Genomic DNA, 121,896 nt, shown 5'->3' on the forward strand with positions numbered 1-121,896 from the left:
AGGTCAATGGTTTGAATGCATATATTAAAAGACAAAGGGTAGCAGATAGGATTAGACAACAAAATCCACCAATCTGCTTCTTTCAAAGGACATATCACAAACTCACAGACAAAAAGAGGCTGAGAGTCAAAAGATGGAGAAAATTTTACCAAGAAAATGGTGATCAAAAAAAGCAGGGTGACAATACTAATCTCTGACAAAATAGACCTCCAGGTACATGACATAACAAAAGATAAGAATGGGTACTATATAATGCTCAAGGGACCAGTAGACCAAGAACCCATACACCTTGTAAACATACATGCACCTAACATAAGACCCCTGATAGTCATCAACCAAATTCTCAAAAAGATGAAAAATAAATCACAGGAGCAACAATTACAGTAGGTGGTTTTAATACACCACTCTCAAAGATCAACAGGTAAGAAACTCAATTAAGAAAATGAGCAAAAACTTGAACAGACATTTTCAGTGCTCTCCAACCAACATAAAAAAAATACACATTCCTCTCCAATGCACACAGCTCAAACTCAAAAATAGACCGCATGTTGGGACACAAGGCAAGCTTCAGAAAATTCAAACACACAGAGGTCATTCAGACCACCTTCTCTGACCATAGTGCCATAAAGTTGGAAGTTTACAATAGAAAGAACAACAAGACAAAAACACCTGGAGACTTAATAACATGCTTCTCAAAAACTAATGGATATTAACCCAAATTAGAGAGGAAATTAGGAAGTTCATAGAAAGCAATGAGAACAACAACACAGCATACCAAAACTTATAGGACACAGCAAAAGCAGTTATTAGAGGTCACTTCTTTAAAAAACATTTTATTAGGGACTCATACAACTCTTATCACAATACATACATACATCAATTGTATAAAGCACATCTGTACATTCTTTGCCCTCATCATTTTCAAAACATTTGCTCTCCATTTAAGCCCTTTGCAGCAAGTCCTCTTTTGTCCCTTCCTTCCCCCTTCCCCCCTCCCTCATGTGCCCTCGATAATTATTATTTTGTCATATCTTGCCCTGTCTGGCGTCTCCCTTCACCCCCTTTTCTGTTGTCCACCCCCCAGGGAGGAGGTCACATGAAGATACTTGCAATCGGTTCCCTCTTTCCAACCCACTCACCCTCTACCCTCCCAGTATTGCCCCTCACACCCCTGGTCCTGAAGGTATCATCTGCCCTGGATTCCCTGTGCCTCTAGCTCCTATCTGCACCAGTGTACAACCTCTGCTCTATCCAGACTTGCAGGGTAGAATTCAGATCATGGTAGTTGGGGGGAGGGGGAAGCATTTAGGAACTGAAGGAAAACTCTATTCTTCATCGGTGCTACCTCACACCCTGACTGACTCATCTCCTCCCCTAGACCCCTCTGTGAGGGGATCTCCAGTGGCCGACAAATGGGCTTTGGGTCTCTACTCTGCACTTCCCCCTTCATTCACTATGGTAAGATTTTTTTTGATGATGCCTTATACCTGATCCCTTCAACACCTCGTGATCAAACAGGCTGGTGTGTTCTTCCATGTGGGCTTTGTTGCTTCTGAGCTAGAAGGCCGCTTATTTATCTTCAAGCCTTTAAGACCCCAGACGCTATCTCTTTTGATAGCCGGGCACCATCAGCTTTCTTCACCACATTTGCTTGTTCACCCGCTTTGGCTTCAGCGGTTGTGTCAGGAGGGTGAGCACCACAGAATTCCAATTTAATAGAAGAAAGTATTTATGCATTGAGGCAGTGCTTGAGTAGAGGCCCAAGGTCCTTCCGCCACCTTAATACTAAACCTATAAATATAGCCACATAATCTATTTCCCCATCCTCATATATATATTTGCTTATGTACATGTCTTTGTCTAGACCTCTATAAATGCCTCCTAGCTCTTTCCTCTAGTTCCCTAGGCTTTCCTCCTGTCCCACTATCATGCTCCATCCCCGCCTGGGTTACAGCTATATAGAGGTCATTTTATTGCAATAAATTCACGCATGAAAAAAGAAGAGAGAAATATGGTCAGCACCTTAACTCAGCACCTCCAGCAGCTAGAACAGAGCCAACAACGTAATTCTTCTAACAGCAAAAGAAAAGAAATTATGAAAATTAGAGCAGAGATAAATGAACTGGAAAGCAGAAGGAAAATGGAAAGAATCGACAGAGCAAAAAGTTGGTTTTTTTTTTAAAGGATCAACTAAATCAACAAAATGCTACCAAACTCAACAAAGGAAAATAAGGACCAGACATCAATTCTAGAATCAGGGATGAAACAGGGGAAATCACAACAGACCCCAATGAAATATAAACACTAATTATGCGGTACTAAAAAAGACTGTATCCCAATAAATTCAATAACTTGGGGGACATGGACAAATACCTGGAAAAATCACTCTCTCCCTAAATTAACACATATAGACATTAGAACTTGAACAGATCCGTAGCAAAATAAGAACCAGTTAAGGTCATCAAGAAACTACCAACCAAAAAAAGCCCCAGACCAGAGACTTCACAGGAGAATTCTACCAAGCATTCAGGGAAGACCTGACACCAATCCAATCAAAACTCTTCCAATGTATGGATTGTGATAAGAGTTGTACAAGCACCCAATAAAATTATTATTTTAATTAAATTCCAATAAACAGTGACCATAACCTTCAAAACCAAGAAATTACAATTTTAAAAAATCTCTTCCAAAACATAGAAAGGGATAGCAAACTCCAAAACTCATTCTATGAATCCAGCATAACCCTGATATCAAAACTGAGCAAAGACCACAGAAGGATAGAGAACTACAGTCTCATGAACATAGATGCAAAAATCCTCGACTAAATCCTGGGCACTAGAGTCCAACAGCATATCAAAAGTAATAATTCATCATAACCAAGTGGAATTTATACTAGGGATGCAAGAATGGTTCAACATTCAAAAAACAATATAATCCACCACACCAGCAACAAAAACAACAAAGGACAAGAACCATATGACCATATCAATTGAAGCAGAAAAAGCATTTGATAACATCCACACCAGTTCCTAATAAAGACTCTCAAGAAGATAGGATTAGAAAGGAAGATCCTTAATATAATAAAGCCATATATGAAAAACCAATAACTAATATTACACCCAATGGAGAAAAGCAGAAAATATTTCCACTGAACAAGGGAACCCAACAATGATGCCCCTTACACACCCCACTTCAATTCAACATTGTGCTGGAAGTCCCAGCCACTGCCCTGACAGTGGCAAGATATCAAGGGTGTACGGTTGGGTGAAGAAGTGAAACTTTCACTATCTGCAGATGATATGATCTTCTATATTGAGAATCCTAAGGGGTCCACAATTGGATTGCTGGAAACAATAAATGAGTTTAGTAGAGTAGTAAGATACAAAATTAACAAGCAGAAATCAATTGGACTCCTATATACCAGTTATGGGAATACAGGAATAGAGATCAAGGGATCAGTACTAGTACCATTCACAATAGCCATGCAAAAGCCAAAATACCTAGGAATAAACCTAACCAAAAACCTGTATGAAGAAACCTACAGAACATTACTACAAGAGACCAAAAGGGATCTACAAAAATGGAAGAAATTATGAGTTTGTGGATTGAAAGACTCAATATAGTGAAAATGTCAAAAACTACCTAAAGCAATCTACAAATTCAATGCATTTCCCATCAAAATTCTAGCATCATTCTTCAAAGAAGTGGGAAAACTGATTACCAACTTCATCTGAAAAAGGAAGAAACCCTTGATAGGAAAAGAATTCCTCAAGAAGAAAAACAAAGTAGGTGGACTTGCTCCACCTGAACCTCAAAACACAGCCACAGTTGTCAAAACAGCCTGGTACTGATGTGATGATAGAGACTCAGACCAATGGATCAGGCAGAAAACCCAGAAATAAAAACATCCGCATACAGACAATTGATTTTTGAAAAAAGCCCAAAAAGTATTAAATGGGAAACAGATTCCCTCTTCAATAAATGGTGTTGGAAAACCTGGATATCGACATGTAGCAGAATGAAACAAGACCCATATCTCACTCTGTGCAAAAAAACAAACTCAAGGTGGATTAAAGACCTAAATGTATATCCCAAAGCTATCAGGATCAACAATGAGAACATGGGACAAAGCTAGGAGCCCTAGTGTAGGGAATACATGGACTAGCAGTGAATTAACAAAGGAAACACACTCCGTGGAAGATAAAATAGATGAATAGATGTATTAAAAATAAAACACTTGTGTACATCGAAAACCTTATTAAAAGAGTAAAGAGAGAGCCCATAGATAGGGAAAAGATATCTAGTGACAATGTAACAAAGGACTAATTACTAACATCTACAGACTTTTACAAGTTTAGAACAAGAAAAAAACTAATAGCCCTCTGAGAAGGTGGGCAAAGACCTGAACAGACAATTCACAAAGAATGACACGTGAATGGCTCATAAACATACGAGGAAATGTTCCATGTCATTAGTCATCCAGGAACTTCAAGTCAAAACAACAATGAGATACCACTTAACACCCATTACTGTAGTCCAATTTTTAAAAACGGAGAACAAAAATTATTGGAGAGGGTTTGGTGAGACAGGAGGTCTTATCCACTGCTTGTGAATACATACAGCCACTATGGAAGGCAACATGGTGATACCTAAAACAGATGGAAATTTAACTCCCATATGACCCAGCAATACCATTACTGGGCATATACCCGAAAGAAATAAGAAAAAAATCCCGTACAAACATTTGTTCCCCATGTTCATTGCAGCACAGTTCACAAACAGTCTAAATTCCCATCAATAGAAGAGTTGATTAAGAAAAATCCAAAAACCACTGGTTCATACACACAATGGAATAAACAGGGATGAAACCAAAAAACACCTCAACTCATGGAGGGATCTGGAAGACATGCTGCGTGAAGGTAGTCAAGCACTGCATGAGTCCACTGTGGCAGGAACAAGCAGCAGAATGGCTCAAGGTCAAACTCGCAGGCCATCCAGTCTTCTGGCCAGGGGTCAGACAGCCTGGTTAAGAGCCGCACCATTGCCAATGAACCACACATCATCTGCTCCAGGTAAGTGTAGTGTACGTCACTTGGCCAGAGGGCACTTCATGGCAGCTGGGATCAAATGGCCCGGAGATAGCGGAGGGTGCGAGTGGGGGGATGCCCTCTGCTGAGTGGTAACCATCCAGACCTGGGGTGAAAGCCCCCAAAGAAGGGGGGATGATGCCCTGTCAGAGGGATGAGGTGAACATAGGTGCTTGTCTGTTAGGGGGGCGGGGAGGGAGGGCTGACTGCCAGTTGTGGGTAGGAAAGTCTGAAGATGTCCTTGTTATTACTAGATCGAGAGGGTATTTAGTGATGTGCAGCAGGAGGGCAGAATTGACGTAGGGCATCTAGGGCTAACTGGAAACCCAGGCTGGATGCTGCAGAACACTGCATCAGTGAATCCTGATCTTTGGGGTGCACATCAAGCTCCAGAGGCTGCATCGGTGAGACCCCAAATGGGAAGTCCACTGGGTAAACTGGACTCTACCCTAAATACCCTTGTAACCTGAGGATTTAAGCCAGAAAGCAGTGTGGAGGTAGAAGACAGCTGTACCCAGAGCAGTGTACTGTAGGGTGGTGAACCAACAAGGTCTTGGTACATCAATGCCCAGAATGCTCTATTAAGACACATATTGTCCTGGCAACCCTGTGACAGCCATTCTGTTATACTCCGCTTATGCCCATTTATATTAGGGTGTATCTCAGAGGTGTGTCACCATTGGGGCTCACCCTCTTGAAGTTTTGGTATTTGTTGGTAAATGAAACCCAGGGATGTTGGGTCTACAGGGAAAGAAACGTTAACCAGGGTTTGGGGTCAGGGGGCTATGAGAGGTGGGGAATACAAAAGGGAGATGATGTCAAGAAGTCCAGGGGGGGAAAGTCTGTTCTGGAAAACATGGATGATTATGCAAGAAATGGTGCAATTATGTTGGACATGATTGAACTATGGAACTACATGACAGATGTATGGGCTCCTAAATTATACCAAATAATTTTTAAATAAATAAATAAAGGCATAGATCCAGAAATGGGGTTTGGGCTCATACTAAATTCTAGCCCCAACTTAATAACACTCAGTTCTTACATCATGCCCCTGCTCCATACTCACCTTCATTAAATGATCACTGAAGATATGGATGCTACAGCAAAGTATGGTGAAGAAAGCAGATGGTGCCTGGCTATCGATTGGTATAGGAATAGTGTCTGGGGTCGTAAAGGCTTGTATTCAAACAAGCTGCCATCTAAGTAAGGAGTCAATTAAGTCCACACAGAAGAAGTACACCAGCTTGTGTCATCCAAAAATGACAATTACAAATCTGGAATACGGTGAGGAGAAAAGCGTCAGAGCAAAAATTATGAGCACCCAATTTGTGGATGGACGGACTGTGGGGGATGGTGAGAGCCCAAGCCCATCTATGGAGTATCTGGTCTGAGTGAGCCTCTGGCAGATCCGCTCTGGCCACAGGCAAGAGTCCAAGACAGCCTTACAATCATGCAGAGACCATTGGCATCTTGATCGTGCTGGATCACACTCGACATTTGGCCAGTTGACCACCCTATAGATGCAACCTGAATTTGTTCTGAGTGCAAATATCTCTTACTAGTTCCATGACAGAAACTTCGTCCCTGGATTGTTTATTGTTGTTAGTGGCCTTTCCTTCTTACGCATTACGAGTAGTTTCGTCTGGATACAATTATGCTTCTACCCTTACGACCTTAGCATGATTTTGTTTTTTATTGTTTTCTGTTGGGTCTGCCAGCTGTGAAGCACAGGAGGAGTGGATGCATAATGATCATAATGGATATGAGGGGATATAGGGAATACAAGGGGGGGGTGTTGGGAGGGAAAGGGGATTTCAGGAGTAATTAATGAACATAGGAGAGGGGAGGGAGCACTAGAACAGATTGAGATTGGATAAATCATTTTTAAAGTGATTTAACCATTGGGAGTGCTCGAAAATGGATGGGGGGGTGATTGTACAATGCTCTGTGATATGATTGAATGATTGAACTACTGAATTATATGATATGTAAATTAGTTGCCAAGAAAACTGTTGGGGATAAAAAGGGCAAAACCATTAGATACAAGTAAACTACCTCACACCAAAGACAAAAATAAAAATGGAAGGATAGTCTGGTTCCTTTCCAGAATGTACCAGTCTTTGGTCCTTTACCAAGGTCATACTGGACATGGAACTGTTTTGAGTTATAAATGGCACAAAACAACAACAACCAATTGGGGGAAGGCTTGCATAGGCAGGGCTAGAAAAAAAATTAAAATGGAAGGTAAGAAAGGCTTAAATGTGGTTAGTAAAATTTTAATAGCTTCACAAGAATGTATATATTTATAACCCCTAGAGTAGCCATTGTTTATTTTTAGGTTAAGATGGCCAGGTATGCCAAAGATTTTTGAACAAGAAGTAAGTAAAACTACTCTTTAAGACATGATTTATAAATCTAACTATGAAAATAAAGAACAACTATTCATCAAAGACGAAGGAAAAAGAGCATTTCTTGTTCATCGTGCAGCGTGCTTTTTTTGTAGTGCTGCTGGTTTCTTTGTTCCGTTTCTCTGGGACTGCTAACAGCACGGCTTTGGGAGTAAATAATCAGGTCAGACAGTATCACCACACTCCTAATTATAATGCTATGTATAATTAATCAGGAAAGCTATTATTAACAGGAGCACTGATGGGATAGTGGGTTGTGTGTTGGGCTACTATGAGGCTTAGTCCACACTCACCGCTCAATGGGAGAAAGATGAGGTGTTTGTTCCCCTGAGGCTTGACAGTCGGAGAAACCCAAGGAGCACAGCCACTCAGGGTCCCTACCAGTGGGGTTGGGCTTTGTATTTTGTTGCTAACAATCTCTCTCTCCCTGCCCTGGAGTCAATGCTGACTCATAACAATCCCCTGTGGGTTTCAGAGACTGTCACTGTTTGCAGGAATGAAACGTCCAGTCTTCCTCCCATGGAGCTGCCAAGCATGCAGATCGCAGCCCAACGCATACCCAACATCCCACCATTTGTGGAGGGAGGATGGTGTGCTCTGCGCGTCGCATAAGGAGCACTGGTGGCGCTGTGTGATACGCTTTGGGCTGCTAATCACAAGATTGTCGGTCCAGACCGCCAGCCGCTCCATTGGAGACAGGACACTGTCTGCTCCTGCAAAGATTCACAGTTCTGGAAACCATCTGCAACAGCTCGCCTCTGCTTACAGGGTGGCTGAGTCTGAACTGACTCGATGGCCATGGGCTTGGATTGGGTTTCCGCACTTCACATACATCTTAGAAAGCTGAGATGCCTTTTCTCATTCACTCCTGACAACACCACGATGACCCAGGCACGGCTATTATACTCGTCACAGAGCCAAAGACACTGCCTTTGAGAGGTCATCTCCCTGGGAACATTGACCTGCTGCTGGCCTCTAAACCCCATGTTTTACTTTTGGGGGGAGAGGAAGCCCAGATGAGGTCACAGTGATCAAGATAGTAAAGATGGAGAATATGGAACATGTTTAGAGGTAGAACTCATAATTGGTAGCTAAGTAACATAGAGACCGAGGAAAAGAAAGAGGTGAGGATTTTTTGGAAGTGATTCGCGAGTACTCACAGGACTTGTGGGAGGGGCAGTTGGCGCATAGCCTGCCACTTTTCCCTGTGCTCCACCAGTGAGCCCTGCGCTTGGGACCAGATGAACAGGTCTGGCTTCTTAGATAGGATGAAAGTGTGGGCCACTCCCTTTTGCCAATGTACCTTGACCAGAACTGCACCCTGGGAGCAAATGTAGCAACAGGTGGGTTATCAGCCCATCCCTCCCCTCTTCACTTGGCCACATGCCAATATTCCCAGGAATGGCTTATCTGTGTGTGTGTTAGATGGTGCCTGGCCAACCCCACTTCTCTGTATGTCTTCTGGTGCAACACAAGAGGGATCCACTGTGGTGCCTGCCCAGTGCCAGCCACAGGAAGTGACTCACTGGGCTTGGGAGATCAGAAGTTGCATGTGAAGCTGGCTGTGCTGTCTCTTCCTGACATTGTTCCATCAATCCTTGTGGGTCAATCATGCTATTTGTCGACCACCTCTCACCTTTGCTACATGGGCTTCATCACACATTGATAGTCACTGATGAGAAGAGAGTGAAGTTAGCAAAAGGACAAGGGGCAAAGGGTGAAGGCCCAGGGACTGTGAGCCCAGCCAGGGCAAATATCCAAGAGGTTTCTCCTGTGGATTTGCACAGGCCCCTTTAATTCCTCCAGCAATGAGTGGGGATAACAGGTGAAGCGTCGCCTACAAGGGAAGCTTTTCAGAGACTCAGTGTTCAAGGCTTTTTATCTGGATGAGCACATAGGTAAGCTAGGTGAGCACATAACAACATTCCAGAGTTCCAGGAGGAAACCAGGTATTTCATATAAGCCGCATTGTTTGGGGGAGCGGTGGTGGGGGAATAGTTATGTGTTGGGCTGCGATGTGCATGGTCAGCAGTTTGAAGCCAGCAGCGGCACCGAGGCAGTAAGCTTTGTTTTGTTTGGGGGCATTGTTTGTACACAGTGTGGCCACCAATGATAAGAGCCACTCTTTATCATCTGGGGGAAGTCCTATCCGTGTAGGGACCTGTTTGCCAGGCAAGTTCTGAGATGCCAGCTGAGGACAACCCAGAGAGCAAACCTAGCTCTGTCTGAACCCGAGGTTTACGCGGTAGATGGTGGCTATCACTGTGTGAGAAAACTGAGATCCGAAGTTTGGTGGCAAGTGAGAGGAGAAAGGGCATTGGACATCCTTCCTTTGAAGGATCTGTGAACTATTCGAACGAAGGGCGAGAAGGTCTTTGGAAATAGTCCCTGACTGCTTATGCCAGGTTGTTGTGACAGGCCAGGAAGTCCTCTGTTTAGAGGTTACGGTCAACGTCATGGAATGGATGCGAGATGACAGACTGAGGAAGGAGCTGTGAACGAAGGTGGGACCTCAGCAAAGGAGATGAGACTGAATGGACAGGACTGGGAAGTTAATCCCAGACCAAGAGAGCAGGACGTTTGGAGCAGCAGAGTGGACAAAACGGTTGGTAAGGAGGTGTGGTCCTGTGACAGGAGGGCAGCGGAATCCCAGACTTCTCTGCCGCCGCAAGTTTGCCCTTGGTGAGTATGCTCCGTTATAAAAAGAAGCCTTACCTGTGATAGAGAGGATCAGAATTGGTGGCTGGCCAGGACCTAGAGCTAATATTAAATGAAAATATATTGTTTTCTTGAAATGATGTAAAAATGGTAATTGGATGGGATTTTATTTCTCAAATAACTTCTAACAGTTTCAAGGAATCCTCAACAAGTACCACAAGCCTTCCCTCTGATTCCTCACCAAGAACAAGGTGTCTGTGGGATGCAAACGGGTTTTTCCCCAGGTTGTCTCCCCCAAATAGATGCCAAACCTAAGATACTGCTTGCTACACATGGTAAATGACTGTACACTTGGAGGTCAATGCAAGATGCTTACAGGTTAATCTCCCTGAGGGTTATCAACTATCTAGAGCAATCAGACTGTAGTCTGTCCCACCCTATGTAGGGCCCACTCCTTTCTGATAAGGATAGTGGATTGCCTCCCTGAAGGAGAGCCCAGAGACAAGGTCGAGCCCACTCAAGGATGGCCAAGGTTAGGCTGCCATATTGAATCTAAGGTTCGCCCATCGTGTCACATGCACAGCTTTAGTGCCACCCTTTCTGATTGCGGGTGCACCTCTAGCTCATCTATAAAATTGTGGTTAGATATTTATTATTATTATTATATTTATTATTGCACAGCGATAATAAGTAAAGATCATAGTAAAGTTATAGAGAGCATGAGCGTTTGCCTATGGTACAGCCCTTTCTTGTTACATATGTGGTTACCTGTAATCAGGGGGGCTTGTATACCCCTAAGTATATATGGACCTTGGTCAGAAATAAAGAGGCAGTTCTCTCCTCCCTTCTCCTCTCCTCCACTCCTCCGCTGTCTGCACGGACCTGGCTGCTGAGATCACGGCCCTCCCGGAGGTGAGCATGCTACCATAAAATGTGTCTGACTCCTTTATTTTATCTTCTCTCCTACCTTCCTTGGTCTCTATGACTTAACTATAATCTTTAAGATTATCACCTGACAATTGTGCCTCTGGACCCCCCACGATTGTCAGGCTGCGTACTCCAACAGGCATCAACAACACAACCACTTTGTACGCGACTGTAGACAAGCAAGGTGCGTGGAGTGCAACATAGAGGCACCTGGGACTAAATGTTTCTCTACCTCTGTGGGAAACTGAGAGGCAACCTGCTCACCTCTATTGTTGGGCTGCTTTAACATCATTTTATCTCACTGTGACAAGATGGGAATAAAAACGAGTGTGGTAGAACCAGGGATGGCCCGGCTATGGACCACGTGCTGCCGTTTGTGATTTTCTTCATCCCACTGTTGATTCCAACTCATAGCGACTGGATAGGACAGAGTAGAACTGCCCCTGAGGGTCTCTGAGACTATAAAGCTTTATGGGAACCGGAAGTCCCGTCCTTCTCCAGTGGAGCACCTGGAGAGTTTGAACTGCTAGTTTTGTGGTTAGCAGTGCAATGTATAAATAACCACAACCATCAAGCCTCCACGTAGCCTGCCTTTTAGATAATGTAGGCAGACGTGGATCTGAACATGGGTGCTCTTGCTGTTATCTTTAGCTGTATTTTAAATAAGATCATGTTTAACTGAATGAGATCTTGTTTCCACAATAGACAGAAGTTGATTAAAGATCTTTAGTTCCTAGACAGAGCCCTCCATGCTAACCGAAAGAATGACATCCTCTATCTTTGGTTTCTTTGTTTCTGCTTCCCACACTCAGCAGGATTTAACCCTCCACATCTTTAAGAAGGGAAATGCGTCTATTGTTTCTACTTCCCGCCATTGACATTTTTAGAGAAAAGTCATCCGTGGAGAGAGAGCCTCCAGTTTACAAGAGTCAGCCTTCCTACTGTAGGAAAGACCACCGCGGTCAGCAGGCGGTGCCGCTCAAGCCCTCTGTGGCTCCTGTGGGACATACATGTGGCTCTGAAGTCAAATGAGCAATTTTAAAGACTATTCAGATAATGGTGATTTGTGCTGGTTTGTAAAATGTATATTTTTGGCTGTTGAATCATTTTTAAATTGTTGTGAGGGACAGAAGGGGCTCTTCTGTCTCAAAAATTTGCCAACCCCTGGACTAGACCAAGAATCACCCAGGGAAGTGAAGCCAAGTGTGAGGGAAGTCTTCCACAGACCAAATGCTCGTTGGAAACGCTGGGGGCAAGGCTACACGTTGGTCTCCTACAGGTCGCGTCATATCTGGGAGGAAGTTACAAGGAAACGCATGACTGGATTAATCATCAACTGAAGCAGGAATATGAAAAGCATTGTACCACACATCTGACTCACAGTTCCCATTTCTGACTCAGTCTTAACCACGGGCACGGAAGTCAGGACTTGTAGCTGGCCATTATTTTTAAATGAAGATTTCTGGAAGCTTCAGCTTACTTAAGTATGAAGTTTTTAAAGTTGATTACCTAATCAATATCTAACCACAATTTTTTAAAATTAAAAGTTATTGAAAACCCCAAAGAATTATGTACATATGCCAGACAAACAATAACAACAAAAAAGATGTGCAGAGGTTAAATTTTTATTCATAATAGCCCAAACTAGACACAACCCAACTGACTACCATAATACAGCAACACTATGGAGTTTGTGGTTGTTGTTGCTGTGTTGTTAGGTGCTGTCTAGTCGGTCCAACTCAACAAAACACTGCCAGGTCCTGAGCCACGCTCACAACCATTGCTATGTTTGAGCCCATTGTTGAAGCCACCATCAATCCATCTCATTGAAGATCTTCCTCTTGGTTACCTATGTGTTACCAAGCATGATGTCCTTCTTCAGGGACTGGTCCCCTCCTGATGACATGTCAAAGTCCATAAAATGAAGTCTAGCCATCCTGGCTTCTAAGGAATATTCTGGCTGTACTTCTTTCAAGACCAATTTGGTCATTCTTCTGGCAGTCTATGGAACATACTCCTGGGGGGTGTGGGGTGTGTGGCAAAGGATGAACTACGGCTATGTGAAACATGAAAGACTCTCACAGATATAAGGTTAACTAAAAGAAGCCAGACACAAGAGTACGTGCTGTGTTATTACATTTATATGAAGTTTAAGAACAGCCAAAACCAATTTATAGTGAGACACGCCAGAATAGTGGTGGCCTCTGGGTTGTGTATTTGAGGGGCAATGATGATATTGACTGGCAAAAGGCATGAAGGAGATGAATTTTCGCTGTCCTTCACCTGAGTGGTGGTTACATGGATGATGTGGTAGTCACCCTCCAGTACGGCCTCAAAGGATGCCTTCCTTTCATGCACTTGTACTGTCCCCTCCCATTTCTTCTTGCCTTTGCTTGTCACCTCTCATGTTGTATCAAGCCTGGCATGTATGAAAATAGAACACAGCAAAAGCAAGGGTGTGTTACTTTGTCAGGGGAAGCCAGTCGCTAACACATCATTACGGGTCCAGTAGGCGCAATTGCACAGCGATAATAAGTAAAGATCATAGTAAAGTTATAGAGAGCCTGAGAGAAGAGAAGTATTGAAATAAATGGAGCCAGACACAATTCATGGTAGCATGCTCACCTCAGCCCCACTTGGTGGTCCACGTGGAGGGAGAGAGAGATCTTTAATGCTAGCCCAGGCTTTTATCTTCTCTGGGGACATGCAAGCCCCCTAATTACAGGTGAGGACTACATCACAGGAAGGGGTTGTGCTATAGGTAATACAGTAATGGGAGGGGGTGATCTAGGGGTATCCACATAATAGGAAGAGGAGGGACTGGGAGTACACATGTGGCAAGATGGGTGGATCCTAGATACAGGATGGCAGCCTAACCTTGGATGTCACAGAGCTGTTTGAACTGTTCCCTGGCTCAACTGATAGAGACCATTATCGGTGGGGTGTGAACTCCACCTACAGGAACCAAGCTAATGGTCGCAGGCCCCCACCCCTGTGGTGCCGGGAGACAGCAGTCTGGCAGGGACTGCCTTCAGGGAAGATGCCTGTGAGCATCTGACCTCCCCCTACATCACTTGAAGACAGTATGAGTCTGCCTTGCTTTCTCTCTCTTGAATCATTCCACTCTGAAGGATGCCAACTGACATTTCTTAAAAACACTTAATCCTATGGAGAGGTTCACTTACAGAGGAACTGAGGCCTTCTGCCAACAGCTATCGTAGAAACAAATCCCCCAGCTCCAAGCAAAGCTTCAGCCAAGGTTGCAATGTGGGCCAACATTTTGACAGTAACGTGATAGCATTCCTTGAACCAGAAACACCAAGGACTATCCAAACTCCTGATTGACGAAGTTGAGTTGATGTTTTTCCTTTAAGTTACTAAGGTTGGTGTCATTCCTAATGCAGCAATAGATAACTAAGACGAGAATGGCTATTTTTATTAGATGTTTGTCTTAGGAGCCCTGGTGGTACAGTGGTTACCCATTGGGCTGCGATCCCCATGGTCAGTAGTTTGAAACCACCAGCAGCTTTGTGGGAGAAAGACTGGGCTTTCTACTCCCATAAGCAGTTATTTTCTCAGAAATCCACGGGGGGTGGGGGGAGTCACTGAGTCAGCATTAACTTGATGGCCGTGAGGTTTGTTGGTTGTCTTAGGCTGGGTTCTCTAGAGAAGCAAAACCAATGAAGCTTTTTTTTTTTTACAGTTTATTAGGGGCTCATACAACTCTTATCACAATCCATACATATACATACATCAATTGTACAAAGCACATCCGTACATTCTTTGCTCTAATCATTTTCAAAGCATTTTCTCTCCACTTAAGCCCTTTGTTGCATCAGGTCCTCTTTTTTTTCCCCTCCCTCCCCGCTCCCTCCTACCTCATGAGCCCTTGATAATTGATAGATTGTTATTTTGTCATATCTTGCCCTATCCGGAGTCTCCCTTCACCCCTTTCTCTGCCGTCCGTCTCCCAGGGAGGAGGTCACATGTGGATCCTTGTAATCGGTTCCCCCTTTCCAACCCACTCACCCTCTACTCTCCCAGTATCGCCCCTCACACCCCTGGTCCTGAAGGTATCAATGAAGCTTATATATGTATAAATCGAGATTTCTATCAAGGCAATGGCTTATACAGTTGTAGAATTGGGAAAGTTCAAGTGGAGGCAAATTTTAAGTGCATGAATCAGATGTTAGGCTGCAGATGCCTTCTAACTCAAGTAGCTGCGGGAGCTGATGAGCCCGATTGTCAGGAAAACAATTGGTGGTGGCTGCAGAGATGAATTCAAGTGAGCATGTCAGGCTTGTGGCTGCAGAGGTTGGTAGTCAGGTAGCAGGACGATGACCACTCCCAGAATCAATAGGAAATATGGCAGGATCCAGATGCAGCAAAAAGCAACATAAACTTTTCTATAGTGTCAACTTATACTAGAAAGCGACCATGCCTTTTAATTGATTGCATCAGGGCTGTAATTTGAGTAAGGGTATTGCATCCTGCCTAACCTTTTTAGAGCTGATGGGCTGCTCATAGCAGATCCTTATACGAAGATGATTACATTGTACTAGATCACAGCATGGGTAATTACTAGGGTTTAACTGTCAAACCACTGGGAATCCTGGCCAAGCCAAGTTGACACAAACCTGACTTATCAGTGCTGTTGAGTCCATTTTGACCCATAGTGACCCCAAGCGACAGAGCAGAACTACCCCACAGTGCCACCTGCTTTGGCTGTGATCTTTACGGGAGCATATTGCCAAGTTCGTCTTTCAAGTAGCTGCCGGATGCAGTTGCGCCACCAGCCTTTCAGTGAGCAGTCAAGTGTGTGACTGTTAGGCGTCTAAGGCTCCTGATAAAAGGGTAGAGCATGTAAAACTTATTAACCTATACATGTAAGAGATGTGCACATCTGTATTATATCGTAATTTTTAATGAAAATCTTTTAGTTAAAAAGTCTCTTGCCATAAAGAAGTCCTCAAGATATGCTCACCCGAGAGATCGAGCAGGAATAGCAACTCAAGGTCTCCTGCATATCCACAAAATGTGCTGACTGTAGACTGACTGACAGAGGAAGGGGAGTGTGAGCTGGTGCCCATTCCTGTCTTCAGTTGCCACCCTCCTGTCTGCAGATGGTTCTTTTAGAACCAGTGGTAACTGTTGACTTGGGACTCAGTATTTGGGGGGGGGGGAGGTCTGGGGGTTAAGGGTGCAGACTGTCAGCAAAATAAGTGGTTGAGCACTTGACTGCTACTCAAAGATTGGTAGTTTGAACCCACTAGCTATTCCAGAGAGCAGCCCCTGGACAAGGACATCATGCTTGGTAAAGAGAGGGCCAGTGAACAAGAGGAAGGCCTTGAAGGAGATGGACGGACACCATGGCTACAGCAGTGGGCTCAGGCATGGGAACAATTGTAAGGATGGCCCAGTGTTTCATTCTGTTGCATCTAACAATGACAGTTATTCCAATGGAGAAAGAGGGAGCAGTCTGTTTCCATACAGATTTCAGCCTTAGAAACCCTATGAGGCAGTTCTACTCTGTCCGATTGAGTAGCTATAAATTGAAATAAACTTAATTAGCAACAAGTTATCAGCAAAACTGACCATGGCTGTGAATGCTGCAAGTTATTATATGGCATTAGCAGCAAAAATGGGACTGACTTATCCATTAGGAATTGTAGAAACAGTGCCTGACCCCCCTTTTTAATTAGTCTTTCTCTCTCTCTCTCTCTCTCTCTCTCTCTCTCTCTCTCTCTCTCTCTCTCTCTCTCTATCATTTGATTGGGAGCTCTTACAGATATTATAAAAATCCATAATTCAATTAGATCAAGCATAATTGTACAATTGCTGCCACCATCAGTCACAACACATTTCTCTCTTCTTGAGCTCCTTGATATCACCCCCTCTTTATCCCCTCTTCTTCCCCCAACCCCCCCCCCCCGTCCCCCGTCTCCAGTAACCCTTTTTATATATATATGGCAGTATCTTACACCAACTAGTGGATCTGGTCACCTACAATTCTGTTATTCATTTCCCTCAAGTGGGGTTGTATAGACCTCCTTGTTATCAACTCCCCCAACCCTCCTTCCCCTCTTCTCTCCCATGCTCTCAGAGAATCATTACTCCCATTACTGTTTCTGGAGGGTTAGCTATCTTGACTTTCATGCAATTAATGATCTTAATTATACAAATGAACAATTTAAAATTTTTTTCAGTTTTTGATCTTTTAAAGTCAGAAGAAAAGAAGACTGTAATAATAATGAATAGATCATAATGAATCCAGTCTGGATTATATTTGTCTTTCTACTGCAGCAGCTGTAAAAGATAACTTTAAATGGTTTTGTTTTGTGGAGAGAAGGGCCCAGAAAGCGATTGATGCCTGTAGCCCATGAAAGTCACAATGCAGGCCAACAAACATATGAGAAAATGTTCCCGATCTTTAGCCATAGAGAAACGCAAATTAAAACAACAATGAGGTACCACCTAACACCCTCAAAGGTAGCCCAATTCAAACAATCAGAAAGCAACAAGTGTTGGAGGGGCTGTGGGGAGACAGGAACTCTCATCCACTGCTGGTGGACCTTTAAGTATGTACAGTCACTATGGAAATCGATCTGGCAATTTCTAAAACAGATGGAAATCGAGTTACCATACAACCCTGAAATCCCTCTACTGAGCATATACCCAGAAGAGGCAAGAAACAAACCAAGGCCAGACATCTGTGCTCCAATGTTCATTGCAGACAGTTCACAATTGCAAGGAGTTGGAAGCAACCCAAAATTTCCATCAACTGATGATTGGATATATACATGTGATATATACATACAATGGAGTACTACACATTGCTAAAGAGCAGTGATGAACGTATGAACAGCATGGGAAGAACTGGAGGAAATCATGCTAAGCGAATAAATCAGGCACAAAAGGACAAGTACAACATGAGCCCGCTGAGGTAAGCATTAAAAAAAGTGCAAAAGGGATGTAGAGAAAAAGCTACTGTATACACACATTCCTAGGGTGAGGACAGTGTAGTATGGCAGGGACCAGATCAAATGCAGGGATGCACATGGTAGGCATATATCTCCACAGGGAAAGAGGGACCAGACTTCAACTCAGTGCCCCAAGGTGTGACTGCAAATTCCGGTGTGGAGTAGGGAACCAGTGGAGAGTTCTGGGGGGCTGGTCCCAGTTCCAAATACTAAGTGGACACCTGCCTCTCCCCCGAGAAGAATTTATTTCAAAGGACGCATTGAATCTGCAGTTCCAGGAGAGGGACATATTTGATCAGAGCACACGGGAGCAGATGAAGGGGGAGTAGGGGAGAGTGGAGCGCATCCTGGCCCACCAGGCCTTGAGGATGATGACTCCAATTAAAACAGCCAGTCCACAGAGAGGCCCACGTGGCCAGCCCCACTATGAGACATGACGTCCCTCACTGACCCATGGCCCTGCAGGGGACAGCACCGGAGACAGTGTGGGAATTGTGCCCGACCTCAACCCGCCACACCTAGGCAAAGCACTGGGGGAGTGCAGCAGAACAGCAAGGGAATGAAGCGGCAGGTTCCCAGGGAATGCTAAAGGTGGGCTTTGGGGCCAGGGCGTGGGCCCCAACAGACTGGCCTGGAAAACACTCCTTAAGACCAACAAATGATCCTTGAACTAACTACAAGCTTTTTCTTCTTGCTGTGTTTTGTTTTGTTCTTTGTCAGTGGTTGGTTGTTGTTGTTTTGTTGTATACTGTTGCTTGGTTTTGCTCTGTCTTGTTTTTGTGCATGTTATTATCTCCACAGGTCTGTCTAAATAAGATAGGGCTGGATGACCAATCTGGAGGCAAAAAACCCGACCGAAAATTCTGGGGGAAAATGGAATCTGGGGAGGTGAGGGAAAAGGAAGTGGTGTTAACAAACCCAGGGACAAAGGAACAACAAGTGATCCAAATTGGTGGCGAGGTAGGTGTGGGAGGCCTGGTAGGGCATGATCAAGGGTAATATAACGAAGAGGTATTGCTGAAACCCAGGTGCGGACGGAGCATGATAGTAGGACAGGAGGAAAGTCAAGGGAAATAGAGGAAAGAGCTGGGAGGCAAGAGGCATTTATAGAGTTCTAGATAAAGACATGTACATCTGCAAATATATTTATATATGAGGATAAGGAAATAGATCTATGTGCCTATATTTATAGGTTTAGTATTAAGGTGGTGGAAAGACATTGGGCCTCCACTCAAGTCCTCCTTCAAGGCAAGAATACTTTCTTCTATTAAATTGGCACTCTATGATGCTCACCCTCCCGACACAACCACTGAAGACAAAGCGGGTGAATAAGCTAAGCAAATGTGGTGAAGAAAGCTGATGGTGCCTCTCTATCAAAAGATATAGTGTCTAGGGTCTTAAAGGCTTGAAGATAGATGAACAAGCGGCCATCTAGCTCAGAAGCAACAAAGCCCACATGGAAGAAGCACACCAGCCTGTGTCATCACAAGTTTCCGAAGGGATCAGTATCAGGTATCAAAGAACAAAAATCATATCATTGGGTGCACACATCCATGATACGATCGCTGAGGACAAATGGGTGCATAAGCAAATGTGGTGAAGGAAGCTGATGGTGCCCGGCTATCAAAAGGTATAGTGTCTGGGGTCTTAAAAGCTTGAAAATAAACAAGCGGCCATTTAGCTCAGAAGCAATAAAGCCCACATGGAAGAAGCACACCAGCCTGTGCGATCACGAGGTCTCGAAGGGATCAGGTATAAGGCATGAGGAGGGGAGTGCGGAGTGGAGACCCAAAGTCCATGTGTTGGTCACTGGAGATCCCCTTGCATAGGGGTCTACGGGAGGAGATGAGTCAGTCACAAGGTGTGATATAGCACCGATGAAAAATACAACTTTCCTCTAGTTCCTAAATGCTCCTCCTGCCCCTTAATTATCTGAATTCTACCTTGCAAGTCTGGCTAGAACAGAAGATGGACACTGGTACAGATAGGAACTGGAAACACAGGGAATCCAGGGCGGATGATCCCTTCAGGACCAGGGGTGTGAGTGGCGATACTGGGAGGGTAGAGGGAGAGTGGGTTGGAAAGAGGGAACCGATTACAAGGATCTACATGTAACCATGTAACCTCCTTGGGGGACGGACAACAGAAAAATGGGTGAAGGGAGATGTCGGACAGTGCAAGATATGACAAAATAATAATGTGTAAATTATCAAAGACTCATGAGGGAGGGGGAAAAAGAGGAACTGAGGCCAGCAAAGGGCTTAAGTGGAGAGCAAATGTTTTGAAAATAATGAGGGCAATGAATGTACAGATGTGCTTTACACAATTAATGTATGTATGGATTGAGATAAGAGTTGTATGAGCCCCAATAAAACATTTTTTAAGAGAGATGTAAGAGTCCACAATAAAAGCATTTTTTTAAAAGAAGAAAATCACAATTCAGCACTGAGTAAAAGGCGAGGGGAAAGGAAACAAAAAAAAAGTGACCAAGGGGAAGAAGTGCAAGACCCAGGAGCACAGAACTCAGATATATCACCAGAGAAGCTGGATTCAGGCAATCCCCCTAACAGCTAGCTCTATCTTCCTTGCCAATTTCAAACTTTAGTCTTCATATTAGAAACTTAGTAAACCTGTCCTCTGTTAAGCATCCTTTTTTCTCTATGGAGACCTGGTGGCATCAGGGCTTCTGCATGGGGTTGCTGACCACGAGGTCAGCAGTTTCAATACCACCAATCACTCCATGGGAGAAAGCTGAGGTTTTTTCCTCCCCTACAAATGAACAGCTTCAGAAACCCACCAGGACAGCATTACTCTCTTCCCTAGCGTCGCTACGAGTTAGAATCAATTTGATGGAAGTGAGTTTGTTTTTTTTGGAGTTTTTTCTCTGCACACTTTAAGTAGAACCTACTTTAAAGTTTGCAAATGAGCAATAGGGGGTTAAAGGATTCCTTTATTTTAGAAGAAACTGATATCTCTTTTTTAATATTGACATTTTATTAACAAACAATTTGTATAATGAAATTTTATTGGCAAAAATATATTGTGCATCTCATGTTGCTAGTATACAAGGTGAGATATCTTTTCTGTTCAGTCAATGAGGTAGGAGGAAGCCTGAGAGAGTGAAGCTTAGTGAAAACTATATTTTCCAGAGGACAGTATGATCAACTGCATTGAATGTTACTAAGGCTTTACATGAAATTAGAACTAAAGAGTTGCCCTTTGTGTTAGACTGGGTACATTAGAGAAGCAAATCCACACAAACTCATGTATGAGACTTTTATATAAAGGGTCAGTGCACATCAAGAAAACATCCCAACCCAGTGCTGCCAAAGCCCACAAGTGCAACATTAACCCATATGTCCAACACCAATCCACAAAGTCCTCCTCCATCTCACAAAACAGGAGCAATGATGCCAATTGCAGGAGGAAAGCCAACTCAATGAATGTGCAAGCATCTCAGCGCTGGCAGGGGTCTCCACACGGCTGCTCCAGGACTCAGGGCTGCATTGGGGTAGGTTCATGCGGCTTCTCCTCAGGGATGTCTTGCAGGAAGTGAGCCTAGCCAGCTGAAGCAGGGAACTGGCTAAGGCAACTGCACCCTGGTCCAACCATCACAAACAAGAAACCTGAGAACTAGAAAGGTGAGGCTCACCGAACCATTTATCTCTCTACCCTTCAATTAACCCCACATATGTTTATCGTCCAGGTTGGCACAATAAGCTGACCCTTCAATTGGGTAACACAAAATGAATGATTATTTTAAGAAGCGTGAGAATCTACGATTGCCTAGGTTGTAAAAAAAAAGGAGAGGAGCTAGATCCTTGCATCATTCCTTAGACCAAGATAATTCCTGATGGCTCAGTATTTTCGTGAAATTTTAGATTGTAAAAATTAGAGAGAAACACGAAGGATGGATTTTGTAAGAGAACACAAAACTCCAAATAAAAGTTCGCCATGAAAGAGAAATCCCAAAGATCAAAACACAAAGTAGTAAAAAGCATCAGCAAAACATATGCTAGACCAATGGGCTAGTTGTCTTAATAAATAAAGAGCTTTGGCAAATCAATAAGAAAGAGTCAACAATCTAATGGAAAATTAAGAACTCAGAAAAAGAAATACATCATCTATGAATCTATGGAAATATTTACAACTTTTAAAATACACATTAAACCATCCGTATGTTTTTTTAATTATTTTTTATTAACAATTTATTGGGGCTCATACAATTCTTATCATAGTTCATACATATACATACATCAATTGTATAAAGCACATCTGTACAGTCTTTGCCCTAATCATTTTTTTCTCCTCTTTTCTTTTTTTACATTTTATTAGGGACTCATACAACTCTTATCACAATCCATACATATACATACATCAATTGTATAAAGCACATCCATACATTCCCTGCCCCAATCATTCTCAAGGCATTTGCTCTCCACCCGTATGTTTTAAATAAAATCAGAAGATGCCACTCTTTAACTACTAGCACGGCAAAGGTAAGTGTTGGCAAGAGGGTGAGAAATTCAGACTCTCCCGAATCTTGCCGGAAAAAGTGTAAATTGCAATGTCTTTGGTGGTCATGTTGACAATAATCAAAATTTAAAACATGTATATCCAACAGTGCAAAAATTTTCAACCAACATTTCTTTTTCCATATATAATTGTCAACATTAAGGTAGAAGGATGTTCATTGCAACATCCCATTTCAATAATAAAACTGAGAAACTAAATACCCAACAAAAGGTTAAATAAGTTATATAACATGTTAAAAAAAGGAAATACCCCCAAACATTAACATGACCATTTCCACCCTTCCCCATTGTCTGCCAGCTAAAGGGAAATTTTAACTTAGGTTGATTTCCCCTCATCTATTCCTAAGGGAAATGCCTAGTAGTTTATAGCCTTTGTAATGCTTCATCCAGAGGAAAGGAGAAGGCACAGAGTCAAGACTTTATGGAGCTCAAACAAGCTGAGAAGACCACTACAGACAAAAGGTCTTTGTCTTGACTTGTAACCATTTTCATCTTGACTTGCAACCGGTTAATTTCCCTAATAAACCCTGTAATTGTGACCGATTGCCTGTGTGGCCATTGTGAAGGGTCAATTAACCCAGTAGAGTGCCATGAGAGGGACCTTTAGCGTCAGAATAAGATAAAGAAGGATGGAGGCATGGTAGCCTCTGTCTCATATGAATCACCCTTGGGCACATGTGGAGTTGGAGTCTGCTCACCCATGTCTAGCTGGAGGTTAGCTAGGGGCTCCATGGCATTCCTCAATTAACGCTGATAATGATAGTGGCATTGATTCATCTTTCAGACAAACAAAAGTCTTCCTTAGGACCTTAATCATGTTAAAAAATTATTTCATAGGAGCAGAAAATGGACCAAAATGTGACATAGATTATCCATACTGCTAGAATTGTAACTTATTATTCTTGTCTGGTGCCTAGCTATCAGAAAGAATAGTTACTAGGTCTTAAAGGCTTGTCTTAAAACAAGAAACTAACTGTGAGATGTCAGCTACGATGTCCAGTCTGTTTGATACATGGATTGTAAATAATAAAACACAAAGTCAGAGGACTGTATTTGAGCTTAAATTCTGAGCAATTGGTTCTCAGAAGGTCATAGATGACAATGCAAGCCATTTGCAGAATCTTCACTCACCCTGGGGCCATTGAGTAGGGATGTGAATAGTCTTGCTCTCAGAAGAGTACATTGAAAAGTGGGTTACTGTACATCTAGTTAGGTTGAAATTTAACATATTATCATTTGCTTTCCTTTTTTGACCCATGTTTTATTTGTTCTAGTTTCTATTATCATCTGCTTCCTTTTGGGTGCAAGATTTTCTGTGTTTTATTTTGTTTTCATTGTTGGAGCGTTTGTAGGTTTTCCTGCACAAGAAATCCAGAACAGGTAACTCTATAGAGACAGTAGCTAGGTTAATAGTTCCTTAGGGCTATGGGAGGGGAAGTTGGGGGGTATTAGGGGGCTGATTATAATAGGCACAAAAATGAGGAAAATGCTCTAAAATGGATTGTGATGAATGCCCAACTCTTCAATATTATGTGCAATGAAACTGTTACGTTTACTATTATTTTCTCTAAACTTTTGACTTAGAGAAACTTCTGCCACAAGCACAGATTACTTCGTCATCAGCAAAAAGTATTCTCTTAGAAATGGTTTATTAGAAATAGTATTTCCTAGACTTTCTGACATTCTAGCAGTATCTACTAAAGCTCTACAAAAGATGAAGAGACCCGCAAAAATAAAGCTAAAAGCTTTTTATTTTACTATTGCGTTAGTGACTCAGAGCTTAATTAAGTTAATATCTGCAGGAGCCTTGGTTGTGTAGTGGCTTACAAATTGGGCCACTCACCACAACATCAGCAATTCGAAACCATCAACTGCTCCGCTGCAGAAGAATGACGCTTTTACGCCCATAAAGAGTAACACAATATTGGAAACCCATTGGGGCAGCTCTGCCCTGTCCCATAGGGTTTCTATGAATCAGAATCAATTTGATGATAATGAAAGTGAAAGTGCAAGGGATTAGGGCCAGTGGGTGGAAGAGTGGGGAGATGCAGAGATTAATTTGTAATTAATTGTAAATGGTTCCCTATTTTTTCCATCACATGACAGATGAATGGCACCTGTCTCTCTCCCAAACCTACAGCACTTCTGTACAGCACCAAAGCTTCTTTTCGGATTTACAATTCCTGACAGGGACAGGGTACCCCCTAAGCAAAGTAAGCATAGGCTTACTTGTGCTTGCTTACTAATCTATAGAGAACCACTTTCACATGTGGTGAATAACACACTTCTGGTAGAGGGGAGAGCACATGTGGATGAGGGCCAACAGGTAGACATGGAAGATATTGGGCTGAAAGTCCAGAGGAATTGCCGAGAGTTTCAGTCCCAGAGAATTCAGGAAGAAGACTCACTGCTGAGGAGGTAGGGAGGTAAGAGCGGAACTGGGAAACCTCTCTGTAGGGGGTTGTTGATGTTAGTTGTCATGGATTAGGCTCTGACTCACCGTGACTTTGTTGTACGTGAACCAGACAAGAACAACTCCGTCTCTGGTAAGAAGCAAAGCAGTTTATTAAAGGGGGACAGAAAAGAGAAAAAGAACCTGCGCAGGGACCAGCCCCCCAAAGAGAGGGAGGATGGCTGGTCCCGATCGCTCACAGACTTGGGTTTTATAGGGTGGGGTAAACAATGGGGGCTTTTCAGCTGTGCGAGCAGGCCAGCAAGAACAGAAGCAGACTTTGCAGTTAGGCTTGACATTTTAAAACTTTTTTTTTTTTCCTTTGAGATAGATGATGTGGCCTTATCTTGCAGCTGCTTTTTCTGGCAAATGTTTGCTTGACCTTAACCTCAGGGGAATCCCATAGCTTGACACAAAATAGAGACTGCTGCAAGATGGTTCCACTCAGGCTAACTATCACAACTTCACTGTGGGGGACCAGCCTCCCCACAACCAAATGGGTCCAAGGGTCATTTGTATAATTGAGGGGTAAATTAAAGAGACATCAGACAAGATAAAGCAAGCAAGTGCTCATTTTGGCCACCGTGACTTCATGAGCCAGGTCTGAGCAGAGATAAGCATAATATAATCTCATGAGTTTATGTAATCTTGGGCATGAGGCCACCATAAGCACATACATGGTGAACACATACATAACAGGAAGGGACTGTGCAATAGGCATACACGAAACATGAGGGGGACAAGCTAGCGGTGTACACGCAATAGGAAGGGGAGGCAGTAGGGGCACACCTATGACTGGAAGGCATACATGTGACAAGATGGGCTGACTTTAGAGTCAAGAGGGCAGCCTGACCTTGGTCATCTGAGCTGACTTGACCTTCGGTGTCTTTGGGCTCTCCTTCAGGGGAACCATCCATTATCCTTATCAGAAGGGAGTGGGCCCCTACTTAGGGTGGGACAGACCATAGGGTCTGATTGCCTTAGATGACTGCCTACCTTCAGGCAGATCACCTTCAAGCAGTTGACCTCCAAGTGTATATTCGGTGACCATGTGCTTGCAAACAGCACCTTAGATTTGGCATTATACTGGGGGGGGCATTGTGGGGAACAACTTTTATTTAGGAGAATGTGAGTGGGACGCATCTCCAACCGTGAAAGTGAAGGTTTCCTCTACTGAAGCCTTGGCCTCCCAGACTCCTTACCATATATTGACAGGTGGAGTTTGTCCACATGCACTCTCTTGCAGTTCTGTTTCCCACACTTCACGTATAACAGAAGAAAGCATTGCCCAGTTCTTTGCCATCTTCGTTATCATTGGTATGTTTGAGTCTGTTGTTATTATTATTTCTGCCTATCACACTAAGGGTTTCCTTCATTCCCACCAATCCCCTACTTTACCAAACATGATGTCTTATTCTAGTGATCTGCCTTTCTTATTGAGGTTTCCAAAGTAGGGAGCCAAAGTCTTTCCATCTTCCCTGCTAAGAGGCATTCTGGGTGCATTTCTTCAAAGATGGATAGAGTAGGGATGGACACAAACACAAATATTGCTTTCATCGTAGTCCTCCCCAGGACTAGTGTCAATCACCTCATGTACATGCGCAAGTTGGACAATGGGTTCTTAAAATTCCAAAGAAGAATTGATACCTTTGAATTATGGTGGTGGTGACGAATATTAACTCTATCGTGGGCTGCCAGAAGAATGAACAAATATGTCTCTGATGAAGTACCACACAAAAGCTCCTTACAATGGAGGATGACAAGACTTCATCTCAAATACTTTGGACAAGAAGGTTCAGTCACTAAAGAAAGACGTCATGCTTGAGAATCTCTACAGAGATTCATCAAAAGAGGAAACCCTTTAATGAGATGAATTAATACAGTGGTTTAACAATGGGCTCAAACAAAAGAATCGTGTAAGGATGATGTAGGACCAAGGAGTGCTTTGAGTTATGGTTAAAAAATCGCTATGAGATGAAAGCAGCTTTATGGATTGTCTTTTTCATTCAAAACTGGCCTCCATTTTTCATTCAAAATTGGCAATCCCCACTTCCTTAACTTCAAAGTGAAAAGAAGTGAGTATTTTGAGTGGTCTACAGAAGGAATGTTAACTGAAATATATACAATAATAATAAATAAATGAGGGAAAGGGAGACCCAATAGGACTGCACAGTCAGTCTCTGTGAAACCCTATGTAAAGGGATGTGGGGGGCAGCGGGAGCAGACATGTTTCAGCAGTCTGAGTTCTGGACCTCCCCTGAGGAAAGGAAACTTTTGCTAATTACATCTTGGAGGCTCAGAGGGAAGAAACGACACAGAGTCATTTAAAACACCTTGGCTTCTGTGCTGCCCAGCTGGACATACCTCTCTCAGGTTCTCTGAGTTTCAGTGGTGAACTGATAAGTGCAACCGCCCTCCTTATCACCTGCCCCTAGATGATACGGGGGTGGGGGTGGGGGTAGGAGGAATGAGTCCAAACTTGGGCAAGAAGATTCACAGCCTTCTGTGGTCTGGGCTGAGAGGGTCCCAAACCACTCACTGCCTTCCAGCTGGATAGGGGAGATTTAGGTCTGCTGTCCCTGGCTCCAAAAGTCTGACTGAAACTCTTGGGGACTTACCTGTAGCTGAACTTCCCTAGAGCACTACAGGGAACATTGAAACCAATATCACCAAAAGAGAAATAACAAAATTACAGTAATAAAACCACACTTATCAATAACAACTTTGAATGGAAATGGATTGAATTCACCAATTAAGAGATAAAAACGAACAGAATGAATAAGAAAACACAGCCTTTAATATGCTGCTTATAATAAGCACACCTTAGATATAAAGAAAAACATAGACTAAAAATCAAAGGATGGCGTGAAGCAGGGAACCAGTGGAGAGGTCTGAGGGGCCGGCCCAGTACCAAATACTAAGTGGACACCTGCCCCTCCCCCAGAAGAATTTATTTCAGAGGACGGCATTGAATCTGCAGCTCTGGGTGAGGGACATACCTGATCAGAGCACACAGGTTCTGATGAAGGGGGAGGAGGAGGAGAGAGGAGCACATCCTGGTCCACCAGGCATTGAGGATCATGTTCCCGCTCAGAGCAGCCAGTCCACAGAGAGGACCACATGGCCGGCCCCACTATGAGACACGACGTCCCTCACTGACCCATAGCCCTACAGGGGACAACACTGGAGACACAGTGTGGGAATTGCACCTGAACTGATCCTGCCACACCGAGGTGAAACACTAAGGGGGCGCAACAGAACAGCAAGGGAATGGAGCATCGAGGTCTCCAGGGAAAGCCAAAAGTGGACTTTGGGGCCAGAGCTTGGTGCCCCAACAGACTGGACTGGAAAACACTCCTAAAGGCCAACAAATAGTCCTTGAACTAATCACAAGCTTTTCTTTCTTGTTTTGTTTTGTCATTGGTTTATAGTTGTTGTTTTGTTGTATATTGTTGCTCGGTTTTGCTGTCTTGTTTTTGTGTATGTTATTATCTCCACAGGTCTGTCTAAATAAGATAGGCTGGATGAACAATCTGGAGGAGAAAACAACGGGACCGACAGTTCTTGGGAGAAAAAGAAAATATTATGAATAAGAAATTATGTGTTAGGCCAGGTAGACTAGAGAAACAAATCCAGCACATGCAACGATACTGAGTGCAGGAAGATCACAGGCCAGTGGGTGCAAAGTCTTGAGGATCCAGTGGCAGTATCTCCAGGGCTCCCTCAGGTGTCAGCGCGGCTCCATGTGGCTTGTCAATCAGAAGGTGAAGCAGAGAGTGAGGCCCACCTCCAGGGAGAAAGAGAGAAAGTTCCCAGAATCCTCATGAGAAGGCTATGCCCACCTGAGACCTGATTGACAGACTAAGCTCCACCCCTTCACTTTATCCAGCTGACATGAAATTATGTAACTACCACAAATGAAATAGGTGACAATTCAACAGAATCAACTGTGATTTTTAAAAATCACACAATCTTATGAAAACTTATGTGCCAACAAACTTAAAAATCTAGAAGAAATGGATAAATTTCTAGAAATACATTACATACCTAAATGAACACAAATGGGTGTAGGAAATCTCAACAATTCTATAACATGAAAAGAAATAGATCTGGTCATTAAAAACTTCCAACAAAAAAAAGCTCAGGATAGTGGGGCAGGAGGAAAGTCAAGGGAAATAGAGGAAAGAGCTAGGAGGCAAAGGGCATTTATAGAGGTCTAGACAAAGACATGTACATGCAAATATATATATGAGGATGGGGAAATAGATCTATGTGTCTATATTTATAGGTTTAGTATTAAGGTGGTGGAAGGACCTTCGGCCTCTACTCAAGCACTCCCTCAACTCATGAATATTTTCTACTATTAAATTGGCATTCTATGATGCTCACCCTCCTGACACAACTGCTGAAGCCAAAGCGAGTGAACAAGTAAATGTGGTGAAGAAAGCTGATGGTGCCCGGCTATCAAAAGAGATAGCATCTGGGGTCTTAAAGGCTTGAAGATAAACAAGCGGCCTTCTAGCTCAGAAGCAACAAAGCCAACATGGAAGAACACACCAGCCTGTGTGATCACGTAGTCCCGAAGGGATCAGGTATCAGGCATCAAAGAACAAAAAATCATATCATTGGCTATACACCTCCATGATACGGTCGCCGAGGACAAATGGGTGCATAAGCAAATGTGGCGAAGAAATCTAATGGTGCCCGGCTATCAAAAGAGATAGTGTCTGGGGTCTTAAAGGCTTGAAGGTGAACAAGCAGCCATCTTGCTCAGAAGCAATAAAGTCCACATGGAAGAAGCATACCAGCCTGTACGATCACGATGTGCCAAAGGGATAAGGCATCATTTAAAAAAAATACCATAGTGAATGAAGGGGGAAGTGCAGAGTGGAGACCCAAAGCCCATTTGTCGGCCACTGGAGACCCCCTCACAGAGGGGTCTAGGGGAGGAGATGAGTCAGTCAGAGTGCAATGTAGCACCGATGAAGAATACAGCTTTCCCCCAGATCCTTAATGCTTCCTTCCACCAACTGCCATGATCCGAATTCTACCTTGCAAGTCTGGATAGAGCAGAGGTTGTACACTGGTGCATATAGAAGCTGGAGGCAAAGGGGATCCAGGGTGGATGATACCTTCAGAACCAGGGGGTGAGGGGCGATAGTGGGAGAGTAGAGGGTGAGTGGTTTGGGAAGGGGGAACTGATTACAAGGATCTACATGTGACCTCCTCCCTGGGGGATGGACAACAGAGAAGGGGGTGAAGGGAGACGCCGGATAGAGCAAGATATGACAAAATAATCTATAAATTATCAAGGGCTCATGAGGGAGGGGGGAGTGGGGAGGGAGGGAGGAAAAAGAGGACCTGATGCAAAGGGCTTAAGTGGAGAGCAAATGCTTTGAAAATGATAAGGGCAAAGAATATACAGATGTGCTTTATACAATTGATGTATGTATATGTATGGATTGTGATAAGAGTTGTATGAGTCCCTAATAAAATGTTTTTAAAAAAAGCCCAGGACCAGAGGGTTTTACCGGGAATGCTACCAAACACTTTGAGGAGGGGTAACACAAATCCTACATGAACTATTTCACATTATACAAATGGACAATATACCACCAAACTCATTTTATGAAGTAAGCATAACTCTGATACCTAAACCAGGAAAAGACATCACCAGGATTGAAAACAGTAGATCAATATCTCTGATTAATATAGACACCAATGCTTTCAACAAAATTCTAGCCAGCAGAATCCAACGAAGCACCAAAAAAAAAAAAAGAATAGTTCATGATCAAATGGGATTCATTCCAAATATGCAAGAATAGTTTAATATGAAAAAACAATTAATGTAATTCACCGCATAAAAAAAACCATATGATTAGACCAGCCAATATGGAAAAGGGTTTTATAATATTCAACATCCATTCTTGATGAAAAACACTCAATAATGTAAGAATAGAAAGGAAATTCCTCAATATAATAAAAACAATATGCAGAAACCAGTGACTAACATCTCACTTAATGAAAAGAAATTGAAAACATCCCTCCTTTGAAGGCAAACAATGCTGTCCTTTATCACCATGCCTACTTAATATAGTTCTGGAAGTCTTAGCCAGAGGTGTAAGATATCAAAAAGGTATTAAAGGCATCCACGTAGGCACAGAAGAAAAAATACTCTATTTTCAGGTGATATAATCTTATATAAAGAAACCCCAAAATATTCTATTTAAAAATTGCTAGAACTAATTGAAAAATTTGACAATGTGGCAGACTATACGATCGACATACAGAAACAGCTGTATTCTTGTCTATTAAAGATGATGTCAAAAAGTAAATTAAAAGAACAATACCATTTACATTAACTACCAAAGATAAAATATCCAAGAATAAATTTTACCAAACAAAAAACTTATGCAAAGAAAATTATTAAACACTTCTACAAGAACTCGTACACAAATGAAAGAAAGAATGTTTCATACTCCTAGGTAGGAAGACTAAATATAGTGAAAATGTCAGTATTACCAAAACACTTTATAAATTCAATGCAATTCTGATCCAAATCTCAGCATAATTATTCAAATAAGTGGAAATAATAAATAATCACTTTATATGGAAAGAAAACCAGGATAAACAAAACCAAAATGCTATGTTTTAAAAAGTAGGAATCCTCTCACTCCCAAATTTTAAAGCCTAGAACTTAAAACATACTGGTACCATAGACATAAAGACCAATTGATTAGAATCGAGAATCCAGAAGTAGAAGTAAGTACCTATAGACACCTGATCTTTGATAAAGGACTAAAACATATTATGTGGGGAAGAAACAGCCCTTTGCAACAAATGGTACTAGAAAAAAATTGGATCTCCACTGGCCAAAGAATGAAACAAGACCCATAACTCACACCATGTACAAAATGAATTCAAAATGAATGAAAGACCCAAATATAAATCCTAGAACCTTAAAGATCATCAATGAAAAAATAGCAACAAAGTTAAGGGCCCTAATACAAGGCATTAATAAACTACCAAACATAATATAAATTATCCACACTATAGAAGGCAAAATAGATGACTGGAAACTTCTAAAAACACATTATTTATGCATTTCAAAATACTTCATCAAAAAAGTTGAAAGAGATTGGGAAAAATATTTATAAATATTAGATAAAGGGCTACTTTAAAAAACCTATAGAAAACTACACCATCTTAATAAGAAAGATACAATTAGCTTAATAAAAATGAGCACAAAATTTGAATAGTCAATGACATTCAGGTGGTCAAGAATTATGTGAAGAAATGGTCTTGTTCATTATCAATAAGAGAAATACAAATTCAATAACAATGAGACATTACCTCATATCAACAAGATAATAGGTGCTGGAGAGGATGTGGAGAGATCGGAACGCTCATACATTGCCGATGGGATTGCTGAGTTGTACAACCGCTGTAGAAATCAGTATGACGCTTCCTTAACTAAATGCAGATACAAATACCTTATGATCCGGTAATTTCTATACTTAGTATATACCCTAAAGAAATAAAGAACAACACATGAACAGACATATACACACCTATATTTACTGCAGCAACTTCTACATTAGCAAAAAAAAAAAAACGGGGGGGAGGGGAAAGTAAAAAACTCCAAATACAGAAGAATGATCAGCAAACTCTGGCACATGCATACAATGGAATATTATGATTCTTTAAGAAACAATGACAAGTCTGTCAAACATGTTAAGACATGGACAAAATTAGAAAACATCATGTTTAGCATAGTCAATCTCATAAAGATAAATATTTTATGACAACATTATTATAAAGGAAAGTAAAGAAAAAGGAAAATGGTTTTCACAACAAAAGCTATGACTTTGGGGACTAGATGAGAGGGGAGTAGGGAGGGAAGGGACGGGAAACCATGGAGAGAGGGAGGGTGGGAAAACAAAAACAAAAAAATAAGTAGATTGGGCATACCTATGACTCATCAACGAAATACACAGCAAGGATGTTACTTTGGAGAAAAAGATGTGCCTGACCCAAACCATGGTATTTTCAGTTGCCTCATATGCATGTGAAAGTTGGACATTGAACAAGAAAGCTTAAAGAAGAATCGTTTCCTTTGAATTATGGCACCGAAACCAATGTTCAAAACATCATGGGCTGACTGCTAAAGGAACAAACAAGATGGCGAGCCTTCATGTCACGTCCTTTGGATTCGTTAGGAGAGACCAGTCCCTGGAGAAGGACACCAGGTTTGGGCAGCGAAAAGGAGGGAAGCCCTGGGCAAGATGTATCGTCATGGCGACTGTAACGATGGGCTCACACATAACTGCAATTGTAAGGATGACGCAAGGCTGGGCAGTGCTCTGTTGTACCTGACAACACACACACAAACACACACACACACACTACCCCCCCCCCCCCCCCAGCACCACCATCAGCACCAGCACCACCACCAGCACCCAGGCTCACAAACGAAGACTCTTTTACTTTAATCCGTTTTCTGGTCTCATTTAAAACTTAAAAATGGTCTCTGCAGTCCCCACCTCCTAACCTAGAGTCTTCTCCCGCCAACCAGCCCACCGCTGCGTGGCTACGCGTTGCTCCACCAGCAGGTGGTGGAGTTCTAAGGCTTTTTCCAAATGAGGTGCATTGATTGTAAACAAAGTTAGGGTGGCCAAGGGCAGCACGCACCTCTTCGCTCCGCCCCCCGGATCACCACACTGTCAGGCCATTGTGCGTCACCGCTTGGAGCTGATGTCCCATTCCTTTTGAGTCACTGGGTTTGGGAGGAGATACTGCTCGGAGTAACCCTCTCCAACCTGTTATTTATTATGAGCCGCCCTCCTGGTGACGCTCTGCATAATTCATGCACTCCTGGAGTAAATGCAGTCTGGTGCCATGCCATCCCACTACCGCTTGCAGATGTTATTAGGGTGGTCCCTAACCGGTCCGATTCATAACTATCTCATGCTCTACAAACGTAACACCGTCCGGGCCGGCGTCACCCTGACAATGGTCATCGTTTGCCCCGATTGTTGCAGCCACTGCGTCCACCCATCTCGTTGAGAGTCTTCCTCTTTTTCCCTGACTCTGCTTTACCGAGCACCCTTTCCCTGGGCTGATTCCCAAAGTCCAGCTGCCTGGCTCTGGGAACCTCCACAAGCTCCCACCGCCCTCCCGCTCAGCCCGCAACCGGGTCTCGGTGCCGAGCACTGCAAGTCCAGCGAGTGGAAAGTCGTCCAGGGGGCGGGGCCCGTGGGGGGCGCCGTGAGGAGGGGAGGTCCCGGCGCTAGCCCCGCCCATAAGGGGAGGAGCCGGCGACGCCTTCTTTCTTCCTGACCTGCGCGCGCAGCACGTCGCTGCCTACGCTCCCCCCACCCCCCTCCCTCCCTGCGCGGGCTCCGGGTTTCCACTCAGAAGCGAGGCGGCGTCTGGGACGCGGGCGGTGCGAGCGGAGCCCCTCTGACCGTCACAGGCCGCGCGGCAGCAACATGAAGGCGCGCAGCCTGGCCCTCGGCCTCCTGCTGCTGCTGTGTCCGGCGCAGGTGAGCGACCGCCGGCGACCGGGCGGGCAGCGGGGCACGGGGAGGGCTGTAGGGGGCTGTGTGTGCCTGCTCCGGCCGACGCGACCCGGCCCGGCGGGTTCTGGGGCAATTGATCTCTGTTGATGCGACCCCCAGGATCCCCCATTTCTCTGACTTGTCTCTGGCGACGGTCTCTTCCCTGTGATCTGGAAGAAGGTGGTACCTGGGGGCGGCTTGTTTGACCGGCTTCGAGCTCGTTTTGTGCTATGGTCACTTGACTTCTGAGCTCAGGATTTGGGGTCCGGAGGAAGGAAGATAGGTGTGATTTTTCCTAACCCCGCCCCTCTCCTTCCCTCTCCCAGGTACAATCGAACTCTATACGTTGCTTTAGAAGTTCGGACCCCTCTGTTTCCACTTCTCGTCTAAAGATGGAGGTGGGAGGAGGTGAGGTAAAGGAAAAAAAAATTCGTCCAGTACCCAATGGGAACAGTCCCACCACACAAATCTGCCGTTCGTCTGAAGAACATACAAAGACAGTTGCTTCTTTTCCTCCCTTTCAGTGTGGGTTGCTGCTTATCAACTCCGTCCCATGTCTCAGGAGGTCCACAGGGAGTGACTGAAGTCCCCTTGTTAGGATACTGGTCTGGACCTGGTGTGTCCGGCTCCCTGGACCTGCCTTCTTGTGGAGTCATGTCTCATGGTCATTTGTGTGCCCACAGTTTCCCTTTGAAAACTGGCATGGGAGTGTTTCTAGACCTATTAGGATTAGAACAGTGCTGGATGAAAGAGTGAACCTCGGAGTGGGCCAGAGGATTGGCGAGAAGGCTGATTAAGGCACGGTGGACTAGCAAAACCTCTCCTTAAGCTTTTGCTGTAGTTAGCTTTTAGGATGAGATACTGATGCAGTAAAGCATGAAGAGCGCTATGCTCTGTGCGTTTGGGGTGGGTGTCCCCCAGCAGAGTGGGGTTCAACAAGACATACGTCTGGTTGGGAGGGGAGGGGTTTGAAATGAGGCTTTGGGCTCTGTGGCTTTGATCAGGTTACTCACTAACCTAGTGGTCCTCAACCTTCCGAATGTCGCACCCTTTAATACAGTTCCTCATGTAGTGGTGTCCCTCCCAACCATACAATGATTTCTGTTGCTACTTTATAACTGTCATTTTGTTACTGTTATGAATCAGTAGACCCCTGTGAAAGGGTCGTTCAACCCCCAAAGGGGTTGCAACCCACAGGTTGAGCACCACCGTGGCCTTACTTCCCTCTGAGAATAAGCTAGGGCCATGGTGGAATGTGGGTGAGGCGTTGGGCATCTCACCACGAGGGCTGTAATACAAACCCACCAGCAACTTGTCAGAAGAAAGACGAGACCGTCTCCTCCTGTAAAGATTTAACAACCTCAGAAACCCTATATCTAGTCACTAGGAGTCAAAAATGACTGGACAGAAGTTTAGGTTCTTTGGTTATTGGGGTTCTTTAGTAATAAGATACATGGAGCAACCTCATCACCATGACTTTTGGAAATAGCAGCAATGAATGTGCCTTAAAGAAAAATAACAGAGCTCTTTAGTTTCCCTTGAGTTTTAGATAAGGACCTTTACTTTATGGGAAATCCTTTGAAACCTTTTTATCTCAAAGTAGTATCCAAAGGCTTATGGCAGATGAACGTCTCTCCTGGGACGTTTTGGATAGGGCACAGGTTGGTCAGAACTTGCTTATAAAACTCCTGGAAGCCTTTTACAAGAAACGCTCCCATAATTATTTTTAGATTAACTCCTCCCTCCTTGGCGCAGACAAGAGCCCTGGTGGCTTAGTGGCTTTTGTGTTAAGCTGTGATCCTCAAAGTCCACAGTTCGAAACCACCAACAGCTCCTTGAGAGAAAGCTGAGGCTTTCTATTAGAGTTACAGTCCTGAAACCCACAGGGGTAGTGCTGCCTTGGCCTATAGGGTTGCTTTGAATCAGAATCAACTTGATGACCGTGAGCTTGTTTGTTGTTGTAGATAGGTGCCTTGGTCACGCAGTGTTGAAAGCATTGGGCTGCAAACCAAAAGGTCATCAGTTTGAACCCCTTGGTTACTCTGCTGGAGGAGATTGTCAGTTGGCTTCTGTAGAGATCTATGAAGCAGTTCTGCTCTGCCCAATAGGGCCCCTATGAGTTGGCATCAACTCAAAGGTAGCAGGATTGATATAGACTAGGCTTTCAGGACACCTTGGGGCCTGGAGGTGGAACAGAGCCTGGTTTTAAACTGAGCGCTCTTAAAGTTCTGTCATTGGAATTGCAGGTTCACTACCCTTCTTTTTTTTTTTTTATAACCATTTTAATTTTATTTCCCCTTTTCATGTAATTGTTTTAGTATTTAATTCTTCCAAAGCCTATTAGTATTCAATCACTACCCTTCTTAAGGTTTGAGATTCACCTTGGGGAGATTTGTGCCTTTCTTATTTTTCACTTTTTAGAGGAAATTAAATTACTAGGCTAGACTGCATGACTTTCAGACCTTGTGCCATCCAAAGAATGAGCGTAGTTTTAAGAAATAGTAGCTATTTCTCCTGATTTCTGTCAACTCTTCTTGAGGGTCTTGGGGCATAGCGTGGCCTAGATAGGAATGAAGTTATATACCAACCGTTCCTGAAGTCATGAATGGGTTAATTCCGGGGGCCTGGGAGAGTTAAAGACCTGGTATCTGAAATCGAAATGAATAATCCTTCCTACTCTCTCCCATCCCTTGATCAAAGCGGATATTTTACTAATGTGTGGGTAAAACAGTTAAGGGGAAAGGAGAGCTTTTATTTCGGGGGTGAGTAGTGAGAAAGGACTTGCTGAGTAGGCCTTTGTATTCCTTCAGTGTGTCTCTCATTACCCTGAACAAAGAATGGCTATCTGTCCTTTGAAGACAATATGCTCTCTGTTTCCAGGGTAACCATTCCCGTGCCCCCAAAGAGATGCACACGCCTACTGCTGCAGCACAGGCTTTGGTAGAATTCTCACCTTTTCTGAGGCACACTTGCGGGTGGATTCCAGCTAACACACCTCATGTATAACCGCCACCTGTCTCTCAGTTGAGGATGTAAAGCTGAACAGGTTTCAGTAGGTAGAGCTTCCAGACTGACATGGACTAGGAAGACTGGGCATTCTCCTTCCCATTATCACCCAAGGATCACAGCTGTCCCATCTGCAGCCCGCCACAAGGATGGTGCAGGACCAGACAGCATTCTTTGTTTTATTGTTCATAGCCCTGAGTCAGGACCCAGCCCAACAGTAGCATTTAATAGCTGACCACAGTTTGATCTTTGACCGACCATGTTGTTCTTCAACCAAACTAAATGATCGGCTGTCAACGCTACCCATTTCCCAAGGTCTAGTCCAAATGCTACCCTCCCAACTATGCTAAATCGACCTGTCAAGACTGCATTCACAAAGACTCGAGTGTCAGTCCTAACTCCACCTGTTACCAAGGGTACACTGGGGCAAGCAATTTATCCTCTGGTCCCTCAGTTTTCTCCACTGCACTATGGGGCTAACCACAATGCTTACTTCTCAGGGTGGCACGAAAAGACATAAGTAATGTTGAAACTGAGCTACTAGATTGCAAGCCCTTTGAGGTCACAAATTAGATACCCTTTTCCATCCCCAGGTATGGCCATGGGTTTGGGAGAACGTGAATTGAGGGAAGGCTGTAAGAGGTCAATGGAGATCAGAATCAGATTGGCATTTGGCATCTGGAAGGGAATAGTGATCAACTGGCTGACCAGGATTTCCAGTGTCTGGGCCATTCTCTTAGTTTCGTTTGCTTTGGCAAATGCAAGGTATCCATTAAATCAGCTCCATCTAATCCACTTCCCTGTCAAAAACTAAATTGAAGGAATTAATTTTTAATTAAACCTCTTCAATTCAGATCCAATTGCTACATATGCTATGCTTCCTTTGATCCTAACCATCAAAGCCAACCAAGTCAGGTCTCACAAAAGGGCACAGTCCTCCAGGCTGCCTAATCGGCCCAAGACTTCAGATGCCAGCTGCTAGCGTGGGGTGGGCGTCTCCATGACACTCCTACTTCTAGCCTCTTGATTACAAATTTAGGTCTTTCCCCACTGTCCCCTCAGGATATCATCCATAGCTCAGAGGTCCCCAAGCTCCCTCACTTCTCACCTTGGGTTAGATAATTTTCTAGAATGGCTCTATCCTTCTTTATCCTGTTTTGACACCAACTATCCCTCCCAAGACACTGGACTTCTCTGTTGGGCCCAATAATCCCCTGCAATGGCAATACAGAATTCATAGACAATAGTCACAGTTATGAGATTTATAACCGGTTATAAGTCAGTATCAAAAAGCTTTCGGGATTGAGTTTCTTGTTTCAAGCATGCCGGCAGCCATGTCTCCATCTGCTCCTGGCCTCACAGCCATGTGGTACCTTGGCGTCCGTCCCTCTTGGTCAAATGCTATGTTTGTTACGAAAGCACCTTCAGCACTGATAAATGCCCAAAGGACACCCACTCTGCAAGCTGACCTCCTGCCTGAAGGCCCTCAGCATTGTTTGTTCCAGGAACTTCCTCTGTTCTGTCTCATGATCTCAGTGCTAGTGCCTCTCCTGACTGCCACTTCAGGCGGTGATCATGTGACTGGTCTGTAGTGGCTCTCCTTTCTTTTTGCTCTCCTTTCTTGATGTCATGGGATTCCTCTGTTTCTGCTTTTTAGAAGACTTACTTTTCTGCCCTCTAGAATGGCAAGACTGACTAATCACCAGTTAGTGCCCTTTACACCTTACTTAGGCACAGTATTTATACATTGGGCTGCTAACTGCAAGGTCAGCCATTGGGCTTTCTACTTCCTTGAAGCAGTACAGTCGTGGAAAATCACAGGGGCAGTTCTACCCTGACCTATGGGGTCACTGTGAGTCAGCATCTGCTTGATGGCAGTGGGTATACCTTACTTAAAGAGCCTGGTGGTAAAGTGGTTACATGTTGGGCTATGTTAGCAAGCCAGCAGTTTCAAACCACCAACTGCTCCATGGCAGAAAGATGAGGCTTTCTACTCCCATAAAGAGTTATAGTCTTGAAAACCCACAGCGGCAGGTCTCCCTTGTCCTGCAGGGTCTCTATGAATCAGAATCCACTCCGTGGCAGTGAGTTTGTTTTGGTTTGATACCGTAACTTGCGTGACCCCATCCAGTCATTTGGTGAGAGTTACCCAGACTGTGGATAGAAGAGCCATACCGCGTCATTTTGCTTCACTCCAAGGTCATCGAGAAGGAACACAGGACAAAGATTAGTCTTTGGGTGAAGTTCAGTTCTTTACTCCACAGCAAGACAAACAAAACCACCTCTTCTGGTGCAGGGATGATGTTGAGGAATTCAAGAGGAAAGCTTTAAAACATGTTATCTTACTGGCCCTTAGGTCCCAATAGGAAATCAAATTTGTCATTAATATAAACATGGAGTGGTTGTCATGGGCACACTGCAGGACACAAGGATGCAAAAACCTAACCTGTTTATAAAGTATCTATAAACTAACAAACAAAAACACCCCAAAACTTATTGCCATTGCGTTGATTCCGACTTGTAGCTACCCTCTAGGACAAAGCAGAACTGCCCCTGTGGGTTTACAAGACTATTATGGGAATAGAAAGCCTAATCTTTCTACCTTGGAGCAGCTGGTGGGTTTGAACCACCCACCTTGAGATTAGCAGCCCAACATTTACCCATCACTGCCACTAGAGTTGCTTAAAGGATACTCAAGGGGATTCTACCTTTTTTTTTTTTTGAGTTCTCATGCCATCACATGCCTGATCTTGTTTTATCCTCATAGTGACCTTGAGGATAGGTATGATGCATGTTCTGCTGTATTCCAAATGTGGGTGCTAAGGATCCGATTTATCCTATGGTCATAGAGCTGGCAAATGGCAGGTGTGGGCCTTAAACCATACCTGTATGTGGTAGTTAAATGATTGTATGTCAACTAGACGTTCCTGACTAGGGGTGGGGTTCAACCTGTCAGTCAGGTCACAGCCTGATGCTACCTCTTACGTGACTTCAACCTTTTAGTGTAAAAGACACTGGGAGCTTCTCTCTCTCTCGCTCTCTCTCTCTCTGCTGCTTCCCCTTCCTCCTTGCTAGAACTCTGCCTGCGTCAAGGGGTGGCCCATGTGGCTTGCCTGACACTGAGAGCTGCTATGGATCCACAAACTGCACCCACTGGCCTGTGATCTTCCTGCTTCCCAGGTCGTCATGCTGTGTCTGGCATATGGTTACGTGAATGTGAAGAGGGACTGACGGACTAGCATCAGACTCGGACTTCGGTTGGACTGGGATGCCTTCTCGATATATAAATACTTCTTGATATAAAGCTCTGTCTTGGACACATATGAATGTCACTAGATTTGTTTCTCTAAAACACCTGGCCTAACACATCTGTTCTCTTTATTCAAGGTCAGAGTATTCCTACCTGTTATTCATGTTTAGCAAGCTCAGTTGAGTAGGTGTTCAGTAGGTAGCTGTTGCAGTTCCTGGCACCTGTGTGGCTCAGTAGGCTTCTCTTCAACTTAATTGGATAGTCCTACTCAGTCATTTAGTTGGATTACAAGACCATGGTGAAAAAGGCCCTTTCATCACTTTGACTATCTGACGCAAAAGGACGCACATGTGACTGAATTGCTGGACATGACTGTGGGCAAGAACGCCCACCTCCATCTTGGGTTGCCCTGACTGGCTAGGCCAGCCTATCTGTTTGCCCCTTGGAGAGGCCACAGAGCAGTAGCGTTCACCAGCAGCCTCCCCTGCCTGCGTCCCCTTTCTGGAGCTGGACCTGGAGCTGCCTGTCTCCAGATTTGGCTGTTCACATCATACCCCTAGGACAGTGGCAGGAGAAGTGTATTCTGCCTGTAGTAGGATGGCAGTGTGTGCGTCTGGGCAAGGAAAACCCAAGCTTCTCCAAAATGAGAAAGCGTGCCAATACTTAACACCTAGATATATATTTTTAAAATGTCAATAGTAAATATTTCTATAAGTGAACAAGCTTGTCATTAACATCATGGTCAGTGGGAAAGCTTGTCTTCCGTGTATTCTCAAGTTCTGGAGATGCTTCGATGGACAAAGCAGGCTGTGTCAGTTTGGAGGGGCAGTGCTTGGGGTGCAGAAGGGTAAGGAGAATTGGGAGAGAAAGGTGTAAGTTGGCATTCAAAATTGTGATGATTCTCACTCCAGGTTCTGTCACCGATAGGCCATGTGTTCTCCGAGTGCTACTCTGGGCCTTCGTTTTCTTACCTGTGTAATATTTCATTATGACCCCATGAAGTGTCTGAGAAATAAAGGAGCAATGAGTGAGAAGTCTCTTAACTTTGTGCCTGGGGTGGGGTTGATGTCCAACCAAGCTGTTGGTGAGTTAGTTCATTTCTCAGCAGCATGTACGGAAAGCAGCCGGATAGTACTCGAGAGTCTCCCTACAATCACATGAGCTTTCTTTTGAGTTCTCTTGTAGAGATTTCAACATGGTCATTTAGACATTGCTAATGTAAAGCAAAGAGGCTTTCTTTTTGGTTAAAGTTTTTTTTTTTTTTTTCTGGAACTGTCCTGATACTGTTGAAGGAAGCTTTCCTGTCCAATTATATACACAAGAATCAAACTCTGGAGCCTGTTGTGAAATATCCCGCTGACCTAACCTTTAAAAATAAGGACACCCTAGCCTTGTGATTGTGCAATTTGGGGTTACAGCAGAAACCACCAGCAGTTTTCTAATTCTGAATTTACTGCATAATCCAGTCAAAGGCTCTTAACACATAGTAATCTTCCCCTCCCTCAGTGTTTTTTATTTTGTGTTGTGAACGTCCCCTGGCAAATCTCTTTCACCATTTTCAACATTACCACGTAATGATGGTGATTTTATTTGTTGAGGTGTGCGACGATCCTCACAGTTTTTGACTTGCCCCTCATTCATTGACATAAACTCACTGCCGCCTAATGTTCCTGTGATCTTTTACATTGCTTTTGTCAATTACATCACAATAATCCATTGCCATCAAGTAGATTCTGACTCACAGTGACCCTCTATAGCAGTGGTTCTCAACCTGTGGGTCGTGACCCCCTTGGGAGGGGGTGTCAAATGATTTTCAGAGGGGTTGCTCAATTCATAACAATAGCAAAATTACAGTTATGAAGTAGCAACGAAAATAATTTTATGGTTGGGGGTAAGGGTCTCGGCGTTAGGAAGGTTGAGGACCACTGCTCTATAGGATTTCCAAGGATGTAAATCTTTACACCTTTCTCTCATGGAATGGCTGGTGGATGGGTTTGAACCTCTGACCTTGTATTTAGCAATCTACCAGGACATTGATGCCATGTGGGTGGTTTTTAAAAAAACATAAAAATCAAACTAACAAAAAAACCCACTGCCTTCAACTCATAGCTCAAGACAAACCTTTTTCTACTAGTTAACTGCACCCTTGTCTTGTGCCCTATTTTAAAGGACAAACTCTCAGTCTTCCTCCTAAGATTAAATGTCGTCTGGTGGCACAGCGGGTTACTAGTTGGGCTGCAATGTCAGCAGTGTGACCTACCAGCTGCTGCATGAGAGAAAGAGGCGCGTTTCTACTCTTGTAAAGATGTAGTCGGAGAAACCCACAGGGGCAGTTCTGCTCTTTCCTGTGGGGTCACTGAGCAAGGATGCCATTATCTTAAACTCACTACCTCCTAAAGTTCCCACATGGCCAATTTTATCACCTTTAACTTACTTCCATTGATTAGGTTCCAGCTGAATACAATGAGGAATTTCTGTGCTATTCCCATCTTCTTTAAGGTTTTCATCACGGAAAAAAAGGGTGTTATATTTTATGAGATTTTTTTTTCTGCGTCCCTGGAGATGGTTGTGTGAGTTTTCCCCTTTGTTGTATTGCTATCGTGTTATGTTGGTGTTTTCTAATGTTGAACTATCCCTGCATTCCTGGAATATATCCTACTGGCTCATGATATAAAACTTTTAAGTGTTGTTGGATTCTTTTCCCTCGTATTTTGTTAAGGATTCTTTCATCTATTTTCATAGAAAACACTGGTCTGTAGTTTTGTTTTCTTGTGGCGCCTTTGTGTGACTTGGTGTCAAAATTATATTAGCTTCATAGAATGAATTAGGGAATATTCTTTCAGAAGAGTTTAAAAAGTATTGGTGTCAGTTCTCCAAATGTTTGGTAGAACCCCCCCCTGTGAAGCCATCTGGTCCAGGACTTTTGGGGTTTTTGATCACTAATTCAGTCCTTTCACTTTTTATGGGTCTTTTGAAACTTTCTAGTTCCTCCTGAGTTAGCTTGGGTAGGTTATGTACTTCTAAGAACTTGTTCACTTCTAGGTTATCCAGTTTGTTCCCACACACTTGTTCATAATATTCTATTATAATTCTCTGTATTTCTACTGAGTCAGTTTTTTGTTTTAATCATTTTATTGGGGGCTCTTATCACAGTCCATACATACATCAATTGTATAAAGCATGTTTGTACATTCGTTACCCTCATCATTCTCAAAACATTTGCTCTCCACGTAAGCCCCTGGCATCAGCTCATTTTCCCCTTCCCTCCCCGCTGCCCCTTCCCTCATGAACCCTTGATAATTTATAAATTATTATTTTGTCATATCTTATACTGTCTGACATCTCCCTTCACCCTCTTTTGGGGATGGGGAAATAGATTTATGTGTACATTTTTTATAGGTGTAGTATTAAAGTAGCAGATGGACATTGGGCCTCCATTCAAGTGTTCCCTTAATGCAAGAATACTTTGTTCTGTTAAACTGGCTTCCATGATGCTCACCTCCCCAATACAATCGCTGAAGACAAATGGGTGCATAAGCAAATATGGTGAAGAAAGCTGATGGTGCCCGGCTATCAAAAGCTAAAGCATCTGGGGTCTTAAAGGCTTGAAGGTAAACAACCTCCATTTAGCTGACAAGCAATAAAGTTCACATGGAAGAAGCACACCAGCCTGTGTGATCATGTGTGATCATGAGGTGAGGTAGTTAGTTTATAATTATATATATATATATATATAATTATTAACAATCTGGTTTTGTCTCTAGAGAACTCTGTCTAACACATGAGGTGTCGATGGGATCAGGTTTCAGGCATCAAAGAACAAAAAGTCATATCATTGTGAATGAGGAGTGCGGAGCAGGGACCCAAAGCCCATCTGTAGGCAACTGGACATCCCCTTACAGTCAGGGTGCAGTGTAGCAGTGATTAAACATACAACTTTCTTCTAGTTCCTAAATGCTTCCTCCCCACCCCACCCTCATCATGATACCAATTTTATCTGACAAATCTAGCTAGATCAGAGGATGTACACTGGCACAGTTAGGAACTGAAAACACAGGGAATCCAGAATGGATGATCCCATCCCTTCAGGACCAGTGGTGAGTGTAGCGATACTGGGAAGGCGGGGTAGAAAGGGGGAACCGATTACAGGGATCTACATGTAACCTCACTGGGGGACAGACCACAGAAAAGTGAGGCAGTTTTAATGGATCATCTTTCTTTTTTTTATTTGGTGATTTGCATCTTTGTCAACCAAGCCAAAGATTTGTTAATTTTATTGATCATTTCAAAGAACCAACTTCTGGTTTTATTGATTCTCTCAATTGTTTTTCTAGCTTCAGATTTTACTTATTTTTGCTTCAGTCTTTGGTATTCCACTTCTTCTGGTGGGTTTGGCTTAATTTATTCTTTTCACACAAGTTCTGGAATTGTCGAATTAGTCTGTTAACTTGAGATTTTTTTTTTAGAGACATTTATTGCTATATGTTTCCTTCTGCGTGTTGCTTTCACTGCATCCTAGAAGTTTTGGTGTACTGTGCTTTCATTTTCATATACTCGATGACAGTTTTAATTTCTTTTTTTTTTTTTAGCTAAGAAAAACTTTATTTTATTTTTTTAAATTTTTTTATTTTAACAATTTATTGGGGCTGATACAATTCTTTCCACAGTTCATACATATACATACATCAATTGTATAAAGCACATCTGTACAGTCTTTGCCCTAATCATTTTTTTCTCTTTTCTTCTTTTACATTTTATTAGGGACTCAAACAACTCTTACCACAATCCATACATATACATACATCAATTGTATAAAGCACATCCATACATTCCCTGCCCCAATCATTCTCAAGGCATTTGCTCTCCACTTAAGCCCCTTGCATCAGGTCCGCATTCCCCCCCCCCTCCCCATTCCCCCCTCCCTCATATGCCCTTGGTAATTTATACCTCGCTATTTTGTCATATCTTGCCCCATCCAGAGCCTCCCCTCCCCCCCTCTCCGCCGTCCCTCTCCCAGGGAAGAGGCCACACGTGGATCCCTGCAATCAGCTCCCCCCCTCCAACCCACCCACCCCCCACTCTCCCAGCATCGTCCCTCACACCCTTGGTCCTGAAGGCATCATCCACCCTGGATTCCCCGCACCTCTAACCCTCACATGCACCAGTGTACAGCCTCTGTCCTATCCAGCCCTGCAAGGTAGAATTCGGATCATGGTAGTTGGGGGGAGGAAGCATCCAGGATCTGGGGGAAAGCTGTGCTCTTCATCGACACTACCTCACACCCTAATTAACCCATCTCCTCTCCTAAACCCCTCTATGAGGGGATCTCCACTGGCCGACACTTGGGCCTTGGGTCTCCACCCTGCACCTCCCCCTTCATTTAATATGATATATATATACACATACATATATACATATACACATATATACACATACATACACACACTTATATCTTTTTTTTTTTTTGCATGATGCCTTATACCTGGTCCCTTGGGCACCTCGTGATCGCACCGGCCGGTGTGCTTCTTCCATGTGGGCTTATTTGCTTCTGAGCTAGATGGCCGCTTGTTCACCTTCAAGCCTTTAAGACCCCAGACACTATCTCTTTTGATAGCCGGGCACCATCAGCTTTCTTCACCACATTTGCTTATGCACCCATTTGTCTTCAGCGATCCTATCATGGAGGTGTGCAGTCAATGATATGATTTTTTGTTCTTTGATGCCTGGTAACTGATCCCTTTGGGACCACTCGATCACACAGGCTGGTGTGTTCTTCCATGTGGACTTTGTTGCTTCTGAGCTAGATGGCCGCTTGTTTATCTTCAAGCCTTTAAGACCCCAGTCACTATCTCTTTTGATAGCCGGGCACCATCAGCTTTCTTCACCACATTTACTTGTTCACCCACTTTGGCTCCAGCCGTTGTGTTGCAGTTTTAATTTCTTATTTGACTCATAGTTTAATGGTGTTGTAGTTTAATTTCCATGTTTGTGCATTTTTAACTTTTTATTAAAACTTCTAAAATACAGTGTATACTTGTGTATAAACTGAGTTTTCCAGCACATTTTTAATGTAGTTTTTGTAGTAAAATTAGGAGTCTCGACTGCTGTTCGGGTCAGCTTATACTCGAGTGTCTATGGTAATTGACTCTTTATCATGATTTACTGTCCATCGTTATAACTTCTGACAGATTTTGGCTTGAAGTCTACTTTAACTAACATAACCACTCCAGCTCTTGTTTTGCTACATTTAATTTCATGGGCCCCCCTTATCCTTTTACTTTTAGCCTGTCGTGTCCTTGGTTTATGTTGCGTATTCATTCTGGCGCTCCATCTTTTGATTAGAGCATATCGTTTATTTACATGACTGTAATTCCAGGCGAATCAAAAGCCAAACTCACTGCCATCGAGTGGATTCTGACTCATAGTGACCCACCCTGTGAGACAGAGCAGAATTTGCTGAGCAGGCTGTAGATCTTTACAGGAGCAGAAAGCCTCATCTTTCTCCCCCGGGGCAGCTTTCGTCCGCAGCCTACATGTAGCTTACTAATGCAACTGTGTTAGTTGTTTTGTGTGTTTCTGGAGCCTTTGGCTTCATCCTTTGCTGCTGGGTTCTTAGGTACTTTGTTGATTTATTGTAGTGAGCCTTTTGATTCCCTTATCTTTTCCTTTTATGAATAACTTAGATATTTTCTTGGTGGTGACCGAGACTATTACATTTAAGAGCTCGTTTTTATACAATCCTAGGCTAAGTTGGTACCAACTTAAGTAACATTCAAGAAATTCTGTCTCTCTATCATTTCTCTCCATCTTTTGCTGTGATCACTAATCGTGTGCCTTGTAATTTCTTTTGTTCTTGCCTTTTGGATTTACATTTAGAATGGTCAAGTAAGAACACCTTATTGCTCCATCCTTATGCTAGTCCATGCATTCCTCCCTATTAGAGATCTTCTTATTATACTAAACTTTTACGCATGTGACCCGCACTTCTTTCCACTCTTTGCCGTGTACATTTGGATGGAGACTGCTGGCTATGGGACCAGACTCCACTGTAGGGCCCTTCTACAGCAGGCCACAGCAGGCTTGCAGGTGCAGTGTCTGGGTGAGGAAGGGTTGTCATATTCCAGGTGGACTCTGGGGAGGTCGGCCTTGTTGCTAGGTTAACTGTGGTTGCAGCCTGCACTAAAGAAGCCGGTTTCTGGGCTCGCAGCAAGCGGCCTGTCACCAGTGGTTAGCACTGACGGAGCGGAGCACACACACCAGAACTGCCTCCCCACCTGGTCTGCCCAGAGGCCTGTGCAGGGGGACAGGCAGAGTGTTGACTATGACAGTAGATGCTACTGAGTTATACTCAATTAATATGGCCGGCCCTTCCAGCCATAATCCCTCGTGATATTTTATAATTCTTGATTTCGTATGCCTGTGGCTATAGTGCAGATTTGGAGGGCATCATCTGTTAATAAGCAGAAATAGGATGAAATTAAGTTCTGACATTAGTAGAGGAGTGAATGGAATCACACTCATTATTGATGGTTAACTTGGTTACTGTTACTTATAGGGGACATAAGGAATTATATACTACAGCGGAGAGGGGGAAAGGAAACTTTCTGAGTGGCCAGGGGAAAAGCCTGGCTGATTAAGATTAGTAGGAGGCCCATACCCACTGGAAACATCTTACCAGATGCACCCTAGGTTATAAATTCATAAACAAGATACAGTCCAGGGTGGAGAACCGATTATTATCTTGGGGTGGAATTTGAGTGCACCTGCAACTCCCACCAAATGACCTTTCCCTGCTTGGGTGGGGGAAGACAGTGATAGGATTCACCTGTGAGTGTTTGTGACTTGGCTTCCCTTCAGTGTCATCCTGCTGCGTGTGAAAATGAGTCCCCTGAGAAGCAGGGGTGCTAGCTCATCACCAGCAAGAGCCAGGAGAGAAGCACGTCCTCGGGCCCTAGCATCTGGCTTACTCCTGCCTGACCTCTGTTTTGGGAGCTCACCACCACCACCACCACCACATGAGCCATTTCCTCTTATGGGTTCTGTGGACGCTGCAGCCATTCGTAGAACCCAGGAACTTGAAGGAAATATATATTCAAGGGAGGAGGAGGACGGGGGCACAGACTAGCCTCTTGCAAGAATTGGACTTCGTGGACTTTTTCAATCTTCAACTCCTTGGGACTACTTTGGTATTAATTCTTAGGAGGGAAATTATTTCCACAGCCACTGTCGAGCCTTCCATAGACAGTCGCAGTAGGCTTGATGCCACCAGCCGTGGCTGGGTAAGAGAGGTGCGGGCAGTACTCCAAACCGACTCCATGCAGCCCTGCTGGCTGATTTTAGGGCAGAAGCTTGAGGTGCTGTCTGTGTCTGCCCAGGCCAGGCCTGTGGTGTTCGGGGAAGCAGGTTCTTAGGTGACCACTACCCCAGTTCACAGTGGCCTGAGTGGCTGGGAAAGGGGCAAGGGCCACAAGAGAAGCAAGAATCCATCTCGTTGATTGGATTTTGGCTCGTTCTCAGTTTCCCCTCTCTGTTCCTTGCATCAGGGACATAGTATTTGTAGGGAAGGTCAGAAAAAACGTTGATGCTGCCATCTTTCCAGAATTTACCTCAGAGTAATTTTGGCAGTTTCTCTTTGACGAGCACTGGATGAGATTACGTAGGGAATTTTAAAGGAAGTTGATGTTTGGCCTGTGCCCTTTGGGATCGTGTGGTCTTATGAGGAGTCATGAGAAAAGCAGGAAAATAACTGTAGCCACCTCTGTCTGGCGCATACACAGCTTTGCGATTCTTATAAACCTAAACAGTGCTTCACCCCAGGGCAGAGATGCCGGGGCAGCATCCTCTATTTCTAACTAACTCCTGAGGCCGCACTCACATCCACTCACCTGGGTATGATCTGTGTCTGCTTTGGGAACTTCAAGTCAGCTCCACCGGGCAGTTGTGACCCATCCTTCAGGGTCGCTATGAGTCGGCATCCACTCGATATCAGTGAGTTTGGTTTGGGAACATAAATAGCTCAAGAGTTGAATATTTTAAACCGGAGACTTTGTAGAGCACAGGCTTAACAGATATTTAATATTTGGCCTGCTAAGAGAAAGCGTGTCAAGCTTGGTAAATGGAAGGTTGGTGGAAAGAGGGCGACCGTCAAGGAGATGGATTGGCACAGTGGCTGCACCCATGGGCTCAAACGCAACAATTGTGGGGATGGCCCAGTGTTTGATTCTGTGCCGTGGGACCACTATGACTCTGAACCGACCAACAGCAGTGTCACCCCCTAGCCCAAGAGAGCCTCAGGGATGCTGTGGAGTGTGCCAGCAATAGGTACCCTCTTCCTGATCCCTGTGGGCATAGACAGCTACTGCTTGCTACCTGTGCCAGTGAAGGTGGACCCTCCTGAGCTGGGCTTTGCTCCCAGCTCTCTGCCAAATGCTGCTGCCAGCTGACTGACCTCTCCTCTCAAGGGCAGCCTGAGCTGAGGGAGCTTGGGACTGCAGCCAGGTGGAAGGAGGCCGGTGAAATGGAGAACGAGGGATGGGTGTGCTCCGGGACAGGAAGATGGAAACCCGTGGATAGAAACAGTGGGAGGTTTGTTTTTCTGTCGCTGGAGACGAGAGCTGGAGGCTGCGTCCAGGACCCAGCGGAAGAGAGTTAAACGGCAGTGCAAATAGCCCACAGCCCCTCCATTGAGGTTAGGGAGTTATTTGTGACAGAAACTGTTAAAGGCTATTGCAAGTGTACGTTTGTGTATATATCCCACACGTGGCTGCTGGGGTGAGCAACGGAACATCTGGAAGGCCACTGGTCTGTTCTTTAGGCCTGGTTACATCCGAGAAGTGAGGTGAATGGGTTTCCAGTGTTACTTCGTATACATCTGTGATGTTTGAAAATTGATTTTGTAGTTGAAATAATTTGTAACATCACTAACCTCTTAGTAATTGGCAAGCCTTCCAGGTACTTAAACAAGGGAATTCTTGGGTTACCATAGCCCTGGCGGTGTAGTTATGTGTTAGACTGCGATCCTGTGATCTGTAAGGGCAGCAGCTGGAAACCACCCACCGCTCCTTGGGAGACAAACCGGGCATTCTGCTCCTGGAAAGGGTTACAGCCTCGGAAACCCACTAGGGGTGGTCTTCCCTGTGTGAAAGGATCGCTGTGATTTGGCAGTGACTCGATGGCAGCAAGTTTGGTTTGGGAACTTAAATAGCTCTGAAAGGTTGGCGTGAGATGAACTGTGAAGGATGGTCCTATTTAGACATGGGCCCTTTGGTGCTTAAATGGGGCTTTAACGAGACACGTTATTAGAGACTGAGCGTGTCAGGTGACTCCCAGGTCTATAATCTTTGATCCTGCTTGAGCTGACCATCGGTCTTTACTAAGCTCAGCCATCGCTGGGAGGTGCTATGTGCAGACCCCGCCCCTGGGCGTTTGTTACATGAAGACCAGCTGAGCTCACCTGGGATCAGGTACATTTTGGGGGCATGATGGTCATTAAACTCTGGTGGGTTATTTCAGTATCAGACATACTTACTTCCCCAAATAACCCTGACTATGCTTTCAAGTCAGCACAGGCTCTCCTGTATGAGAGAAAGGCCAACTTGTCTCAACAGACCCTGAAGTGTGGAAGTCAGGTACTGGGGCCCCAAGGGAATGGAAAGCCTGGTGGGTCAGCCTGGTGTGTCCTTGGTCTGAGTGCCACAGTTGCTGCTTGGGTGGAATAGGAAGGCGCGGAAACTCGTGACTGACTGCCCGCTGGAGTGCGCATGGGGTGATGTTGACACCTGATACTCAGTTGCTGGCATTGCTTTGAGGTGCTTTCAGGGTTCAGCGAAGAGCACGTGCAGCCCCTTCTGCCAGCAGCGAGCCGGGCAATGGGAGGAGTAAGCGCGCTGGCACCCGGCTTTGACTAGCGCCTGGCTCTCAGATGTGGCCTAGACAAGTCCCTTGACTGGTCTAACCTCAGTTACTCCATCCATAAAACGATCTTGCTTTACTGTCTACCTTGCAATCTGTGCCGAGGATTAATGAGAGACCAGGGCACACCTACACTTAGACAGGAGGGATGTTGAGGAAGGCAGGCCAGGCGAGAGAAGCCAGGTGGGGGTTCGGGAGGCTTCAAGGAGGGAGGGAGGGAGGTCTTAGCGTGGCCCTGGCAGAAGTCTGTAGGGGAGCATAGGGGAAGGCCGCCCAATGGGAGGAGCAGGAACAGATGCAGCAATAGACACGGCCCCCTGGGTGTGGGACCGACGGAAGAGAGGACTGGGGCTTGTGGGAGTGTGTGCAGAGCCTGGAGAGACACCTGCAGCCTGTCTCACAGGCAGGCGTGGGCAGGGTGGACTGCACCTTTCTGAGGAGCACAGAACATTGAGGACGATCCAGCCAGCATTGTGCATAAGGCATGTTGCCATGGTCTGGATGTTGCCATGGTCAGAGAAGTGACAAAGGCTGACCATTGGTGTCTGTGGGCTCAGCCGGGATGTGCGAGAGGAGTTGGCAGTGGGAGGTCAACCTTGAAGGTGATAGGCAGGTGTTAGATCCTTTGAAGAGGGCTTCCTTTCCTTTGAAACATGGGGGCTGTCGGGCATGTAGTAGGAAGTGTGTCAGAGCAGGGTTTACAGGCAGAGACAAGTGAAGTGACCAGCAAAAAGAGCTGAGCTTGAAAATGTAGGAAAGGGTCAGGAGTGTGACCCCTGAGGAGGCTCAGGGACGTTGTGCCAGCGGGGCCTGCAGTAGGGAAGATGCCCATCGCCTTGTTTAGTGCTAGGGGGGTGGAAGTGATGGCAGAGAGGTCTGTTGCTCTGCCCCAGCGCGGCTGCGTTTGTGAGTGCCCCGTGCTCACACCCTCACACGTGGGGGCAGCGGGTGTATGGAATTTAGAGGCAGGCCTCATCGTCCACTGGGTTATTTCCCATTGGGTGTCTCTTTGAGGTCCTCATGTCACCATTTGTGTGACCATGGGAAAATTATTATTTTTTAAATCATTTTCTTGGGGGCTCTTACAGCTCTTATCACAATACATACATAGATGCATATATACATTGTGTCAAGCACATTTGTACATTTGTTGCCATCATCATTTTCAAAACATTTTGTTTCCACTTGAGCCCTTGGTATCAGCTCCCATCCTTCCCCAGCCTCCCTCATGAACCCTTGATAATTTATAAATTATTATTGTTTTGTCATATCTTACACTATCTGACATCTCCCTTCACCCACTTTTCTGTTGCCCGTCCCCCAGGGAGGGTGTTATATGTAGACCACTGTGATTGGTTCTTCCTTTCTCCCCCCACATCCTCCTTCCCCTTTTGGTATCGCTATGCTCATTGGTCCTGAGGGGTTTGTCTGTCCTGGATTCCCTGTGTTTCCAGCTCTTATCTGTACCCGTGTACATGCTCTGGTTCTAGCCATATTTGTAAGATAGAACTGGGGTTATGGGGGGGCGGTGTCGGGGTAGCATTAAAGAACTAGAGGAAAGTTGTATGTTTCATCATTGCTATACTGCACCCTAACTGTCTTGTCTCTTCCTTGTGACCATTCTGTAAGGGGATGTCCAATTGTCTACAAATGGGCTTTGGGTCTCTACTCTGCACTCCCCCTCAATCCTATTGATATGATTTTTTTGTTCTGGGTCTTTGCCTGATACCTGATCCCATCAACACCTCATAATCACACAGGCTTGTGTGTTTATTCCATGTGGACTTTTTTGCTTCTTCAAGCCTTTAATACCCTAGATTTGGGCAAATTATTGGTTGGACCTGTAAAAAGTTATTTTAGCCCTTTTGTGTGTGTGTGTGTGTGTGTTTAATCATTTTATTGGGGCTCATATAACTCATCACAATCCATAATTGTATAAAGCAATTTGTACATTCATTGCTCTCATTATTCTCAAAACATTTGCTCTCCTTGTAAGCCCCTGGCATCAGCTCCTCATTTTTCTCCTCCCTCCCTGCTCCCCCCTCCCTCATGAACCCTTGATAATTTATAAATTATTATTTTGTCATATCTTACACTGTCCATGTTTCCCTTCAACCACTTTTCTGTTGTCCATCCCCCAGGGAGGAGGTTTATGTAGATCCTTGTAATTGGTTCCCCTTCTCTGCCCTCCCCTCCCTTCCCTCCACCCTCCCAGTATTGCCACACTCATCACTGGTCCTAAAGGGATCATCCGTCCTGGATTCCCTGTGTTTCCAGTTCCTATTTGTACCAGTGTACATCCTCTGGTCTAGCCAGATTTTGTAAGGTATAATTGGGATCATAATAGTGGTTGGGGAGGAAGTATTTAGGAACTAGAGGAAAGTTGTATGTTTCATCATTGCTACACTGCACCCTGACTGGCTCATCTCCCCGTGACCCTTCCATAAAGGAGATGTCCAGTTGCCTACAGATGGGCTTTGGGTCCCCACTCTGCACTCCCCCTCATTCACAATGATAGGATTTTTGTTTTTTGATGCCTGATAACTGATCCCTTCAACACCTAGTGATCACAGGCTGGTGTGCTTCTTCCCTGTGGGCTTTGTTGCTTCCAAGGAGATGGCCGTTTGTTTACTTTCAAGCCTTTAAGACCCGAGATGCTATCTTTTGATAGCTGGGCACCATCAGCTTTTTTCACCACATTTGCTTATGCACCATTTGTTTCAGTGATCATATCAGGGAGGTGAGTACACAATGATATCATTTTTTGTGGTATCATTTTTTGTTCTTTGATGCCTGATAACTGGTCCCTTTGGCACCTCCTGCTCACACAGACTGGTGTACTTCTTCCATGTGGGCTTTGTTGCTTCTGAGCTAGATGGCCGCTTGTTTGCCTTCAAGTCTTTAAGACCCTAGATGCTGTATCTTTTGATAGCCAGGCTCCATCAGCTTTGTTCACCACATTTGCACACCCGCATATTTTAGCCCTTCTGACATAATACATGAAGGACTTCTAGAATACTGCATAAAACATGATAAGTGCCTTTGGGCTGCTTTACGCAAGCCGACTTTTTGAAAACAAATGCAAGAACATTAACTCAAACCTGCTGTGGGAGAAAAATGATCCCAAATCCAAATACACTTTATGGCAACTCCCTTTTTAAAATCATAAGCAGGGAAAGGACAAATCCTACAGATGATGTAGATCATCAGTGGCTGTAAATGGTGTCCAAAAGAGTAAAGGCCACAGGACTAATTAAAGAACATGGACAACAAAGGCCATTTGCCACTAGATGAATCCACCCTGCCCTAAGTGGGACTGTGAGCTAAGGGGGAAACTGACTGTGGTTAGGATCATATGCGATTGTAGATGTAGAAAGCTTGCAGGACTGGGGGCTTTCTGACCACCCTGGTTGGGGTAGGCCTCAGGACCATGTGACCTGGTGCTTTTTCATTTAAGGGCACACCCATACAAAATCCTGAAGCAAGACTGCCCTCCTTCTGCCTGCCATAATCCACTTTCAAACACACCAAGCCAGAGGGCAACTGTTTACTGGTTAAGAGTCAGCTTGAACTCAGTGAAGACTGGATTTATGTCTAGCCTTGGTTCTCTGAGAAAATGGTCTGGAGCCACCTCCGGCCTCCTGTGGCTGCTGGAAGAAGTAGTCAACCAGAAATAAGCTTTCTAGTTTACTAAATGCTCAACCTATAGTCTTCATTTGATCTTCACTCCCAATCTGTGCACTGGAGGGCATAGGCTTCTTCTCACAGGTAGGAATTCCCGCTCTGCAAAGCTAAGGCGGGGATATGGCCCCAAAGTCCAGTATGTAAGAGGTTCCGTGCTTGTCACTTCCTCATTTCTCTCCTTTGTGGCCCAACTAGCTGAATTTAAGGAGCCACAAGAGGGGCAAGTTGTTGTTCTCATTTTAGACTCGGAAGAATGAATTCAGAGACAATGAAGAAAAACCTTAGGTTCCTGCACACCTATGCACCCAACCTTTTGGGTGTTTTTTGTTTGTTTGTTTGTTTTCATGATTTGGGGGCTTTAGGGATTATGTGGGAACTTGTATCTTGAACTCTAAGGAACAGTCATTGCACAGACAACAACTGAACAACAGCAGAAAGGTCAGCAGTTCAAACCCAACAACTGCTGAGAGGGAGGAACATGTGGCAAGCTGCTTCCATAAAGATCACAGGCTTTTAAACACCATGGAGGCAGGTCTGAAGAGCCTTGGTGGGGTAGTGGTTACAAGTTGGTCTGCGATCTGTGTGGTCAGCGGTTCAAAACCACCAGCAGCTTCTCAGGAGAAAGACTGGGCTCTCTACTCCTTGTAAACAGTTACAATCTCAGCAACCCATAGGGGTCGTTAAGAATCAGCAAGGACTCGATGGCGGTGAGTTTTGTTTTGGAGGTTTTTTGAGGCAGACCTGCTCTGCCCTGTAGGTTTGCTCTGAGTTGGATTCAACTCGATGGCAGTGGGTATCTTGAGCCTGAGGACCAACACAGACTCAATTCGCTCGTTGCACATGCCTTGATCTTGTGCTTCTTGGCCACTGCCAGGAATTGGTACTCACGCTATTGCTCCTGTTCAGATGATCTTTAATAGCTTTGCCACTAGGCATCTTGAAGTCAAAGTTTCTTTCTCAATATCCTGATTTCCCTGTTGGATCCAAAGCCCAAACCTACTGCCATCAGTCAATTTTGACTCATAGAGAATCTGTGTAAGGTTTCTGAGACTAATAAAAACTATTCACAGCCAAAAAAAAAAAACTATTCACAGCCATAGAGTCTATTATGATTCATAATATAAGACAGAATAGAGCTGCTCCTCAGGGTTTCTGAGGATATAAATCTTTGCAGGGCTAGACCACCTTGTCCTTAACCCTCAGAGTAGCTAGTAGTTAGAAAGGCTGGCTTTGTGGTGAGCAGCCCAGCCTGTAATACCCTACTCTGAATCCAGACTCTGTGCCTGCCTTTTCCCTGCCCTCCCCTGACCACAGTGCTCTGTGACTTTGTAATGCAAAGGACTTGGTGGTTCCTTGGGCCCGCCCTTGGGAGCCACTGAGTGACTCACACTGCCCTTCCTACCTCCTGCTTCTAGTTTTCTGACAGCCTTGTGACTCTCACGTGAGGAATGAGTTGCTCTTGAGAAATCTTTGCCTTAGAGATTTTAGCATTTCTTTTAAGATTTCCTTTTACTATTCCATGATGCTCACCTTCCCGACACAATCGCTGAAGACAAAGCGAGTGCATAAGCCAATATGGCGAAGAAAGCTTGTGGTGTCCAGCTACCAAAAGATATAGTGCCTGGGGTCTTAAAGGCTTGACGGTTAACAAGCAGCCATCTAGCTCAGAAGCAACAAAGCCCACATGGAAGAAGCACACCAGCCTATGTGATCATGAGGTGTCAAAGGAATCAGGTATCAGGCATTAAAGAACAAAAAATCATATCATTGTGAATGAGGCGGGGAATGCGGAGTGGAGACCCAAAGCCATTTGTAGGCCACTGGACATCCCCTTACAGGAGGGTTAGCGGGGAGGAGATGAGCCAGTCAGGGTGCGATATAGCAATGATGAAACATACAACTTTCCTCTGGTTCCTAAATGCTTTCCCCCCACTCCCCCACCCCCGCACTATCATGATCCTAATTCTACTTTACAAATCTGGCTAGACCAGAGGATGTACACTGGTACAGATAGCAACTGGAAACACAGGGAATTCAGGGTGGGTGATTCCTTCAGGACCAGTGGTGTGAGTGGCAATACTGGGAGGGTCGAGGGAGGCTGGGTTGGAAAGGGGGTACTGATTACAAGGATCTACATATAACCTCCTTCCTGGGGGATGGACAACAGAAAAGTGGGCAAAGGGAGATGTCGGACAGTGCAAGATATGACAAAATAATAATTTATAAATTATCAAGGGTTTATGAGGGAACGGGGAGTGGGGAGGAAGGGTAAAACATGAGGTGCTGATGCCAGGGGCTTAAGGGGAGAGCAAATGTTTTGAGAATGATGAGGGCAATGAATGTACAAATGTGCTTTACACAATTGATGTATGTGTGGAATGTGATAAGTGTTGTATGAGCCCCTAATAAAACAATTTTAAAAAAACAAACAAAAGATTGCCTTTTACTTAGGATTGATTGCTGTTATTATTTTTGTCTTCATATTACTGATGATCTACTGTTGTTAATTAATGTAAACCTATGTAGAATGTTCTTTCATTATTTAGAGCTTATGTCATTTATTGTGCAGATGTGCAAATGATCACCTTCTTCATCGTTAACCATCTTTCCTCTGCATTGGGGTTCTTACAGATCAGCAAATAAAGTAGCGAGAGCATTGAAATCATGTAAAAAAAACAACAACCTGTATATACTTGTGTATAAGCCGAGTTTTTTAAAGCACATTTTTAATGCACTTTTTGTGGTAAAATTAGGTATCTCAGCTGATATTTGGGTCAGCTTACACTCGAGTATATATGGTAACTTCCATCATTGCCCACTGCCTTCTTTGACAGTTGTGCATGTGGCCGTTTGAGTTAGTATTTTTCCAAGCATGAAACTCCATGCCTCTCACTGTTGCTTCCTTTGGATGGTATGTCATGGCTGGATGCTTTTTGATGTTGACATGTTTATAGCTCGGAGATTCTGGTGACAGATTTGTGTTGCCTTCTTTTAGGTGTTTTCCCAGTCCTGTGTCTGGTATGGAGAGTGTGGGATTGTGGCCGAAAATAAGAGGTACAATTGTGAATATTCTGGGCCACCGAAGCCACTGCCAAAGGACGGGTATGACTTAGTGCAGGTAAGTTCAGAGCTCTAGTATTGGGATCTTCTGTGAACAATAATAACATGGGATGAGGGAACTTAAATCCTACCCCAGACCCCTTATCTGTTACATGTAATGGCATTGAAGATAATGACATAACTGTAGAAGATTAATTTTTCATGAACTGATAATAACATCTCTTTAGATTTCACAGCAGCGGGTTACTCTGTAGAGACTGACCTTGGTGCCGCACATGTTCTTGCAGGGATGGGGAAATATGTCAGCGGATAGCTGGGCTTGGTCCCACATTCCCAGGCTGGACTGGGCTCTGTTGCTGGAGAGCTGCCGCTTCCTCGTCCTGTTTCCGTTCTGCTCACCCTTGAATTTTGCGAGACCTTATCCATTTTGGCTGCTTCCAAGGTTGTCTTTGAATCACCCTTGGTGCCCAAGGTTTTAGGACTTATGCAAAACCATGTTGACGTCGAAGCAGACCTTCCAGAATCACTTGCTTCTTTCCTCAGAACTCTGAATTTGCCTAGAGGCATTAGGAAATAGTACTTGAGCATCAACACAAAAAGAAATGGAAGGAGACCCAACTCTTCCATTCCTAGTGTATACCCAAGCGACACAGATAGACACATGTGCACCAGTGTTCATCATCTCCTTCTCTATAGTAGCTGAAGGGTGGAAATGTAGTGTACAGTAGAATATTATTAGCCTTAAAGAGGGATGACGCCCCAATTCATGCTACAACTTGGATAAATTTGGAAAACCTCATGCTGAGCACAAGTAGTCCATCTCACAAGGACAGGTACAATGTGATCTGACCCATAGAGGAAACACAAATATATAAAACCTCCAAATTATTGCTGGCCACCAGGGGTGGAAGGAGCAGAGAGAGGGGAAGAGGAGATTTCATTTAGGGTGTGTGGAGTTTCTGTGAATGGTGCTAGAATCGCTTGGAAAGGGGCAGTGAGAATTCTTGCACAGTTTGAAGAATGTAATCAATACCACGGAATATAATCAATACCACGGAATATAATCAATACCATGGAATTATGCATGTAGAAATGTTGAATGGGGGTAAATTTTGTATAAAAAGGGCTCCTGGTGGCACAGTGCTTACCATTTGGGCAGTAATCCACAAGGTTGCTAGTTCAAAACCACTAGTTGCTCTGTGGGAGAAAGGGTTATGGTTTTAGAAACCCACAGGGCCAGTTCCATCCTGTTCTATAGGATCACTGTGAGTCGAATTGACTCGATGGCAGTGACTTTGGGGAAGAAGAGGTAAAATGATTTTCAAGGGAGGAGAGCCAACTTGCCCAAAATGGGGGGGAAAAAAAAGTTTTTTGAGCTCGGCTTCAGTCTTCAAGGTCAGCAATTCAAAATCAGCCATTCAAAACCCCTAGGTGCACCTCGGGAGAAAGAAGGGGCTCTTTATTCCCGTGCACTGTTAGTCTTGGAAAGTCAAAGGGGCGGTTTTACCCTGTCCTATAGGGTGGCTATGAGTTGGTAGCGAGTTGTTGGAGTTTTGGTCTTTTTCTACCTTTGTATTGGAATCCCTAGCTTATAAATCAGTGGTTCTCAATCTTCCTAATGCCGCAACACTTTAATACAGTTCCTCATGTTGTGGTGACCCCCCAACCAGAAAATTATTTTTGTGGCTACTTCATAACAGTCATTTTGCTGCTGTTATGAATCGGGCGACCCCTGTGAAAGCGTCATCTGACCCCCCCCCAAGGAGTCGCAGCCCACGGGTTGAGAACCGCTGTTGTAGATAGTAAGTTTTGGTCAGTGTCTTTTATTAGCATACTTCCGAGCTTTGCAACTCTGACAGGGCTTCCAAAAGTTTGTGGGAAGATGGAATGAAAAGATGATGGCATTTCCCATACGCTTTTGTTGAATCCCCCTTTTCTGTATCCTTACCCTTGTGCACCTGAAAAAGACCCCAGGAGAGGTTGCTCGATTCCACTGCGAAATGCTTGTCCTCCTTCTGCCCTATCTGTGCTTGTCGCCCTAAAGGAGCTCTGTCCAGGACTCTTCTTCGACAACGTCAGCCTCTGCTGTGATGTTCAGCAGCTCAACACACTCAAAGACAGTCTGCAGCTGCCTCTGCAGTTTCTGTCCAGGTGAGTTGACCGCTGGGGCAGATAAGACAAATGGTTTGTTTTAAGGTACTTTGGGATGAATCAAGGCACCGGGTGGCATAGTATTAAACATTTGGGTGCTAAGCATAAGGTCTGCGGTTTGAACCCAGCAGCCAGCCCTCGGGAGAATGATGTGGCAGCCTATTCCCATATGTACAGCCTTAGAACCCTCAGGGGATGCTTGACTCGGTGGCAAAGACTTTGGGGCTTGGGATACTAACCCGTAACATCCCGATTTTTTGGAAAGGCAATTTTTTGTTTTGTTCTGTATTTTAAGAATCCATTTGAAGACTGAGGAGAAATGAATGTAATATGCTAATTGTCAGATCTGCCCCCATTCCCATTACATTCAGAGTTGATTCTGGGTTTTCTTCCAAGGTATCTCAGGTTATGAGGTCCCTCCTCTGTGGAGCAGTTCTGTTCAGACCCGAGGACTCCCCAGTGTTCCATGGGAGGAGAGTTGCTGGGGTTCCCACGGAGTCTCTGGCCAAGACCCTGTACAGCTGCTAAATTCTACACTTGGCTGCTGGGCCACCAGGACCACTGTGATCCACTGTGTAACCCAGTTTAACCCCTGCCAAGTGTGTGACTCACTGGCTGCCTTGGGCCTTGTTCTCTGTGCCTGCAGTCACACTGCATGCCCGGATCTTGGTCTTCAGTAGGGTTCAGCAAGCTCTTCCTGGCAGAGTTGGCTGGTTGTGTCCACATTCACTTCCTGCCCTGTCTATTCTTTGTGACCAGGGCAGTGTAAAGGGTTGCATAATCCTGGTCTTCTCTGGGCTCAGCAACTCTCAAATGTGCACCAGAACCAGCTGGGAGCATTCTGCTAAAGCAGCAGGCTGTGACATTGTTCTGAATTTGTCAGCCTTCAGTGTTTGTGAAGCACATGTGAAGAGGGACAAGTGCTTCCCTGTGCACTTCGAGTCAAGTGAGGGTCACGTTGGCTTCCACCTAGAAAAGCCTGCTGGTTGCCGGAAGTTTACAATGGTGATACAGTGTGGGAAATCATCACGGAAGCATACTTTTATTGGGGGGTTAGTACAGCTGTCACATCATTCTGTAGTTCAGTGATGCCCCACAGTATCGTGCAATTGCAACCCCAATCAGTTGAAAATATTATTTTCCTTCTTGAACTTCTTGATATCAGCTCCCCTTTAAGCCCCCCTGCCCTTCCCCCCCCCCCAAAGAGGTGCATCAATTCTGGGTTTCATATATTTAAAAACATACAAACATTCAAGAGGGTCACCCCCAATGGCAAAACACATCTGAGATAAACCCCAGTATGAACAAACACAAAACAGAGATACAGAAAACGTTGAAAACCAGATCAGGCCTAATGGGCATGAGGTGGAGGGTGGGGGTGTGTGTGGGATAAACTGGCAAGGTTTTAGCCATTCAACATGCCAATCTAATAGGTCATGAAATGAAAGTCTCACGGGGCTAGTATATCCTGTGGAAGGCAGGTAGACATGGAGGGAGCCAGATTGGAGACACTCATCGTTCAAAACACTTCCGCCAAGCACGCGTCTCAGTAAAGCACAAGGTTTCCCTGAGTTACTATTGGAGATACCAAAGCTTTACGTACGATAGCCAATTAGTGAGAACCCCCCTACTGTGTGAACTGCCGCACAGCCCTCAAAGTCGATGATTGTGGTGATGTGCTGCTGTTGGCAGCCACGTAGCCAGTGCCAGCTCACAGCGGCCGCTCGGCCTGAGCACACCTGCCCCACGGGGATTTCTTCGGGCTGTAATCCTTTTGGCCCCAGACCACCAGGCCCTCCTCCTGCAGAGCTGCGGAGTGGATACAGCTCCCCGGCCTTTGCGTTAGCAGTGGAGCTCTGAACCGTCTTGCTGCCTGGGCTCCTGAGATGATATTTAGGAATGTTTCATAGAGAAAGGCAGATAACCGTTTGCCGCATGTTCCCTTTCCTGGTTTTTTTTTTTAATGTATAATTTTTTTAAAGTACAGTTTGCTTTAGAATTTAATTTACATGGTTGAAAAGTAGGGAGCAACTGGTGTTCCAAATATTGGTTTAATAATTTCTTCCTTTTGAAATGGCATCCAAGTGAAATACATAAACAAATTATAGCAGTTTTCTAGGAGCCCTGGTGGTGTCGTGGATTATGCGTCGGGCTACTAACCACACGGTCAGCACTTCGAAACCACCACCGCTCCAAAGGAGAAAGAGGAGGCTTTCCACTCCAGTAAATTGCTAGTGTCTCGGAAACCCGGAAGGGACTCTCCTACTCTGCCCTGCAGGGCTCTGTGGGACAGAATTGACTTGGTGACAGGGAGTCTGTTTGTTTTTTTGGTAAGGCTTTAACCTGAGGTTTTAGACCTTGAATTGTAGTGAAGTTCGTGTAGTCTCCTGCTGATTCATTTTCCATTTTACAATAGCATTTGGTCTCGGTCCGTTTTAAGTCAGCTCTTTGCTGGGTCTGCTCTCGGAGATCAAGCAATGCGGTGGCCTTTTCTTTAGGTGTCCGTCGTGCTTCTACAACCTCATGAACCTGTTTTGTGAGCTGACCTGCAGCCCTCGGCAGAGTGAGTTTCTGAACGTCACGGCAACAGGAGAGTACGTGGACCCCGCTACGAACCAGACAAAGACGAACGTGGAAGAGTTACAGTACTATATCGGAGAGACCTTTGCCCATGGTAAGTGAGCTTAGGATTATTCCTTTTCCACTGTTGGCCTCTGGGCAAGGATCGAGTTATTTTTTTCTGTTTTGTTTCTTGTTTCTGTTTTCTTGTCAAAGTATGGAAAATGACCAATTTTAATTCCCTTGGCCAGAAACGGAGACGCGCTTTGTTTGTATCCTAAGAGTTGGTCTACCAGCCATAAGAGTCTCCAGAGGTGTCAGAATCGACTCGGTGTCAGTGAGTCTGGTATGGTGGATTTGAGCCGTATGTTCTCCACCTGGGAAACCTCGGTATACACAGACTTACTTCTGTTCTCCTTGCTGGCAATCCCTGAGCTTTGTGCGACCGCAGGAGTTACCACGAGACTGATGAGGTCGGGTGAGAGGGAGACCTAGTTGCTAGAGGAAAAGAGATTTTGACTGTGAAGAAACAGACCATCGTCAGGGAAAGTAAGAGACCATCTAACGATCGATGAAAGGGATTGAAATGAAAGAATAGAAAGAACACTGTAGAAAAAAGACTGAGCACATTACAAGTAGGACCAACCAGGTCTGTTCATGAGACCTGTCATTGAAATGGACTAGATTAAATAACAGGCAACACCTGAACAAAAAGAATGCCTATATCTACAAAATAGTAGAATCAATAAGAATTCGGCAGTTGTTGGACAGCATCTATATTCCAATTGGAAAGACCAATTAAAAATGTAACAGGAAGAAAAAAATTCTGATTTAAAAAGACAACAAATAAAAAACTTGGGAAAAATCTAGCAAAAAATATGGCATAAAGATAGGACATCTCACTAGAAAGATGAGATCATTCGGTGCGGAAACAAGCGGCCTATACGGAAGTTGGTAAATGACAGGTGCAGACACATGGTTGAGGGGAAAGGTAAATTACTGAATAAATGGCCTGAGGCCATTGGATTTTCCACCCCATATTCATCTAGTTCATGTTTTTGCACCTCATGTCATAGTTGGGATAAGTTGGTTGTAAGGCTAATGTGAAAAGAAAACATGTATTTTTAGCAACCAGTATCCTGATAGCGCAGTGGTTATGCATTGGGCTGTGAATCCGCTTGGTCGGCAGTTTGAAACCATCAGCAGTGCTGAGGCAGAAAGACTGGGCGTTGTACTTCCTTAAACAGTTACAGTCTTGGAAACCCACCGGGGTCGCTGTAAGTCAGTGTGAACTTGGTGGCAGTGAGTTTGGTTCTTGGTTTTGGTATCTTTAATGACCTTTAAGGTCGGGAAGATTTCTAACAAGAGAGGAAAAACAAAAACCACAAATGGAAAGATTGGTGAATACAGATGACTGTTGTCTAGAACCAGTAAAAATTTGTAAATAATTAAGAAAATAAAACTCAGTTTGAAAAACAAATGAGTAATAGACAAATCAAAATTTAGCACACAACATTATGAAAAGATGCTCAATTTCACTAGTAATCCATGAGATGCGTTTTCAAATTGTGAACCGCCCCTTCACACATTACGAGAGTGACGACAAGTAAGAAGCTGCCCCAGTTCACGTGTTGGGAAGGCTGTGGAGCAGTCGGAACTCCAATACACCGCATTGTTCGTGTGCCTTAGTACTTGGTGCGAGAGTCTGGAAACCTTTTTTTTTTTTAAACGTTTTATTAGGGGCTCATACAACCCTTATCACAGTCCATACATATACATACATCAATTGTATAAAGCACATCTGTACATTCTTTGCCCTAATCATTTTCTTTTCTTTCTTTCTTTTCCCTTTTCTTTTTTTACATTTTATTAGGGACTCATACAACTCTTATCACATTCCATACATATACATACATCAATTGTATAAAGCACATCCATACATTCCCCGCCCCAATCATTCTCAAAGCATTTGCTTTCCACTTAAGCCCTTTGCATCAGGTCCTCTTTTTTTTTTTCCCCTCCCTCCCCGCTCACCCCTCCCTCATGTGCCCTTTGTAATTTATACATAGTTATTTTGTCATATCTTGCTCTATCCGGAGTCTCCCTCCCCCCCCACCTTCTCTGCTGTCCCTCTCCCAGGGGGGAGGTCACATGTGGATCCCTGTAATCAGTTCCCCCTTTCCAACCCACTCACCCTCCACTCTCCCAGCATCGCCCCTCACACCCTTGGTCCTGAAGGTATCATCCACCCTGGATTCCCTGTGCCTCCAGCCCTCATATTTACCAGTGCACAACCTCTGCCCTATCTAGCCCTGCAAGGTAGAATTCAGATCATGGTAGTTGGGGGGAGGAAGCATCCAGGATCTGGGGGAAAGCTGTGCTCTTCGTCGGTACTACCTTGCACCCTGATTGACCCATCTCCTCCTAAACCTCTCTATGAGGGGATCTCCAGTGGCTGACACTTGGGCCTTGGGTCTCCACTCTGCACTTACCCCTTCAGTTCAATGTGATATATATATGTATACATACATACATACATACATATATATATACACATACACACATATTCTTTTTTTTTTTTGCATGATGCCTTATACCTGGTCCCTTGGGCACCTCGTGATCGCACTGGCTGGTGTGCTTCTTCCATGTGGGCTTTTTTGCTTCTGAGCTAGATGGCCGCTTGTTTATCTTCAAGCCTTTAAGACCCCAGACACTATCTCTTTTGATAGCCGGGCACCATCAGCTTTCTTCGCCACATTTGCTTATGCACCCATTTGTCTTCAGCGATCCTATCCTGGAGGTGTGCAGCCAATGATATGATGATTTTTTTTGTTCTTTGATGCCTGCTAACTGATCCCTTTGGGATCACTCGCTCACTCAGGCGGGTGTGTTCTTCCATGTTGGCTTTGTTGCTTCTGAGCTAGATGGCCGCTTGTTTATCTTCAAGCCTTTAAGACCCCAGATGCTATCTCTTTTGATAGCCGGGCACCATCAGTTTTCTTCACCACATTTACTTGTTCACCCACTTTGGCTTCAGCAGTTGTGTCGGGAGAGTGAGCATCAGAGTACCAATTTAATAAACGAAAGTATTCATGCATTGAGGGAGTGCTTGAGTAGAGGCCCAAGGTCCTTCCGCCACCTTAATATTAGACCTATAAATGTAGACAATTAGATCTATTTCCCCATCCTCATATATATGTTTGCATGTACGCGTCTTTGTCTAGACCTCCATAAATGCCCCTTGACTCCCAGCTCCTTCCTCCCTCTCCCTTGACTTTCCTCCTGCCCCACCACCATGCTCCGTCCCCACCTGGGCTACAGCTATACCTCTTCTCTATGCAACCTTACCCTTGACCATTCCCCATCAGGCCTGTCACTCCCCCCTCACTACCATTTTGGGTCCCATGTTGTTCCCTTGTCCCTGTGTTTATTAACACCACTTCCTTACCCTTCTCCCCCTCCCCCACCTGAATCTGTCTGTCCCCCCGAACTGTCTGTCCTATTGTTTTTCCTCCAGATAGTTCATCCAGCCTGTCCTATTCAGACAGACCTGTGGAGACACTAACATGCACAAAAACAAGACAGAGGAAAACAAAGCAACAGTATACAACCAGACAATAAAACAACAAAAACGAACCACTGACAAAGAACAAAACAAAACACTTTACAAAAGAAAGGCTTGTCGTTCGTTCAAGGATCATTTGCTGGCCCTTTTTTTTTTTTTTAACTTTTTATTGTGACTAGCTTGAAGGCTTACAGAGCAGGCCATCAGTTTTACATGTAACAGTTCATGCGCATTCTGTTTCATCTCGTTCGTTGCCCTTCCCTTGCCCTTCCCTCACGGTGACATCACCCCTCCCACTTCCCACCTTGTTTCCTGTCTCCAGTGCTCCTCCTCTTCTAATCCTTTTGAACTTTGTCCTTGGGTTAGTGCTCCCTCCTTGGTCCCAAGTGGTCAATATTGGGAAGCATGCGCTCATCAGGAGTATTCGCATTCCCCTTATTCCACTACCATCGAGTCAATATAGGAACCCCCCTGTGTAGGGTTTCCAGGGTTGTATGTAGGTCTTTATAGGAATAGACAGCCTCATCTTTCTCACAGACCAGCAGCTACGTTTGAAACTTGGACCTTGTGATTAGCAGGCTAGTGTTTACCCAACAGCACTACCCCTTACAGACCCAATTATTGATTGAGCAAAAATTGAACTACAGAGCTGAGTACAGTTCAGATTCTGGGGGTGACCAAGGGCCATGGAATTCTACCAGTCTCTAGCCAACCAGCAAGCCTGGCCTCCTTAATGATTTTCAGCCATGTTCTATGTATTTCTCCTGCTCTTTCCACGACTTTCTGATATCTCCTTTTCCAAGCAGTTGGTAGCAGTAGCTAGGCACCATCAGTTCTTCGAGCCTCAGGGTTGTGGTACGCTAGGCCATTGCACCGTCTCCATCTGCCTTCAATCTTGGTCAGCCTTCCTTCCTCCAGACAGGGAAGGACCAGTAGCTGTACCCTAGATAACTTCTCATGAACTTTTAAGACCCCAACCTTCTCTCCATAGTCTATGTTATGCCAGTTAACCTTGGTGCTCTCTGAAACTATGGTCGGGGCATCTCGTCCAGAAGTAGCTCCTGCCAACTCAGGTGGTGCATAAGGTCATGGTTCTTGTTCCAAAAGTTGTTTGAGGTTAGGGCAGGGCAGCCAGGGGTGGTCAGCAACCCACACGGCATTATGTTTTGATAGGCTGATGGGGAATTCACATGCCTCCAGACGTGGGGCTGATGTACCCAACCCCTGAGTCACCACCGTGGGTGCATCTTGGACCTCAGACAGCGTACGCAGGGGCTGTGTGTGGGTGGGGGTGTCACATGTGGATGAGAGTCGGGCTTGCCATGCTTCTGGTGCCAGGAAGTTATGGAGAACAAAGGAGACTGACATTTCTGTCGCCAACCATTGTTCTGGTATGGCCAATTGAAGGCTGTTTGCAAAAGTTTGAGCTGGCTGCATCTTGGCAGAGTAGTTAACTGTTCACCTGCCTGCCTCCTCTCTTGCCACTTTTTGTTCAGTTGTTTCTCCTAGTCCCTATTCAATAGACATCTCTATCTTTTCCTGTGCAGCTCGGGGTTCCCACATTACAATCTGTATCTGTGTCATGGGACTCTCGCACTTCCTTGTAGAGGATCTGCACCGCGTGTCTGCCTGGCTCGCCATCCTCTGGAAACCAGCATTAAAAATAATTTTGGAATACCCGGTAAAGCTGAGGGTACTGCGTGTAACCACACCCCAGAAGTTTCACGGAAATGCTCATGTATCTAGCTAGAGGCACCCAAGGGAGAAATGTTACAGAGCATGTTTAGTGTTCAGTTTATGTGGATTTGTGAATAAAAGTACATTTTATGGCTATAGTTTATCACAATGGCACACAAACCTTGGGTGGGCATGAGAGTCTCGATTTTAGGATGTGGTCAGTCTCCTGAGGGCAGAGAGACGGGTGCAGGTGTGAGGATAGGGAGGAAGCATCAGTTACTATTTTGTGTGTTTAATGTTGAGGCAAATATTGTAAAATGGTAGGCGTGATATAGATTTAGTGGTGAGTACATATAAATTATTTTAATCTCCGTACTTTTCTCTCTGCTTGAAACATTAAATAAATGAAAACCACAAGGTGAACGGGAAGATAGATGTGAGGGAATTCTCCAGAAAACAGCTGAGAGATAGAAAGTCCTGAAGCTGTTAAAGAAATGACATGCGTGAGGCTCGGGAGGGCCAGAAGCAGAACAGGTGTGGGGAGTGGGAAGAGATGAAAGGCAAAGGCACGGCCTGGAATTGTCCAGAACGGAGGAGAGAGGAGTCCTTGGATTTAAGAGAGAGAACGAACCCCTTGGGCAGGAGAGATGAGAAAGAATGACACCCCGTTAGAGCTTTGGCGGTGGTAGCTGCTGTTGCGCAGCCCTGACTGGGGGCAACCCCAGGAGCAGGACTGCTGTGACAGCAGGGTCTGCACTGACGGGTTTTTAAAAAACTGATCGCCAGGCCTTTCTTCCTCGCTGTCTACCCCCCCCCCCACACACACACACATGTTGATGGAATCTCAAACCTGGGTAGAATTCTCCACCCAACCACCACCGCTCTATCCAGAGAAACTCCACAGACAGCGATCTTAACAGCCGCGAGCGAGAAGAGGCAATTCGTAAGGAATTGCTGCTAGATTTTTCTCACCAGCCTTGATACAGACTGGATGGCAGTGAGACAGTACCTTCCCAGTTCTGTGGGAAATCGCTTACTCCCGCTAACTATCTTGTAAGCATTAGGTTAAAACAAAAGGAATGTATACACATCTCCTTGAAGTGTACACAAAGAAGATCCTAGAAAGTCTGGGAGCCCGCAGGAGCGAGGGAATGAAAATGAACACCAATTGCAGCTACTGTGCCATGTGCAAGATGCATTCATACAACAGGCCTTATCTAGTGTGTCATCTGTATGTGTACCAAAATCAGAACCAGAAAGAGAATGGCTGTGAGACTTCACTTGACACCTGCCCTGAAAGCCGAGGGCCCCGTGAAGCCCGATTTTGCAGCCACAGCTGTCTCCGGGAATGCACTTCACAGGCTCAGAGCTGCTCCTTCCCGTGTGCAAGGCGGGGCTTCCTTGAGCTGCTGCTACACGGGCCATAGAGGCCTTTCCCGTCTGTCTTTTTCACTCTCCAGTTACTTGGACTCCGGCCTAGACGATTATTCGCAGGAGCGTAAACTAGTTTGACAGGGATCCCTAGTGGGTTACGTGTTCGGCAGCTAACCGCCAGGTCAGCAGTTTGAAACCACCAGCTGCTCTGCAGGAAGGAAGATGAGCCTCTGCTCCTGCAAAGACTGACAATTTCAGAAACTCACAGGGTCCCTGTGCATTGGAATGGGCTCCGTGGCATTGAGCCTGTGTTTGAAACCAACTGGAAGAAGCCATGGTGGCACTGCTAACCACAGGTCCAGGGTTCAAGCCTACTCGCCGCCCCACAGGACACTGCACATCCTCCCACAGTGATCTGCCACCGCAGAAGCCCGGCATCAGTCACTCTGTGTCAGAAGTGCTCAATGGCAGTGTTTGGGGGTTTATGGTTACTAAGCAAGTAGGAGATCTTCTCCGTTCCTGTCTTCCGTGTTTACTCTGCTGGGGGGCGGGGGGGGACACCTCTAGTTGCAGGCCACAAGGAGCTCACTGCTCCCGTGGGTGCGTCCTTCTGTCACGCGGGCTCTCCGGGTGAATTCAAGCAAGCACGCAGTTTCAGTCTTCTCCCCGGGGTTCTTCTTGCAGCCATGTACAACGCCTGCCGGGACGTGGAGAACCCCTCCAGCAATGAAAAAGCTCTGAACGTGCTGTGTGGGAAGAATGCCGAGGCCTGCAACGCCACCAACTGGATCGAGTACATGTTCAACAAGAATAACGGGCAGGCCCCATTCACCATCACGCCCGTTTTTTCAGGTGGGGCCACGCTGGGTGCACTTGTGATGTTATTTTAGAGCCAAGTCCCCGTACAAGCTGCAACAGGCAGCTACCCCCTTTCAGGTAGTTGGTTCCTGGAGTCTCCACTGGCAGGGCGGAGGTACGAGAGCGAGGTTCCTGACCCTGACTCACTGAGCAGAGGGGTTGTGGGAAAGGATGAAGAAACGAGGAGTTGCCTTCAGGAATCACTACTTAAAGAAAAGCTAATTAAAATTTTAAAAAGCCAAAAAGTGTTACAAAGACATTTCCAGAAGCTCTGTCGTAGCATTTCATCAGCCCCTCAGTATGGAGGTGAAGCATGAATTCAGGTTTTTGGCTTTTTTTTTAATCAGAAAATATAGTTTTTATTATGGCAGAAATGACATACTCAAGAGGAGTGACTTAGAATCCATCATCAACAAGGACAGTTTGGGGTCTATTTTGAAATGCAATGTTGCATGTGACAAGATTATATTGATGTGCCTCCTAGGAAATTCAATCAATATAATTATTATACAAATTTATGCACCAATCACAGAAGCTAGTGATGAAGAAATTGAAGAATTGAGTTCAGGTTTACCGAAGTGTCTAATGCATTGAGTTCTCCGTGACAGAACCCCCGTGTACTAAGTTAGTGAGAGTGCTTAAAATTCTAGAGGACAAAGCAGTAAAACATGATTTTCTCAGACAGAAGCCTTAGGCCTCTTTATCCTTTACCGCTGCACTATGTATTTCAGTGTACTTCTCGCTGGGCTTCAGTGTAATTTAAGCAGAAGGCGTATGGCATTTTTCCTTAACTGAGATATTCACTGCACACACTTCCTGCCTGTAGATGTTCCATTGCGTGGAATGCAGCCCATGAACAATGTCACCAAGGGCTGTGACGAGGCTGTGGACGAAGTCATGGGCCCCTGCAGCTGCCAGGACTGTCCCATCGTCTGTGGTCCCAAGCCCCAGCCCTCACCCCCTCCTGCTCCTTGGCTAATCTTGGGCTTGGACGCCATGTACGTCATCATGTGGATCTCCTACATGGTGTTTTTGCTTCTGTTTTTTGGAGCATTTTTTGCGGTGTGGTGCTACAGGTAAGCCGCTTTACGGGTTCTCTCCATGGGGAAGAACAGAGCCACGTTAGCGTTCCACTTGGCTGGAAACTAATATCTGCATTAACACCCTCCCCCGATTTACCTATGCCCGGCAACTAGCAAGCATTCCGAAGCTTTTAGCGCTTTTAAAGTTCACTACCTATGTCTTAACTACCATAGCTTATATGTGCTGAATCCGATTCCACTCTCATTTTCTTGGTCCCGAATGTTTAGTTTTTAACTTTGTAATATTAGTGGGTCAAGGAAGACCATTAGTTTTATAGTCAAGGGTTCATATGTATTTTCTTTCTTCGCATTCATTGCAGTTCCCTCAAGTATCCCACTTCCTCCCCTGTGCTCCTGTCCTGTTCCTCCTCCTAACCTGTCTAAGCTTTGCCCGTGGTTGGTTATCCTGAGGTGCGGCCAAGTCCACGTGTGTGCTTGTTTTTCAGAAAGCGGTATTTTGTCTCGGAGTACACCCCCATCGACAGCAACATAGCTTATTCTGTCAACACCAGTGACAAAGGTAGGTGGTACCTGTGGCGGAAATGTACCCGGGTGTGGCGGGTGTTGGCGTGAACGCACCCGGTCCTCCCGACGCGTTTTCGCCCCTGTGGTGGGGACCAGCGATGGCCCCGGCCCCCGTGGCACTCAGACTAGTCAAGCTGGCAGCACAGAACCAGGTCATCAGCCGTGGCACAGCTCCCGGCCGCTCGGCGCCAGTGAAGGAAAGGACACAGCTGCTTGAGAGCTGGTGGCAGGGCTTCCCCGGGGAATTGCTGTAGGCAGATCGTTCTGAGCACTTCACTCCGCAGAGGAAGGCTGTGTGTGAACCTGGTCTGTGGGTACGATGTAGTTCTCTGTGGTAGGCAGGGAAGGGTATGGCACCCACCGGCAAGGCCCCGCTGCAGGTCCTGAGGGTGCGGGTGGCCGCCATCAGTAGGGATAGCTAATACTTTCCCTGTTCCAACTTTCAGGAATGGATTGGCTCTTAACCTCCACCCTCCCTTCCTCTCGTGCTCTTCCAGGGGAGGCATCCTGCTGTGACCAGCTTGGTGCAGCCTTTGAGGGCGGTCTGAGGCGGCTGTTCACACAGTGGGGGGCTTTCTGTGTGCGGAACCCCGGCTGCGTCATCTTCTTCTCCCTGGTCTTCATCGGCGTGTGCTCCTCAGGCCTGATGTTTGTGCAGGTCACAACCAATCCCGTTGACCTCTGGTCAGCCCCCAGCAGCCAGGCGCGCCACGAGAAGGAGTACTTTGACACGCACTTTGGGCCTTTCTTCCGCACGGAGCAGCTAATCATCCGGGCGCCCCACACCCCCAAGCACATCTACAGCCCGTACCCCTCAGGGGCCAACGTGTCTTTCGGACCTCCGCTTAACAAAGAGATTTTGCACCAGGTAACCTGCTCCATGCAGAAGCCAGCCCAGGGATGTGGGTGGGCCCGCTCGTCCGCTGCCCAGGTCTCCTGATGTGCATCGGGGCGGAAGGTACTGGCATATTCAAACCACTGCAAGGCTCAGGTCAAGTGCTTTCAACTTTGTTTTGAAGAAAGGGAGGGAGTCACCAGTGTTGCACTGAATGAGATTCTCTTTTGGAGCCCACACATATGTTTCCTTCATGTAGCAGAAGGGCTCGCCTTTTTCTTAAGCTTGAGGCGAGCAGAGGAAGCCGTTCTGCGTGGAAACAAAATGTGTTTATGAAGGCTTCCCCCTGGGGATTTACAAAGAGCTCCGCTTGGGAACTGCAGTAATATGTGAGGACCCAGAGGAATGAAGTGTTCCTGCTCTCCCAGGGGCTAGGGAGAGGGCCGCTGGCCCCCGATGGTCATTGATCTGCTTGTAGGAGGGAACCTTACCACTGCCTGACTCCAGAGTCCCCACTCATCTGTGGGGGGACGTGCATTTGAGACAAGGCGCCACCTACCGGTACTTCTCTTCCAAAGGCTTTTAAACCTCTGGGTCTTCCCTTTGCGCACTAGCTTTGGTGAGCTGAACCTGCAAATAAGCTACAGTCCCCTGTCGGCTCTAGTGGAATGACCCCTTTGGTTTTCTTCTAACCATTGCTCGCTCTGCCGAACCCAACCTGCTGTCCAGTCCCCTGCCTTGGAGAGGCCTCTGTAGGGTTTCCAGGGCAACACATCTGTAGAGAAGTAGATAGCCACATTGTTCTTCCATAGAGCCGTCAGTGGGTTCGAATCGCAGAGTACTTGAACCACTTTCTGTCACCGGCCTCCGTGGCTGGCTGTTACCCACCAAACCAGACACGCTGCTAATGAGGTGAATCCAATCAGAGTGACCCTGTAGGGCAGAGTAGAACTCTGGGAGCAAGACTTCCCTCCCCTTCCTACCCCCAACTTCCATGATCTGAATTCTACCTTGCAGGACTGGATAGGGCAGAGGTTGTACACTGGTGCATATGGAAGCTGGAGACACAGGGAATTCAGGGTGGACGATACCTTCAGGACCAGGGGTGTGAGGGGCGATGCTGGGAGAGTGGAGGGTGAGTGGGTTGGAAAGGGGGAACTGATTACAAGGATCCACATGTGACCTCCTCCCTGGGAGATGGACAGCAGAGAAGGGGGGGAAGGGAGACTCCGGATAGGGCAAGATATGACAAGATAACAATCTATAAATTATCAAGGGAGAGGGGAGCGGGAAGGGAGGGGGGAAAAAAGAGGACCTGATGCAAAGGGCTTAAGTGAAGAGCAAATGCTTTGAAAATGATTAGGGCAAAGAATGTACTTTATACAATTGATGTATGTATATGTATGGATTGTGATAAGAGTTATAAAAAGAAGAAAAAAAAAGACTTCCTGCCCAAGACTACAGATCCCTCCAGGAGTAGGCCGCTGCCTCTTCTCTGGACTGGCTGGGCCCATCACACTGCCAGGACTCCTTAGCTCTCACCAACAAAAGGTCAAATGGCAGAGCAGCCAGTAACTATCAAGACACATTTCCCCACCCAGTGATTATCTGCTGGTTTTCCCCAAGGTGTTCATCAGCAATTTGTCAGATCACCTTTGTGCCAAAGAGGAACAGCACAGTTGCTTACCCCGAGGAGAGGGGCGGATTCTTGACTAGGAAACAGGCAGTTGCCATTGTGGCGAGGGTGGTGCGCCTTTGATGAGAGCCCAGGTTTGAGAAGCCAGGGGTCTTGTTCCATCTCCTCTCTGTGGTTGCGGCTAGACCACTGCGATAGAGAGAGCACAAGGGGAGAGGTCCTTGTGTCCTGTATGGATGTCTTTTTTGTTTGGGTTTTATGCCTGATGGTGAGGATTCTTCCCCACTTACTGCATTCCAAGATGCCCCAAACAAGGTCTTTGTCCCAGTTTGCTGGACCCTAAATTGAGTTCTGGCTTCATTGGCCTCTGCCCCAGTGCACTTGTTGTGTGCCCCACTGCAAGAAGAATGGCCTCAGACAGTTTGTTTCTTTGGACCCCTCAGGGCCACCATTAGTCAAAATCTGAGCGGAATCTGGATTTGTTCATTTTTGCTGTTTTGCAGGTTCTTGACTTACAGACCGCCATTGAGAACATTGCTGCCTCACATAACAATGAGACTGTGACGCTGCAGGACCTCTGCTTGGCCCCCCTCTCGCCGTATAACAAGAACTGCACCATTATGAGCGTGCTAAACTACTTCCAGAACAGCCATTCCATGCTGGACCATCAAATAGGGGACTACTTCTACGTGTACGCAGATTACCACACGCACTTTCTGTACTGTGTACGGTGAGTGGCCCAGATGCGTTGGTCCTTGTCTGCAGAGAGCTCCCGTGTTCATAGATCCTATGCATATCTGAAGCCCTCGGGGAGACCAGCCCCTGGCGTGCCGAGGCCATGGGGCTTGGCCAAGCAGAGGATAAGGCCCTTAACAGGATGGGCTGGCGGCGGCAGCAGCTACAACAATGGGCGCAAACATCACAATTAAGGGGGTGTCACAGGACCGGCTTGGTTTCATTCTGGGGCACCACAGACTCACAACAGGCTCTATGGCACTAGCAACAGCTGCTGGGGGTGGGGGGGACGGTGCTAGAGACGAGACACAGCTGTAAATAAACCCTTAGGTCTTTCAGAGACAAGACACAGCGAGACCTTGAGTTAATAGATTGATCAAGGGAGGTGAGGCTTGTAGGGAACAGGAAATCAAAGGCAATGTGGTGAAAGGGGTTTAGGGTAGCCAGGTAAAGGGCAGAGCTGGCCCTTTGTCTAAAGCTAGAGAATTCGCTAACTGAACAGGTGCAGAGACTACGAGAGCCACTATTACAGAAAGGACGCGAAAATTAGATTTGATGTAGATCCACTAGCAAACTACAACAGTCTGGCAAGGGAAGAGTTAAACGACTCCTGTGCCATAGCCCTGCTTCTTCTGTGAAGGACCCGCCAGCAGAAGGAAAGAGCTGGGGAAGTGTCTGTGAGAGAGCCCGTGTTGCAGGTAGTGAGCAGGGGTGAGAGACGAGAGAGCCCAGACAAAGGAAATTCCACAGTATTTTTTTTGGCGGGGGGAGGGGGCATCTATACATTTTGTAGACGTGATGCATCCCGCGCTTCTTTCTGGTTGGTGTGGGTAGCTCCAACGGGCTGGGAGCCAGCCTCCTCGCGGGCGTCTAGCGGACATCACTTACTTGGGCTGGGAAGGTGGCGGAGTAAGCTTGTCAACAGAGGAAACGCCTGCTGCCTGCCGTCCTTGGTAACGCTGCTACCGCGCCGTAGACAAACAGATACGGAAAAACTTTGGAGTCTTCTTCCAAAGCTGTCCTTCTGAGAGGGGGAGACACATGAGCACATCGCTGTGTGTGGCACCACGTGTCCTGCAGAGGAAGATAGAGCGGGACATGGGGTGCAGCAGTGGGGGTGCCTGTGTGGCTGCCGAGACTGGGCCGGGAAAGGAAAGCAGGGAGTCTGGAGAGGGAGTGTGCCCGAGCTGAGGGAGCAGCCAGCACAGAGCCCTGGGCCGGGTTGTCGCAGTAACTCCCGTCATGTCCTAAGGTTTTGCAGAGCTGGGTTTCAGCCTGTGAGGGAAGGCCACCCCCCACCCCCACCAACTAATCATGGGCTCAATAGGCACAATTGTACGGTTAAGATCTATGTAAAGACTATAGTAAAGTCATGGAAAATAAGAGAGAGGAGAGAGAGTAAAGGAGTCAGCCACATTTCATGGTAGCATGCTCTCCTCCTGGATGGCCATGATCTCCACAGCCAGGTCCGCGCACAGCGCGAGCCGAGAGGGCAGGGGAGCAAGGCGAGGTCCAATTTATTGCTAACCAAGGCTTAGATCTACTTAGCAGGTGTGATTACAGGTAACCACACAGGTCACAGGAGGGGCAGTACGATAGGCATCACGTCATAGGAATGGGACGTACAGTAGGCATACACAGGACAGGAAGGGGAATGAGCTAGGGGTGTACACGTAATAGGAAGGGGAGGGACTAAGAGTATACATGTGACAAGAAGGGCGGATCCTAGATTCATGATGGCGGCCTAACCTTGGTCACCCTTGAGTGGGCTTGACCTCCCTGAACTCTCCTTCAGGGAAACAATCTACTGCTATCCTTATCAGAAGGGAGTGGGCCCTACTTATTGTGGAATAAACTGGTGTCTGCTTGCTCTGGATGGCTGATAACCCTTAGGGAGAATAACCCCTAACCTACTTCTGTTGACCTCCAAGTGTATAGTCATTCGCAAGCAGCTACATTTGGCCTATATTTGGGGGAGCCAACTTAGGAGAAATCTTTCTGTTTCCCACATGAGCCTACACAAATAGAAGTCTAAAGTGCTGCTGCTTGCCTTCTGAACATAAGTTTACACTATTGTGTTACCCTCAGGCAGGGATGTTAGCTCGGATGGCCAGCTGCTCCCTGGAAGATGGCTGTCTGGCTGGGACAGGGTGAAATTAGTCACAGCTAAGCTCTGACCTGCAGGTGACCTTTAGACTTGGCTGGGGAAGCAAGAGTGGCAGTCACACAGGTTGGGCCCGCCACTCCAGAGCACTCTGTGACCTGGCCTGGCGGGGGGACGTCTTGCTCAGCCAGTAGAACAATTGCTCGGGCTATTGAGTCTTCAAGACGGGGATAGAGAGGCCACAGCTGGGGACCTAGATTGTGCCGCTCAGGGAGCTGCGGTGTCTCTGAGCCCAGCGCTCTGACACTGCCCTGGTCAGTGGCCTCGGCTCCGTGTGTGTCTGTTGTTAGGCTGAGACCACTGAGCTGTGCTATTTTCTAAGTGCTCCCCTCTAAAACGATGAGCTACACTCACCTAAAGCCGTAAGCATATGTGTCCAAAAGCAGAGTTCTCGATGGGGGAGACCGTCCAGGGATTAACATGATAAATGTGGGGGCCGTTGTAACCTTATTCTGTATTTTACCAAATCAGACTATGGGGAGCAGAGGCGTGCACTACAGGTGCCTTATCAAAAGGAGACTTGGTTTTATGGCCAGGTACCAGGAGTATGTCAGGTTTGAGCTGAACCTGTGTGTGCCCTGCTGGACCTCAGGCTCACTCCAGCTCTGGTCTCTGGCCTCACCCTGCAGCCTCTTTGACCTGTCCCTCCCCGAAGGGCCTGCAGGAACCAGGAGTTCACCTTGTCCTACCCTATCTGAGGCCTCCTGCTGCTCACACGCCCGCCTGCCCTTCACTGCCATTTGAACAGCAGAGCTGTACCTCTGCCTGATCCCACAAACCCGGGACAGGGAGGTGGTGGCGGACCCTGGCCTGAGGTAGACTTGGAGGCTGCTTGACTGCACGGGTGACCTTGTTTCTAGGCCTGCCGGCCCATCCGCTCAACTCTGAAGGGTGGTTGTCCGGACCCCGACCCTGCCCCCGCCCCAAGTGTATTTCCTGCTGGGCCATCTCACTCCTGCTGACTGGCCTCCCGACTTCTGGTGTCTCCTACTCCCCTCCCCCATAACCTTGTGAGAGTCCCTTTCCCCCCAGGCTCTGAGTTGCTCCCAGTGCCCACGGAATGAAAAAGCCACGCTCATTGATAGAGCACTTCATAATTTTTCCCAGTGTGTTCAGTCCTGCTAGCCAGGCCCTGTCCTTTAAAGGCCACTGCAACACACACACACACACACACACACACACACACACACACACACATCGTTTCTTACTCTCTGCCTCCCTTCCCACCAGTGCAATGTGTGTCTCACCCTCTTTTCCTTTCCTCCCTCGTCCTTAGAGGCCTCCTCTGCACTGGTCCCCTCTTTGGTGACAGCTGCCCATTCGTTAGCTGCTGCCCCGTCTGTGCCCCAAATGCCGTGCACCCTGTCAGACACACACACATTGAGCTCTTCACTGCACTTAGCTGAATAAGTCAACTTGGCGCCTGAGGGGCCGCCCAGTGCTGAGGACACAGGAAGCCCAGTGAACGTTTCCGTGTACAGATACTGAGGGCTGTGGGCTGTCTCAAGACTTACTCTTTGGACTTTCTGGCAGGGCGCCTGCCTCCCTGAACGATACAAGCATGCTCCACGATCCTTGCCTGGGTACCTATGGTGGACCTGTGTTCCCGTGGCTCGTGTTAGGAGGCTACGATGGTAAGTAGGGAAACTTTATCTTCTTGGTCAAGTAGTCTTGCCGGTGTCAAATGGGAATTACAAAGATGATTAATACCTTACCTCTTGAAACCTACATTTCTTTTGGCTATGGCTTTGGCTTTTTTCCCCCTGGACTTAGAATAACTTGATTCTTTTGTTTCTAACTCCCTTTAAGTCACCTGTGCCTCTGAGAGGGGCCCCAGTGGGTTTGGATCTCTAATCTCAAGGTTAGCGGTACAAACCCCCCACCAGTTGCTTCCTGGGAGAGAAACCTGCTGTCTGCTTCAGTAGAGATTTACAGCCTTGGGAACCCAAAAGGGAAGCTCTGCTCCGTCCTGTAGAGTGGCTGTGAGGCAGAATTGACTCGATGGCAGTGTTTGGGTTTTTTGGGCATGTTTGAGATGCTTTGGGGAACCAAGAACCCTTTGTACAGATACTGCAGTGTGCACAAGCACACACTGTGCGCAGCAGTTCCAGGAAGTGCTGGAACCCTTGAAGCCCCTCTGTGGGACCCCTAAGGGGTCTATGGGCTGAAGGTTAAACCAAGCAAACTCAGACCCATGGTCCCCGCATCAAATTCGACTCACAGCAGCCCTATAAGGCAGAGTAGAACTGCTCTCTAGAGTATCCGAGGCAGCCTCATCCTTCTCTGGAAGAGCAGCTGGTGGGTCCGAACTACTGACCTTGTCCTTAGCAGCCCAAATTAACCGCCCCCAGGCCCCCAGGGCTCCTTGGGTTAAGAACTTTTCTTATGAGGAAGAGGGAATGTATGAGGTGTATTTGAGGGGTAAAGGAGCTAACTTGACGGTTTATTTTTTCTTGTAAGCCAGTTGGTTAGGAGCTTGTGTGATCCCGAGGTGCCGAAGGGATCAGTTATCAGGCATCAAAGAACAAAAAAATCATATCATTGTGTGCTCACCTCTCTGATATGATCACTGGATGCATAAGCAAATGTGGCAAAGAAAGCTGATGGTGCCCGGCTATCAAAAGATATAGTGTCTGGGGTCTTAAAGACTTGAAGGTAAACAAGCAGCCATCTATCTCAGAAGCAACAAAGTTCATGTGGAAGAAGCACACCAGCCTGTGCAATCACAAGGTATTGAAGGGATCAGGTATCAGGCATCAAAGAATAGAAACATCAAATCATTGTGAATGAGGGGGAGTGTGGAGTAGGGACCCAAAGCCTATCTGTAGGCAACTGGACATCCTCTTATGGAAGGGTCATGGGGAGGAGACAAGCCAGTCAGGGTGCAGTGTACCAATGATGAAAACTTTTCTCTAATTCCTAAATGCTTCCTCCCCCACCACTATCATGATCCCAATTCCACCTTACAAATCTGGCTAGACCAGAGGATGTACACTGGTACAGATAGGAACTGGAAACACAGGGAATCCAGGGCGGATGATCCCTCCATGACCAGTGGTGTGGCTTTGAAAGGGAACCGATTACAAGGATCTACATGTGACCTCCTCCCTGGGGGACAGACTGCAGAGGGGTGGATGAAGGGAGATGTCAGACAGGGCAAGATATGACAAAATAATAATTTATACATTATCATGAGGTTCATGAGGGAGGTGGAAGCGGGGAGGGAGGGGAGAAAATGAGGACCTGATGCCAGGGGCTTAGGTGGAGAGCAAATGTTTGGAGAATGATAAGGGCAATGAATGTACAAATGTGCTTTATACAATTGATGTATGTATGGGTTGTGATAAGCCTTGTATGAGCCCCTGATAAAACAAACAAACAACAGTTGGTTAGGAACCCAGGCACTTTCTAGAGGCCAGATCCATTGTTTAGCTGAAGAGCCAGTCCCTGTAACTTCACAGGAGGTTTCACTTGGCTTGTGGAATGATGGTTCATGTGACACCTTTGGCAGCTGGAACCTAATTACAGGCTGCTCAACAAGTTTTTCTTCAACCCAGTGAGTGGGTGGGTGGGTAGGCCTGAACAGTTCTCCTCCAACACAGGAGAAGCAGAGAGGTTGTGACCTCTGTGTAAAACTGACTCTGCTTCATGTGATAAAATGGGGGAAAGAGCATTGACTACTAGCTAATCGTATGGGCAAGGAAAAAGTCGATTGGAGCTCTAGTTTACTCCTTACATGCCACTCCCCTGCCCACCCCCTCCCCCCACCCCCAAATTCCAGACAAATCAGAGGTTGGCATGTAAGCAGCAAAACCATTGGAAGAGCTAGGAGAAAACACAGGAGAGGCTGGGTTGGGTTTTGATTATTGAAATGGAGAAGATGTTTCTAAACAACCTAGACACCACAAAAGGGAAGACCGCCAGATCAAAATGTGTGGAGGGAAAATATCAAGATATTGAAAACCAAATGGACAAATGCGAAAGGAAATGTGTGTGTGTGTGTGTGTGTGTGTGTGTGTGTGTGTGTGTGTTGTGTCTTGGTTCTTGGATGAAGGTTTACAGGGCAGCTTAGGTAGGTTCCCATCCATCAGCAGTTTCTGTAGAAGTTCATCAGTGCTGTTGGTTCTCAATGAGTGAGCCTTCTCATTATTCCCGTCTGGCCATTCAGTTTCTGGTAATCTCAGTTCTCTGTCCCCTGACCTGCTCCTCTTTGTTTTAACGTAATTGTTGATCTTTCAGAGTCATGAGCTATCTCCTCCATGAGTCAACAATTTACAGTGTTTCCTTTCTGGCTACTCATACCCATTAATCCAGTTTCCCTTCTCCTTCGAATTCTCAACGTTGATTGTTTTGCTGTTGTTAATTTTTTTAAATCATTTTATTAGGGGCTCATACAACTCTTCCCAATCCATATATCATTTGTGTCCAGCACATTCGTACGTATGTTGCCATCATCATTCTCAAAACACCTGTTTTCTACTTGAGCCCTTGGCATCAGCTTCTCATTTTCTCCTCCCTCCCCACTCCCTCCTCCCCCTTGATAATTTATAAATGAATATTATTTTATCATATCTGACACCATCCGACGTCTCCTTCACCCAGTTCTCTGCTTCCCGTCCTCCAGGGAGGAAGTTACATGTAGACCTTGTCATCTGTTCCCCCTTTCTCCTTCACCCTCCCTCCACCCTCCCAATTTCGCCACTCACCACTGGTCCTGAGGGGCTCATCTGTCCTGGATTCCCTGTATTTCCAGTTCCTATCCTTGCCAGTGCACATCCTCCGGTCCAGCCGGATATGTAAGGTAGAATTGGGATCATGATAGTGGCGGAAAGAACCAGAGAAAAACTGTATGCTCATCGTTGCTACACTGCACCCTGACTGGCTCGTCACCTCCCCACGGCCCTTCTGCGAGGGGATGTTGTTCATTTTTATGTTGTGAATTATGGGGGAGATTTACATTTCAGACCAATCAACAGTTAAACCACTCATAAACCGCCCTTTCTGCAATTGTGCCCCACTCTGCGAGTTTAAGGCGTGTATCCAGCAGAGGTATTGCTGGATCACGTGAGATTTCTGTGCCCTGTTTGAGGTGGTGTCGCATTGCTGCCCACAGTGGCCGCACACATTTACTGACCCACCAGCAGTGAATGAGAGTTCCAGGCTGCCCACCCCTGTCTAGCACTTGTCTTCTAGTTTTTTTAAAACTTGGCCTGTTACTGTCAGTGTGAGGTGATAGCTCAGGCATGGTTGTTTTCATTTGCATTTCTTGGATGACATGATTTGGAGCACATTTTAAATAATGTTGGCCATTGGAATGTTGTATTTGTTCAACTTTTCCGTTCCTTTGCCCACTTTCTAATTGGATTATTTTTTAGTTTTCTGTAGGTTTTAGAGATCAGTCCTCTGTTGATTGTGTCATTGCTGAAGGACTTTTGCTAATCCATGGGTCCTCTTCTGTACTCTTTGGATGAAGTCTTTCGATGCACTGTGTGTCTCATTTTTAGAAGATCGCAGTCTTCCGTGTTCTGCTACATGTGCTTCCTTCAGTATGTGTCATAGTATGTCTGGGCCCTGCAATAGGTCCTGGCGTTTGTTTGTATGTTCTCATTGGTTCTCTTACAGCTCTGGGGTTTACATTTAGGTCTTTGGGTTTTTTTGTTTTGTTTTTCAAACAATATTGTTTATTGTGTTATATATATATTTTACATTTTATCAGGGGCTCATACAGCTCTTATCACAATCCATACATATACATACATCAATTGTGTAAAGCACATCCGTACATTCTTTGCCCTCATCATTTTCAAAGCATTTGCTCTCCACTTAAGCCCTTCCTTTGCATATTTAGGTCTTTGATCCATCTTGAGTTCATGCAGAAATTCTCAACACAACCCTGGCCAAAAGATCCAACAACAGATTAAAAAAATAATACACCATGATCAAGTGGGATTCATACCAGGTGTGCAAAAATGTTTCAACATTAGAAAAGCTATCAAAGGAATCCACCGCATGAATAATAAAAAAGAAACGCATGATCATATCAATCGACATACAAAGGCATTTGACAATGTCCAACACCCATTCCTGATAAAAATACCCAACTAACTGGAATAGAAATTTCTCAGCATAATAAAGGCCATATATGAAAATGGGGAAAAGCTGGAAGCAAGTCCTCCTGTGAATGGGAGGCCTCTTATCACACGCTTATTCAATATTGTGCTCTACGTCTTAGCCAGGACCATGGGACCACAGAAAGAAATCAAAGTGGGCAAAGAAGTGCAACTCTCGCTGTTTTTAGGTAGTTTGATTTTATTTGTAGAAAACCCCAAAGACTCCACCTAAAAATTGTTGGAAGCAATCAAAAGATTGAGCAAAGTCGCAGGATAGAAGGTTAACACACAAAATTTAATCAGCTTCCTGTATACTAACAAAAAGATGAAAAAAGACATCAGTACCATTTACACCAGCCACACACAAACTGAAATACTTAAGGATAAGTCTAACCAGAGAAACAAGACTTGGGAAAAGAAAACGACAGAACACTATCAGAAGAAACCCACATACATGGAAGAATGTTCCAGGTTCATGGACAGGACGGTTTAACATTGGAAAATGTCAATATGACCCCAAACCTTATTTAAATACAACACAATTCCCATCCAAATTCCAACTTGATTCGCTAAAGTTACAGAAAAGCAAATTGCTAACTTTACACGGAGAGGGAAGAGACCTAGGATAGTTAAAAATTTAAGAAGAAAATGAAAAACCTTTAAAATATTTTCTTAATATACAAAGAGCTCTTTTTTAAAAAAAATTCTATTACCTTAAAGCAAAATGGGTAAGGAAATGTAAATATTTTAAAGAAAAAACAATTGGCTTTTGATTATATGGGGCCAAAGCTCAACATGTCTCTTTAGTGCAATGCATTCTATTTCGCTTTTCTATGGAACAGAACACAAAGATCTAAGTGTTTGGTGCCACCCCGCTGGGAAAGTGTGGATCTCTGTGCTGTTGGTGGACGGGTTACTGCAGTCTAAGCCGCAGAAAAGCAGGCATTGTTCTCTCTCCTGTTACCGATGCATCCCCAGTGCCTAGCATCATGCCGGACACAGAGGGCTCAGTCAAGAAAATCTCAGAGAAGAATTGACAAACATTGCAACTTCTTTAGATCACCCCCCGAGAGAGTTTATCCATAAGAGAAATAGACACACTTCATGATTCGGTGGGAGCCTAGTGGGTGACACATTGGCCTGCTAACTGCACAGTCAGCGGTTTGAACCTACCCGCTGCTCCACGAGTGAAGATGAGGCTTTGAGCTCCCATAAAGATCCACAGCCTCAGAAACCCAAAGGGGCAGTTCCGTTCTGCCCTGTGGACTTGCTGTGAGTGGGCGACAGTGAGATGGACGTGGGCTATTGGTGGGTATTTTTGGTGGCGGGGGGGTTGGTTTTTGTAGGTTTCCGTGGTTTTCTATGTAAGAATTTATTCCATGAATTCATATATTAAAATATAAGATTATTCTTTATACTTATAACAAAAAGAAAGAGCAAATAATGCCCATGGAGTGGAGATGGGCTAAATTGTATACGCAACATTATGTAGCAGAGGACGAATAAGGACACCCGTTAAATTCTACAGCGGAACCATCTCCGTGACCCAGTGTGTCAGTGTCAGGGGCAGCGTCGTTCCTCCATGTCCGGGGGCCGGCAGAATGGATGCATATGTTTGCTGGGCAGATGGGCATCAGTGGCCACAGTGTGCGAGGAGACCTTGGGAATCGAGAGGTTCGGGGGGTGCCTGTCTGTGTGGCTTGTCGCTTGTACCTTGCATGCACCACTGAAGTCAGAACGTCTTCTTCCTGCATGCGAACGTCGCCTCCCTCGGAGACGATCCTTCTCCGTCACTCATGGCGCCCCGGGCAGTCAGTCAGTCCCGTGAACTCCCATTGGTCCGTGGTGCTCAGGGACACGGTCCACACAGGGAGGGCTCCTTGTTAGCAGCTGTGTGGTCATTCCGCGCCCGAGAGTATCTGGTTTTGTGGTCTTGTGATAACCTTTTGATGTCACGTTTTTCCTTTCCAGCTCAAAACTACCATAATGCCACCGCCCTTGTGATAACCTTTCCTATCAACAACTACCACAACGACACAGAGAAGCTGCAGAAGGCCCTGGCCTGGGAGAAAGAGTAAGTTGCCAAGGGGGCGGCTGACCAAGGGTCCCTCCTTTGCTGGGAGCCGGAAGCGGGTGGCAAGCACTTAATTGCCTCTGCCTCCTATGTTTTGTCTTGTTTTGTTTTACTGGGGACTCGTACAACTCTTGTCACAATCCATACATCGCTTGCATCAGGCGAATTTGTACATACGTTGCCTTCATTCTTTTCGAGCCATTTACTTTCTGTTGAGCCCTTGGTATTAGCTCCTCTTTTTTCCCCCCTCCCTCCCCACCTCACATGTTTAAAAACGTTCTTGCATTGTTTCCCAGCAGCAAAAACCGAGAGTGAGCCAAGGGTACGTTAGCAACAGAGGAGTTACGTTAAGTTTGTGCTTGTAAGTCTTAGCCAGGACAACAGAATGTTAAGTAGTCGTTACAATGAGGGGAGAGCCCCGATGGTACAGTCACGAAGGCTGGGGCTGGTAACCTAAAGGTCGGTGGTTCAAACCCACCAGCCCTTTCTTGGAAGAAAGATGTAGCAGCCTGCTTCTGTTAATATTTGCAACCTTGGGAAACTACGGGGCAGTTCTACCCTGTCCTGTAGGAGCTCTGCGGATTGGAATCAAGTCAACGACCATGGGTTAAAGTGAGCTAGGACCAGCAAGACCTATTAAATAAAATGTCACAGGCAGCATGCTTAGGTAAGCGTGTGCTGAATATGTTCTTGCGTAGAATTTTATCACACAAACGAAAGAGAAATTGTTTTTATTCTTCATTTTATGGCCTTTGGTTCTTCATATATTTTGTTCTTCAAGTAAGACCTATTCTTTTTGTTATAATATACTTCATTTGGAAGTCTATTTTTGAAGAAATTTAATAGGGAAACGCGAGCTGGTTCATTGTGATGTATAGTGTGAGGCATTTACCATCGCAGCCGTTTCTATGAGGGCAAATTGGCGGCCTTAATTCGGCACAGCCACCAGAACCCAGTGTTCAACTGGTTCTTATCCGGCACTGAGGGTAGAGAGCTCGCATCTGCAGCTAAGTCTGTAACCTCGGGTCAGCCTAGCTAGTAGAAGACCCTGATGGGAGACAGACATGAAGGTAAGTTTGGCCTTGTGTCATCGAAGCTGGGAAGACTTAATGTAGTTGTCACCACGTGTTCACGACAAATACCAAATGTTGCTTCCTCTGTAGGTTTATCAATTTCATGAAAAACTATAAGAACCCCAACCTGACCATTTCTTTCACTGCCGAGCGAAGTCTTGAAGACGAGCTGAACCGCGAAAGCAAAAGCGATGTCTTCACTGTGACCATCAGCTACGCCGTCATGTTCTTGTACATCTCCATCGCCTTGGGCCACATCAAAAGCTGCCGCAGGCTTCTGGTACGTGCTGCGTGACTGTGGGTACCTGCGGATCTAGGGGAAAGGCACCACCCGCCATCATACGTGCCCCTGCATGTCCGAATTCCTGCCCCGCAAGGGCCCCGGTGTGGCGGTTCTACGTGACGTCTCGACGTCCTGCAGCGCTTTACCTCAGTTCCCGTAGTTTGGCCTGGCCTAGACGGAGCGGCTCTGTCACCTAACCCAGTGTTTTCCAAGCTTGCCGCTGTATCACGTTGAAGGATGTGCGCTCAGGCAGTGCACTGCCGGGAAACCCGAAACGTTTCTTGTCTTCTCCGCAGTGAGACGTGTACAGTCCGCTCCTGAGCGGGTAACAGTAAAGAACCAGCCCTCGCGTCCAGCATGTTGGGCACCAGACAAAGCCCCCTGTCCCCGTTGCCTCCCCCAGGTGGACTCGAAGATCTCCTTGGGCATTGCGGGCATCCTGATTGTGCTGAGCTCGGTGGCCTGCTCCTTGGGCATCTTCAGCTACATCGGGATCCCCCTCACCCTGATTGTGATTGAGGTCATCCCGTTCCTGGTGCTGGCTGTGGGCGTGGACAACATCTTCATCCTGGTGCAGACCTACCAGGTGTGTTCTCACGTGCCGGTGTGCCGACAGAGGTGGGGTCTGTGCTAGCCCCGGGGCCTGTCACTGACTGTGAGGCTCCAGGCAGAATGGGGAACCAAAAAGACTCTTCCCTCCTGCCCCCGCCTGTCCCCCATCGCCTGTGGTGCTGAAGAAGACTGGTAGCCTGGGCTTGTTTTAGACATCTGGGGGCCCAACCCCATCCCTTTCTTTGGTTGGTGGAACAGCTATAAAGCGAGAATTGGGTGTTCACATGATGTTCTTTCCCCGGATGTGCAAGGTTGCTTTAACACGCTTTCAGAGAACACCTTGGAGACGAGCGTCTCTTGGCGTGGAACAGAAGAACTTGTCCATCTGTTCAAGGTGGGGCTACAGGGAGGAGGTCAAGACATTGCCCCTCTGTGGTGGAAAATGGTGCTGACCGATTGGCTCACCCTCGGGTCCCTTGTCCACAGGCCTGTAGCCAGAGCGAAGACTTGGTGGCTCGGCAGAAGACCGGTTCTGCAGACTCGCAGCTTGTGATAGTGTGTGTCAGTCTTGGCTCTAGTGTCTCAGCAAAGCCCCCCCCCCCCCCCGAGTGCAGGACGATGCTAAATAGGTTAACAGGTCTTGGAGTTTGTGTCTTGTACCAAAGCCAATGCCTTCACGTTGGTTATGACTTATGGTGACCCTATAGAACAGGGTGGACCTGAACTATAGGAGTTTTGGAGGTAAAGTTTTCAAGAAGTAGACAATGACCTCATCTCAATCTTGCAGAGCGGCTGGTGGGTGTGAGATGCTGACCCTTCACCTAAGCCACTGCACTACCGGGGCGCTTTACATGCTTTTGACTCATCGTCTTCGCCACTTGAGTTAGCATAAAGCAGCAAAGAGCATGAATGACACTGCTATTTAGGAAGTAACTTCCATGCTGCAAATTTAAAGTTTGTTTGTTTGTTTGTTTTAGAGAGAAGAACGTCTCCAGGGGGAAACACTGGACCAGCATGTGGGCAGGGTGCTAGGAGAAGTGGCTCCCAGCATGCTCCTGTCATCCTTCTCTGAGACCGTTGCGTTTTTCTTAGGTAATCACACTGGGCTCCGCCAGGAGCAGGCCTGGGAAAGGGGGAGGGGAGCGGGAGTGGATTGCCTGGATGTGCCCTGTCTTTGGGCTGTGTCCCTTTCTGAGGTTGATGCTCTGAGCAGGAAGAATCACTTGTTGGGCCACCAGACAGATTGGCAGTGGGTGTGGAATCTGGTGGGCTATTGACTGTCACTTTGCACCTGTCTTTCTCACATTGAACCTGAAAAAGACATGGACAGGAATATCGATGCTGGACTTGTAGGATGACACAGACTTGGAGCCCATCATGACAAAAGGTCGCTATTTGAAAGTGACCTTCTGGTGTAGCCTCAGGATCGTCCTCAGCCACCACCACCATGAGCAGCGCTTCTCTGGTCCGTAGGCACCACTAGCAAATGGGAAGGAGCCTCTGTAGTGAGCAGATGAGCAGACTTTCCGAATCCTTCAGTGCACAGCACTATGCGGGGGGCGCGGTCTTTATGCACATGGAGACCGCTCCAGATAGACCTGTGCAGGTGCTACCTGCCGCTCTGCTGAAGGGTGCTGCGAGACAAGCGATGCGAAGGCTCCAGGGAATGACTCAGCCCAAGAAGACTCTCCCACCACGACCCTTGCCCAGGCGCCAGGTTGTCGAATTTAGGGCCCTGGTAGGACCGCTATTGGCGGCATCGTCCACAAAGACGCCATTGGCACGCTGGTCTTTCATTTCCACAAAGCAATGCCCTTTTGAAACCTGTGGCCATTATTGCCCTGGCGCTGGACAGGTAGGTGAAAACAAAAAGTCGCCTTTCAGCTCCGTGATCAGTTACGGCGTCTGGCTTCAGATCAAAAGACTAAGGGATTTATGTCTGTTGGCGATCACCTCTTTAGGCACAATGGTTAAGTTCTCGGTGATTAGCTGAAAGGTTGGCAGTTCGAACCTCCCAGTGTCTGTCTCTGAGGGAGAAAGACCTAGCAGTCTGCTCCCATAAGAATTACAGCCTGGAACCCCCCGATCCCCCACCCGCCCCCAAACCCCCTAACCCGGCCAGTTCTGCTGTGCCATGTAGGGTTCTGTGGATCTGAGTCAGCTCCACATACCCGGCAAGCATAGCAGTGGTAAGAAAGCCGATACAACCCTGTCTTGGACCCACAGTGGGGGCCAGGGCACTGGGGCCCACATGTGCCCTCTGAAGCGGGCAAGAGTGGTACTGGCTCAGGGCTACTGAGTCAAAGTTTCAAGTGAAGTTGTCAATCTAGGTTTTTTAATATCTCATTTTTAAATATTGGCTTCTTATTTTTTTAAAATTTTCAATCCTGAAATAGATCAGGGACTGGTATGTAGTTTGAGTCTTACCTGTGTATCTACCTTGGAGCCTCTCGTGACTGTAAATTGCCTCTCATAACTAAGCCAAGAGATCAGCATCAATACAATAAGGTCAACTTGTGAATGCAGAAACAAGATGCTGTGAGAAGACCTCCATTCATGGTCCTCGAGTATCATGGTATCAATTTGCCCACCCAAACCCACTGCCATTGGTCCGATTTTGACTGACGGCCACGCCGTAGCTCAGAGTGGGACTGCTCCATCAGCTCTCTAGGACTGTGAGTCCTTGTGGGGAAAGACGGCCTTTCTCCCACTGAGTCACTGGTGGGCGTGCACTGCCAACTTTGGGCTGACAATTCTAGGCGCTTAACCCACTGAACCACCAGGCGCTTGCACCAGCCTGCAGAGGCTTTTAGCATCCAGCAGAATGAGGTTTCAGTGCTCTTGAGTCACTAGGTGGGCCAGGACTGGGCCCCCGGAACCTGTGTTTTCAGCAGGGCCCTGGTGATCCCGCTTCAGTTTCCACGTGCAAGAAACAGGCCTTGACTACGCTTCCTAGCCGCCGCTGTGGGGAGCCAGTGTCTTCTCCCAGGCGGGCTTGGCCCATTCCAGCCCCTGTCTTCCTATGTTTGAGATGTGCCCCAAACAGAGACGAGCCCTAGGGAGTCGAAAGTTTTATTGTTCTCCCCTGGGGTGACTGGTGGCTTCAAACTGCTGACCTAGTGGCCAGCAGCCCCTCGCGTAACCCTACCCCACAGGAGCACGGAGACTTGCCGGGAGCCCCGTGCCCTCGGCAGCATCACGGCAACAGCCCTTCTCTCCTCGGTAGGCGCCTTGTCAGTGATGCCTGCCGTTCACACTTTCTCCCTGTTTGCCGGAATGGCCATCTTCATCGACTTCCTCCTGCAGATTACATGCTTCGTCAGCCTCCTGGGCTTAGACATCAGGCGTCAAGAGGTAAGTTGCTATGAGGCTTGTAACCTGTGGAATTTGCATCTGGATGAAGCTTCCTGCGACCTGTTAACTCTGTGTCTCCTCAGAAAAGCCGGCTGGACATCTTGTGCTGTGTCAGAGGCCCTGACGATGGAACAAGCGTCCAAGCCTCGGAGAGCTGCTTGTTTCAGTTCTTTAAACACTCCTATGCCCCACTTCTGCTTAAGGACTGGATGCGGCCCATTGTGGTATGTCTCCGCGCCCCCCGTTTCCCTCCTCCTCCTCCTCCAAGCAGATCTGTCACATGCCTGACTGTGACAGGCAGTTGCCAGGGTAGTACAGAGAGCAAGGACCTCCTTCCTTCCCCCAAGGGCTCCATGGTTTGCAATTAAAGCTCCCAGGGAGGAGCAGGAATGTAACACCAGGACCATGTGTCTGTGCAGTCCTGTGGCATTGTCTTCACGAGCGTACATTCCCGTAGCCATCACGCTGGTCAAGGAACAGAACTGCCCCTTCACAGGGCCAGCGCCCTCATCCCTAATCCCACGCAAGAGCCCCCTAGAGTTTACTGATGACTCAGCGATAACCTGCCACTGCTCTGGGAAAAGAGCGCCCAGTCGTGTCTGATCATAGTCAAAGTAACAGTAAGCGCTAGCATCTAGTGAGCACTAGCTGTCCGTTGGGGACTCTGCTCGAATCTGGCTCTCCCCGGCTTGTCTCATTGTCTGGCTGGGAGTCGGTGAGCTTCCCGTGTCTCGGGTGGGGCGGTAGGAGCTTGGCGAGGGTCGGTGAGGGCCTGCTCAGCGGCACAGCTGCTCAGAGTTTGAGCCCAGGAAGCTGGGACAGTCCATGCCGTTTCACATGTCACTGAGCCTTGCGTTTGGGTTTTGAAAAGCCTAAGGGTTTCTTTGCGTGTGTGTGTGTGTGTGTTCTTAAATTTATTGCAATCTGAAGTGGTCTCTGGTCTCCTAACCCACTTGTCATTCCAGGTAGCAGTGTTTGTGGGCATCCTGTCTTTCAGCATCGCAGTGCTGAACAAAGTGGAAATTGGATTGGATCAGTCTCTTTCCATGCCAAATGTAAGGCCCGTTTTCCTTCATTTGCTCTGGTTTTCCCTGGTGACGGAGGAGCACATTCCTTACAAGACTTATTAAACTGAGCAACAACCCCATGGGAACCCCCTAGCTAACTGAATGTGGGGATGGCGGACAATTTGGCAAGAGTAAAGGGTTTCTGAGCGCAGAACAGCCCCCAAAGAAAAGCAAAACCACACGTGTCTGGGGTGAAGGGGCTGTGTGAGGGGCAAGTGTTAAGAAGGCACACGGGCCTTTCTTCACGGAAGTGCTGGTGGAGGTTGTAGATTGTCCAGAGCCGTCAGCAGGCTCCACACATGGGGCATTGGAATTCTGGACTCCCGGGAGCCAATGGGCAGAGCCATAGACTGAGCAGCTGGTCTGCTCACCAGCTGCCCTCTGAACCGGGGGACGACAGCCCCAGGGAAGCCCGGCCAGCAGCTCCCCCCCCCCATGCCCCAGTCCTAGGTCTGCACAGTAATCACATTGCTTCGTGGCTCCCAGGACATCACTCCCATGCTCTCTCCCTGCTCTCTCTCTCTCCAGGACTCCTATGTAAAGGATTACTTCACGTCCCTCAGTGAGTACCTCCACGCGGGGCCCCCCGTGTACTTTGTCCTGGAGGAGGGCCACGATTACACCTCTCTGAAGGGACAGAACATGGTGTGCGGCGGCATGGGATGCAACAACAATTCCCTGGTCCAGCAGCTATTTAACGCCGCCCAGATGAGCAGCTAGTGAGTGCCACCTGTCACAACGGGAGCCCACCCACGCCGGGACCCTCACCCTGAAAAGCAGATGCTTTTGTTGTTACTATTTGGCTAAACCTAGCTTCTCGTGAACAAAGGTTTTTTCAAGGACTAGTTTAGTCGGGCATACTGTTAAGGCTTTTCCATTAGTCGTGAATGTAGTTGCTCGTTTGTTTTTAAGCTGGGTAGCAAATGTAGAAGAGGAAGCTATTTGAAGAAAAAGTGCTGAAACGAAAGCCGTCCTCCCTCCCTCCCTGCCTCCCTCCCTGCCTCCCTCCCTCCCTCCCTCGGGGCTAACCAGCACGTGTGGTGCTCCTGCCTCTCCTCCTAGCACGCGGCTAGCCTTTGTGCCCTCGTCCTGGATCGACGACTACTTCGACTGGATTAAGCCCCAGTCCTCCTGCTGCAGAGTGTTCAACGTCACAGACCAGTTCTGCAATGCGTCAGGTGCGCCCGTCTCCTGTCCCAGAGCTCGCTCCTCGCTCCTTTTTCCCCGGAGGAAATCTCACATTCTCATTTAAAGCTCATTTTCAGCTGAGCTCAGCTTGGACCTCTCGGTGGGCCCACCCCGGTCTTCCCCTGAGAAGCCTTTGCGCTCTTCCCGTGGACGGCGGGCCAGGCTCGCTCCGAGAGCGCCTCTCGTCCTTGCTAGCCACACGGACCGCTGGGGATTGATTGTTCTCTGGCCTGAGCCTCCCAGGGGGTTTCCTTCCTTTAAAAGAGACATCACTGCTGCCCTTGGTTTCCTGAGAATGTTGAGGTTGCGACTAGAACTTTCCTGGAAACTGTGGGCCCTGGCAGTGTGACAGTGACAATTGTGCTCACGCAGTCTGAGTGAGACGCAGTTGGCAGCTTGCATTGATTGGACCCAGGCAGTCACATGGGACTGAAGCTTTTGAATAAAGGAAACAATTTCTGTCATTTTCTCATCAGTGTTTTACAGCATTCCTAAGTGAATGAATGAAATTGAGAGACCCGTTCTCTAACCGTGGGCTTCCCACTCCGTGCTTTCTAGTGGTGGATCCTGCCTGCGTGCGCTGCCGGCCACTCACCCCAGAGGGCAAACAGCGGCCTCAGGGGAAGGACTTCATGAAGTTCCTGCCCATGTACCTCTCGGACAACCCCAACCCCAAGTGTGGCAAAGGGTAAGTGGCACTTTTAAGTACCAGGCGATTTCTGCTTTCACCTTTGGTAGGAAACTAGGTCCAGGGAGGATCGAAGTGAAAGAACTGCATGGGAAAGGCCCTCGTTTGTTCCCCCCCCCACCCCCCCATCCTGCAGCAGTCCTTCTGTGGGAATAGGAACCCAAGTCTCCTTTTCAACCGAAGTCCACGTAGTTTTCAACTGACTGCAGCAAAGCTTGAGTATCCATTGCTCATGTGCTTGTCTGGGTCCCGGTTGTACACGCAGATGCAGATTCCTGGGGCAGGAGGAGCACCACACTAATTCAGAATGTGTAAGACCTCAGGCTGGTAAATTGTGCCGACGGGCATATAGGGCAGCCTCTTGCCTTGGTAATGCCCCCCTGACGGTTAAGAGTCAGATGAGTTTAGCCCTGTCGTGCTCCACACCAGCCACCCACCCAGAGCGCTCTCTCATTCAATGCCACTGGTCATCCTGTGGGGAGCAGAAGTCACAGGGGTCCATCAGGAGCTAGATGAGTGTCCCCGTGAGCATTAGGTAAAGCCCGGCGGCTGTGCCTATTTTTCCTGGTGCTCGGCCGTCAGTTCGTCGCTGATCCCATGTTTCTCTGGGAGCCCTGCCTTGACAGGAGACCATGGGAATACGCTTGGGCCTGTGTAAAGTAAGGTAGAGCATCTGTAGCCTCGGTGGGCCATGTGGATGCCGAAGTGACTGACCTTTATTTGTCTTGAAGGCAAGCCACCTTTTATAGAGTATCTGTCTCTGTGGGCCATATCAGGCCAGTCAGCTCGCCATCACTGTTTGCTTATCCCCACAGCAGGTGGTGGTAGCCCATGCACAGAGGAGGAAGCTGAAGTTCACATTTCAAAACTCTGCCCAGGGTTATCTGTGGCCAACACGCCATGGCTGAGACTGACCCAAGGCTGTTAAGAGTTCAGGGTCCTTGTCCTTCCCTGCCCCAAGTACACAACTCTCCTGAGCAGGCTCCATCTGAAAACACGTGACTTGCAGCCCAGGTAGATGCTCGCTCGGACAAAGCAACTAAGCAGCTGTGTTAGTCTGGGTAGACTAGAGAAACAAATTCATAGACACTCATGTGTATAAGAAAGAGCTTTATATACAAATCTCAATTGCATATTGAATATTGAAAAAACATCCCAGCCGAGTCTGGATCAAGTCCATATGTCCGATACTAATATTTAGAGTTCTCTTCACACTCACAAAACACATGCAGTGACACCGAAGGCAGGAAGATCACAGGCGAGTGGGTGGAAGGTCTGTGGATCCAGTGGCGTTGTAAGCTTCCATTGCAGTGCTGGCAGGGGTCTCCGCATGGCTGCTCCGGCTCCATCAGTCTCTCTCCATGTGTCTTCTGCCTCCAGGGAGCAATACCGGAGCTCCCAGAATCCTCGGGAGGAGGCCATGCCCACACAGAGGCCTTGTTAGCTATGACCCGATTGACAGGCCAGACTCCACCCCTTCACTCTTAATCCTCAAATTGACACCAGATTGTGTAACTCCCATAGCAGCACTTATGTCGTGTTTAGCCGTAGACATTCAACAGTGAACGCACGTACACCAAAGAAGCCAAAAGCAGGCAAGAAAAGCCAGTCTGGAGAGACTCAGTTAAAGCCTCTGTGTTTTCCTTCTCAGCAGGCCTGCCCGTCCCTGAGATGGATGGTTGAGTCTGTGATTTCCCTTAGCTTCAACTTCCTAGCTGCAGATCCGTGGCGTGGCTTGTCTAACCCCCAGGCTTGTCTAACCTCTCAGGGGCCACGCTGCGTACAGCTCAGCCGTTACCATCCTCGACAACAACACTCGCGTGGGAGCCACGTACTTCATGACCTACCACACCGTGCTCCAGACCTCTGCCGACTTCATCGACGCCATGAAGAAAGCCCGGCTGCTCGCCACTAACATTACAGAAACCATGGGCCTCAACGGGAGTCATTACCGTCTGTTCCCGTACAGGTCAGGGCTTCCCGAATGCGGCCTTACCAGGGGAGGGCCCCGGGCCCGGCTGCTGGTAGTGGTGTGGGTGGGGACGGCTCTGTTCCCGCTGCCAGGGCTGACTCTGGGCCTGCTCTGTCTGGAATGCAGTGAAGTGTATCCAGGGACAGTTAGGCAGGAAGGACCTGTGTCCCACTCCGGAAGAGACCTTTCACATAGGGGCGCCAGGGGGTTCACAGAGAGGGGCCTGCTGGTGCTCCTTCCCAGTAAGGGACCGACTGGTGCCCCTGACAGATGACAGTTGGCATGGGGGTCGGAGTGCTTTGCCGGTTTTGCAGTGATGACAGGGTGCAAAGTGAGGCTTCCGGAAGCGATGACTAGCTCTCACAGTGTCTCCCCGCCCCCCCCCCACCCCGCTTTCTTCCACCCACAGCGTGTTTTACATCTTCTACGAGCAGTACCTGACCATTATTGATGACACGATCTTTAACCTCGGTGTGTCCCTGGGAGCCATATTTCTGGTGACCCTGGTTCTCCTGGGCTGCGATCTGTGGTCTGCGCTGATCATGTGTGTCACCATCGCAATGATCCTGGTCAACATGTTTGGGGTCATGTGGCTCTGGGGCATCAGCTTGAACGCCGTGTCCCTGGTCAACCTGGTTATGGTGAGTCCCAGTCCCCCTGTTTGTCCCCAACTCCAGTATCGTCATTGCCAACATTTCTTACGTGCTCGGCGAGTTTCATAATAAAGTGCCCAGGAAGAGCCTGGCTGGGCGGGCCGGGTTGCGAGGGGGACACACACTCAGTGGGAGGGGGGGGCTACATGTGGGAGCAGACACATAGTCCATGGATTTTTTTTTAATCCATTTGCTTGGGGGTAGAGTGTTAGGTTTGTGTCGAGTACAACAGTGGAACTGTGACCTCATGCTCTAGCTTGGCCCTTCTGCCTGTGCCACGTGGGAGGGATTCCTAAAACAGGTGACAGCAAGGTGCTCGCTCTGTACTGAGGAAAACGGCCCAACCCCCACGGCGCTCTGGGACAAATATTTCTACCTCCCATTTGGCTGCCAGGTGCTTTTTATAATGGGACTAAAGTCTTGAAGTTAGGGCATTGGAGGAAAAGAGGAGAGTGCATGAGCTATCAGTGCAGGGGCAGTGTGTACCCTTCAGTGGGGTCTCCTTAAGGGGCTTCCGCTTCCCCAGCCAGAGAACAAATGTGGTCTCGAGTGGTTGGAAGGATCGCACAGCTTCCTGGGACTGTTCAAACTGGAGTGCTGAGATTGACGAGATCATGAATCCGAGGGTGGTCAGGCTCTACACCACCAGGGGTAGCTGGCCCCTGGGGACAGAGGGCCGTGCAGGCCCTCTGCTGGGAGAGAGCCGTCTTCACAGGACCCCTTGTTGCAGAGCTGCGGCATTTCCGTGGAGTTCTGCAGCCACATCACGCGGGCGTTCACCGTGAGCACCAAGGGCAGCCGTGTGGGCCGAGCGGAGGCGGCGCTCTCGTGCATGGGCAGCTCGGTGAGTACCTGCGGGGGACCAAGTGCCTTTGCAAACACCTTAAAACCAGTCCTGTTTGGATCCTCTGAAACAGAGCTCCGAAGGATGACCAAGCTTCAGGCAGGTCAGGAAGTAGCTACACCATGTCCAGAATTCTCTGGAACTGCACTTGCTTGTGAGAATGGTCTCAGGAGACTATATGGCTGAAGCAAGTGACTAGCCGGAAGATTGGAGACATGCCAAATCTTTTTCCATTTACAGTGTGGTTGTTAGGTGTCACTGAGTCGGCTCCGATTCATAGCAACCTTATATGTACAACAGAACAGAACTGCTCAGTCCTATGCCTGCCTCACACCTGTGTGTGGGACATCAGCAAGGAGCCAGAGATCCTGCTCCCAGATCCAGTGTGCAAGGTCATGTTCAGAGTATCTTCTTGGTCCGTGATCTTGGTTTAGCCTGTGGCTTAGGCTGTCAAGTGTCACACTGCCACCATAGAAAACAGTTTACAACGGAGACTGTACTCTCTAACAATGTTAGATACTGCATAGCACCATGTAAACAGAGGACAGTGCCCTATGTTGAATACGCAGCCCTCACCCTCCTTAAAACTTATTTTAACATCTATAGTAATACCCTGTTACCTCAGACCTTGAGTATTAAGAAGCTCCATCTAAGGAAGTACTTCTATTCCAACGGCTGGTGAACGTGGCTTCTGAACCACTGCATTTTCTCTCGTAGGTATTCAGTGGAATCACACTAACAAAATTTGGAGGGATTGTGGTGTTGGCCTTTGCCAAATCTCAGATTTTCCAGATATTTTACTTCAGGATGTATTTAGCCATGGTGATGCTGGGAGCCGCCCATGGCTTAATATTCCTCCCCGTCTTACTCAGCTACATAGGTAAGTTCTCGGGTGGAATGGGAGGAAGCGCGCCACAAAGGGAAGTGTGGTTACCTGGAGGCATTTTCAAAAAATGTGCTAAATGCCCTTTGTTAAGCTGTAGAAAACAAAACCCGCATTCGGTTTGGAAGTTCCAAAAGCTCCCTGATGTTCTTGAAACGAGGGTGCCAGTGAGCGGGTACCCGGGTAGCCTGCACCCTCACATGAGGGCAACCTGCTTGCTCAGACCACTTCCTTTGCAAATGGAGGCCTTGCCCCTAAGTGAGGCCTGAAATGAGCCCTAGGTTAGTAGGTTAGACTCCCTCCCACTGACCGGAGGCACGTGACCAGCCACAGACCTGCAGCTAGGTCCCTGCTCAGCAGCGCTGTGTAGCAGCGTAGCGTGCCCGTCACCCTCACTGACATGCTGTCCGTCCCACGCCTAGAGCTGCCTTCCGATTCATTGCTTCCTTTGAGACCGTCCCCTGCTTGCCATCTCCGGTGGCCACTCCAGCTTGCATCAACATGGAAGGCTGAAGGACAGTATCATTTGCTTGAGTTCTCGCTCTGTAACCTGAGCAGCACTGAAAGAGGTGTAAAGGGGAACCCCAGCTGCCTGAGGAGTCGAAAACAGTGATTATGTTGACTAACTAGATGCTTTCTTGCTCCTGAAGAAATGACTCAATCTTTTCATCTCACAGGACCATCCATCAATAAAGCCAAAAGCAGCACCACTCAGGAGCGTTATAAAGACACAGAGCGGGAACGGCTCCTCAATTTCTAGCCCCCCGCCAGGGCTCGGTGACTGAGCTGTGTCTGAGGGCCTGTCAGTTTCCACGGTACGCGCTGCATCACCAAGGTGAACCGAACCCTGGCTGTTACAAGACTCCAGGCTGGGGAACAACCACTCCCCACGTAGTGCACTGAAACTCAGGAATGCAAGGGGGACTTCCGCAGTGTTAGGAAAGCTGAAGGCACCTCGGAAGGGGACGTCTCTCCCACCTTCTCCAGGAACGCGCCCTTGCTGTGTGGTCTGCTGGAGGCGACACTGCCGTGGCTGTGGACGTGACCCGCTCACTGACACTTTCCAAGGCCAGTCAATGCAATACCCCTCCTTTCTAAGGAGCAAGCCGTCAAATCCTAGACCATATTTTTAGGAACATTCGAGAACATTGTAGAGATACTTTTATTATAACATTTTGTACTTTAAGGAGCTTTATTAATGCAATAAATTAACTTTGTACACATTCAACTAGGAAGTCATTTATTTCAGAGCGTGGTGGGCCGCATTAGAGCTTGGTCTCCGAAAATCTGCTTGAAAAAGGCGACATGCTCTTCACAGTGTTCGCCTGCAAAGGAAAGCGGATCGGATCAAGCCGGGTCACCCAAGGGGGAAACGAGAGAACACTTTCCAGCTCTCACCCAGCGGTGTGTACTGGGGTTTGACTTTTTTTCTTTAATATAAAAGACTGTCTCCCTAAGCTTCGAGTTACTCTTTCTGTAACACATAGCCAGGCCATTGCAAAAGTGTCCTTTCACCAGTCCCTGCCAGTCACCATCTGTTGTGGGTCAAAGCGAAGCTGCTGGTAGAGACTGTCACCTGTTGTTGTGGTGACGGGGGGGCATCCTCACACTAAGTGATAAAAAGTTCATCGGCCTGATGTAGAGCTGAGTCACGATTCCACCCTCATTCTGAAAGTGCCTTAGAATTCACAGCTATTTAAAGATACCAGTGACTGGCCAATGTAGCATAAAAAGTCTCACGATGGATGGATGGATGGATGGATGGATGGATGGTAGTAAGAGTTGTACAAGCCCCCAGTAAAATGATTATTTTTAAGTGAGTCTCAGAAATGCACAGGGGCAATTCGTTCCACCCTGCCCTATAGAGCTGAAACTGACTTGGCAGCTTGGTGTGGAGTTCAACACTGATGAAGCATGAGGCCCAGGCCATTTAAAACCAGTACCCATCATCCTCTCTCCTCACTGCTTCTCTAGAAGACCGGTCACAGCAAAGTCCAGCCTGTCCCTACCAAACAGCCCCTCCCCTGGGAGCTCCAGCTGATGCAGGGTCCAGAATACACTAGGGAGAATGGCTGGGGGCCAGGCCTGTGGCATTCCAGAATTCACTCCACGAGAGAACAGTCAGGGGCCACAGGGCTGCAGTCAGGAAACCTCCCTCTGGCACACCAACCCAGAGCTGCTCCCCGCCAAGCTCTAACAGAAGGCGGCACCCCGGTCCCACTCACAATGCTGACTCTTGGCTACTCGAGGCTGCCCTGGCTTGCTGCCCACAGCCATCTTACCTGGCGTGAAACTGGGGCTCCCCCGTAAACGCTGGTTCCGCTGCTCGAAAAACCGGAATATAGTGTAGAACAGCATGTTGTCTTCAGTCTGCTTTGCAGCGTCTAAGAATTTCCGTGCAGAAATGTGGCCACCAATGCCCCGGATGAACCGCAAGGCAGCTAACACTTGGTGTTTGGAGAGAAGCACTTCTACGATCTCATCGTTTGCTGTTGAGAGTCTCTAGACGTGAGAGAGACAACACTGCGGGTAAGCTCCAGGCACAAGAACAGCCATTTCTCCGGGCAGCTGGCAACCCTGAGGCCTGAGTTACCTTGAGCATATCGAGAGAGAGCTGATGCGCGGGAGGGTAGAAACTTTCCAGGGACAAAAGCAGACAGGCCTGAAAGAGACAGTCCCACCCCAGCTGTTGACGGAAGGCCGGGTTCCTCGCTCACCACTGCTGGGGTGGTCATCTGGTGGGCGGTACATACCAGAGGTTTGGAGTCACTGAGGACGTGGTACTGCAGGAACTGGTGCAGCATGTAAAAGAGGTTGTGCTGGACGAGGGTTTTGATAACCAGTTCATGTAAATAATGCTGAGGGCAGAAGGAGAGAGGTGAGAAATACTCTGCGCATCAGGTGAGAATGAGGCCATGCAAGACATGAGGACCCGCCCCGTTCAACTAAACCAAAGTGACTGTATCAGGGAAGCCCCTCAGAGTTCCGATGGAGTTGTGCAAGCTCTCCCGGCACATACACGGTGGGCCTCCTCTAGCCTAGAGGTTCCCAAGAAGGCGTGGCTGCCACCCCCCCCCCCATGAGAAAATTACTTGTTGTCACCTCCTGGCAATTAACACTGGATGTCCTCTAGCCCGTAATCCAGGTTAAGTGTAGACATCTGCTCTTGCAGGCCCCCACCCCCACCCCGTGCCTGGATCTTTCCAGTGTCTCCCAGGCCGTCCGTGGCATGGCCCACTGTGATGGGGCTTCTGTTGAAAGCACAGAGATTAAAACCTCTGCTCCGGTGAAGGTACCTGCACTGGGATCTGACACTGGTTGAGGGAGCGAATGTACTCCATCAGGATGGAGATCACAAACTTACGCGGCATCTCCTACGAGGAAAAAGAGAGTTCACCCAGAAATACTAGGAGTTGCCTTGGTAACCCATCTCCCTTTCTTCCTCTCCGTTCTAAACTGGTTCCATAGTTCTGTGAGGCTGGTTTTGCCCAAATCCTTTCAGAATCAGTCCTCCCGGCTTCGTAATTAATTACTGCCTTGTTTTTGGCCTGAATAGAAGCCAAACTGAGTGCTCGGCCCACACCCGAGATTGCTCCCCTGGTTCTCATCCCCCAGTCCCCTCTTCAAATATGCGTCCCACCTTCTTCTCCGTGAACACAGACAGGACGTGGGTGTACATGTCGGACTGGTCAACAATGGCTTGCATCCACACAGGCCTTTTTAGGGGCGGGTTACTTCGACTTTGTCCTGCTTCCGCTGCCTAAAGCGAGAAGCACATATGTGGTCACTATCGTGGTCACTATCGTCCACTAAGTCAAGGGCGCCCTTTCCGCGTCATCCAAAAAGACTTGAGTTCCTAGTGAACCCAAGGCGTGAACAGGAAGGGGCAGCCCTGCACTACCTGGGAAAGGCTCTTTCCCAGTGCTGGCGGGGCAGAGTTCTAGGTGGTCGTGTGGGTCCTCCTATAAGCACCCAATTGTTCACAGAGAACAGGATCAGACACGTCCACGCCAGGTTTTCTCTAAAGATGCATCATTCTTAAATCTGAAACCACTCCCGAGCTTTCTTCACTGACCGCTCCATCCTCTGTTCTCCAAGAAGAATGGAGGATCTTTAGTTGCACTTTCACGTGACCATCTCTATCTGGAGTTTGAAATCCTAAGCAAAAACTCCCAAAATCTTGGTCACAGTGGGTTACACACTGGTCAGTTCGAAGCCACCAGCCACTCTGGCTAGTCTCGGGAATCCACAGGGGACAGTTCTGCCCTGCCCTTTAGGGTCACTGAGTCAGAATCAACTCGATGGCAGTGAGTGAGAAGACCCTGACTGCATTACAGAGGTTTTAAGAAGCAGTTTAGATCTGTGTGCATTCCGATCACCTCGCGACCTTGTTACAAGGTAGCTGCCTGGGGTGGGGCGGAGTCCGTCGGCCCGAGACCCTCCTGCTGACCTCAGAAACTCCAGGCACTGCTGTGGGCCAAGCTCAGTTTTGGCGTTTTCTGAAGTGTCTTAGCCACGCGGGAAGTGCCATTCTGGGAGGGATTCCCAGAGCTCAATGTGTGGGATCCAGGATAGCCACAAAGGCAAGCTCCAAGGCGGGTAACCTGGCCTCCCTGACTGGCATGTTCGGGCCCTCTGAGGGGGAGGGAGGGGCTGGGGCTGTGTTCAGGTAAGCCACCTGCATTTTCCCCTGGGAACGGATTAGACTCCTCAAGATGAAGCAATGATGAAGTAATGCATGCCCCTCCTCCAAAACCTCTCCGGCTTCAGAAGAAGCGGTGTGCCACAGTGGAAGGCCGTGACCAGCCCCTCCTGACACGTGTCTGAGGCTGACTCCGTGAAACCAAGTCTGACAGCTCACCAGTAGGGTCCAGAAGCCCCAGGCGAGCCTAATTTGTATCATCCTCACATCCTAAAAGGGAAGATGACGGGACGGTACAATTCCATTTCTAATTCACTAGCTCTGGGCTCTGGCTCGGCGGAGAGGGCTATGAGAGAATGCAGAGCTGAGACTGAGTCGCTTTGTTCAGAACAAAGGCAGCCCTGGGTCTGGTGGCACTGAGATCACACACAGGACGCGGGAGGCACGGCCAGGGAGACACAGCCTCGAGCTCGTGAGAGGCGGGGACCCGGAATAACATCCCCCTCACGCCCCACCTAGAGCACCCCGCCCTTGGCCTGCAAACATCCCCCTTCCACCCCTAGCGTGCTCTGCCCTCAGCCCAAGGCAAACCCCAGAATGGCAACAACAGTGGAGCCCCACTTTACAACAAATTAGGAAACGCACGGGGGAAGAGTGGGGTGGTGAGGAGCACAGGGAAGCCGTAGTCAACGGTCCGGCACTGTCACTTACCGCAGTGTAACTCTGCTCGGCGTCCAGGTACTTCCTGTACTCGTGATTGAGCTTGTCGAACACAGTGGCCATCACTGGCAGCGTGGCTCTGTCGGCCTCACTCAGCACTGGAAGGACAACGTACACACCCACGTCAGTCGGGCTACATGGCAGCTGCGAACTTAAACAACTCCAGTGCACCCAGAAGGAAGGAAAACAAACCCCAGAAATTATGCACCCCACCTGCCCGGGTCCCAGGAGAACCACCACCACAAAGAGCTAGTGCAGTTACCAGCAGATTATTCCTGGATGAGCACTGCTCAGTGCCTGAGGGTCTGAAAACAGCGCAGCAGTAGATAGAGGAAGCAGCCTGCTTGAGCGCCCCCCACCCACCACCGTCCACGTGGGCTTTTCTAGTCTTTCCCACCACAATCTCTGCCAGCTCTGGGCATCCTCAGCAGCCTTTCCACAAGGCTAAGTAAGCCACCCGGCGAGTGAAGAATGGGGTCCCAGGACCAGACATGGCAGAGAAATGGGATCCGCCTCCCAGGAAGAAGAGGTGATGGGCAGCGCCGGCCTCTAAGAGGAGCGGAGCGCTTACTCTGCGAGCAGACAGACAGGATGACCATCTTGCAGTCCTTTCTCTGCAGCAGGAAGTCCATCAGCCTTCCTTTGTCAGGCACGAGGTTTACGATGGGCTGCAGCTTCACTTGGAGGTTCCACAGGTAACCTGGATGCAAGAGGCAGCGAGATGAAGCGGGCCAGTTGAGCCTGACCTGAAGTCAGTCCGGGGCAGTGGGTGCAGACCTGATGACAGGGACCACACGTTGCTGGTGCTGGTTGATGATCCTTAAGAGGCGCGTCCAAGGTGGTGGGAAGGTGCCCTCGAGTCAGTAGACTAAACCTCGACAGGAGCAGACGGCCTCATCCCCCTCAGAACAACTGGTGGGCTCAAACCACTGACCCCATGGGTATTAGCTCCATGTGTAACCCATGACCTAGCTCCCTAACCACGGAGGGTGACAAGTCCCTGTGGTCCGTCCTCACAGGCCTCCCGTATGTCCTTGAAGGCAGGAAAAGGTGTTACCATGGGGCGTTCACTTCTGTTCTCGCCATTAGTCTAGTTCCCAGACTTATTTGGCCTACTGCCCCCTTTAAACTGCAGGAAAAACAAAGTCAGCCTCCCTCTGGTAATCAAAAACGCTTGTACCTCTTAAAGCATAGGCATCTACTTATGCAGCACGCTCCCGGGGTGGTTATCGCCTACTGTAGGAAACAGGTCTAGAAGCTAACTCACGGGGCAGTCCATGGAATTTGCTAGTTGTTCCATCTATCAACCCCGGGGTCCAGTGCCCAGATGCCCGCGGCAGTCTTTCTTAGCTGGGGTTCGCCTTGAAAAGCGACTTGAGGGAACACATTCTCAAGCCTCCCCGGCCTGGTCCACAGATAGCATGGATCCTTGCAGAGGCAGAGGCGACAATGTGATTTCGTGGGCACACTGGTTGGCTAAGGCAAAAACTAAACCAAGCTCGTGGCTGCTGAGTGGGCCCCAGCCTGTGGTGACCCCTGGTGCGGAGAGCAGAGCCGTCCTGTGGGACTTTGTTGACTGTGACCATTAAGGAAGAAGATGGTCAGGCCCCTCTCCCAGTCCTGCACTAGGTAGGTTTAAAGCACCAATCTTCAGGTTGGCAGCTGAGTACATCTCAGCCCCGACCTTGGACCGCCAGTGCCCTCTCACTGACGACAGCCATCACCCCAAGTCATCGGCAGTGTCCTTGATACTAGGACAGCTGCCTCCTCCAACCTACCTACCTTGGCTGGCGCTGATGATGATGTCAGGCTGGAAGACAATCCAGGACGAAGAATCTACAGGTTATAGGAAACCGCACAGGGAGAAATGAGAACAAAAAGAGGGCCTCACTCTGCCCCATATGGCGGGGGCCCCAGGTGGCCAGGCAGTCTCCCCGGGGGCCTGGCTCCAATGGCTCCCAGACTGCTCTGAAGACACCTGGCCGCAGCAGACACCACGTCTGCAGGTAGGGCCCAAAGCCTTCTCAAAGGATACAGAGTTTACAGGGAACAGGAGACTGGCTGGTCACAGAAGCAGGCCCTACAAATGGAGAAAAGGACAACCGTGTGAGGATGGAGGACGATGCTGTCAGAAGAGGCTGGAATGCCAGGTACCCCAGGTGCAGTGTGGTCTGCAAGCTCTGCCTCTGATGAGGACGGTGTGACGTGACGTGTCGTGCTCCACTGCCCAAGAACATCGGGTCCCTCTCGGGAGCGGGGGGGGGGGGGGGCAGAGGACAATTTGGGCTCAGCCTGGGGAAGCATCATCCCAGGAAGAGGAGAGCACGCCAATGCTCTCGCTCCATGCGGGTGGTCTGTCCTTACAGAGGCTCGTGCCACATGTGTACCAGGGGCCCTGGAGCAGCCAGATAAGCGGCGGGAGTATCTCAATTGGTGGCTGACAGAAAGAATTCCGCACCCACTCTGACTGCCCAGAGCTCGTCCTGGGCCCAGGGATCCAGCCGGGCATGCAGACTCATAACAGCCTCCCCAGATGGACACCCTACTGTCACTCTGGCGCCCTGGGACCTGCAGGGGGTAGCCCTTGGCACACTTGGAAAACGAACCCTACAAACTTCCATGGTGCCTGCTTGGCTCCAACCACCCAGATATCTTCAGAAGGCGGGTTCTGACCAGCTGGTTGGAAGCAGTGGTCCCCATGAGCAACCCCCCAGAGGGTGTTCTCTCGGCAGGGCAGGGGGTGCCCCAGTGATGGGAAGATTTGGGAGTGCACGGTGGTGACTGGCTGCACAACATCGTGAGTAGTAAACTGATGCCCATGAACTGAACACCTGAAGGTTAAAATGGCGAGGTTTCTGTCCCGAGGCGGGCTTCACAGTTAGCAGTCCAGCACTTTAGCCACTGTGACAGCAGGCCTCCCTTTGTTATAGATAACTTATTGTAATGAAAACATTTAGAAAAATAAAGTGCTTCACCAACCCGCACTCTCTGGGACCCCAGAACCAACAATGAAATCAACCCCACAGATAGCAATTGCAACGCACAGTGACGCTGGGGTTCTGAAGGCTGTAAACCTTCTTCACGAGAGCAGACAGCCTCATCTTTCTCCTGCAGAGAGGCTGGTGGTTTGAACCTCCAACCTCGAGCTTAGCAGCCCATGCCTCGCCCCCAGCACTACCTGGGCTCCATCAAATCAATGGCAGCAACATAGGCTCTGCGCCAGTGGACCTCTGACCACACCTGGCCTGTGGTACTGCGGCCAGCTGATTAGAACCTGACTAGCTTCAAAGCTGGGTCAGAGCAGCAGTGTTTAGACACCCACAGGTTGTCTGTTAGTGTCTGTCCCCCCAGTGTACCAGCAGGGGGTCTGCAGCCATCGCTTCTCTCTGTGTCCTTGTTACTATCTGGGGAGGAGGAAGACCCTGGAGAGAAGAGGCTGCAGGGACCCACCCAGAGGCTCCGTGAGAACCAGCGCCTCGCTCTCGCTCTCCAACCCGGCCAGGAAGCTCACCAGCTTCCAGCTCATCCCTCCCTGGGCCCCGGACACAAAGCAGCCACATGGGCTGCCGGATGGCCAGTCAAGGTGGGTGCTGGCAGGATGCAACTCCTCCTGGTAAAGGTTAGAGGCCTGGCTGACCGCAGACCACGCAAACTCCCGAGTACTTCCTTTCCCTCCCAGGACCGCACCACCGAGCTCCACACGGGCAGCTTCCCGCTGTGGTTTGCGCACACCCTGCGCCTGCTCTCACAGGGCAGAGCTGAATGACAGCGGAGGGAGGGTAGAACGGGCTCTTCCTGTGCCCCGAATCCTGCCCTCCTCCCTCGCCTCCCACCGACCTGCCCCGTTGGGAGGGGGGCTGATCACCGTGCACCATCAGTCAGAAAAACTGATCCTCACTGCGACAGAGTGGCACTGAGCAGGCGCGGTTCAGGCAGGGTGACCGAGCTCAGGCAAACTACGGTTTCCATGCCACCTAAGAAAGGAGGAATGAGCCTTCGGCTTCGTGAATAGGCAAAGCCCTCCGGCTTAAAGCTGGGCAAGAGAAAGGCTTATTTTCTCTGGATGAAAATCCATTGTCCTGACACAACCTTAAGCAAAGCTTTTGGAATTAGTAGAATTTTTAAAAGCCTAGCAGAATCATCGAGTAAATACCCCTGGGGATCTGGGGACTCGCTCCTCAGGTCGTTTTGAGCGAGCTGCTGGCATGGGCAGACCCCCCAGGGCCCACCTCACCTGCCGCGGGGAGCTGGTAGGGCTGAATGGATCTCGGAGGCAGCACTGGGTGGTGGATGGTAAGCGCCCCATCAAACTCTCCCCTCAGCTTGATGTCGAATATGACTGACGTCTAAGGCACAGGAGAAGAGTGTGACGCCCGAGCCGACCATGGTTTGGACCCTCTTTCCGTTACACTGCATCTTGCTCTGTACTCGGTTTCTGGAAGCTCTGATTTGAGGAACTGCCCGTTCCTGTCACGTGTCTGTGTTCTCACAGATGGTGTTGATGGCATGCTTCCTCAGAGCTCAAAGTGCTCCCCACCGCTCTTTTCCACCGTATCTCAGCCCTGCTTCATCCCTCAGTGATCCACAAGCCCACCTGGGTGTTACCAGCAGGCCCCGTTCTCCCCGTTCCCCCAGTTAACGAAATTAATGAGGGTCTAGGAGTAGCAGGTCATCCTATTTCTCCTGAAACACAAAGCCTCCCTCCTTCCCTCCCAAACTCACTCACGCGGCACATGGGCGGCCGTGAGACACACGTGGCAAATGGCCCCAGCAACTTTCTGGTTAACTGAAGGGGAATCACAGCTTTTAAAGACCCTCTAGGTCAGTGGTCCCCAACCTTCCTGATGCCACCACCCTTTAATACAGTGCCTCGTGTGGTGGTGATTCCCCCTCCCCCCGCCAACAACCATCACATTATTTTCGTTGCTACTTCATAAGTATCATTTTGCCACTGTTATGAATCGGGCGACCCCTTTGGGTTGTGAAAGGGTCATTTGACCCCCAGGTTGAGAACCGCTGCTTTAGAATCTCAAGCCCAGGTTTCCACCCGAAGACCAACATTTTCAGCATCAGAACAATCCTTGGGTCAGAAAGGTCTGTGATTGCCCTTTTGTGATGCCCGAACATGGGCGGACAGGGTTGAAATCCCTACCTCCGTGTCCTGGTGGTGAACGACGACCAGGTTGTCCACCACGTTCAGGGCGAACTTGCCCGTCCTATTCAACTTCAGTATGTGCATCTTTTTACAGGCGCCTTCTCTGCAGGAGAACACAGCGGTCAAGCCACAGGCCGGTGAGCTCGGGTTTGTATTTGAAAGTCAGGGACGGGAAGCCGCGCGAAGCCTGGGAGGTTACCGTGGCAGGTGGTACAGGACGACTTCGGCCCCGGTGCTGCTGGAGGTGCGGGAATGGTGTCTCAGGTACAGTACGTAGAGCTGCCCGTATCTATTCGGAGGACACACACACGTCACGCCTGGCCACCGAAATCCCGCCCCTTCCAGACGCTGAACACTCCGGCCAGCATGAGATAAAGCACAAGCTACTCACTAACTCTGCAGCCAATTAAAAAACATTGACAGGAAAAGCCTATGAGACAGTTGGGTGAAAGTGAAAGCAAAGTCGAATACTACTTGCTCACAATGACTTAAAAAGAAAAACACAAACCTAGGCAGGTTAAAAAAAAAGTGGAAATGCAGTTTGAGTGATAAGTTAGCTTTGAGTGATAAGTTAACTCGCCTTCCTTTCCTCTAATGTTCTGCATTTGGGAATGGAATTAATACACGTTTGTAAGCCTGGTCTAATGAACAGTGTGGTGAAGCTGTCCCCAGAACGACTTTCTGCTCCTGGGTCCCTCACGGGAAGTTCAGGGAGACACACACAAGCAGCTCTCCCACCTCCACCGCCACGAGGATGGATCCCAGTTCACCTGTTTCCTGAACTAAAGGGTGCTACAGGTATCCTCCAAAGGGAAAGAAGAAGAACATTCCGCTGCTAAAATGTAGAAAGTCTGGAAATTGGAAAGCAGGTCACAGAAGACTCAGAAGTAACTCAGAAGCAAAAGTTGGCTAACTGAGGACTCTGGGTTATGAGTGGAAGGGAGAGAGGGTTGTGGTTACCATGTTGTGGTTACCAGGTCTGGAATTTTCATAATGTAAAGCGGAGATATTACCTTTCCAAATATAACATACTTTCTGATGTCAACTCATTGACTTCCATGTTTATTGGATTAAGGACACACTCTTTTCTTATTTTATCAATTACAATATTTTAGCTAAAAAGAAAAGTAAATAACACTTGGCTGCGATTCAACACAGACAAAAAGGGAAATCTAAAAATGGAATGGTAACAAAGAAATAGCAATTCAACGTTCTCATTTTATCAGCCAACATTGGAGAAAATCTCCCATGAAATCACAATGCTAGTTAAAAAAATGCCCCCCCAATTTTTTTTGACAATCATAAAATGTGGGCACTAGGTGGGCTCAATGGCACTGGAGTGCAGCAGGGTAAGCAGTGGACTCCTAACCACAAGGTTGGCAGTTCTAACCCACCAGCCACTCCCTGGGAGAAAGACTATCTGCTCCCATAAAAATGTACAGTCTTGGAGATGCTAAGATGTGTTTCTAGTGTACCCTGTAGGGTCTACCTGACGGTGAAGGGTTGTTGGCTTTTAAGCGGGGTTGGGGGTACGTCTCTATGTGTTCTAAGCACAGAGTATCACTGCTTACAGAGCACTCCTGGTACTACCAATAAGACCCATTGACCCAGAGGAGTTTCCCAAACCCACATACATTGTAGCCATGGCAATATCTCTTTCAGAAAGGCTAAGTTTTGTTGACTTAGGTGCCGTTGGTAGTTCAATCTCAAACTTGGGCAGCTTCGACATGGTGACACCCTGTTTAAGGAGGAGAAAGGTGTTTCAGACAGCTGACTTGAACCCTTGAAGTAGTCTAGCATTCTCAGCGAACAGTCAGTGAGGCTGCACACTGTGCCCTCCCAGCAATCCTTGCCAGCCCCCCGCCAGTACAGTGCCCCCACCCACCCCACCCACCCCCACCCCCATCTTCCAGGCAGGCAGGCTCCCTGGGGAGGCGAAGGGCTGGCAGGCTGCCCTGTAGTGGTGCTCGCGCTAGAGGCCCAGTGGCAGGGAAGGCGCCTTTACCCTGAAGTAGAAAGGCTGCAGAACATTGCCCAGGACGGCGGTGGAGAGCAGGATGACGGCGCTCTCGGGACAGTACATGTACCAGTTCACATTGAGGCTCTGGCTCTTCAGGAGCTTCAGACTGCGCTTCTCGGGTAAAACCTGAGGCACAGTTCAAGAAACAAAAGCCACTTTAAGACACAAAATGCTGGGAGAATGTTGCAGGCGTTAAGATGGGAAAGCCGCCGTGAAGTTAAAGGGCACATTTTCAGTTTTGCCAATGGCAGGAGCTTCCACTTATCATGCTCCGTACTGAGCGCTTTCTCCTCAAACCAAACACCTCCCTGCTGTGGACAGTCGATCCCGACTCCAAGTGTCCCTACAGGATAGAGCGGATCTGCCCGTGGATTTCCGAGGCGAACTCGTCACAGGAGAAGGCCTCTTTGCTCTCCCGAGGGGCTGACCTTGTGAGAGAAGCAGCCCAACGTGGAAGCCCCGCCACCGAGGCTTCTCGACAGCAGGTGCTTACTCTTGCCAACACCCCTGTGGGGCAGGCCCTCCAGAGCTCTTCTTCCCAGGTGAGACGGAAGACCCAGAGAGGCTACCAAACTCACAGCCACCGGGGACGGCCCCTGTGAGTCTGAGATGCTGACTCTTTACAGAGTGAAAACCCCTGTCGGCCTCACTCACTCACGAGGAACTGCTGGGGGTTAGCAGCACAGCGTGTGAGCACTGTGCCACCAGGGCTCCTCCATGAGGCTACGGAATCTGCCCGTTGGTCAAAGCAACGAGAGCCATAGGGGACAGCAGGGAACAACACAACCCCTTTCATTCCAGAAAATGTCACCCACCGGCCCCTTCAGAGCTCGGCTGGAACGGCCCTCCCCCAGCTTGCAGCACACCTGCCTTCCACCTGGGAACCACCTAGGAACCCCAGGCTGCACTGATTTGGGGAGAGGCTCGCTGTTTCCAATACAGCTATCTGTACATGACTGTGCGTGATCATGGTTTTTAATGCATTTTAAAGCAGTGTTTCAGTATCCTGATACACAAGGGCACACTGCATGGCACCCCGCAGCCCCTAAGATGGTAACATTCCCAGAAAGAACACAGCCCTGAGGAATTGACCTAACAGTCTGGGGGAGGAGGAGCCTGTGACCTCAGTACAATTAAATAAGGATGTGCTACAGGGATGGCTGCTCCAACTCACTAGCTGCTTCTCAGACTGTCTGCTCTGGTTAAGATTTATAGCCTTGGACACGCACAGGGGCAGCCCGACTCTGTCCAACAGAGTAGCTGGGTCAGAGTGGTCTTGACGGCAGTGCGTTTGTTTCTGTTTCTGAGAAGGATGGTGCAGGACCAGCACTGTTCTGTTCCACTGTGCCTGGGGTCCCGGTGAAGCAGGGGCTGACCTGATGGCTGTGAACAAGATGCCTTTCTTTTTAACTTATTTATTAAAGTAGATCGGAAGACATTGCCACTGCAGAGAACAGAGGTACTCAGTTCTGCATGGTTACTGCGAGAAACCCTTTGTAGAGCCAGCAATCCTTCCCATACAAGCATTTGCACACGTCCTGTTTGCCTTCAGGGGACTTGTTTCAAGTTGTTTTTATTTCTGCTGGCCTTTACAAAGACTGGTGACGGCCCAATTCCAGAGCCCCACTGCACCAACCCTTCCTGTCTTATGTTCACCAGGCATGTCTCTTCCATCCACAAATTCCACAGCACTATGGTAGGAACCGCAGCTAGTGTCAGAGCATTCTGACGACCATGGCAGGAGCCCTACCCACAGCACCGTCTCGCCCGCTCCACAGATCAGGCCGCTCACCACACAAGAAATGCAAACACACAGCGTGCACACGAAAGAGCCTGAGCTCCTTCAACACGACAAACACAAAGTGTATTTCCACCTCGCACGCTGGTAAATGTCCACTGACTGTCGTTAGGTCCTGTTGGGTTGGCTCCGGCGCATGGCCATCCTATGCACAACGGGCCTCTGCCCTCCCCACGGCTGTCTGAGCCCCATCATTCCATCTCTCTGAGGCCGTCCTCCTTCTCACTGCCCTTTTACTTTACCAAGCATGATGTCCGTCCAGAGATTCTCTCTCCCGACATGTCCAAAGCATGGGAGACAAAGGCTTGCCAACTCCCGTCTCAAGGAATATTCTGGCAGTAGCTCTTCCAAGACAGTTTTGTTTGGTTATCAAGTGATATTAATCAATTCTTAGAAAGATGTGGGAATGAAGGTTGCTACAAAGCTAATTAAAGTGATCCCAGTACAGTGTTCGGCTTTTTATATGTTCACATCTAGCTTGCAGTTCCTCTTCCAACAATTTATCTACTCAAGAATATGAGAAACGTTTAAAAGCACATTCATGGCAGAATTGTTTGAAATTGCAGGGGGAAAGGTAAAAACAAGCCCAATGTCCAAACATGGGTAATTGGGCAGATAACTTATAGTGCTAGGGAGCTTCGAAAGGGGGGTGGGGGGATTCCATTATCTTAATTTAAAATTTTCATTGTTTTCAGTTTTTCTGAAGCCCCTCCTATAGTCACACAATGGCCTGTTACAAGAATCAAACACAGAAAAATGTCCAGATCACTCATACTCCCTCATTTGTCACCGAGACGGTTCCACTCACAGCGATCCTAGCAGATCACGGCCAAGCAGAACTGCCCTGTGGGTTTCCCATCTAAGATATAGAGCCATGCAGAAAAAGAGAGGCGGGAAAGGCAAAGTTGAGACGCAACCGTGCCATTTTGTACACGAGGTTTGTTCTGTGTAGAAAGTGCTGGAGGAATATGCACCAGTAGCCAAGGTCGTTATTTCTAAACTCAGTGAGAGGAAGTCTCACGGTCCTCTCTTTTTCAAAAATAGCCTTTTATTGTGAATTAGGTGAAGGTTTGGAGATCAGTTTTACATCCAGCAATTCGCACAGATGTTGCTTCAACAACTCCACTGCGGTCCCCCACAGGCACCATCCCCCCTCCCCCTCCTCCCCATGTTTCCTCTGTCCATCCCCCCTCCTTTCCTAACCCTGTGAGCGAACGCTGCCCCTTTGAATCAAGCGGTGGACTATTCCGGCACAGAAGAGAGTTCAGAGCTAAAGAGTAAACAGCAGCTATAGTCTTGGGGGGTCCATCAATCCCTACCCAACCAGTCAACCTGGTCTCTCTGATAATTTGGGGTTTTGCTCCCATGTGTCTCCCACTCCATCCAGGAGCTTCTCATGTGATCCTTTTCAGATCCATCCTCTCTTCTGAGTAGTACTCTGGATATACACCTATCAAGACAGATTCATTTATTTTTTTCAAAGTCCACAGAATATTCCATATTCTTCAGCAACACCACACTTCAAAGGCATCTGTTCTTCTTTCGTCTTCTTATTCGCTGTCCAGCTTCTCCAGGCCTATGAGGTAACTGAGAATACAACCGCTCCAGTCAGGCGCAGAATGCTCCTTAGAGATTTACCTCCCTTACTTTGGACATGTTACCAGGAAGAACCAGTCCTAGAGAAGAGGTCATCGTGCTTGGTAAGGTCAAGGATCAGTGAACAAGAGGCAGATTCACAAGATGAACTCACATGGTATCAGAAACGTGGGCTGGTTCAAACATAGGAGCAAGTGTGAATGGTGCGGATCGGGCGGTGTTTCATTCGTTGTACACAAGGTTACTATGAGTCAGAACCAACTCAACAGCACGTAACAAAATGTTACTCTAAGGGCTACAGGTGACGTTTTCAGTTAAAGTTCGTAGTGTTTAAGTAATTTATAAAAGTACATATTGTATTACTAATTCCAAAACCAAACTCACTACCATAGAGTTGATACCAGCCCCGAGTGAACCTATAGGACAGGGCAGAACCGCTCCTGAGATGCTAACTCTAGACTGAAGTAGAAAGCCTCATCTTTCTCCCACGGAGCAGCTGCTGGTTTTAAACTGCTAACCCTGACGTTAGCAGGCCCAAGCACAACCCACTGTGCAACCGGGGTTCCTCACAGTTATAACTAGGGATGATTAAAAATCCAAGCAAGTGACTAAAGCTCTAGAAGTCCAAAACTGTCTACTTAATGCTGAATTTGAAAGGCTGCCCAGGTTCTCTCCTTGCACTTTCCACAGCAAACAGAAACGGGTTATATAATACCTGGTAAAATTCAATTCCTTGATCGGTTATAAAGACAATTTCAGTTGAACCGGTCCAGCAGAATCCTAGTATGTTGGCATTCTTGGTCTGAAAATCACAGAAAGTTTCTTACTTAAGACAGAAACGCTACTTTTAGTTCCTTCCTCTCAACTAAAGTAAATCCTATAATAATGTCCAACTCTTTTCAAAAGCTTTGAAATGCCCTGCTGTTGACACTGCTAGGTCTTTACTAAATGTGACCCAGATCTGACTATTTATCAAGTAATGAAATTGTCTTCTTGATACAGTTGCTCTGTCTTTCCCCCTTCACTGAAGGCCCTGGACCTTCGTTCCTTCAGTCCATGGAGCAGAGGAAAAAGACGGAGGTTTTTAGAAAGGTCCCTAAGCAGAGTTTACAGGCATTCACTTCCCTGTTTAGGAATCCAACGTCATTTAAATAAAAAACAGGCAATAGAAAAGCCTCGGGGCTAAGGAGTTTCCATGGGGACAATGGGGTGGGGACCCTGAGACCACATGGGGCTCACTGATGACCAGAACTGCCCTGGGCCTGAGGCTGGTGAGGCCCAGCCGGACGATGGCTGGTGGGGTGTCACGGAGAGGAAGTGTGGGCTGGTGAGGAGCTGGGTCCCTGGACGGAGGGGTCTTTCCGTGTGAAGGAGCCAACCTTGAACTCACTCAGCAATGTTGTTGCAGAGCTGCAGAGAGCAGCTTGCTAGCCTGCTGAAGTGCCACGCTGCTGGCGTGAGCTGAGATTTGCTCTCCCCAGCAAATCTCATTAGCGTGGATTAGAACCAGCACCCAGGGCGGAGGAAGGGAGGGCATGACAAACACCGGTCAAGGGTAAAAGCATAATTCATAAGGGAAAAAACTCCTTTGCCCACACGCTTCCACACAGGGGGCTCTGGCCTGAGCCTGCGAGTGCTGAGCCAGCCGCACAGCCAGTTGGTGGCAGTGCCAACAGCAGCACCTATCTAACACCCATCACCCACTGGACCCTCCTGGCTCTCAGGGAAACAGGCCCCCAAAGCTAAGACACAGTCCCAAACCCCAGAGCTGACAGGCACGAGGCCGCAGCAGGAGGATAATGTCCAGGGTGTGCCCATCACCACATTACCATGTCGGCACCACACAGCCGAGAGTGGCTGAAGTGGGGTGTGGTCCCTGCCCATACCTTGCACTCCTGTGTGTACTCCTGCTGAGAATTATCAGGGATCAAGTTAGAAAAATCCTGAAAGAAAAAACAAACACACACGCACACACAGGTGGAGGGGTTTGGAACTGGCAGTGTAATGTACGCCAGCCTGCCTGAGCCTGGAAGACAGCAGACAGGAAAAGCACTCATGGAAAAGCATCCGAAAAAGCTGACAAAACCCAGAGGCAGGAACGTGAAAAAGACCATTGTGGATTATCCTTAGCAGCAGCAGGTTGACAAGCCAAGTTTTAAAAAGGTTAATGCAAATATTCAGTTCATTCAAATGGGCAGTGTTTCCGGAAGAGGGAGAGTCCGCCCCCTGGAGGGCGCTGGAGTGACCCAACAGGGCTGCAAAAGCAACCCCTGACACGTTATCCCAGAGAGTGGGCTACAATACCAAAGTGTTTAATTACAGGGGGAGGTGCTGGGTAAGTTCAGCCCCCCACCTCTACCCCCAAAACAGGGTGTCAGGCCAAGTAAGTTTGGGAAACCAAGGATTATAGTTTAGAAATGATTTTGCAGATTCCTGCCTCAGGTGGTTGACGTCAGAGAAATGTGTAGCTATGTGATGCAGGAGGCTTTGCAGAAATTGGAGCACGACTGCTGGAAGAGCAGAGCGCAGACTCTTCTCCATCTGCGCCAGCCGTCCTGTCGCTCCTGCCCAGTAACAGCGAATGCTCAGAGAGCTAAGATGCCAACAAGCCGCAGGGCACTGACTGGCCCTTTCTATCAGATCCAGCCCTCCGCGAGGTGAGCTGGGAATAAACGGTTACTTCAGTGAGGCGGATGCATCAAGCATCAAAATGCACCTCACATCAGCTACACTGCTAGCTATCAACCAAAGTTCCAAATTACTGGGGGAGGGGGGGAAAGAGGGAGAGAGCGATAAAGTAAGGATAGCCTTTGCTTATCCATTCAAGTCTCACTCTCATCTTTCAGAGGCCGAGGTTAAACAAGAAATGGCTCTGCCCAAGTATCCCTGGTGCACCTCTCTCTGCACTGCCCTGAAAGGGACGGCTTACCACGGTCTTCGGGGTCCTCTGCACAGCCAGAATCTTATTTTCTAAGGAAAACTTAATGCACTTCACTTCTCCTTTGTCTTCCATTCTTGAAGAGGAAAGAATATATTAGGGGTTACATTTAAGAACGGAATTCTGGCTACGGTCATTTTCTTTACTTCTTTTTACTTTTTTGAGCAGACAAAAGATGAGGCAAATATTCAGGAAGAAACACAAATCCCAGTTTAAAATTATGTTTCTAGAGTTACTAGAATGTCCTTTTAACAAAATGCAGCTGGCAGATGGCGTGCTGGAGCAACTTTTGGTATTATAAGCAACTAAAGAACAGGGATCACAATACACTAGTATCTGAGAGTTATCTTACACACATGGCTACATGTACACAAGGAACCCTGGAGTTGGGTACTGAATTCCTAACTACAAGGTCAAAGGTGCAAGCTCATGAGCCACTCCAAGGGAGGATGATGAGGCTGTTTGCTCCCATAAAGAATCCGAGTCTCAGAAGCCCTACATAAGGTGCCTGTCACAATCAACGTGACGGCAGTGCGGCCTGGGTGTGTTTCAGGTAGGTCCACACAATAACCTTGCACAGAAGGACCGCCATCCTCTGCATCGCTTCTCCCAGCACAGTTTCTGGAAGGAGGAGTCCACAGAGCAGTCTCATTGACATGCACACCCAACCAGCCAGTGCTCCGGCAGGCTCCACCCACATACTGAGCCTCACAACCGCCTCACACGCATGTTCAAACACAAATTCAAGAGGAACTTTTGGGGGTATGGATATGCTCATTATCTCAATTGTGGTGAAGGTCTCTTTATTCAAAACTCAACAATATGTAAATTAATCATGTGTCAATTATACCCTGCTAAACCCCCAAAAACCCACTACCATTAAGTTGGCTCGACTCATAGCAAAGGTTCCTTCCCCTCTGTAAAGGACCCCTGGCGGCACAGTGCGCTTTGCATTGGGCTGCGAACTGCTAACGAATGGTCAGCAATGTAAAACAGGACCACCAGCCGCTCTGCACAGGAGAGAGGAGCTTTTCTCGTTCTGTACAGATTTACAATCTAAAAACCCCAAGGAGGTAGCTCTACTCTGTCCTATAAGGTAGCTGTGAGTTAGATCAATTCAATGGCAGTGAATTTTGTTGCTGTTGTTTTGGCTTGCAGATCTGAAACACCGATCTTGTGGTTAGCAATCCAAAGCCTATCCCCCACCACCACTCAAAAAACCCAACCAAACTCACTGCCATAGCAACGCTACGCTATAGGACAGACGGGGGTTTTGAACTGCTGACCTTGTGGATTGAAGCCTAATGGGTAAACACTAAGCCACCAAGGCTCCTGTAACACCAGTAGGGGTCTTTGTACCTCATAAAAAGCTTAAAAATAAAGTCATTCAGTATCGTCATCTTCACACGCTGTGGCCCCGGATCTAGAGCCTCACAGGGTTGCTCTATTTTCAACATCTTACTGACCGACGCATCTCGCCTACGGCACCCTTCACTGCCTATGAAGCGGCCATCAGCAGTCAAAGTTCGGGCTCCACCACTCTCCCCAGACTACTGAAGCTATGTTAATGGTCCTGCTAGTGGGGCTGTGGAATAAGCATTGGGCTAACCGTGAGGCTGGCAGTTCAAACCCACCAGTCGCTCCATGGGAGAAAGAGGAGGCTGTCTTCTCCCATAAAAGTTAAGTCTCAGAAACTCACTGGGCAGTTCTACTCTGTCCTGTGGGCTGGCTAGGAGGCAGATTCAACTTGGTGGCAGTAGGATTAGTTGTTGCACTGTTTGTTTGTTTGTGGGGGGCTTCGTTGGACGCTGACAAGTTGCATTTACCCCCAATGCTGCAAACCAGACAATCACTCCAAATACTGATGTTCACACCCCACTTGGCAAATTCTCAATATCAAGATAAAGCCCTGATTCCAGAGAAATATATCCTCAAGCCAGCCCCTGCCAGCGCCATCAGCACCTTCCTCATGGACACCCTGATCTTCAGTCCCACCCATATGGAGCTCCCTAACACTCTGCTTGGTCCCCTTTGCATTTGGGGTTCCTTTGACCTCGAAGCCCTGGCATCTCCAGCCCAGGACACCCCTGGTGGGCTCCCACAACCCTCTGAACAAGGCTCGAACACCGCTCCTATCACACAACAATACCGGTTCACTTACAGATCTCCCACTGTCATCCTTCTGCGTCCTTCTAAAGAGGCTAACCCCAAAGCCCACCGCCACCAAGTGAGTTGATCCTGTCGTGTTTCCAAAACTATAAATCTTTCCTGGAGTGCATCAGCTCATCCTTCTCCTGTGAAGTAGTAGTGGGTAGTCTTGAACCTCCAAACCCTGTGGTTGCCACCCAACACTTAACCCAGAGTGCCACCAGGGGTCCTTCTAACAGATGCCAGACTCATCCCACACGGTTCATGTGCCAGGTGCGTAAGGCAGGAGCTGCCTTAAGCATTTGCCTAACAAACGGCAAAACGACACACAAAGGGGTTGGTTCCTTTTTCTACTTCAAAAGCCACTTCCTATTAACACTGGCCAACTGTTAAAAAAAAGAAAGAAAATTTAAGACATCATTGAATTGAGGGCCTACCACTGTACTTTTCTTTTCGGTAATCTCAGGAGGTAAGAGGACCAGCTATTTTATCACCTTGATAGCAAGACATTTCTGAAAGTAAACCAAGACAACCAGACCCACTGCCACCCCGTCAGTTCCGACCCATAGTGACCTGACAGGAGAGAAGAACTGCTCCTTTAGCTTTCTGAGACTGAACCCAAAACTTCACTGGCACGGAGAGCCTCATCTGTCTCCGTTGGAGAAGCGGGTGGGTTTGAACAGCTGACCTCATCTATAGCAGGCCACCACCTCGGGGGTTCCTGCTGAAAGTGAAAGGGCTGCTCTTTACAATGAAAGCAAAGGCTCTGCCAGGGAAACAAACCCAAACCAGACACGGGCACACAACGCCCTGGCTTGCTCGGTCCAAGTGCCAGGCAGTAGGCACCCTCCTTTGAAATACTGGGCTTCGGCTATCAACAGGGAAGCAGCCATGCATGTCACACCAACAGCAAACCCAACACCTACCTCCAAGGCTGCACAACCGCTGCCCCTGGCCCAACAAATGAGATCTCTCTCTTACACACACACACACACACACACACACACGCGCACGCACGCACGCACCCAGGGGAGGCAGGCAAATGACACAATTTCAAAAGCAATCTTCTGATCCTGCGACAGAAAACCACCCCTCTGTTTGCATGCTACGGTTAATCAATAGACTGGTACCTAAAGGAAATGGGGTTCCGATCATCTGGACCTTTGACGACCACCCCAGTGGCTCCACCAGACCGAACAGCAAAAACCTGAGGGGGAGAAACAGCAAGGTCAGTGGCCTGAGTGAACTAGGCAATGAGGTGGTGGCTTCCTGCAGCCCCAGCTCCACCTAAAGACCTTGGCACCGATCAACCTGCTGGGGCTCCTGTGTTCAGACCCATCCTTTTTCATTTTACTTTTTTTTTTACAACTTTTTGTTGTAAAAGCATTCACCAATTCCTACACATGTTCTACGTCACTGGTCGCAGTTCCCACTGCGTAGCCTCACTTACCGCCCGCCGTGGATTTTAAGAAATAGGAGCGTGCACTGCAGACAAGCCCCGTCCGGGCCCCGCAGGGCTGGGGTCCCCCTGACTCCAAGGTTGAAAGCTTTGGGGGTCCTGCAACTCCACTCCCCTGCTCCCCTTCCCCACAATCCCGAGCATTATGAAAACCTCCACGTCTAAACCCTGGACTGCAACTTGGATCACCAGTCAAGGCGACCAAAGGGACCACCGGTCGGGCGGGGGCGGCCTCCTCCCCGTTTGGGCTCTGCATGGCCCACCCGCCGCCACCCCGACCTCCTCCTCCCCAGCTGACCGGGAAGGAGGCGCGCCGGCTCGCGCGCCCGCGCCGGAGGGAAGGCAGGCCGGGGCCTGGTCGCTCGGGCCCCGGGTTGGCGCGCGGGGCGGCCCTCGGGGCGCCGGCGGGGAGAAGCGGCGCAGGCCGCCGCGGACCTGCTTGTTGGCTTCATCGAAGAAGACGCAGTTGACGGGGCTCGCCTTCTCGAACTGCACCGGCCGCTCGCTCAGCGCCAGGTAGTAGCCGTCCTCGGCCGCGGCGGGCGCCGTGGCGGCGGCGGGGGCTCCCGGGGCGGCCGCCAGCGTGGAGCGGGGCGGTCGCCAGCCGAGGGGCGCTGCAGGTAGAGAGCACGGCGGCGGCGGCCCGAGCACAGATCGCGGCCCGGCGCGCAGGCAGCTTCCGGGTGCCACGCCCCACCCACTCCAGGCACGTGACCGCGCGCCTCTGCGATTAAACGGGCGATGGCCGGCAGGCACCTGTGGGGCCCACTAGCCTTCGCGCGCCCCCTCGGCGCTCCCCACCCCGCGGGAGGTTTCTCTCACTACCTCGGAGGGCAGCGGCTCACGGGTCCACCCGGGAGGTGATGGTGGCGCTACCCCCACGGCCTTGCGGGTCCCCGAGGTCAGGTGCTGGCGCCGTCATCCTGCCCGACCCGAGTCCCCTGCGTGTGGCTCCCTCCTCCCGTCCGGGGTGTGCGGCCCGGGAATCCGCCCGGGA

General features: G+C 47.6%; 2 protein-coding genes across 4 annotated transcripts; one reads left to right on the forward strand and one right to left on the reverse strand.

Annotated features, from left to right (window-relative positions):
• Window positions 1-34,430: 34,430 nt before the first annotated feature.
• NPC1 (NPC intracellular cholesterol transporter 1) lies at window positions 34,431-99,651 on the forward strand. Of its 2 annotated transcripts, none has more exons than XM_075533061.1 (25): window positions 34,431-34,595; window positions 58,457-58,579; window positions 60,566-60,672; window positions 63,171-63,346; window positions 70,532-70,699; window positions 71,532-71,781; window positions 72,234-72,307; window positions 72,759-73,180; window positions 75,287-75,513; window positions 79,216-79,316; window positions 85,764-85,866; window positions 87,030-87,219; window positions 87,626-87,808; window positions 88,752-88,866; window positions 91,001-91,128; window positions 91,212-91,352; window positions 92,094-92,183; window positions 92,724-92,914; window positions 93,258-93,373; window positions 93,942-94,071; window positions 95,840-96,040; window positions 96,453-96,684; window positions 97,427-97,540; window positions 98,258-98,420; window positions 99,101-99,651. In XM_075533061.1, exons 1-25 carry the CDS (start codon window positions 34,542-34,544, stop codon window positions 99,181-99,183), a joined length of 3,882 nt encoding a protein of 1,293 aa, XP_075389176.1. In that variant the 5' UTR covers window positions 34,431-34,541; the 3' UTR covers window positions 99,184-99,651. The 2 variants fall into 2 exon arrangements, with proteins under 2 accessions (XP_075389176.1, XP_075389177.1); XM_075533062.1 differs by having other exon boundaries at window positions 72,810-73,180.
• RMC1 (regulator of MON1-CCZ1) lies at window positions 99,637-121,390 on the reverse strand. 2 transcript variants are annotated; one of them, XM_075533063.1, is made up of 20 exons: window positions 121,335-121,390; window positions 120,571-120,647; window positions 117,284-117,368; window positions 116,241-116,297; window positions 115,070-115,156; window positions 110,946-111,086; window positions 110,575-110,678; window positions 109,140-109,229; window positions 108,938-109,043; window positions 108,020-108,131; window positions 105,821-105,865; window positions 105,568-105,621; window positions 104,357-104,485; window positions 103,777-103,883; window positions 102,064-102,183; window positions 101,720-101,797; window positions 101,177-101,281; window positions 101,017-101,085; window positions 100,706-100,925; window positions 99,637-99,748 (listed from the first exon to the last, which is right to left on the reverse strand). In XM_075533063.1, exons 3-20 carry the CDS (start codon window positions 117,365-117,367, stop codon window positions 99,669-99,671), a joined length of 1,788 nt encoding a protein of 595 aa, XP_075389178.1. In that variant the 5' UTR covers window position 117,368; window positions 120,571-120,647; window positions 121,335-121,390; the 3' UTR covers window positions 99,637-99,668. The 2 variants fall into 2 exon arrangements, with proteins under 2 accessions (XP_075389178.1, XP_075389179.1); XM_075533064.1 differs by lacking the exon at window positions 102,064-102,183.
• Window positions 121,391-121,896: the final 506 nt, after the last annotated feature.

The sequence above is a fragment of the Tenrec ecaudatus genome, chromosome 15 (genome assembly GCF_050624435.1).
Source record: "Tenrec ecaudatus isolate mTenEca1 chromosome 15, mTenEca1.hap1, whole genome shotgun sequence".
NCBI classification, from domain to species: domain Eukaryota; kingdom Metazoa; phylum Chordata; class Mammalia; order Afrosoricida; family Tenrecidae; genus Tenrec; species Tenrec ecaudatus.

Excerpts from the sequence above, each read along its gene's own strand:
- NPC1 (XM_075533061.1), top strand. The coding sequence starts at position 34,542 with ATGAAGGCGCGCAGCCTGGCCCTCGGCCTCCTGCTGCTGCTGTGTCCG. Across the intron at positions 87,220-87,625 it reads AAAGCTGCCGCAGGCTTCTG|GTGGACTCGAAGATCTCCTT; the intron begins GTACGTGCTGCG and ends TGCCTCCCCCAG. Across the intron at positions 97,541-98,257 it reads TCTCGTGCATGGGCAGCTCG|GTATTCAGTGGAATCACACT; the intron begins GTGAGTACCTGC and ends TTTCTCTCGTAG.
- RMC1 (XM_075533063.1), bottom strand. The coding sequence starts at position 117,367 with ATGGAAGACAAAGGAGAAGTGAAGTGCATTAAGTTTTCCTTAGAAAAT. Across the intron at positions 109,230-110,574 it reads GATATTGCCATGGCTACAAT|ATACGGGCAGCTCTACGTAC; the intron begins GTATGTGGGTTT and ends TCCTCCGAATAG. Across the intron at positions 109,044-109,139 it reads GTCCTGTACCACCTGCCACG|AGAAGGCGCCTGTAAAAAGA; the intron begins GTAACCTCCCAG and ends GTTCTCCTGCAG.